Genomic DNA, 142,482 nt, shown 5'->3' with positions numbered 1-142,482 from the left:
GCACACCTCATACTGGGCGCGCGCATGAAGACGTTCCTCTCCGTGGGAAAGGGTCACCAGCCTGCACGTTCTCCAAGCCCTCCTCCTTCATTAGACTGACGCTGAAGGAGTGAAGGAGCTCCTGGTGGATCCGAGGAGTTGGGATGCTGCTGCCCCCTGGAGGGCCCAGAGCCTGGTGTCGTGGTGAGGAGGATGTGGATTCGCCTCCTAACCTATCCAGCAATGAGGCCACGTGACCTCGGCAAGGTCCACCACTCTCTGAGCTCCAGGGTCCTGGGCAGCAAAGTGAAGCCGCTGGTGGGGACCTAGTGGAAATACTCTTCCTGGGAGTCTGTGCTGAGCTCCAGCTTTGAGAGCACTGGTTATCCTGCAGGGCACAGTTAGCAGTCTGCGACCCACATGCTGCCTTACCCCTGTGTGTCTCCTGAGTGTGCAGCTCTGTTCAGCTCCTGGTTCCCCTCCCCAGCCCCTCTATGCATTCATTCATTGTTTCCTTCCTTCCTTCCTTCCTTCTCACACTCAGTCCATTCTCCACTGGACAGCCAGAGGGATCCCGATAAAAGCTAGGTCAGTGCCAGCCCCTCAGCCCCCTACCATGGGCTCCCTCCTCACGCACAGTGAGAAACAGCGTCCTCCCCATAACCCTCATGGTCCTGATCATCTGCCCCATCATCCTTCTGCCCTCATCTCTTCCTGCGGTCACTGGCTGGGTTCCAGGCACACTCCTGCCCCAGGGCCTTTGCACTGGCAATGCCTTCTGCCTGGCTCACTCTTCCCCCCGGACACCTGCGTGGCTCCCTCACCATCAAGTCTTTACATGGTTTCATCTCCTGGGGGCCTTCCCTGACCAGCCTGTTTGTACTTGCAACATTAACCCCTTCCCCTGAGAGGGTATTTCTATCCACAGTGCACGTCACCGTGTGCCAGATTTGGTTTACTGTCATCCCCCTCGCTGGAAAGCGGACATCCTGCAGGCAGGCCTGACCCAGGGCAGGTGCTAGGAGCTCTTGCCTGCCTCTGGCAGACCTGGATTATTTCCACCCAGCCTTGAGGGATGTGGTCTTTAGTTTGGATGGAGGGCCCATTTCAGTCTCCTGCTGCCTTAGCAGTGCCCTGAGCCCGGGGTAAGTTCTGGAGGGCTGCACAACGCCCAGCTCACCCGGCAGCCCCTGGTCTCTTCCCTCCATTGTCAGAGCCAGGAATTCCGCAGCCTGGCCCAGTGCCCAGCCCCTGCGACGCTCCGCTGATTCCGCGGAGGGGAGCACCTACTTCCTGTGGGCCAGGGACTCTTAGCCCCGTTCTTTCCCTTTTGCTCTTTGTAGATGGCACCGCCCCAAAGCAGGCCCCAAGCCTATCATCCTCCAGAGACAAAAACAGCCGGTTTGTGCCTCCCTGGCCACCCCTGCTTGTCCACTCAGGACTGGCCTTGGCCCTGTTGTGCCCTGGCTGCCCAGGACCTTGACAGGTGGCATCTCAGAGCACGTCAGCTTACGGGTGCACAGCTCTGCGTAGGGCCTTGGTCCCTGGGGCAGCGAGCACCTTATCCCTACAGGGGCCAGGAGGGTCCGTGCAGAGTAGGGTGGTTCATTCAAGTCGTGTCATGCGTCCATATGTCTGTCTATCCTTTCAGTAAATAGTCACCAAGCAGCTGTTCTCTGCCTGGCCCTGCCGTGTATGCTGGGAACAGGATGAAGCCCTGTCCCGATGGGGCCGGCCTCCCCTCTCCAAGCCTTAGGGCCCTCCTGTGTCAAATGAGAGTAGTAACATTGGCTTCCCGGGAGGCTGTGAGGAGTACATGAGACAGATATAGAACAGAATCAACAAATGTTTTCTGTCAAGGGCCAGACAGGAAATATTTTAGGCTCTGTGGGCCATACAGTCTGTCGTCACCACTCAATTCTGCAGATGCCCCAGCCACTGACGACATGTCAACGGTGGGTGTGTGGCTGCACTCCAGTGAGACCTTAGGAAAACAGCCGGTGGGCCAGATGTGGCCTGGGGGCCGTGGCCTGCTGGCCTCTGGTGCAGAGTGTCTGGGATGGGCGCAGAAGGGACAGCTGCTGCTCTAATCATGGCTGATGATGATGGTGGTGATGCTGTCCTCCTCTGGGACCCAGGACTACAGGAAAGTTGCGGTCTGGGGTTGCAGAGTGCTGGGGGCAAAGCAGGCACGAGGTGAGCGAGATTTCAACAGCACCGCTTTCTGCTTCCATCTGTTTAAGTCTCACTTAGTCTGTCTGGGTTTCCCTGGAGCCGCACTTAATCCCTAACAGGGCAGGGTAAGTTCTGGGAGAAGGGAGAGCTAGCACTTAACTCATGGCCGAGGTCGGCCAGGAGGCCCCGCAGAGGCGGCCGATCTCACCCTGCCTGGTGCCACCACTTTGAAGCAAGCCTGGGCTGTGCCCTCGGGGGCAGCTGAGTGCAGGCAGGGGCCCGGCAGTTCTCATGCGTCCTGCTTTATTGCCCGAGAGACTCCTCCGCTGGCACTGTCTTTTTCCCTGGTGCTCCGAGATCCCTCTGCTCATTGCTCTATGCAGCCCCGTCTCAGATTGTGTTCTAAATTCTTCTTAGTTAAATGTTTGCCTCCTCCCTCTAGACTACGAGCAGCTCCTCCTTTGGGAAGGGAAGAGGAAGAATTAACATTAATTGAATGTGTGCCACGTGGAGGCCTTGGGGACGAGGAGTTCAAGGAGACCAGAGAGGTCCCATGCCTGCCCAAGGGCACACAGATTAAGAGCCACGGAGCTGGGATCTGGAGTTGGGACCCTCCCTTGCTCCCTCGCCCTGCGTGCGCTCTGTCTCATCCTGAAAGGAGAGGCCAGGCATGAGGAACACAAGTTGAAGTCAGAGAGGCTGGGGCTGAGAATGCCTGCTCCCACCAAGGGTCAGGTTGCTCATCTGTAAATGAGACACAGCGACGGTCACCACCTCTCAGAGTGATCCTAAGGATCCAGTGAGGTCTGGAGGGAGGGAGGAAGAGGGACAGAGAGTCCTCACCCTGTCCCTTGGGGCCTGAAGGTCACTACCGCTGGAGACTGCCCAGTCAGCCCCAGGCACACCCTTCTCCCTGAGCTGGCGTGTCAGCGGCAGGCCCTTGTGCGTTACGTCCTCACACTGTCCCTGTGCCAAAGGAGTGCCTTCCAAAGAGCATGCCCCCGTGGCCAAAAAGAGTTCTGAAAGCCTTCCTAGGAAAGTGGGGAGCAGGAAGGGGTCTGCCCTTTGCCCCTACCCGAGTCATTGACCGGTTCCCAGGTGGGCCCACAGAGAACCCAGGAAATGGTCCTTAGCTCACAAGGTGGGGTGTGATGGCCTTCTGTGCTGACAGAGAGGCCAACAGAAATGCTGTGCTGTGCTGTGCTGTGCTGGGAAAAGCAAAGCCCACGCCACGTTGGAAAATCAGGGTTCCAACCCACTCTTTTTTTTTTTTATTAATGTTTATTCAGTTTTTGAGAGACAGAGAGTGAGTGGGGAGGGGCAGAGAGAGAGGGGGAGACACGGAATCCAAAGCAGGCTCCAGGCTCCCAGCCGTCAGCACAGAGCCCGACACGGGGCTCGAACCCACACACCGCAAGATCGTGACCTGAGCCGAAGTCGGACGCAAACAGACTGAGCCACCCAGGCGCCCCCAACCCACCCTTAATCCTGGCACCCCATAGTCAGCCTCATCGTCGTCCAGCGTGATCAGTATCCCTACCACCGCCCTCATCCTGTGCCCGTCGGAAGCCAGACTGCCCCACGTGCACTGTGTGAGGGTCCAGTTCTCTGGGTCCCTTTCGAAGGATGGGGTTGGAGGGACCAAACAATGTGCTCACGTGGGGAGGTGCTTTTTATTTTCCATTTCCTTTTTAAAATCTACATAACATAATATTCGCCATTTTAACCATTGGTGTGAGGTGGAGAGGCATAAGTAACCGTCCCCACCATCCACCTCCGGAACTTTTCCATCTCCCCAAACTGAAACCCTGTCCACATTAAACACATCTCCCCAGGCTTCTCCCGGGCCGCCCCCCGCCACCCCGGCGCCTGCAGCCACCATTCTGCTTTCCGTCTCTGAGTTTGATGACTCTAGGGACCTCATACGAGTGAAGCCATGCAGTGTTTGTCCTTTTGTGATGGGTTCATTTCACTTCGCATAATGTCCTCAACGTTCATCCACGTCGCAGCATGTGTTGGAACTTCCTTCTTTTTTAGGGCTGCGTGACACTCTATCGTATGGCTCGGTCACGTTTTGTTCTCTCCATTCATCCATCGTTGGACACTTGGCTCGTTTCTGCCTTTCAGCCACTGTGAATCACGGTGCTCTGAGCGTGGTGTAGAGATGTCTCTTTGAGACGCTGCTTTCCATTCTTCCGGGTACCTGCCCGCAAGTGGAATTGCTGGATTGTAATGATAATTCTACAGTAAGTTTTTTGAGGAACCGCCCTACTGTTTCCCACAGCTGCTGCACCAGGTTACGTTCCACCAGCAGTGCACGCATTTCCCCCACATCTTGCCCAGTGCTGTTCTGGGTTTTGGTAACCGCCATCGCTTGGGTGCGACGTGGTATCTCATTGTGGTTTTGGTTTGCATTTGCCTAAGTTGAGCATCTTTTCGTGTGCATTCCGGTCATGTGTATCCGTTCAAGCCCTTCATACGTTTTTTTCATTGGGTTGTTGTTGTTTTTTTCTTGTTGAGTTTTAACAGCTCTTTATTCTGGATCTCAATCCCTTACCAAATTCATGATTTACCAATATTACCTCTCATTCCGTGGGTTTTCTTCTCGCTCCGTCGACGCGTCCCCTTATATACAAAAGTTTGTACTTTTGATGAATTCTGGCGTAGCTGTTTTTTTCCCTTGGGTCCTGTGTATGTTTTGTCTCTGACTGCTTTAGTATTATATCCAAAAAAATAATAATTGCCACACCCTGGTGTCATAAAGTGTCATAAAGCTTTCTGTATGTTTCTAAGATTTTTATAGTTTCAGTTCTAATGTTTAGGTCTTTGATCTGTTTGAATTAATTTTTTATATGGTGTGACGTTTGGATCTGACTTTATTCTTCTGCATGTGGAATCCAGTTTCCATGACCCCATTCGTTGAACACTGACCTTTCACCCTGCAGTGGTCTTGGCCCCCTTGTCTCAGACCATTTGACCATGTATGTGAGGGTTTATTTCTGGGATCTCTGTTCTATGCTGTGTTTGTAAAGTTTTATTGGAACATGGCCATACCGTTCACTTATGTATTGTCTACAGCTGCTTTGGAGAGAAAACAGAGTCAGAGTAGCTGTGACAGAGAAAGTCAGGCTCTGGGGGCAGCTGGGTGGCTCAGTCGGTTAAGCATCTGACTCTTGATTTTGGCTCAGGTCGTGAGCTCTTAGTTTCGTGGGTTCAGACCCAGCATTGGCTCTGTGCAGAACCAGCTTGGGATTTTCTCTGCCCCTCCCCTACTCATGCTGTCTCTCTCTCTCTCTCTCTCTGTGTCTCTCTCTGTCTCTTTCTCTCAAAATAAATAAATAGACTTTAAAAAAAAAGAAAGAAAGAAAGAAAAGAAAGAACATTAGGCTGCCAAAGGCAATATTACCGTCTGGCAATATGGTCCAGTCTCCTCTGCCTGCATGGCTCTGGGACGTGAGCTCCCTGGATGGCTTCTTCCATTTTCCCCTGGCAGGCAGTGCAAGGTTCACCACCTAGTAGGTGCTCCACCACCTAGTAGGTGCTCTGCCAGTGGTGTGGGTTTGTTGCCTTCTGTTGACCGGGAGGATTTTCAATGGCCTCTGCCTTGGTACACTTCCAGACACATAGTGGCAAAGACGTTAAAGTACTACAGGACCTCTCATTCATTCCCTAGGGGCCCTTCGTTTTTTCCCTGGTGGCCCCTCCTTCACGCCTCAGGACTTCTCCTTCCCTATTGATTTGGCTAGAGGAGAAACTGAGATGCATAGTTGAACTATTTCACAGCATCCTGGAGGCTCCCTGCTGCACCAGATGTTAACCTTTTAGTTGCTGAATTTGGGGAAAGTGGGGAGCAGTTCCAGGCAGGCAGCCAGGCAGTGGGAGGGGCTCAAGGCAACTTACCAACCAGACAAGGGCGTTTTACTGGTTAACAGTACCGTGAATAGCACTGAGGCAAAGGCCTACAGCAGGCCATGGTCCATGGGCAGTGCCCACTCCAGGCGCCTGGCCCCGGCCACTTGTTGGGGCCACAGATGCAGTCACAGGGGCCAATGTGTTCTGACAGCCTCCAGTCCAGGTGCTGGAGTGTTCCACTCCCCAGCGCCTCTGCTGGCGAGACAATGCATTACCGTCCTGCTTTACAGATGAGGAAATATGTTCAGAGATTTATCTGCGGTCACAGAGGGAATGGGGACACCCCCCCGGGGACATCTTGGGGGTCCAGACCCCTGAGCGACACTGTGACTCAACCCCATTTCTTGCAAGACTCCCATCCTGAAATAGGGCCCCGCCGAGCACCCGGACAGGTAGAATGTCCTGGAGCAAGGAGGGAGAGGACTTGGCCACAGGAACAGGAGAGGGGGTGCAGCGGGGATGGGGGAAGGGAACAGGCTAAGCCAGGCCAGGCCCACATAGGCAGCAACCGGACGGTCTGAGCATTTCATTGCCCACTCAGCCATGGCACACCCCAGCTCAAAGATCATCTCTTCTGGCTCCCTTTAAACAATAGAAAGAAATCCAAACCTCCTGGCCTTCAAAGGCCTCACCCGAGCTGTCCAGCGCCTTCAGCCCACCTGCCCAGCACCCTCAGGGCTCACCCACACCCCACCCTGCCCCCTTACCCCACTAGCTGAAATACCACCTTCTCTCCAAATCTCCCCGGTGCTTGGCCCTCCTCTTTGGCCCTCCACCATCTCTTCCGGGTCACACGGTCTGAAATTTTTTATTTTCAAAATGTCAAACCCATAGAAAAACTGGGACAACAACATGATAAGTCCTCCTATAGAACTTTGCCTGGGTTCCCCAACTGTCAGCATCTCCTGTGAGTGGCCACTGCATCCTTCCCTGGGAATACACACCAGTCTACACCTTTTGCCAACCAGCAGGCTGTAGATGCTGTGACAGCCTCCCCCCCAACACCTGAGCACAGGGCTGCCGTCCTGGGGAACCTCACCTAGGAAAAACGACACTAACTCAGTAACTTCATCCGCAGCGTTCAGGTTCAAAAAACAACACAGGAAGTCATCCTCTAGATGACCAATTAAAGCTGTAATGGGGCTGACGTGCCTTTGGCCAGTGTTCCCAGCCCAACGGGCGCCTGCTGACTCTGTTTGAGGTGTATCCTGGCAGAACTGTTTTGTGCATCGTCAGGTACACACGAGCACAAAGCTGGTGGCGCTCTGCATACATCTTCCTCTCTCAGAAATAGAATTACACTGCGTGCGGAATGTTTTGCAACTGCCTTTGTACTCCCAGAACTTTTCCACATGTCATCCTGTGACCTGCAGCTTAGGGTGTCCCACAGCGTATCTTTGCCAGTCCCCCACGGAGGTTCACGTCCAGCTTGCTTTCCTTTTATTTGACCAGCCCTCGCCACATCGGCAGCGTGGCCGGCTCCCCAGGGAGCCCCCTTGCTGCCAGCAGCCACCCCCCCCCATCCTGCAGGAGACCCTAAAACTCCCAGAGTGTTGACGTCTCGTGCCCTCGCTGCCACAGCCCCCAGGCCGAGGACAGCGTCCAGCTCCGTAAACAGCACCAAAAGGCAACGTTTGAAGGATCCTCGTTCTGCACCGCGCTCTCCTCTGGGTGCTGCGCCTGCTGGTATTTCTGTAATCTTCCCACACCCTCCGAGGTAGGGAAGCATTACATTCACTTTACAGATGCACACGTCAAAGCCCACAGAGGTCACCGAGGTGGTCAGTGTCACAAGGCAGTGAGGTTGGCTCTAGGGTCTGTGCATTTAACTACTGCCCCTTCGATGTGACACCGGCTCAACTGAATTGAACCCACCCACCCCAGCAACCAGCTTCAGTGTTTGTCCTGTCGCTACTAGCCCCTGCCTTCTTGCCTCACCCCCAGACCCAGGCAAAGGGGCAGCCCACCGGGATACGTGTCTGCCTCCATCGCCTCCTCCAAGCTGTGTGACCAAAGCTGGCTACTCGCCGTCTCTGAGCCTCGGTTTTCTCACCGTGAGTGGGGCTGGCAGTGGGAGACCCTGTTGTGGAGGCTGACCTTGGGCGGCACCCCACCGCTCCGGGTGAACAGTCAGGAGCTTGATAAGAGGGCGTTCCCTCCCCCAGAGAGCCCTGTGGGGCCCAGCTGCCTGCCACCCAGTGACTGATGTTCAGGTGCTGCAGCGCGAAGCCAGAGCAAGTTTATGATGCTCTAGCTGGTTTTTAATCACAGCAAGATGAGAATTTGGCAGATTGAGACACCGACTCGTGCGACAAACATTGTCTGGTGTCTCATTTGTCTTTCTCTGGCTTCAGTGGTGATGCAGGGGGTGGGGCTTCCACTCTGGGGAGCACCCCCCTCAAAGTCCCTCAGGCCTCTTCCATCTGCCCATGCCTACCGAGCACCAGCTCCAGCCTTGAGGGAGAGGGACGCAGGGACTGGCCTGCAAGGGATCTCGGAAGCCCCTGCCAGGAGGCTCCCTCCGTCTGAGCGCCACTGCATGCCTGGCACAGCCCACCTTCTGCTGGGTTGACTGTCTGGCCCGTCCCCCAGGGGTGTCACCGCCTAAGAAGCTCTGTGTCTGCGATGGCAGATGCTCAGAGGTGTCCAGATCTCCTCCACTCAAGCGTCGCCTCCTCAGGGAAGTCCTCCCTGACCACCGTAGACAGACTGTTCCCTTCATGGCTCTCAGGGCTGGGGCAGAGTTTTCCCCACTCTGTCTGTCAGTTGTCTGTCTGACCACTGACAGTGGTCACCATCACCTGCATGGCACTTGACCCATGCTGGGGACCCTGATAGGACATTTACGGGCGTAAACAGTCCCGACAGCCTCACTTTTCGGACGGGACACAGAGAAATTCAGGAGTTGCCCCAGGCCACACAGCTCAGAAAGAGCCAGACCAGCTGGTAACGTGTGGGCATTCCTGGTCTGTGCCGCACTCCTCGGGGGGCGAGGACCCTGGCGGGCACTCCATCGGCATTTGTGAACTGTTGCCCTGGCAAATGCTGGTCCACGTGCTGGGGGCCTGGGAGGAAGCTGTCAACTCTGTGCATCATGGACACAAGAAAGAGACGGGGGGGGGGGGACAGCAGAAGAGGGATGGCATGTCAGCTTTGCCACAGAGGCTGAGTAAGAGTCCATCTGGCAGATGGGCGGAAGGAAGGGCAGCCCAGGCAGGGGGAACAACATTTGCAAAGCACGGCAAGTGCAGGAAGCCTCGATGAGAGTGGAGGGCCACCCATGTGCAAAGCATAAAGGTTGGGGAACATGGCAAAAACAAAATCACTCAGTGTACTAGACAGCTCAGGCTGATATGACAAACCACCACAAGCTGGGGGTGTAAGCAACACACATTTATTTCTCACAGTTCTGGAGGCTAGGGAGTCCAAGGTGAGGGGGGTCGGTGAGTTCAGTTTCCGGAGAGTTCTCTTTCTGGCTGGCACGTAGCCGCTTCTTGCTGTGCCCTCACGTGCCTGAGAGAGGAGCGGGGTCGTCGGTCTCGCTTTCTCTTCTCGTAAGGACTCTAATCCCATGGGGGCTCCACCCACATGGCTTCATCTAAGCCTGTTTACCTCCAAATCCCATCATATTGGGGTTAGGGTTTCAACATATGAATTGTGGGGGACACAAACATCCAGTCCATAACACGCGGCTGTATTAAGCAGAAAGAGTTGTAATACAGGGGGTCAGGAGCCTGCCGACATCACCAGAAAGTCTGGAGGTCCAGGCCCTCAGGAACCAGCCCAGAGCAGCACTGCAGAACTGGCCCGGATCAGCCTCTGCCACAGTCACGAAGGTGGGGGTCAAGAGGCTGGCGCTGGGCCCCCAGATGCTGCTGGAGGAAAAGCCAGACCCTCCTCCCAGACACAGGAGATGAGGCATAAGAGCAGGGAAGGGCCTGGGCTGGGGAAGCGGGGCGGGCAGCGGGGCACATTGACCCATGACTATGCGAGGGCCCTGAAAAGCCCAGGGAAGGACATCCCAAGCCCTCGCTGCAGGGAATGAGCTCTCCAGCCTCTGCAAGGCAGGCAGGAAGTTGGTGTGGATGTCCCTCTCCAGCACACCTCCCTGGGTGGTGGGGGCCCCAGATTGCTTTTTCCTTACGTGCTTCCTGGGCTCTCCGGTCCCCTCTGACACTTCTCTGCTTAGGGATGACAGCTGAGCGGGTAATTCCCCCCAGCCATCCTCATTGTTCACTGCAGGGCCGGCTGGCTGTTCCCTGGGTAAGCTCTTTAAGACGATTCATTTGCATCTCCCTTTCACCGGTGCCCTGCCCCACCCAGTGTAACTCTCCAAACCCACTGCTGTAGAAGCAGAGCATAAATCTGTCAGGCTTCTGCAGCGTGTCCCAGACGCTCGGCAGTCCAGGAAGTGCCTATGGCTGGGCTATCAGGCAGCTTTCCGGGTTCAAGAGACAGGAAGAGCTTTGGCCAAAATCATCCCAAGAGGATTAGAGGTGGGGTGAGGGTCAGGGCGGCCTAGTGCAAGCGGGAGCCAGGCCAGCACGACGGGGGTTCAGGAGAGGAACTGGCAAACAGGCGTGTTGCCTCTGTTGGAATAACTCAGCCACAGGTGTAGGCGTTTTCCAGGTGACAAAATATTGCAAACCTCGGGAAAATAAAAAGAGCCTAGGGGCACCTCTGTGGCTCAGTCAGTTAAGTGTCCGACGCTTGATTTCGGCTCAGGTCATGATTTCGTGGTTCGTGAGATCGAGCCCCACATCGGGCTCTGTGCTGCCAGCACGGAGCCTGCTTGGGATTCCCTCTCTCCCTCTCTCGCTGCCCCTCCCCAGCTCACACACACACACACACACACACACACACACTCTCTTTTTCTCTCTCTCTCAAAAATAAATAACCATTAAAAAAACACTAAAAGACAAGAGCTTATACTTACATGGCACTGCCTGTGTGCCCAGAATCATTCTAAGACACTGAATGAACCCACCCACCATCCAGATTAGCTGGCATTTATTTTATTTTATTTAAAAAATTTTTTTAATGTTTATTTTTGAGAGAGACAGAGACAGAGACAGAGACAGAGACAGAGCATGAGTGGGAGAGGGGAAGAGAGAGAGGGAGACACAGAATCTGAAACAGGCTCCAGGCTCTGAGCTGTCAGCACAGAGCGCGACGCGGGGCTTGAACCCACGAACCGCGAAATCATGACCTGAGCTGAAGTCTCACACTCAACCAACTGAGCCACCCAGGCGCCCCAGAATAGGTGGCATTTATATTGTGCCATAAAAGGGGGGCAGGGAGAGGAAGCTAGTACTCTGGGGCTGCCCCGGCCCCTGCCAGGGTGGACGGTCCCTCACACATGTATGTGCATTGGCCACAGAGTCCCCATGCATTGGAGGACCGTGGTAGACTGTGTCTGTACCCTACGCCCCTGCAACCCACGCCCTGGACATGCCCTTCCACAGTTGCTGTCTAGAGGTCTATATCCATGATCAGAGAGCCCCAGAGGGACATGTTGGCCCTGTGACCCCTGAACTTGGAGGAGGCCACACCCTCCCGACCTGCGTCCTGTCCATCGTCACTCACATTGACCTTCAAGACGTTTCCCGACTCGGGGGCTATCACCTGCCGGCTCCTCTGCCTCAACCCCAGCAGAGGGGCTGTGTGGTCCAGAAGTTACCGTTTCATTTGTGGGCTTTGCACGAATTCTATCAGACGGCACTTACCTATTTAGCACCGTGCCCTGTTTGGATCCCTGTGGTGTTTTCAAGCTTTGGCCGCGCTAAGAACGCCTGGAGAGCCTACACGCACATGCAAAGGTGTGTCCCATGGCTTCTCGACCTTGCAGCCATTCGGCTCAGGATTCTAAACTCAGAGGGCTATGTGTCCACCCTGAGCTGGTAAGGGAGGCTCCCACCGAAGGCTGAGTCAGCAGAGGAGTGAGGACATTCCCTCAGAAGGGGAGTGTTTGCAGGAGGGGAGATGGCTGTGCGTGGCTGCCTGGTAACACAGGGAACACGCTCATCGCAGCCTGGGGACTGCAGACCGGAGGGCGGTGTGGGCATTTGTAACAAAGGGGCCCCCGAAGTGTCCACAGTTCTGACCCATAATTCTGCCTCTTGCAATACTCCTGAAGGATCTCCTCGTAGACGGAAACGAGGAAACGGCTGACAACATAGCTCTCGCACCCCCAAGTGTCAGCAAGAACACTGCTCTCTGAAAATAGGGGTTTCCATTCATGATTTACATCCCAGCCACATACTGGTGTTGAAGGGAGTGATTAAAAAGGAGAATGCCTGGGTGGCTCAGTCGGTTGAGCATTGACTCTTGGTTCTGTGTCAGGTCGTGATCCCAGCATAGCAAGATCGAAGCCCCACATTGGGGCTCCACGCTAAATGTGGAGCCTGCTTAAGAGTCTCTCCATCTCTTCCTCTGCCCCTCCCTGGCTCCTGCTGTCTCTCTCTCTCTCTCTCTCTGTCTCTCTCTCTCTCTCAAAAAACAAAAGTAGAGTTTTTAAAACATGAGGCAGAAGGATGCTCATGAAACAGTGGTCACGAAAAAGCTAACACAAAATGCCTTCAAAAAATTCACAAAAAGGCAGAGTGGTTCATTCCAGGTGGTGAGATTATGGGTGACTTTCGTTTCATTTGTACCGTGCTGTGATTTTCTAGGTGTTTAGAATTTCAAGGCTGTAAGGTATCAGTGGCAGCATGAGGGGCTGGTCCCCTGGGCTCCCTGGGTGAAGGACCCGGGAGCTTGGCTGCAGGCTGTGACAGGCCAGGCTGGCACACAGCGTGGGGAGGTACGGGTCCCTCGCGGGTCTTGCTGAGCCTCATTCTGAGGCCAGCTGGCAGCGAGCCAAGGGCTCCATCGTCTCGTCCATGGCCACGGGGGTTACCTGGAGTGACAGACCCAGCGGCTCAAAGTTCTGGGAGATCAGGCAGTCGGAGGCAGAGTCCTAGACCTTGAGTGGAGGTCCTGGCAAAACCATACTGTTAAGAAAGCACTGACCACCCTGAGGCCATATTTGGGGTTCCCTCCTGATGTTGGGCAATGCTTCCTCTTGGAACGTGAGTAATGGAACCCGCTTTGGTCCTAATCCTGTGATATCTGTCACCTACCCGCTGTGTGGCCTTTGGTGAGGCACTTGGCCTCTCGGAGCCTGTTTAGTTCCTTCGTGCATAAGATGGAGACAGTAAGTCTCACCTGAACTGATTCCTGGGAAGATTAAACAAGTAGGAAGCGTCTAACTGCCCGCTGCCTTTACTTATCTGAATGATTCCTAGAGGGCCTGGACTTTGCCATTGGAGTGGGAAATGGTGTTGCTTTTCTCTACCACTGCCCTGATCAGCCCTGGCCCATCTTCTTCTGGCTCCTGGATGACCTCTGGGGTCACACGGAGGCCCCGAGGCCTCCCTGGTTCCCTGGTGGTCACCTGAGCCAAGCCACACCCGCTTCACATCGAAAATGGCAAAAGCAGCGAGGAGTGGCCAGGGATCTGCCAGCTTTGTGGCATCTCACATGGTCACTGTTGCTCTGGGCTGGCATTTCATTAAGATGTAAGCCTTCCCATAAAACCACCCGACCCTTCAACTATTTTCATCATTTCCGCTAACTCCGCACGGCTGGTTAGCTTTAATGGGTCACGGAGCTGGCACTGGACATCTCTTCTCAAGCAGATCTGAGATGATATATTTGGGAGAAGTGGATGCACACGTAGGATTGTGAGGGTGTGAACTCCAAGGCCTCGAACTTCCATAATGGCTGTTCCCCCCACCCCCAGACGTCTGTTCGGTCACTGGTTTTATGAATGTGTTTGGAGTGCGTACTCGGGGCCCAGCCACGCTCCACGGGAGCGAGAAGGGGACGTCATCTGATGCGGATGAATCGGGGGCCCATGGGCCGTAGCCCCCTGTAGGAGGCACCAGGCAGTGCAGATCCGTGGATTCTCCCCCAACACCCACTCATGTGCTCACAGCGGGTTAGCCCGCTGTGCCACAGGGAAGCAGCGTTGCCCCAGGGTTAAGGGCATGGCGTGGTGAAGGCTGAATTCCCTGCCCAACTCCTGCTGCTGTGTGACTTTGGGCACATTACTTGGCCTCATTCACCGGCACAATTTCGTGGAGCTGTGCTCAGGATTAAATGCGTCAAGAGCTCAGAACCATACTTGCATACAGCAAATGCTAAAAAAAAAAAATGGAGACTGATTACCCCAGGCCAGATGCTGGGTCGCAAATTAAGAAGGGTCCTGTGCCCCAGGAGGTGGCATGGGGGTGGGGAGCTGGGGAGGCACACACAATGCAGAGTCACAGTGGAGGTAGGGTAGTGGGGGGAGGTGACAGGGTGGGTCACAATGGGGTATGGGCAGTGGGAGCCCCGGGGGTGGGTCACAATGGAGTGTGGGCAGCGGGGGCGCCGGGGGTGGGTCACAATGGGGTGTGGGCAGCGGGAGCCCCGGGGGTGGGTCACAATGGAGTGTGGGCAGCGGGGGCGCCGGGGGTGGGTCACAATGGCGTGTGGGCAGCGGGGACGCCGGGGCTGGGTCACAAGGGGTAAGGGCAGCGGGGGGCCCCGGGGGTGGGTCACAATAGGGTGTGGGCAGCGGGTTCCCCGGGGATGGGTCACAATGGCGTGTGGAGAGCGGGGACGCCGGGGGTGGGTCACAATGGGGTAAGGGCAGCAGGGGGCCCCGAAGTGGGTCACAATAGGGTGTGGGCAGCGGGTTCCCCGGGGATGGGTCACAATGGGATGTGGGCAGCAGGGCGCCAGGGGTGGGTCACAATGGGGTGTGGGCAGCGGGAGCCCCGAGGGTGGGTCACAATGGAGTGTGGGCAGCGGGGGCGCCGGGGGTGGGTCACAATGGCATGTGGGCAGCAGGTTCCCCGGGGATGGGTCACAATGGGATGTGGGCAGCAGGGCGCTAGGGGTGGGTCACAATGGGGTGTGGGCAGCGGGTGCCCCGGGGATGGGTCACAATGGGATGTGGGCAGCAGGGCGACAGGGGTGGGTCACAATGGCGTGTGGGCAGCGGGTACCCCGGGGATGGGTCACAATGGGATGTGGGCACCTGGGCGCCAGGGGTGGGTCACAATGGCGTGTGGGCAGCGGGTGCCCCGGGGATGGGTCACAATGGGATGTGGGCACCTGGGCGCCAGGGGTGGGTCACAATGGCGTGTGGGCAGTGGGAGCCCCGGGTCCCCTTCCAGGGACTGCCCACCTGGTGGGGAAGGAATGAGCTGGGTGGAAACACTCTGGATATCACCCTCTCTTTCCTGTGCACCCACTGGGGACCAGACCTCAGCCAGTGGATGTCCCAGCTCTCCCTACCCCACCCTCCCCCCTGCTGTCCCCCTCCTCCCTTCTGCCCTGGCTCCGGACTCACCTGCTCTCACTGGCCACAGGTGCAGGGTCCATCATGGCCCCCTTCCCTTCATGTCTCACTTTGGCCACCTCCAGAAGCTGACTTGGATGACCACGCATAGCAGGCTCTTTTTGCCCAGATGTTGGGTCAACAGTAATCCATTATCTCACTGGAAAGTCTCAAGACACCACATAAAACCAAATCATGGCTCTGTGCCCTCTGTATACATGACACAGAACCCCAATATAACAGACTGGTGAGCAAGGAGGGGGGGGGAGATCAGAGGGTCCCTAGTAATGGCCCCCGAGTTGGAACTACTGAGAGGCTTGTCACCTCTGGGTCCCCCAGGAGATTCACTCCTCTCTCCCCTTCATCCCCGACCAGAAACACTCCAGATTTGTGCCAGCAGACTGGTTGACTGTACTGTGTTTTAAAGGACAAGGAGTGCATAATTCACTCATTTATTCACTCAACAAACACGTTTACATGATGGTATATATGGTGGAGGTTCCAAGGGCCACAGGACCCAGTTCCTGCCCTTCAGAGCCGAGGCCACTGGGAATAGGTAAGGGAGCGTGGAGTGCAGTTCCAGAGTCAGGTTCAGATCGCAGCTCTACCGCTGACTCGCCGTGTGACCTTGGGGAAGTCACTGAACCTCTCGGGGCCTCAGTCTTCCCACCTATCAAATGCATACACTAGTTTTGCCCGCCTCGAGGACAGCTGTGAAATTGAAATAAGGTCATTTAGAGAAGCTCTGAGAACACTGCCCAGGGCAAAGTGCGGCAAGTATTTACTGCTCATTTAGCGGCCATTACTGAGCACCTACTATGTGCCAGGCACCAGGGATGCAGCAGTGATGGAGACACTGATGGGGTGCTAGGCCCCGGAGGGGTAGACAGGTGAGCAGTGCGGAATACCCAGGAGACCCCAGGCGTGGGAAAGCAGAGGCTCCTGGGGATCACACTCCCTCCACCTTTTCCTGCCCTGAACCTACAGCTGCTGGCCCCTCCTGCTCACCTGCCAGCCAGACCCCATTGTCCTGCGGCATCTGGGGAGCGCTTTGCCAATTGCCTGCCTCAAAGGTGCACTTGTCCTAGCTCTTGCCAGCTGGGGGACCTCAGGACACTGTCGTGGCCTCTCATCACCTGCTTTCTTTCTGTGAGGGAGGACCCAGCCCCTTCCACGGGGGTTCAGCGAGGAGCAGGGGACAGAGTGGATGGCATCCAGCCAGCAGGGTCAGCTCCTGCGGTGACCGGGAAGCAGCTGGTCAGCTTTAAACACACCTGCAGGGGCGCCTGGGTGTCACAGTCGGTTAAGCGTCCGACTTCAGCCAGGTCACAATCTCGCGGTCCGTGAGTTCGAGCCCCGCGTCGGGCTCTGGGCTGATGGCTCAGAGCCTGGAACCTGTTTCCGATTCTGTGTCTCCCTCTCTCTCTGCCCCTCCCCCGTTCATGCTCTGTCTCTCTCTGTCCCAAAAATAAATAAACGTTGAAAAAAAAAATTTAAACACACCTGCAGCTCTCCTGTGGCTCGCGGAGCGTCGTGGTCTGTGGTCTGCAGAGGTGGCCCAGGGCGGGTGATCTATCTGTGCCCCAGGTGTGGTGGAGGGGGTGAATTAAAAAGGTGGCTGGGTGGTAAATTTCTGGAAACACAAATTGGAAACCAGTGGAGGCTATTGATCTGCCTAATGGGAAGCCGATGGTTTCTGAGCGTGCAGACAGCTCCGGCACAGGCAGGTGGCAGGAATCGATGTGGCCCCTTCCCCGAGCTGATCGGCCCCAGGTGCACTGGGAACATGGGTCGGGGAGGGGCCGAGGAGGTGCCATACAGTTCTGTGTCTGAATCTTCCTCTTCTTGACTATTGAGAACACCCAGGGCAGAGGAGACCCCGCGGCTTTCTGTGCCTGTGTGGACACCAAGGCTCTAAGTTCCTGTCAGGTGGCCTAATGCTGCTGCTACAGAAATTCTCTTTTGAGGTGTTTGTGAATCCCAAGCCCTCCCACCACTGAAAGTCAAGTCTGGAACTCTAAAAGGAAGCATAGGGAGGGAGGCCACATGGAGGAGAGGAGAGGATCCGATAGAGGTTGCTATGTGTCCATGGAGCCCATCCTTCCTCTGCCTCCCTGTCCCTCCCTTCTTCTTCTCTCACCCACTCCCCTTTCTCTGTTATAGCCCAAATTGGTCACAGCCCCGTGGAAGAAGAAAGATGCCTGATGTGTCACTAGGGAGGCGAGGGATCCTTTTGAGGCATGCCCAGTGGGAGGACTTTCTTTTTCTTCCGGTTGAGTCTAGTTTCTCTTCACTCTTTGAACACTTGGAGACATGAATTAATTCCCCTGGTCACTGTGTCACTCATTTGTCGGCTCACTCGGCTGCTCACCCCATCCGTGTCTTCCCATCTTTATTGAGCTCAGCCTTTTTTGTCAAGCAAGAAGGGAGATTTCTTAGGAGAACATAGACAGCCCAAGGACAAGCAGAGAGTAGAGTAGCTGGTCCTCCCCAAAGATGGGAGCCAGCAACTGTTTAAGACATGAGAAGCCAAGCCTGCTGTATCTTTTCGCCATTCTGGGGTCACACATTCACTCACCTCTGCTCCTCTTTGTACATCACTAGACCCTTCCATCTTTTCAATCTCTTGGCTTCTCTCCGTTTCCACTGCCATGACCCTACTGTAAAGTACTTTTCTTTTTTTTTTTTTTGCCTGGGAAACTGAGGCAGCCTCCTGAATTTTCTCCCGAATCCCACCCTTGCCCACTTCCAATCTGTGTCTCTCACTACAGCCAGAGGGATTTTTAGAAATGAACAGTTTATTCAACAGATTTCACTGATCCTAGGAAAGACGTCAAACTCATAAGCACGGTGTGGAACTGGATTACCACTCCCCCACATTCGGTGCCCTGTATCGAAGTGCCCTGCTCGGTTGGAGGATTATACAGCATGGCCCATGGTGTCCTCAGGCATGGCAGAGGGGCTGCTGAACAGTGAAAACAGATGTGAGCACACGCGTGAAGAACCAGGGTGAGTAATTTACCACTTTTCTTTTCCTTTTTCCACGACAATGGCAATATTCCAGATAGAGACAGACTGCTCTGTCAACCTGAGTCCAGAGGGGAGAGGAGACGAAGGAGAGCCACATGTGCGTGTAGTCTGAGACATAAAGAAACTTTATTGTAGGCCACAGAGATTTAGAGGATTGTGTGTTACGCAGCGTAACCCATCCTAACCTAACCGATACGCATAATCCATGAACACTTGCCCATCGCCCCATTGCTTTGCTGAGGCACCACTGGCCTTTCGGTCCTTACACAGGTTGCTCCCTCCCTCCTTACAACATTTGTCTGTGACTCTCTCTCTCCTGGGAAATTTCTTCACTCCCACTGTTGGGCAGTTGACAGTTACTCACCAATGAGGTCTTGGCTTCGCTGTGAAGTACTCAGGAAAGGATGGCCTGGTCTCTGTTCAGAATGCCTAGAATTTACCTTCTTTGTCATTAGAGCTCTTTCACTACACTCTAAGTTGGAGGAAAACAGAGCCCAGGGATTTAGATCATGCTTCTTTGAGGCCCTACTCCACCCCCCACCCATGTGCCCGGGCCCATGCTGAGGGGCTGGAGGTAAGGGGGTACATCAGCCCTGTGAGATCGTGACCTGGGCTGACAGCAAGAGTCAGACGCTTAATCGACAGAGTCACCCGAGCGCCCCATCCATGGATGTTTTTGTGAGGATGAGGAAACAGGAGCACAGAGGAGGGTTGAGTTTGTACCACGAGACTGCATGGTCCCTTTGGACCCCGACCAGGCCCTAGCTCTCCCTCCTGGTGACTGGTCCAAGACCCGTGGATGGGTCTGCCATGGGGCCCCTCACGGAGTGCAGAAGAGCTTTGTCCCTGAACCCTGGATCCATGCTGGGTCTGGGCCTGCCCTGGGCCTCCTTGGCCCTGGAGGGTGCGCTCCCCAGCTTCCGAGGCTGAGCCAGCCAGCCGGTGTTGCTCCTGTTTGCGGCCGGGGAGTCCCACCTCCAGTTAGAGACTTCTCTCTTTTGTAGGCTCTAGAAACTCTGAGAAGGGCCCTAAATGCTGGGCCCTCGATTAAGGGGTTTCAGAAGGCAGGAGCCTCAGGGACGCCTTGCTTTGCAAAGGCCTTTGTGTTCCAGGAACTGCTCTCTGTGGCCACCTCAAGACGAGGTGTTTTTGACAAACATGTGTCACCTGCATGACACTTGTAAGCAGTTATGCCATGGCCATAAATCTGGGCTTGTGCTGCCGAGTGCGATACCGGCTCCTACATGTGGCTGAAGCACTGCCAACGGTGTCTCTGCTGGTTTGTCTGGCAGTGGGGGGTGCCAGGCTGCTTCAGGACACATCGGCTCCCAGCCAGTGGCTGTATGCTATGAAGGTCCCAACGCCGACGTCTTTCTCAGCATCCCACTCCCCCTTCCTGACCTTCCTGGCTCCCACTGGATGTCTCACAATGTGGACACTTTTGCACCCAGTCATGCTAATTGCTCTGAAAAGAAATAAAGCGGGAGGAGTGTGCAGGGAGTGACGCAGGCCATTTGTAAGAAAGATCTGTGATCTCCGGTTTGTTTAACAAACCTACTGGGTCAGAGCCTGAAGGAAATGGGGGGGAGCCGTGCGGGTATCCGGGAAGAGCATGCTAGTCAGGAGAGCTGCACATGCAAAGGCCCGGAGGTCAGGTTGGGTCTTATGGGTTGCAGGCAGGTGTGTCTGGAGTGCAGTGAGAGGCGCAAAGCTGGGAGCAGGGTGGGAGTAGGGAGCATCGTGTGGGATGGTGAGGCATTTGGCTTTCACCTGGAGTGTCACGGAAAGCGGCTGGAAGGCCCTGGGTAGGTCCAGGAAACCGCAGAGGAGGCCAGATGGCTTAGGCGCAGCCGCTCCCGGTCCAACTAGACCTTGGTCGTAACTGTGCTGACTGTAGATCCTAGCTGTAGAGCGGAACCCAGGTGACAGCAAACATGAGGGCCAGGTGACGGTCCCGAGGCCACCAGTCCATCTGTCTGCAGCCAGGCCTCTGCCTATAGATCCTGCAGCCTGTGCATCCTGCCCAGAATGCTGGGATGCCGGGATCAGTTAGGTTCTGCTGCGGAATAACCACCCCGAAATGTAGCGGCTTGCACCAACTGTTGACTTAGCTGGGCAGCTAGCTGCTCGGGCAGGTCTTCCGGGCTCACTCAAGCATGTGTGGTCAATGGCAGGGGTCGGCTGATTGCCGGCTGGCTGTTGGCCGGGGCGACTAGGGGCGGTGGTGAGTAGGCTACACGTGTCCCATTCTTCCAGGAGGCCGTCTGGGCTTCTGCACATGGTGGTGCCAGGGTCCCGAGAGGGTGGGCACGCAAGGCCACGAGGGTCTTTGTGGCCTACGCCTGAAAATAGCACGGCATCATTTCCACCACATTCTGTCGGCCAGAGCAAGTCACGGAGCCAGCGCAGATTCAAAGTGGGGGGATCTAGACCCCACCCCTGGTGGGAAGAGCTGCCCCATCATAGTGCAAAGGGTACGGAGACAGGGGACTGGAGGAACAGAGCTGTTTAGGGGTCAACCGCAGTGTCCCGTGTTCTGGAGAGAGGAGCAAGGCAGGAGCCAGGGCCCCAGAACAGTCAGCCATGGCTGTGTCTCTGTCGCCCTGAAGAAACCAGACCCCCAACAATCCAGGACTAGGCAGAGGAAGCTCGGACCATTTGTTCCTTTGTCACCAAATGCCACCTAGCCAGTAGCCATAGACTCAACAGTCCCCATGGAGGTGTCTTTCTCTGGGATGCTTACACCCAAGGACTGCGGAGATCATATGGAACATCGCACACCTTTGGCACCACCTCTTCCAGGAAGCCCTCCAGGCTTCTTCTGGGCTCTCCCAGGCTCACCGCCCTGCCCCCGTCACAGAAGTCAGTGTACTTGTGTCCCTCATTGACGCACGTGTGTGTCAGCCTCCTGAGTCAGAAAGGCCAAGGCCTGAGGACGGGGCTGTGTCTCACTCACCCCGAATCCCTACTCCTAGCTGGGAGTGTGCACTGAGGATGAGGCTGGCAAGGTATGGGTATACTGGGGACCTGCGTTCAGGGCTGACTCACAGTTGATGTCTGCAAGGGAAGGGGAGGGTCACTGTACCTGGTAGCAGGCCCCAGATGAGCTCGGCCTGGAGCCGGGACGGGGGGTGCTGGGAACGCATGCTGGATGCAGGCGGCAGCCAGAGCTCAGCGGAGCAAGGGCAGAGACCACAGTCCTCTTGCAGACAGAAATGGGTCTCAAGCTCTGGGCGCAGGCACCAAGGCAGGAAGGCAGCCCACAGGAGAGCGTGCAGAGAAGCCACTCCGGGTGTTCAAGGCCAGCACTGGGCAGATGGAAAGGCAGGCAGGACCTGCCAACCCCGAGGGAAAAAGAAACATCAGCCACGTTTGGCTATAGTCAGCTTTCGTTTACTGGAGTTTCCCTTGCCTGAGATCCACTGTACCCAAAATCAATATTATTAGCATTAAAAAAGAGAAGCCAACTAGGAGGTAGCAACCCCGAATGCACTGTGGTTTCGGTGCCATCCCAGCGCAGGAGAAAAACCTTCATCACCTTCTCATGCATACCAGAGACAAGGGAGGGAAGAATGGCGGCGGCGGGGCGGGGGGTGGGGGGAGCGGTCTTCACGAGGCCTCCAAGAGTGCCTCCCTGGGGCTCATAGTGAGTTAAGCCAGCCTGGCCTGCGAGTGTGCCAGCTCGTCCTGCCCACCTGGCGTCAGCACCATTGCCCCGGCCTGGGCCGGGCCGTCTCCCGTGGGGAGAGAGCTTGAAGCTTTTGCAGTTTGTAGTGGTCTGTTGTATTTAGAAACCCGAGCATCCCAGGGTCATAAATTACCTTGAACTAGTTTGCTAACCCTTGTGACTCGGTACAGCGCCTTCTCAGAAGCGGCCAGTTATGTCACGGACTGAGTGAGGCGTGGCCCAGTCCCCGCAGCGAGGCAGCGTGTGCCAGGCCTGGCGTGGATGGTAGCCACCCAGGACCACGGGGACGATGCAGGGAGGTGCCGCAGGTCTGTGCACGGCATTTCTGTGGAAATGCACTCCAGAAGGGAGAAGGGTCTGTGAGTCCATGAAGTGGGATTCTCACTCCCGGCACGTGGTCGTGAGAGCTGTACCACATGGAAGAGGCCGAGGGCACCGTGTAGTTCAGCATTCCTGTTACGTCCCTGCTGGAGGATCAGCTCCTGCTGGCACCTTCCCACGGATGGGGGCTCATCGCTGCCTGAGACATTGCACACTGACAGGAAGTTAGCTTCCCGCAAATTCCAGCTCCATCATCTGGGTACATGTTCTGAATCGGTGCTTGCAACAGCCTGGACAGAGTGGGAGGCCGTTGCAAGGCTGCTGGCCAGCTAGGACGGCTCTCCCAGCCTTTCCTCCATTGCCACAGCCCTCTGGCCACAACAGGTGCTAAAGGGCCCATCTGGTTAGACATTCCGAGTGTTACCCCTGCACTGCAAGTTCATTGGCCACGGCAATGTTGACATCAAGAGAAACACGTGTCATTTTCTCATCTCTAGAAAGAGCTCCAACGCCCTTCCTGTTTTGTATTCGAAAGCAGAGGGGTGACCCACACTTTCTGGGGTCATGGGGAGGAGATTCAGGTGTGAAGGGAGCATCTGCTTGTAATGTGGGATCCAGTTCCAGGATCCCCTGGCGTTCCTTGAAATTTGCTGGAGAAACACAACCCATTTGATGTGCAAAACCAGGCTTCCAACAGAATGGGACAGCTGAAACAGCCCAAAAATGGACAAGCCGCATGAAACAGGTTTTGAAGGCTGCAGCCTTTCAGGCAGTCTGAGCCTCCCGGAGCAGCAGGGAACGGGTTTTGCCGGGAGATGCCCGTTTGCGATGGCGCGCACTTCTTTTCCCCCGGGCGAGACAGGTGCAAACTCAGATGTATTCATTTTCCACAAACGAAACGACTCGGTTTTGACCATGTTGCAGACCTAGGACTTGGCTCCCTTGTTCCCGGGGGGTGTGTGTCTGGTTTTCACTCCATTCCGAAGGAGCCTGTGCAGGCTCCCAACTTTGAACCTTCTAATGATAATGATTTACTGGTTTCAGGGGGTTCGGGGTGGGGGTGGCGGGGGGAGGTGGGACAAGAAGAGTGATGCAGAGTTTGGAGTCTGAAGGAATGATTAGCTGCGTGGAGGGCCCGGGGCCAGTGCTCATGCTGTAGTTAAGGCACAAGGACTTTCCGCAGCACCAAAGCATCTCCTTTTGCTTCTCATCAACCCCTTGAAACGAACTCAGTCAATTTCACTGATAGGAATCAGTACCACGTAATGAGTGTCCGCCATGGGTCGGGGCCTCACCGCACCTGTACAACCAACCCCACCTGTTCAAGAGGGTTATGGTGCGCCCCAGTGTTTGAGCTCTGGGAGACTGGGGTAGAGAAATGCTGAACAGCTTCCCTAGACAACACGGCTTTCAAATGCAGATCTGAGACTTCCCACCCAAAGCCTTTCCAGGTCCTGTCCTTGGCGCCTGTGGAAGGTACAGATTTCCAGGCCCTGTCCTTGACGTGTCTGACTCGGTAGGGTCGGGGGGCAGGGCCCGAGACTCTAAATTTTGCCCCCTTCCCGCGTGATTCCAGCAGGCAGCCTGCACACCCAGCCTCTGTCCAAGCAGGCCAGCGTCCAGTATTCGGCTGTGCCCACCTCACCAGTGTGAGCTCAGAAACACCGAACCAAGCAGTTCCCGTAGATCCCCCCACCCCCCACCCCCCCACCCCTGGCAGAAGAATCCTAAAACCCTGACTGGCATTTTCCAAAGGTCCCAGCAAGCTTCTCGGGACCCTGAGCAGCCAGCCAGTGAAACATGGGGACTGCTTGTTTGGGGAGTGTGGGGGCTGCTTCTGGAGAAGGTGGGCTTGGTTACAAGTGTTGTCTTCATTGGAACGAGGACGTGGAAGGGAAAGCAATGAGTCCAAATTAATCCGTTTTCCTGTGAACGTCTCCCACCACCCCGTGCCAAGGCGAGGCAGCCTTTGTAATTAACTGACTGGGCCTTTTCTCCCCCCAAACCCAAAATGGGAGCGTGCGATTTATTTTGTGTGCGAGGTGGTATGAAAATTGCCAAAGTTGGCAGATGAGGCTGGGATGTTGGTGGAGCTGGGTCAACAGGGCTGAGCTGTCTGTCACCTCCAGGTCGGAATGGGGAGCTGGCTCCAAAGCAGGGACAGGGGCCGGGGCCACGGAGGTGCTGTGCGTGCCGAGGGCTGAGCAGGTGGCCTTGGGAGGAGAGCAGAAACTTCTTAGCACTGTGGATGGGAGTAGAGGCACTACAGTTCTGAAATCAAACCCTTCTCCTCGTCCTACCCTGTGTCACCACGGACCAGACACTGAACTCTCCAAGCGTCAGAGTCCACGTGGGTTCAGCGGTCTTTACTGAGTGCCTGCCGTATGTCGTGGACCCGAGTTCATCTGCCTGATGCGCATAAAGACCATCACTGAGACACGGGGTATAAAGCAAAGCAAGAGTTTATTCCAGAGGCAGGAGGGCGAGCCTCACATCCACCTCCCTAGAGGAGGAGAGTCAGGGGTACTTAGTGGTGAAGGAAAAAGGTCAGGGTACAGAGTTGCGGCTGCTAGCCCTTTGGTTACCCTTTTCAGTCCCCAGGTCTTTTGATCCGTCCGCATTCTTGTGGGTATTGGGACCACCACCCGGCCGCGGCCGTTACTTCCTGCTGAGGTGGGGTGGAGACTGGGGTTAGACAAGGGGAAACTTTGGGGTGGAAAGGAATGGCCTGCATTACCGGGATTTTTGTACTTTGGTCAATAGTTCCTGTACCATGTTGTGTCTAGGGCTTTAGGGGTACTAGAGAACAACAGGCAGCATGTTGTCCTCATGGCTTGATTCCCTTGTACCAGTTCCCCCACGTCGGAGGTTCAGGTCCAGCAGAGGCTCACTGGTCTGAGCCGGGTCCCTTTCGACCTCCTCCCTGCTGACAGGTGTAGGGAACCTGTGGATTCTTGTCATTCAAGTGTGAATCCACGGCTCAATTCCCTGTAGTCTCGGGGGAGTGGGGGGTCAACGGCACCTCGCAGGGTCTGACCTGGACAGTGAGGCTGGAGCTGGTCCTCTGGGCTCCCGCTCTTCAGGTCTTTAGTGACATCTTGAGTGACACCTTTGGATGTCACCAAGGGATTCAGGCAGCGTGAAGACACATCTGTGAGGTACATCAGCCTGCCGGAAGCAAACTCAGGCCCTGGATGTACCTGATAGTATCCAAATCGCTGGTGGGAGCCCCGCCAGCACCTCCTAGGTCACGAAAAGAACATAGAAAGTCTTGCATATGACATTCCACAGGGGCTTAAACCAAGCCCTCTTCTAGGGACCACTCTTTCCCAAAGCAGGGCAGATGGCACGGGTTGTTCCCAAGTGAAGTGGGTTTCTTGGCAGAGCTTTGCCAAAGTTCATTTTTTCCCCCTTTTTCCACTCTCTCGGTGTCTCCAGGAAGCGTGTGATTTCCACTGAATGCCCAAGGCCTTGGACTCTGTGGTTGTCACTCCACTGTCCCTCTGAATTATTAGCGGCAGTCCAAACCTAGAAATGATCTTGCTTCAAAGCATTTTGACAACTCCCGAGGCCTTCTCTGAACACCAGGGAGGAACCTCAACCCCGTTGATAAAGGTGTCTGCAGATACAAGCAAACCCCGAGAATTTCCCATTGTTCTTTGCATTCTGGGAAAGGCTGCGTGCCGGTCTTCCCCAGGTTTGGGGCGTCTCAGTTGTATACCCTTGGGAACTTGTGGGCACCCAGTCTTAGGGTTGTTTTTAGCACAAGCGTTGCCTTTTGTAGCATTTCGCTGAAACCGGAGCCCGCAGTATACTTCTGGATCCACTGAAGAGGGGCATCTTTCCCATAACGGGTGCTTCGAGGAATGTGGCTAATTATTTCTTTCATCAGATGCTCTAGGGTAAGGATTCCTTCTATTTCCAGCCGGTGTCAAGGCCAGCACGGTGTCCAAACCCCCACTCCTTACTTAACTCCTCTTTGGTCCTCCAAGGGACGTTGGGGTTGATATGTAGTTAAGTCTATCTTTGGCACGAGAGCTCTCCCAGAGGGTCTTGGAGTCTTTGACGGGCTGCCAGCATGGTTCCCTTGGGCAGTCGGTCCACTTTGTGGCGTCTTCCGCAGCGGACGGTAGCTGATGGGTCACCACTGCTCCCAGCTCTTCCTTGTCTTTGACCCGTGACACTGTCCCCATCCGTGAACACGTCCACGTCTGGATGCTCCGATGGCAGCTTGTCCAGTCGGGATGGCTGCGATCAGCTTGTTCAGCTCTCCGTGTGTCTCTGGCGATCTTTCTGAGTGGCCCTTAGATCACCGGGCCACTTTTCCCTCACGTGTACCTCGGCTGGCCTGGCTTCGGTTTGCGGGGCTTCAGGGAAAAGCAGTGTTCGTTCTCAGGGCTTCCAGTCAACACGGTGGGAGAAAACTGGAAACCTTAGTTTGGAGAGTCAGGGTCAGATATTCAAGGAAACCAGAAGAAGTCAGGACCCAGCCCAGGTGTATAGACAACCAACGAAGCCTCCCAGACGGCTCATCGGAACCATGATCTTACATTTTCACAGGTGTGTTACTGGAACAATCTCTCTCTCTGAAACCACCCTCATCTCCGCCAAAGAGAGCCAGATTAGGACACGTTTGTTTGTGAAATTGTCCAGTTGAAGCTGGGCCTGTTTACACAAGCGCCATCACAACGGTGATTGGTCATATAGGTGTTGGGTTTTTCAATCTGCTTCGCTGGAACTTTTCGTAAGGAATGTCAGATTGAACTTTTAACAGCCTTGTCAGGCTAAAGAAGCCAAGCCAAATACTGGCCATCAGCCTTTGCCTGCCATACCTATAGGTGTGGGTGGCTCCCTCTCTTCTCGAGATCCCCCAAATACCCTGAGGTTCCTGCACCTGCCAGGAAGTGACGACCTTCCTTATTCACCTGGTAGGGCTGCTGGAAACTTTGTAAGCAAGGTACGAGGCAAGTTTTCCAAGGGGCTTCATTGGCTCGGCAAAGTCAACCTTAACTAGCTCCTTAAAGCTCTCTGATTGTAGCTGAGTCTAGGCATATCTCCCTCAACTATGACATTCCAGTCAAAGCCTTGGCAACATGACCAATGTTTCCAGTGGCGTCCTGTTGCAAGGAGAACGGATTCGTATCGAACTTCTGCAAATAAATACACTGCCGTGAAAGTACGAGAATACTCCCTGAGAGTTTTGAATTCTGGTGGTACCAGGTAGGGAGAAAGGGATAAATGTTTCCTATCTGTGTATAAAGAAATTATTTACCAAACGTCTACCAAATGTCATAGGCAGACTTAAATTTAGAAGAGCAAACATTAGAGGACCAGCAATGTTTACACAAGGGTCTGTTTGAAAGCAGTTTCCCCATTAGTTCTGGGAATTCTTACTAAGCTTAGCTTTATGATCCTGAAGGGATCAGAGAGCTGTATTTGTCAATGCAGTGCAGCTGGCAAGGAGATTCTGTGACACACGCTACTTCAGTAGTTAGTATTACAAGCGATGACGCTATACCAGGACATATCAAACCCTTAGGAATCTTATAAAATCTCTAGGACACTTAGAGCAATCACCCATACAACAAAGCCTAAGAAGGTTCCTCATCGCTTATTTGATGATGCCTCCCATGTCATTTGACACACCAGGGAATAAGCCTAATTCGTCAAAAAGACTTCCATTCACAAGCTGGGTTTTTGGAAGTTGGTGAAATACCAGAAGGTTTCAAAACACGTGCCTAAATAGGATTACAGATCATTACAAAACAGGATACTTATTTAGCCGGGATGGCAAGAAGAGATTCTCAAGGTAAATGCAGACAGCAAGGTAAATGGAGCTGTGAGCAAACCTTAGCTCTCTTAACACTGAGCAGATTCAACTTTCTTAAGGAAGCAAAGACCTAACAGAGACAAGACATAGAAACTTTGTTTTTCTAGGCAGCTTAAAGATAAAGAAAAACCTCTGTTGATAATTTAGACCCATCATCTAAGAAGCCTCTGTCACATGAACAGCGAGAAAACCCAAATTCCAGTCTTATACCGTTGTACTTTGGATATTAAAACTCATTCGTTGCAACAAGATGAATTTTTAAAAAGATATGCAGTCCCTTCTTTCTTCCTCCGTGTCACCTCCCACGTTGATACATACTTATTTGGACAAGGACATCCAGGGCACTGCATGGGTCTGAGTTCTTGTGGCGGGTGTTGGGATGTGCTGACCAGAATGTCCGGCAGGAACCCAGGTCTCCCAGCCATAGCAATGCTGCCTACAGCCTTCGACGCTCAGACATCATCAGGGATCACCGTGACTGTAGGCAGCGGCCTTGCCAAGGGCATTGCCCGCTGCCCAGGTGGTCACATCCAAAGACGCTTACGAAGAGCCAGCCCCTTCCACCTAAGTTTGGATGCTTCCGAAGGGCAGTCCAACTTTCGGGATGGCTCAGAGAGTCGGCTAAGGCTTCCGTTGAAGTGTCACTGCTCAACTTCTGCCTGACATCGTTCTCTGCCTCCCCCTTCTCTTCCCCGGGGGTCGATCGCTGCCCTCATAAACTTGTTTCTTACATGCGATACTCCAGAATCTCGGCCCCGACCATGCATAGCATTTCTTTCGAAAGATTCCCTTCTCGCAAACCTTCTGCAATTTTCCCTTTCGCATTCCTTCAGATTTTGTCCTACGTTTTCCCCTCTTTTTTTTTTTTAATTTTGTTTGAGAGAGAGAGAGCACAAGCGGGGGAGGGGGGGAGAGAGAGACACAGAGAGACACACAGAGAGAGAATCTCAAGCAGGCTCCACTTGGAGCCTGACACGGGGCTCAATCCCACAACTCTGGGATTATGACTTGCGCAGAGGTCAGGAGCGGGATGCTCAACAGACTGAGCCACCCAGGTACCCCAAGTTTTCCCTCTTTGAATAACCAGTCTCACTTTCACTAAATACAGAGTTTTTTCCCTTATTTGGTCAAGTAGCCTTAATTACATTTGTTAAAATTATTTACATCTGTCTGTCTGTCCTTCGCTTGCCCGTAAAGCTTCAGAAGCCATTGGACAGGGCTCTAACGTCTTTCTCTTTTCCATCACATTTTGTGACAGTCACAACGCCAACAGCTGGTTTGACTTACAGTAAACACAAGCAGAGTGAAACTATCATATTTAATGTTGGCAATTCTAAAGACTTATGTCCATTTTAACTAAACAAACAATGTTACATTAGCTTTCGTACCAAATATTTTCCAAGATCACTTGAACTTGAAAGACACCTGGGGTTAGTTTCTATCTTTCTGAGTTTTAGAACGCCCAGTTCTTTTTTTCTTTTAATGTTTTTAATGTTTATTTACTTTTGAGAGAGAGAGAGAGACAGACAGAGACAGAGCGTGAATGGGGGAGGATTAGAGAGAGAGGGAGACACAGAATCTCAAGCATGCTCCAGGCTCTGAGCCCTCAGCACAGAGCCCTACGTGGGGCTCGAACCCACAGACCACAAGATCATGACCTGGGCTGAAGTCAGACGCTTAACCGAGCGAGCCACCCAGGCACCCCTAGAACACCCAGTTCTTACAAGCACTTGCCTTCAAACCAGCTAAGTAGAGCACTTTTACAAATTAATTTTCACAACCACCACCCGGAGGTAGAGAAACTATCTCACATTTACAACACATAGACACATGTACCTTTCCACAAACAGGGTGCAAGCAAAACCTTAAAGGCCCAGTTTCCTAATATCTCCCTTTTACAAAACACAGCTAAATGCGAGATGGTCTTACCATTTATGGATCCCTTCATCGGTCGTCTTTCTCAGGCGTCTGATGAATATTGTGGTGGAGCAGAGTTGCCAAAACAAATGATGGCCTCGTTTGGGAGACTCCAGCCCATAGGGCTGGATGTGCAGATAGATTGTCCTTTCCCAGTGTCCAACGAGGACATGGCTTGTTGTATTCAAAGATGCCCAAAGCAGTCAAAGCAGCTGACAGACCAATTGAAGCCCAGGTTACCTCCGTGAATTCTCCCCTCCCCACCCCACCCCACCCCCTGCCCCGCTTCAACTGTGTCCAGTCTGCGGTGTGGCCCATCCGTTGTGGACGGAGGCTCTCAGAAGAGGTCCATAGATGTTCAGCCTGATTCTGGAGACACTGCTGGTCCTCTCTTTCCACAGACAAGAGAAAGGTCTCTTTTGTCGCTGAGAAAATAACTCATCTGGCTGGATATTTTAGAAAACTCCTCTGGTGACTGTCTGGAAGGTGGCCCAGAGATATTTAGGGTGCATCAAAGCAATGGCGGCCTGATAGAACTAGTTAGGAAGTGTTCTTTCCTGAATTTTTTGGAAGAGTTTGAGAAGATTGGTGTCAATTCTTCCAATGTTTGGTAGAATTCACCAGTGAGGCTGTCAGATCCGGGGCTTTTTTTGGTCAAGTGATCTTCGATTACAGCCTCAGGCTCCTCCCTAGTTATGTACGAATCTCTTCCGATTTTCTCTTTCTTTGTGATTTAGTCTTGGTAGGTTTTCTAGGTCTAGAAATTGGTCCATTGTATCTGGATTCTCCAATTAGCTGGAATACACGTGTTGATAGCACTCTAACCCTTCCTACGTCTGTAAGGAGTCAGTGGCAATGCAGTCATTGAGTCTTCTCTGCCTCCACCGGCAATCCGGCTAGCAGTTTGGTGTTTTCAAAGGACCAGCTCTTGTGTCCATTGATTATCGCTTTCGTTTTTCTAGCCTCTGTTTCATTTATCTCCGCTCTAATCTTTATTATGTCCTTCCCTTTGCTACCTTTGGCTTTTTCTAGTTTCTTAAGTTGCACGTCTATGGTGTTGATTTAAGATCTGTCTTGATGTTTACTGTGAGCGTTTACAGCTATAAATTTCCCCCTCGCCACTGCTTTGTTGTTTTCCAGGAGTTTTGACACGTCGTGTTTCATTTCCCTTCACCTCTACGTATGTTCGCATTCCACTGTGATTTCTTCTTCGACACATTGGTTCTTTGAGAGTGTGTTTTCAGTTTTCACAGCTTTTTAAATTTTCCACTCTTCCTTCTGTTACCCATTTCTGACTTCATCTTCTTGTGGTTGGAAAAGATACTTTGTATGATATCTATCTTGTAAAATCTACTGAGACTTAACTCGTGACCTAATGCAAAGACTGTCTCAGAGAAGGTCCCGCGTGCCGTTATTGTTGGGTGGGGTCCCGTGCCCGTCTGTTAGATCTGGCTGGGCTATGGTGTTCTTCAAATCCTCTGTGTCCTTACTCACCTTCTGTCTGGTTGTCCTGTCCGTTATTGACAGTGGGATATGGAAGGCTCCAACGATTATTATACAACTATTTTCCCCTTCAGTTCTGTCGATAATGGCCTCTCATTATGTGTGTAAATGTTTATCATCTTTTCTTCTTGCTGTACTGAACCTCTTAATTCATATAAAATGTCCTTCTTTGTCTCTTGTAACATTTTCTGATTTAACGTCTGTTCTGTCTCGTATTATTACAGCCACTCCACCCTTTCTTTTGGCTACTATTTGCATGGATTATCTTTTTCCTTCCTTTCACGTTCACCTTTTTTGTGTCTTTGGATCTGAGTCCCTTGTAGGTAACAGAGAGTTGGATCCTATGTTTTTATCCATTTCACTAATCTGTTTAATCTGCTTACATTTAAAGTCATTACTGATAAGGAAGGAATTCCTTCTGTGGTTTGCTCTTTGTTTTCTATATGCCTTAATTGCTTTCTGTCTCAAATTTTCTGCATGACTATCTTCTTTTGCATTTATTGATTTTTTTTTTGTAGTGAAACATTTTAATTCCCTTCTCATTTCCTTTTGTGTATGTTCTGTGGCGTGTGTGTGTGTGTGTGTGTGTGTGTGTGTGTGGTTGTGTGTGGTTACCATGGGATTGCTTTTAACATCCTAAAGTTACAACATTGTAGTGTCAATTTATACCAGCTTAACCTCAATAACACATGAAAACTCAGCTACTTTAAAGCCCTGACCCCACCTTCTGTCAGTTGTTAATGTCACAAAATCACATCTTTATGCATCTTGTGTCCAAAAGCATAGATGAATAATTAGGTTTTTAAATGTATCAGTCTCTTAACATAGAGAACAAAAAGTAGAGCTACAGACCAAAGTCATAACAGTACTAGCGTTCATAATTGTCTGTCTGTTTACTTTTACCGGAGATTATCTCTTCAGAAGGCTTCGAGTTACTTGTTCAGTGCCCTTTCATTTCAACCTGAAGGACCCCCTTCACTGCAGGGCCGGTCTAGTCATCAGGGCAAGGCTTTCAGCTTTCGTTGATCTGGGAATGTCTTCATTTCTTCCTCATTTTTGAAGGACAGTTTTCCCAAATGTAGGATTCTTGCTTGACAGCTTTTTTCCTTCAGTGCTTTAAACACATCAACCCATGCCTTCTAGCCTCCAAGGTTTCTGATGAGAAATCTCCTCACAACCTTATCAGTGAAAATATGATGAAAAGCAATCTTCCTCTGAGCTTTATAGATGTTAATAATGAGCCTTATCGTGTTGTACACAACACAACATTTCCTTATATGTTGTAGCACCATTTTGAGACCAGGAACTGGGTATTTTACGTGTAGACATTACGAGGTCTATACAAGCCAAAATTACAGTTTTCTAAACTTGAAGTGAAAGGCCACTGAACCATCTTATAGATTTTGATTTCTAACAAAGTAAATATCAATCTTGAAAAGCCCACACAAACAAACAAAAAGCCCATTGGGGGTCTTTTTTTTTATTGAGTAAAGGGGTTTTGGGAATAAAAAGTGAGGAAACCACTGTGGTCTCAGACATCCCCAGCCATGATTGCATAATTGGCCCATTTCTTGCTGTGCCCTCACAAAGCCCCATTGTGAAGTCATGGCAAGACCTGTCTATATAAGACCCTGGCTCGGCTGGGTGTTTGGTCTTTACAGCCCAGGAAGCTTTGGTGACCTGTCGGCCTTTGACCCTAGCTAGTTGGATTTTGACTTCTCTTTTTTTCATTTTGTTTATTTTTTTATTTTCATTTTTCTTTTTTCTCTACTCCTTTTCTCTCCCAATTTTTTTTCCCTGTTTCTGTTTTTACTTTTTCCTTTTTTTCTCCTTTTTTAGTTTTTCTTTTTCTCAATTTTTCTTCATTTCCTCCCTTCATTTTCTTTGTGTGTGTGTGTGTGTGTGTGTGTTTGTGCGCGTGTGTTTTTTATTTGTTTTTTTTTTGTGTTAGCGTTTTAGTACAGTTAGTATAGTTCATATTGTTAGTATAGTTCATAAGCATAGTATTGTTAGTATTGGCAAATTTTGTAGGTTGGTATTGTTGGTTAGCATAGTCCGTGTAATTAGCATTATTTAGCGTTAGTATAGTTAGTAGGTCACCATCCTTCAGGGGCGTAAGGCCATTACCGCTGGTGAGGAGGACATCTGTATTTACGATATCCCCGAGACCACCAGTGAGGGCAGCGTCCCCACGATGAAGCTGACCCCGCACATCCTAACCGGGAAGCAGTCTGATGTGAAGTTGATCAGGAAAACCCGGAAGGACCCTGCTGGCCTCCAGGGACTTTGTCGTGAAGCCCAGAATATGAAGACCTCAAGTCACCCAAGTATTGTCAAGTCACTCGAGGTGATCAACACCAAGGAAACGTTAGTCCTCCTTTCAAAATATGTAAGCAGAGACAACCTGTGTGACGATTTTACGCGCCGTGTCCAAGTGACGGAGGAGGTTCCAGACAAATTCTGCCAGCTGTTATCGGTTGTGGAGTACTGCCACCAACAAGGTATGATCGGCGGGGATCAGAAGCTGGAGACACTGCTTTTTGACAAGAAGCTGAAGGTAAAACACACGGGGGTTGGACTGAGCATCCAGTTTGCTGGCTACAAACTCCACACTTTCTGGGACAGCCCCCCTTATTCTGCCCCGCGACTCTTCCTGCAGCAAAGGGAGGTTACCCCTCCCGAAAGCCCTTGGAACCTGGGGGTGGTTTGGTACTGCTTGGCCACCGGGTTTGAGCCGTTTGAGGGGGATGTCTTCTGGGAAGCGGAACGAAATATGGAAAACAGGAAACACAGTGCTTTGATTTTCATGTCCCTGGAGAGTGAAAACCTGTGGTACACATTGACAACCATCCAGCCCATGATCAGCACACCAACCACAGTCCGCTGCTGGAGCTCCATCGCAACCTGTTCCAGCACAAGCCTGTCCTCAGAGCAGAGTAGTCTGACCTCCGAAGGGACCAGCATAGGGACCACGATCAGCGGGCCCAGATACAACTCACCAGCCACAAACTCCGACACCAGCAGTGAACACAGGCAGCCAGGGAGGATGTCCCTAGAGCCAAAAAATCTGGTTCTCAAAACTCTTGATAAATTCAAAAATTTATTCAAAAGACGCAATAAAATAGAACCCCAAAAAAATGCAAATAAATGAGAGCCATAAGAGAGCCACGTGTCCGTGCCTTTATTTTATTTTGTTTTTTAACTTTAAAGGGACTTAAATGTTTGTTTTGAAACAGAAGGGACAGTGCGAGTGGGGGAGGGACAGAGAGAGAATCCCAAGTCTACTCTGTGCTATCAGCTCGGAGCCCGACGCGGGGCTCCAGCTCACAAAACAGATGGTGGGGACCAAGAGTGGGACGCGTGAGCCACTGAGGCCCACCCAGGAGCCCCGTCCCTGCTTTTTAAGTGCAGGGAAGGATGCTGAGCTCCAGGAAGCCCGGGGACATGGCACAGGAGATTGGCCAGGGCGACGGGTGGGACCAGATCCGGAACAGCTTCACAGGCTGGAGGAGTGTCGGTGGGATAGTGACCTGCTGGATTTGGAGTTGTAGGAAGCACAAGGTGGAGGTGGTGAAGTGTTGGAGTGATGGGGGGTTCGTGGGTCTGGAGCCGATGGCCAAGGAAGAATTCGTGAAGAAGTCTTTGGTGCAAAAAGGTGATTTTATTAAAGCACGGGGACAGGTCCCACGGGCAGGGAGAGCAGCACTGGCGTCATGACGGGTTAGGGATACAGCCAGAATTCCTTGGAGACTTACTCTAGGACTCAAGGTTCCAGGACCTTGAGGGGCTAGCTGTGGCCAGGAAAATGCCATTTCTTGCCGTTTAATGAAACCTCAGCCATGAGACCCTTTAGATGGATCTGGGCAGGCCATAAGCGTGGAGGATGATTGCCAGCATATATGTTGCGGGGGTTGTGGTGAAGTAGATTTGTCATTATTTGTCATAGTGGCGTGTGGGCAGCGGGGGACCCGGGGGTGGGTCACAATGGCGTGTGGGCAGTGGGAGCCCCGGGTCCCCTTCCAGGGACTGCCCACCTGGTGGGGAAGGAATGAGCTGGGTGGAAACACTCTGGATATCACCCTCTCTTTCCTGTGCACCCACTGGGGACCAGACCTCAGCCGGTGGATGTCCCAGCTCTCCCTACCCCACCCTCCTCCCTCCTGTCCCCCGCCTCCCTTCTGCCCTGGCTCCGGACTCACCTGCTCTCACTGGCCACAGGTGCAGGGTCCATCATGGCCCCCTTCCCTTCATGTCTCACTTTGGCCACCTCCAGAAGCTGACTTGGATGACCACGCATAGCAGGCTCTTTTTGCCCAGATGTTGGGTCAACAGTAATCCACTTATCTCACTGGAAAGTCTCAAGACACCACATAAAACCAAATCATGGCTCTGTGCCCTCTGTATACATGACACAGAACCCCAATATAACAGACTGGTGAGCAAGGAGGTGGGGGGAGATCAGAGGGTCCCTAGTAATGGCCCCCGAGTGGGAACTACTGAGAGGCTTGTCACCTCTGGGTCCCCCAGGAGATTCACTCCTCTCTCCCCTTCATCCCCGACCAGAAACACTCCAGATTTGTGCCAGCAGACTGGTTGACTGTACTGTGTTTTAAAGGACAAGGAGTGCATAATTCACTCATTTATTCACTCAACAAACACGTTTACATGATGGTATATATGGTGGAGGTTCCAAGGGCCACAGGACCCAGTTCCTGCCCTTCAGAGCCGAGGCCACCGGGAATAGGTAAGGGAGCGTGGAGTGCAGTTCCAGAGTCAGGTTCAGATCGCAGCTCTACCGCTGACTCGCCGTGTGACCTTGGGGAAGTCACTGAACCTCTCGGGGCCTCAGTCTTCCCACCTATCAAATGCATACACTAGTTTTGCCCGCCTCGAGGACAGCTGTGAAATTGAAATAAGGTCATTTAGAGAAGCTCTGGGAACACTGCCCAGGGCAAAGTGCGGCAAGTATTTACTGCTCATTTAGCGGCCATTACTGAGCACCTACTATGTGCCAGGCACCAGGGATGCAGCAGTGATGGAGACACTGATGGGGTGCTAGGCCCCGGAGGGGTAGACAGGTGAGCAGTGCGGAATACCCAGGAGACCCCAGGCGTGGGAAAGCAGAGGCTCCTGGGGATCACACTCCCTCCACCTTTTCCTGCCCTGAACCTACAGCTGCTGGCCCCTCCTGCTCACCTGCCAGCCAGACCCCATTGTCCTGCGGCATCTGGGGGAGCGCTTTGCCAATTGCCTGCCTCAAAGGTGCACTTGTCCTAGCTCTTGCCAGCTGGGGGACCTCAGGACACTGCCTTGGCCTCTCATCACCTGCTTTCTTTCTGTGAGGGAGGATCCAGCCCCTTCCACGGGGGTTCAGCGAGGAGCAGGGGACAGAGTGGATGGCATCCAGCCAGCAGGGTCAGCTCCTGCGGTGACCGGGAAGCAGCTGGTCAGCTTTAAACACACCTGCAGCTCCCCTGTGGCTCGCAGAGCGTCGTGGTCTGTGGTCTGCAGAGGTGGCCCAGGGCGAGTGGTGTATCTGTGCCCCAGGTGTGGTGGAGGGGGGTAATTAAAAAGGTGGTTGGGTGATAAATTTCTGGAAACACAAATTGGAAACCAGTGGAAGCTACTGATCTGCCTAATGGGAAGCCGATGGTTTCTGAGCGTGCAGACAGCTCCGGCACAGGCAGGTGGCAGGAATCGATGTGGCCCCTTCCCCGAGCTGATCGGCCCCAGGTGCACTGGGAACATGGGTCGGGGAGGGGCCGAGGAGGTGCCTACAGCCTCCCAGTGGGGCCCTGGGGTACTGATTCTGGCTCAGAGCTGGGGAGCCCGCTGCGTTTCTGCTTGGGGTCCTCGTCAGAGGAGCTCCTATCCTGCCTCAGTTTCCTCATCTGGAAACTCCTGACCCCTGGTATTATTGTCAGGTTAAGTGGGTTGTGACAAATACCGTCCTCAGTGCTGGGTACGCGGTAGTAAATACCCTGGCCCACGTCTCAGCCCTCCTGGAGCTCACACTCTAGTGGGTGCGACACACAATGAGCAGATACAGTCTCAGGGAGAACTGCCTGTGCAGAAGCCTTGAGGGGGGAGGACCCGGTGGCCTGCAGTTGGCAACAGTAGCCTGTGATGTGAACAGACATCACCGTGGCGATCCGCAAACACCCCCCAAATTTCAGATCCCCACACCCCCAGGGGCCTGCGGCCCCATCTGCTCGTTTGCTTTCCACGGAGTCCCTGCGGCACACACGTAGTTTATGCCCGCTACGCAGAGAAACAAAGTAACGCTCAGAGACGCTTGGCCAGGGCTGAAGGCCACACAGCTAGGAACCCGAGCCCCCAGTGCAGGGCTTTGCCACAGCTCATGGAGCGGGCGTGGCTGTATTCCTTCGGTGTCCCCGCACTATCACAGCAGGGCTGGGCCCAGGGCCTGGCTCACCAGCCCCGGCCCATCTTGGGCTGCGCTGCTCTAGAATGTAGGCAGGTGACTGTTCACGCTGCCCCTGGTGAGTGGATGCCATTGAGGCGTGGGCAGACTTTATCAAGCTACGGCTGGTGCCTGGGCTCCTGTCTCACCGCACCCCCTCCTTCCCTCCCTAGACCAGAGTCATTTTGAAAGCACTTACTCGTGAAATGCTCTCTCAGGATTTGGGTGGCGAAGATGGCCAGTGTTAGTCTGCTTATTGATCGCTGGGCCTTATAAGGGTTTATCTCTGAAACAATAAAACTGAAAGATGGCCTCTAAGTTTATATCTCCAGCCTATATCTCCACCGCCTCCCCCCCAATTCCAGGCTTTTTAGCACCAGTGGCCCTTCAGGCATCACACTGCCCATCCACCCAAGGGCCTCCTGGGTCTCCGTGTCCTTTCTACTGTCTCAGCAGGGGGAGCTTTTGTAAGCACAAACCACATCGTGTTGCTGGTTTGGAACACACGATGCTTTGCACTTTGCCCAAAATCTAGATTCCCCATCACACCGGCCCCGCCTCCCCCTCTACCTCCCCTTCAGACACTCCGTTCCCCTTGCAGCTCTTCAAGTACACAGGGTGTTCTCTGGCCTCAGGGACTTTGCACTGGCCACTCCCTGTCTGAGCCACTAGTATCCCAGGTCTTTGCATGACTGGTGCCTTGTCACTATCCAGGTCTCAGCTCACAGGTCACCTCCTTGGGAAACACTCCCGGACCATCCCCAGACACCTTCACGGCGCGTAGTGCCCTCTCCAAGTATTGAGTGTGCACCTGTGCACAAGCTTCCCGTCTATCCCTACCCCCATGGTAGCAGGAACTGTCTTTCCTACTTACCGCCCAATCCCCAGGGCCTAGGCCGGGGTTCGGTAAACATTTGTACAATTAATCAATGAACAGAGTGTGAGGCTTTGCAAAAATTCAGCCAGAGACACAACCTGACTTGGCCCGGAATTCTGGGCTTTGCTGGATTTACCCGCACTTGGTGGCATTGTGCTGGGTCTGCCCGCCACCCCCTCCACCAGTCCCAAACCACTGACCTGAGGATAGGTAACCCTCAGGGGCTGGTGTCCTCAGCCCCTGGCTCTGTCCCAGCTCGGAGGGCGGGCCTCAAGGGGATGTCCTGGAGGCCGGTCTGCACTGAAAGTCCAAGCCCTCTGTGTGTGTTGAGGGGAAATGCCTCACCCTGGGCTGCCAACCCCAGCAGAGGAAACCACCCCAACACCCAAGGGGTTAGGACTTGAGGATGAAGTTTCACCAGGCTGATGAGGAGAGAGGGAAGAGTGTCCTGGGCAGAGGGAACAGTGTGTGCAAAGGCCTAGATGTAGGAAGAGCCTGGTATAAAGACAGAAGAGGAAAGAGCCAGCCAAACCTCATTTTGGAAGGAGGACTATGGTCTTCATCTGCCTCATTGGATCTCCCCCACCACTCTATGCTAAGGAGGAGTCGGTGGAGCTTCACTCAAGATCATGGGAAGTCTTCTCCCATGGCCCCTTGTACCAGCCTCCTCTCTGCCTTCCCTGTTCCTGCCCTTGCCACCCTGCTATCTGTTCTCAGCACAAAGCCAGAGGGGCCCTCCCAAAGCTCCCACCTTAGAGTAAAGGCCAAGGCCATCCAAAGCCTGCACCAGCCAGTCCTCTGACCACCCCTCCTCAACTGTCCCCATCACTCCCTCTGCACCAGCACAGCGACCTCCTCGCTGATCCTGGAACACACCAGGCCCACTCCTACCTCACTCAGGGCCTTTGCACATGCTGAGCCCTCTGCCCAGAACCACCTCCTTCATTGCTGGTTCTGCTTTTATAGGGAGACAAGGTGAATTGGGCACGAACAGGGAGCACTTTGAGGTTGAGGGGACTTTCCTGGTATCTAAAGCTGCCCCAAGGGAGACCTTTTGGGGAACACTGATGGCTATTTTCCTAAAACTTAGGGCCAAGAAGCCCTCCCAGAGCTGGAGCCCCAGGGTGATCTGGGAGAAGTCCCATTTTCCTTGGCCTGCTTCATTCCTGTAAATACTGACTTTGGCTTCCCAAAAGATCGAGCTCTGCCAGTGATGTGACTTAAGCGGGGCCTCTAAGGGCTACGGATGCCTGGGCCAGCACTCAGGCACAGAATGGCCACTACCCGTAAGCCCTACCTGGTGCCGCCTCCGCTCTTTCTGAACAGAGGACGGTAGTGACCTCCGTGACCACCCGAGGGACCTGAGCCTGAAAAGCGTTTGTCCCACTAGCTCTGAGAGGATGCAAGTCTTAGTGGTTTTAAAACGTCAGATTCTCATGAAATGCCATCCAGCACACCTGAAGCAGCATCCCCTCCCACGCCACCGAGTACTTGTCAGCACCCCCAGGCTGGAGTCTGACACGCCCACGTGCCCAACTCTGGCATCAACTTCCCCAGGTGGCAGACACAGGCAGCCTAGTCCAGCTGCACCCATTCCTGGACCTGAAACTCCACTCAGGTCTCTGCTCAAGTGTCCCCTCCTAACCCCCCTCCCCATCTTATCCCAGTTCCTTCTCCTTCAGGGCACTGTTGGCTACCTGACATGTGACATAGTCATTGTGCAACAGCTTCGTCGGTAGGTAATAAAGCTCACCCGCTTAAAGCATGCAAGGCAACGGTTTTAGTATATTCAGAGTTGTGCAACCGTCACCACTGTCTACTTTTGTGATGTTTGCATCACCCATAAACCTATACCCATTAATAGTCATTCCCCGTTATTACCCCCATCTTCCAAGCCCCTGGCAACCACTTACCCATTTCCTGTCTCTGTGGACTCGCCTGTCCTGAATATTCCTATAAACGGGACCATGCGCTCTGTGGTCTTTTGTGACCACCTTCGTTCATGGAGCAAAGTGTTATTTCTAATCATCCATTTCCCCCTACCTCAGGGCCTTTGCACTGCTGCTCCCTTTGCGGTGAATGTTCTTCCTCTGCGGCTCCTTCCTTCACTCCCCTCCTCAGCAAGGGCTTCCCCAACCCCTATTTAAATGGGTAATTCTCGCCCTCTTCCTGGCCCTTCCAACCTTACCAGCTTTGCTTTTCTTCAGAGATCTTAGCTTCCCCCCCTCCCCGACATTGCTGCACTTCCCTGTGATTCTGTTATCAGCTTCCCCAAAAGTCAGGGACCTCGTCTCGCTCACTGCTCAGTGCCCCCGAAAATGGCTGCATGTAATAGCTGCTCTGTGTTGGTTGAATGAAGAAATTCCAGGGTCTTCTGGGATCCTTTTAACCTTATTCAGAGCCAGCCTAGGGTCTGGTGAGGCCATGAGTCACCTGGGGGCAGGCACGCATCAGGAGCGCTATCACCCTGGGATGCTCAGTTTCGGCCTCTAGATGCCGCCACAGTGCTCAGGGTTCCAGGGGCCGAGCTCAGCAAGGGCCTTAAGTGTCCGGGGCCTTCGGTGCCCACGAAGGGCAGCTGGGCATCTCCCACAGTGCCATGGAGCTGGCCATGAGGACAAGGTCTGCAAGCAGGGCTCAGGCCTCAGCCTTCCCCGGTGACAAATGGCTGATAATTAATGTTGGACCCGCGCGTTATTAATCAATTTAAAGTCGAGGGCGCAGCCAGAAGCGATTCCGAGGAAAAAAATGTTCAGTCCCACATCCTCCTCATTCTTACTCATCAATCACCAATTTTGCAGGCAGCTTATTAAAATGTAGAAAAAAGCGTGGCTGGAGAAATAAAAAGCCCTTAAAGGCCCAGAGATGGTTTATCAGGGTTTTGCAGATGCGGAGGCAAAGGGTGGGGAGAAGGGTGTCAGGAATGGCAGAGCTGAGGGGCCAGGCCCCATTTCACAGAGGGAGGGGCTGAGGCCAGATCCTGAAAGGTGAAGGGCGATGGTGTGAAATCCAGAAGGGTTCATGCCAGCCCAGGAGCATGGCCAGAGGCTCAAGCCCCCAGGCCCAGGCCCAGGAGCGTTGGGGGAGGGGGGGGCGGAGCTTGCATAACGTGCCAGCAGACAGAACGAAGATCCCATGTGGAGGACTTAGTGACCGGAGGACAGCGGATCTAGGTCCAAATGCAGGGCAGGGGAAGACCATTGCTTTGGAGTTAGGCAGATCTGGATTCAAACCCCAGCTCTTCTCCCGACCAGTGGTATTAGCGGGTAAGTCGCTTTCTGTCTTGGAGCCTCAACTTCCTCCTGAGCCAGGAGAAAACCAGACCACTCTCAAAGGTTTGCAAGCGTGGAAGGAGGCCACGTATACGAAGGCCTGGGAGACTTTAGGCAGAGAATAGATGCTCAGTAAATGAGAACTGTCTCTGAAGGCCCAGAACTGGTCACAGACCACAGCTGGTGTTTCTTCCGTGTCTCCGGAGGGCATGAGGATGTATTTTGAGTCTAGAGCCAAGCAGGTTTGCCCTCTGCTAGGACAGTCTTTCCAAGTACCAGAAGCTGCTATGCTTTTGCTTGTCCTGTTTCTTTTCTGGGAGTGTGCTTTCTTGTCTCCTTCCCCTAGGGAACTCTTACGCATCCTTCAAAACCTAGCTCATACGGCACCTCCTCTGTGCTGCCTTCCCAATACTGTCAGTTGCTTGACTTCTGTGTTCCAAACATACTGGATTCTTGCTAGATTGTGAATCCCTTGTGGGAAGGGCCTTGCTTTGTGCCGCCTCCTAGGCGGTGACATAATACCTTTAATTGGATGAATAACTAAAGGGATGAGCAAATAAATGAATGGCCATTTACCCCTTCCCTGATGTCACTTAGAGGCCTGTCCCTCGCCATCCTTTGCCTCCATGACTGTGAACTTCTCAAGAGCCAGAGCCTGGTCTAGGGGTCTTGCCTTTGTCTGTCTCCCACTGGCCAGGTCCGTTCTTGATACATACTAGCTACTCAAAAGCTGTCAGAATGACCGAGAGGGAAAAGAGGAGACGGGAAAGCTGAGCCCGTGCTTAGTAAGCACCTACTAAGAGTCAAGGGTGGTGCTGAGCATTTTTACCTGTATGATCCTTTTTTTAGCGTCATACCAAGCTCATGGCGCAGATGTGGGTACTGGGGCAGAAGGACCCAGATATGTGCAGGAGCCAGAACTTAAACCACGGAGTCTGAATGGCCCTTGAGAGCTGTGGCCATTTCATGATGATGCCTTCCAAAGGCGTTCATGCATGCGTGAGTGACTTAATGAGTACACAGATAAATGAATGAATTACAGAGTTCTCAGGAGAAGCCTGCTGCCGCCTTCCTCTCTCACGCCAGTCCCTCTGCCTCCTGCCCAGGCCTTCCTCCGGTACAGCTGGGTCAGCGCTTTTATTGGGGGCCATAGAATGAGACCCGGCCCGCCCCATGCCTTTGCAGGACTCCTACCTCCCTGCAGATTTTCCTGCGCGCCGCCCCCCTCCTACACCCTACCTTTCTTTGCTCTGCAGCTGCTGGCCCTTCCTGCTCCCCTGCCAATCAGACCCCCATTGTCCTGCCACATCTGGACTGCTCTGCGAATTGCCAGCCCCGAAAGGCTCACTCAGCATTCTCTGCAAGCAGACGTCCAGGCTTCATTCACAAACACGCGTTCCTAAAAGGCTGGTGATTGTGTCCTCAGCGTCCCCACTGGGGCCTACCTGGAGCCTTGGAGTGGCAGAAAAAGCCCCAGATGGCTGGGGAGGGGTGGGGTGACGGAGCAGGAAGGGAGCTTGGCCTCTGGGAAGTGCAGGGCATGCATTACAATATCCTTTGCTCCATCGACGCCAAAGCCTGTGTTCCTGCCTCTCGAGAGGTAGCGTCTCCCTAATCTAATCCCTAATGGGGCTGCAAGGATGTCGGCGGGAAGGCTGTTAACACCCCGAGGGCTGGACCTGCCCCGGGGTTCTGGTTCAAGAAGCCTGGGGTGGACATTTGATGCTTTGGTTAGGGGAACCATGAGGAGGCTTCAGGAAGGGCAAGACCCTGCCCAGCTGGGCTCGCCTCTGGGGAAGGCAGTGACCATCTGGACCGGGTCACACGCAGCCCAGGGGACCCCAGGGACAGGGATGGTGGCAGTCTCTGGCTCATTCGCCTGTGCAGTAAGCCTAGAGCAAGATGAGGAAGAGGGAGGGTGCTCAGAGAGCAAGATCTGACTGGTGCCAGCTCACTGATGACCATGGTCACTACCATGCTGAAACAGCAGCAGTGGCCCCTCTGAACCCCTACCGTGCGCCAAGTACAGAACACCTACCTCGCTTAGGGTCTGATTTGACATCAGTGAAGTCTTTGTTCGTGAATAATCTGAATGTGCCCCTCTGCTTTCCGGGGAGGTAAGGATTGAACTGAACTCCCACCCTCCCTGAGGGTCTCCCAGTAGAAGCCCAGAGAGGGCAGGCACTCTACCCCAGGTCACACAGCTTAGCAGGTGCAGGACTCACTGAGAGAAGGCCCTCGCGAACATGTGGTTGCTGGAATCAGTTGGCCTGGGTTTGGCTCCTGGGCCCCTCTGCTCAGCCGTGTGGCCAGAGACAGACCCCGAGCTTCACTGTCCTCAGTTTCTACTTCTGTACTATGGGCCTGAGGAGAAGAAAGAGGCTGCTGTGACCACTCACGCTCAACCCCCCATCAGTGGACGTGGCTGCTTCTCTGCCACCACCTCCTTATGGCAAACCTGAGAGACGAGGAGCCTGAGGGTCAGGGTGAGGCAGTCCCCAGGGTCACACAGTGCAGTCCGCTCCCTGAGACGTCGCTCCTCCTCTGAAAGCTGCTTTTAGAGGCTCGTGGCCTCCTGGGAGACCGTGTGCGGGCTGTGCTCACCCTGAACCTGGTGTCAGAGCCGGGGTGAGATCTTCCTGAGCACAGGCAGGGCAGGGCCAGGCCTATAAGCTCCTCACAGGGCTGTGGGAGGCAGGACTCAAAATGCCTTGGATTAAAATACATAAGAAAAACGGACAGTGGAAATTGATAAATGCGAAATTAGTGTCCTCAAGGTAGGATATGGCAGCTGACCAGGCACAGCCCGGCCCACCTCCCCGGGCTCTCAGAGCAGACTGCCGAGGGACACCTTGTGACTTAGGACCAGGGTGGGTCACTGAGAAGTGACAGTACCTGAGTGGGACCTTCAAGTCTGACTTAGTGCATGGGTGAGGCCACTGAGGGGTGACTTTGGACCTGGGTGGGGCTAAAACAATCCCATGCACGGAGATGTTGCCAAAAGGATCCAATCTAGAAACAAGATGCTAGGGACTGGCGTGGGTGTGGAGGTGGCGAGTGGTCTCATGGGCAGGCCTGGGAGGGAGCCAGGTCTGGTGGGCCTCTCTGGACCTCCTTGAGTCCCAGAGGTTTGGGGTTTTGCCAGCAACTCTTTCCAGGACTGTGTGGCAGCCACATGCTGCCCTCTGCTGGGACATCGTAGTATTACACCCCATGACATTGGGCTTGGGGCAACACCAGGGCTTCCCTGAGAACTTCATGGGGACATCCCTGGGATCCAGAGTCCTCAGGGCTGGCAGAGGCTCCCAAGGCCTTCTTCTGCCCCTGACAGACCCTTGCTTTCTTAGTCATGGAGACGGGGAGCTCACTCCTTTTTGCAGTCAGCTTCAACCCTGCACAGCGTGGATCAGCTTGGCCCCAGAAGGCGTTGCAGTTGGCTCCCTCCTGGTGTCATCTCTGCTCTCTGGGTTTCAGGACTGCCTGGAGAGCCTGGGGGTGCTGAGCTGCCCTCCACCAGGCTGCCCTGCTCCAGACCGGGCTGTCCGGTTCCTCCAGGCCCTGCCCACCCTAGCCCTACACAAGCTGCCTTATGCCTGTTCATCTTCCATGGGGGAGCTCCAGACCAAAGAGACCTGGCAGGAGCTCCGAACAGCTGAGCACCCCCCCTCCCCTGGAGGGTAAGGCTTTCTTGGGAAAATCCCTGCAGATCTCTCAGACGTGCCTGTGTCTTTGTTTCTATGCCAGAGACGCTCAGTGTCCCTGGATCCAAAGGGAGGTTGACAATGGGCCAGGAGTTGAGGAATGGCTGGATATGGACAAAGGGGTGAGTGGCCGGCTCAGAGAGGCCAGCCAGGGTGAGGCCGCAGCACAGCCGGGAGCTGGGACTTCTCTGGAGCATCATGGGCAGGTCCCACAGGGGGCTCTCAGGACCTTCCACGCCCAAGTTCCTGCTCCTGCAGGAGCCACAAAGGAGGGTATTCGCAGGGAGGCCAAGGAGAAAGGAGAGGGGAGGGGGAAGTTGGCAGGCTTGGTGGTGAAGGAAGAGGACCGATCACTTGAGTAAAAAGCCCAGCGACTTTATCCGTCATCATGTAAGCAGACTCGTTCATTTGCTCGTTCCTCAAATATTTTTTGAGTAAAGCACACCTTACCTTATTGCGCTTTGCAGATACTGCATTTTTTTTTTTTTTTTTTTTTTTACCAATAGAAGGTTCGTGGGACCCTGCTTTAAGCAAGTCGGTCGGCGCCCTTTCTTCTGCAGCATTTGCTCGCTTCGCATCCCTGTCACATCTTGGTAATTCTCGCAGGATTTCAAATTTTTTCATTGTTAATCTATTTGTTCTGGCGATCCGTGCTCAGAGATTGTTGAATGTTGCTGCTGTAACTGATTCGAGGTGCCGCGAACCGCGTCCATAAAAGATGGGGAATTTAATCGAAAGATGTGCCTGTTCTGATGGCTCCAGCGACTAGCCCCTCCCCTTCCCCCCTTCCTCTCCTCGGGCCTCCCTGTTCCCCGAGACACAATAATATTGAAATCAGGCCAGTGAAGAGGCCTACAGTGGCCTCTACGCGTTCGAGTGAAATGAGGACTCCCACGTCTCTCACTTTACGTGAAAAGGTAGAAGTGATTCCGCTTAGTGAAGCAAGCGTGTCAAAAACTGAGAAAGGCCCCAAGCCAGGCCTTGTGCAACAAATAGCCAAGGAACGTGGCTGTGATGTGAATGCGAAGGAAAAGTTCTGGAAGGAAATCCAAAGTGCTCCGCCAGTGAACACAAAAACGCTAAGAAAGTCACGCAGCCTGAACGCAGATATGGAGAAGGTTTTAGTGGTCTGGATAAGAGATCAAACCAGCCGCAACATTCTCTTAAGCCAAAGCCCAATCCAGAGCAAGGCCCTGACTCTCTTCAATTCTGTGAAGGCTGAGAGAGGTGAGGAAGCCACAGAAGAAACGTCTGAAGCTAGCGGAGATTGGTTCATGAGGTTTAAGGAGAGAAGCTGTCTCCCCAACATACGAGGACAAGGTGAAGCAGCAAGTGCTGAGGTAGAAGCTGCAGCGAGTTATCCAGAAGGTCAGGCTGAGATACGAACGAAGGTGGAGTCACTAACCAGGTTTCCGGTGTAGATGAAACAGCCTTCTGTTGGGAGAAGATGCCGTCTAGGATTTTCATAACGAGAGAAGAAAAGTCAACGCCTGGCTTCAAAGCTTCAAAGGACAGGCTGCCTCTCTTGTTAGGGGCTAATGCAGCTGGTGACTTTAAGACGAAGCCAGTGCTCACTTACCATGCAGAAAATCCCGGGGCCCTTGACAATTACGCTTTATCTGCCCTGCCAATGCTCTCTACGTGCAACAACAAGGCCTGAATGACAGCACATCCATGTACAGCATGGATTGCTGAATATTTTAAGCCCACTGTTGAGACCTACTGCTCATACAAAAAGATTACTTTCTAAATATTACTATTCACTAATGATGTATCTGGTCACCCCAGAGCTATGAAGGAGATGTTCAAGATTCATGTTTTCATGTCTGCTAACACAACATCCATTCTGCAGCATGGGGATCAAGGAGTGATTTCAACTTTTAAGTCTTATTATTTAAGAAATACATTGTGTAGAGCTATAGTTGCCATAGATACTGATTCCTCTGACGGATCTGGGAAAATTCCATTGAAAACTTTCTGGAAAGGATTCACCATTCTAGATGCCATTAAGAGTATTCGTGATGCATGGGAAGCGGTCAAAATATCAATATGAACAGAAATTTGGAAGAAGTTGAGTCCAACCCTCACGGAGGACTTTGAGGGGGTTCAAGGCTTCAATGGAGGAAGTCACCACAGATGTGGTACAAACAGTAAGAGAACCAGAATTAGAAGTGGAGCCTGAAGATATGACTGAGGGACTGCAATCTCATGATCAAACTTTAACAGATGAGGAGTTGCTTCTTATAGATGACAAAGAAAGTGGTTGCTTGAAATGAATCTATTCCTAGTGGAGATGCTGTGACGACTGTTGAAATGACAACAAAGGATTCGGAATATGACAACGACTTAATTGATAAAGCAGCAGCAGGGTTTGAGAGTTTGGACTCCAATTTTGAAAGAAGTTCTGCTGTGGGTAAAACGCTATCAAACAGCATCACATGCTAGAGAGAAATGGTTCATGAAAGGAGAGTCAATCAAGGCAGCAGACTCCATTGTTGTCTTATTTTAAGAATTCGCCACAGCCACCCAGCCCTGGGCAACCTGGCTACCCTGGTCAGACAGCAGCCATCCACATTGAGTCAAGATTGTACACCAACAACAAGGTGATGACTCCCTGAAAGCTTAGGTGATGGTTAACACTTTTAGCAATAAAGTATTTTTTACATTAGGTATATACATTGGGTTTTTTTCTTAATTTTTATTTATTCTAAGTAGGCTTCATGCCCAACACAGGGTTTTGAGCTCACGACCCTGAGATCAAGAGTTACATGCTCTCCCAGCTGAGCCAGGCACCCCCCGTACATTGGTTTTTTTAGACATAATGCACATTTAATAGACTGAAGTGTAGTGTAAACATAACTTTTACATTCGTTGGGAAACAAAAAATTCATTTGACTGACTGGATTATGCTGTTTGCTTTATTGTGGTGGTCTGGAACCAACCCTGCAATAGCTCCAAGGAACGCCTGTGTCTTGTCAGTTTTCAGCCAGGACAAACAGTAATATTTCTGGCAGTATTAAACAAATTCCTTCCTTGGATGTGAGAGGGGTCCCCAAGAGGGTGCAAAGGATATTACCTTCCCAAGATCCGGAGTCACTCCCAAAGGTAGCCAAAGAAAGGACTGACAACCTGTATGCTCCAGGCAGGCAGAAAGCCAAGCCAAGTTCTTAGGACACAAAACTAGGCAAGAAAGAAGGCAATAGCTATTTCTGGGAGTGAAAGGATTGAAAACCAACAGGTCTGGGTTTGCAAAGGAAGGGACAAGGCGAAATTTTATTTCCCGCCATGTAGGAGACGTGATTTCTTTGGATGGGGATCTAGAATTTATCTGCAAAGGACATTGATAGGAAAGCCTGACGCTGGCAGAGCCTGATTGTAGAGCTCAGCAAACCAAGCCCTATTCCCTGTCCAAGGTGCTTCTACTAACTTCATTTCCTGACTTTTAGCACTTAAATGAGTAACCTATATACCACGGGCCTGAAGATCAGGCCGGAGAGCTCTCTGTAAATCTTGTAGGGAAAAGGAAGTCAAAATACACAGACAGGGCTAGATTTTAAGAAGGAGAATTCGGGGCACCTGGGTGGCTCAGTCAGTTAAGTATCTGACTTTGGCTCAGGTCATGATCTTACAGTTTGGGGGTTCAAGACCCACACAAGGCTCTGTGCTGACAGCTCAGAGACTGGAACCTGCTTTGGGATTCTGTGTTTCCACCTCTCTGTGTTCATGCTCTCTCTCTCAAAAATAAATAAACATTTTTAAAAATGAGAGGAATTCACATTGGATTTAATTTTGTTTTAAGTCTAATTTGTGTTCCTTCATCTTGTTAAGGGAGTCCCTAAGGCTAGCCATTATAACTTGTGTCCTCTTTTTAATTTGGTCTTTGTATGGGTACCAATAAGATCCTTGTTTAGAATAACAGCTCTCTAAAACTCTTTTTTTTTCTTTTAAATATAGCCAGTTCAAAGGCTCCATCGATGAATAGCTCCAACCAATAAGTCTTTTTCTTTTTAATTTTTTTAATGTTTATTTATTTTTGAGAGACAGAGCATGAGCGGGGGAGGGGCAGAGAGAGAGAGAGAGAGAGAGAGAGAGAAACAGAATCTGAAGCACCGTCCAGGCTCTGAGCTGTCAGCACAGAGCCTGACGCGGGGCTCAAACTCACAAGCCATGAGATCATGACCTGAGCAGACGCTTAACCGACTGAGCCACCCAAGTGCCCCCCAATAAGTCTTTTTATGACTTAACCATGAACTCAAGAGGTATTTCCAAAGGAGAGTATAAAAACTGCAGCCCTAACAAGGTCCAAAAATATTCACTCCCAAAGTTAGCCTGAAAATGATCCAGCCGCAGATGGGGGTACGCTCACAATTCTATCCGGCAAAACTAGTGACAACAGAGATTGAGAAAACAAAGGCTCCTTATGGACCAGGACCCCTTACGTCAAATTCCCCTGAAAACTGGCACAGTTGGACAAAGAGAATTCTGCTTACGAGATCCACAGGCTATGGCTATCCACCAGATGCAAACCAGTACATGCACCCTCCAGAGTATCCTCGCTGTTGATAAAGCCAAGTTCTCAAGACATAGAACAGGAGAAAAGGGAAACATCATCCAGTTTTTCTTATATGCACGTTAACAGCTTTAGCTAAGCCTTGGGTCTCTCAGAGCCAAATTAATATGTAAGACAGATGTGCCTCAGGGTTGGGGATTGTGTGGTGGTTTACAGTGTGCCTCATTACACAGAAATTTTCTTAAGGCTGGCAGGTGACCTACGGTCAGCCAAACCTGTTCTGTAACCAGTGTATCGTAACACATGAGTCTTTGAGTTACGTGATGATCATTCTAACAGCGTTTAAGTGCTAGACCCATGCCCACCAGTTTTGTGGCTTTGGCTTCCAAGATGTCCCTTAGCAACAGTCTTTATCTCATGTGAACAATTACCCACAGCAACGTTTGTCTAAGCGAACACGGGTCTGTTGAGAGCCATGGGCTCACCATTCTGGGAGGCCAGGTCAGACAGCAGGCTTACAGGCCCACGCCTGCATTCTTCCCTGTGGCTTTCTTCCTCCTGACAAATGACACAACAGAGACAAAGGAAAACAGTGACCATCTCTGGGAGGAAAAGGATCAACAAAAAAAATCAAGAGTATGCCTATCAAATCTTCACCGGAGTCCCTAAATCCAAGGACCTAGCTGCACACAGATTTTCTCCTGCTTATCTAAATTTAGAAAAGGAGAAAAGGGGGAAAGAAAAGAGTCACCACTGTCTCTTCCACGAGTCTCTGTAGGCAGAGATCTGGGAGACTGAAGTGGTAAGAATTCTTACTGCCTGCTAGTGCTTGTCAGAGGTCCCAGGCCCTCTATGTTGCAGCAGCCTCAAAGCAAGCAGTTTCCAGCCGGTGGTTCATCCTGCTGGGGAGGTGCTGACTGCTGGGGAGGAAAAACCTTTCTTGGTAAATTGATATAAGACAGATTAACAGGAGAAAAACAAATTTAAGAGCGCCTGAGTGGCTCAGTCACTTAAGTGTCAGACTTCGGCTCAGGTCATGATCTCCAGTCCAGCCCTGCGTCGGGCTCTGTGCTGACAGCTCAGAGCCTGGAGCCTGCTTCCGATTCTGTGTGTGTGTCTCTCTCTGCCCCTACCCCACTTGTGTGTGCGCACTCTCTCTCAAAAATAAAATAAACATTAAAAAAAAAAGAAAGACAAATTTAATTACATACATGTGGGGACCCCACAAAGACAATGAGATTCCAAAGATGAGTCAGTCAGTTGAGGCTTATATGCCCTCCGAAGCTAGGGAATGGGATGGGGGCCTGGTGCTTCAAAGGGACAGAGGGTCGTTCACAGGACAACAGGAAGAGTGGATGTTTGGTAATTAGGTGTTTGCCCTGCTCTACAGATAGATTTTTCAGATAAACAGCCACTTTTGGTAACAGCTCTCTTTCTGGGCCGGGACCCAATTCTAAATTCCTTTAGGTAGTTAAGGAAGAAGTAAAAAAAAAAAAAAGTTTTTCTTGAATCTGCTGGTCTTGATTGCCTTCAGCTCAAAATAATCCTTGTGCCAAAGTGACTGACATATTTTAGGGTCATGTATTTTGCTCCCTCTCATACGATTCCATTCGTATGAGGTTCCTGGAATAGTCAAACTCATAGAGTCAGAGTAGAATGGTAGTTACCAAGGGCTGGGGAGGGGAGAATGGGGAGTTATTTTTTAATGGCTACGGAGTTTTAATATGGAATGGGGAAAAGGCTCCGTGGATGGTGATAGTTGCCAAACAGTGTGAATGTACTTAATGCCACTGAATTAAACACTCAGAAAAGGTCAAGATGGCCAGCTTCATGTGGCATGTACCCCACTACGATAAAAGTTTTAATTAAAAAATTTAAATCTACAGACTTGAATTACTATATGGTCATTGGAAAAAAACGGAAGACCTTTAAGAGGCCGTTAAGTGGAAGTAGTTGACTTTTGTTTCCTTTTTTTAAAGATTTTATTTTATTTTACTTTATTCTTTAAGTACACTCTATGCCCAAACTGGGGCTTGAACTCATGACCCCGAGATCAAGAGTGGCCTGCTCCCTGGACTCCGCCAGCCAGGCACCCCTAAAAATGGTTGAAGACAAGAAAAATCAAAGGTTGCCCAAGAAAGGAAATGTAACCATACTTTGCTGCTTGGTTGTGGAGGTAATAGTGCTTATTTATATAGTTTTAATCCTATGAGCAATATTGACTTTTCAACTTTAGTTTTTAATTTTTATTTAATGTGTCATTTATTTTTCAAAGAGAAAGAGAGCACGGGGGGAGGGGGGAGGGGGCAGAGAGAGAAAGGGACAGAGGATCCGAAGCCAGCTCTGTGTGTTGACAGCAGAGAGCCTGATGTGGGGCTTGAACTCCAAACCTGTGAGATCATGGCTGGAGCCAAAGTCAGACGCTTAACTGACTGAGCCAGCCAGGCGCCCTTAAAAGTAGTTCAACAAGTTCAGTACAAGAAAAATCAAAGGCTGTCCAAGAAAGGAAATATAACCATAGTGTACTGCTTGGTGATGATGTTTATATAGTTCTAACCCTGTGAGCAATATTGACTTTTCAACTTTAAGAGTCAACCTATAGACGCAGCAAGGAAGAGAATTTTGGTTACAGAACGAAACATAAGCACTCTCTGGTTTGATAGTGTAAAATTAAAATCAGAGATCACAGGAGTAGGCAGGTGGGAGAAAGAGGCAGAGGGAAAGGTAGATGGCAGAATAGCCATATCTGACAGACTTGGAACTTAGATTCCAAGTCTACAGTTCATAGAACTAAACGATCTCACGGTTTGTGGGTTCGAGCTCCACATCAGGCTCTGCGCTGGTAGTGCAGAACCTGCTTGGAATTCTCTCTCTCCCCACCCCTTCCCCACTTGTGCGCTCTCTCTCTCTCTCTCTCTCTCTCTCTCTCTCTCTCTTTCTCCCTCTAAACAAATACATACATACGTGCATACATGCCCAAACCTGAGGCCTAGAAGATGTTAGGGCAATGGTTCTCAATCTAGGACATAAAACAGAAGTTGTTTGTATGGCAGCAAGAGCAGTGGCTGCAGGGATGCCCAAAAAGACCTTCTCCTTCCCTACTGGTTGGCCCTGGTCTGTAGCATACGACAGCGTTGAAACCTCTAGCCCAAGAAGCACTCCGATGGCCAATGGATCCCTGGAAAGGCTGGCTTGGGTCTCACTCCCTCGTCCATATGCTGCCCTGAGTGAGTCCTGGGGCCACATGAGTCATTGGCTTTGGACAAGGAGCTCTCAGCCTGTGCTCAAGCAGCATCCCAACCCCTTATGCCATCTCCACTGCACTTTCTCTTTTATTTTCCTGGAATATAGACCGTAGCCCACAGACGAGGGCAAGGAGAAGGAACAGAGACCCAGACAGGCCCCTCCCTCCTCTCTGGTCTTGAGTCTTCCAGTCTGCACACTGGAGGGTGCAGTAGATCTCCTGGAGGGAGGGAGGGAGAGAGAGAGCGCGCGCAAGCGGGGAAGGGGTGGAGAGAGAGAATTCCAAGCAGGCTCTGCACCACCAGCACAGTGCATTCTCTGCAACAGATCAGCCCCATCAGAGGGGAACTGGGAGCTGATGGATGACCACAGCCACCAGGAGGAAGTGGCCTGGAAGAGTTTTCACTTCTCCAAAGTTATCCCTGCTGGTGGCTCTCACAGTCTGTATGTGACGAAGTGGGGGTGGGAGTGGGGTGGCCAGGAGCAAATCTCAACTTTGTCACCACTGCCACCACGTCACCCTGACAGGTCATTTCTATTTTCTGACCCTCAGTGTCCGTTCTCAAGTGGGGGGAAAAAAATAAGCAACTGTTACAGTTGTCAGGAGGACTAACTACGATCCTGCAGTGGGTTTTCCAAATCCTAGGAATTGCTATGCCACCTGCGTGGTTTGCCATGCTCTATTATTACTTACCTAATAATTCCCCCTACGTGGCTTGCCATTTAAACATGTCCCAAAGAGGGGCGCCTGGGCGGCTTAGTCAGTCAAGCATCCGACTTTTAATTTTGGCTCAGGTCATGATCTCATGGTTCGTGGGTTCGAGCCCCGTGTCGGACTCCAAGCTGCTTGGGATCCTATCTCTCCCTCTCTCTCTGCCCTTACTCCACTCATGTTCTCTCTCTCTCTCTCTCTCTCTCTCTCTCTCAAAATAGATAAATAAACTTTAAAAAATTAAAGTGTTCATATGAGAATTTAAATAAAAACTTGAAACAAATAATAATAAAAAACAAAATGTTCATGTGTGTACCACATGAATGGTGGGGTAACAGATGCAGAGAGATCACTCCTTCCTCTTTGCTTATGCACCACCACCTGTCTCCACCCCTGCCTCCGCAGGCTCTGAGCTCTGATTTAACATCCATGGCTTTGTTTGTACGGAAATGAAAGAGGCTCCAAATTTCTGTAATGGTAGGTATTTTAACACATTCAGTATGTCCTTGCAGAGACTCAAGTGGCCTGAGTCACGGCCAGGTCTCACCTGCCTTTGTTTACACAGCTAAGCAAGGTCAGGGCCAGTTCCTTTTAGTTCCTGCCATATAAAAAAGAAAAAGACTGAAGCAGGGTAGCAAAATTTCTGTACAGCATAAAGGTTTTAAGTTTAGACTAGAAGAGACACTCGCTGTATAAAAAAATTCATGATCTAGGAGGTCCTGTGTGATTTTTACTCTATCTCGGGTGGTTTTTTTTAACAAGATAACATGTTCCAGGTTTAAAGGAGTTCTAACAGGATACAAAATGGTCATTACATAGAGATGTCCATCACCGCAAAACATTGGAAATAACCTAATAATAAATCGACATGGAAGGGATTAAAGAAACAATGATTCATTCATTCAAAGGAAAATTGCAGCCATTAAAATAATGACAACTATATGTCAACATATAATGAGCTTTGAAGTTACGCTGAATCAAGAAAGATGATAAAATAGTCCTCAAATTGGGAATCTATGTTGAAAAAGCATGTACACAAAAAGAACAAAAAGCCATGAACACTTACAGTATGGTAGGCCTTCTGCTGAGTCTTGAGGATACACAAACGAATGAAATGTGGTCCTAATACGGCTTTCTGCTATGTACCTGCACCCACTGATGTGCAGTTAAATATTTAGCAGCCAGCTACCGGTTGAGGGTAGAGAGAAACATTTTGTACTTTTGCCAGTTTCTGTGATGTAAGCATTTCTGCCATGGCCCATTTCAAGCTACCGATGGACTTTCATTGACCAGAGATTTGGGAAGAGAGGTATACAAGTGGGTCTTGCGAGTCAGTGCCCCCTGGCTCCAGCATATCCCTGGAGATTTCCACCATCTAATGTCTAACAGTTGGGAGGCGGTTCTTCAAGCAACAATAATTTATTCATAGAGTGGAATGCAATTCAGTCATGAGAACATCATACTTCAGAATAATTAGTCATTTGAAAAAGTTCAGAGTTCATTTTCAAGTTAAAAAAAAAAAGGAGGTATGAGTGAGATCAGTGAAAATGGCAATGTAAGGACTCAAAAAATTGTTTCCTCCCTAAAATCAACCAGAAAACTGAAAAAATGATCAAAATCAACTTTTTGAGGCCTGTGGAAATTAGCCAAAGGCTTGAAACAACCTGAAGAACACTTAATCAAGAGTAAATATGAGTGTCAGTACAAACAGTGTTTTATGACATTTTCACTTGCCCTAGACCCATCCCTTGTTGTCCAGGTCCACAGTAACCTTCAAAAATAACAACCTGCAGGCCTGGTCTGGTGTGGCAGCTACCAGAGGAAGAAGAATGGAGCTAGAAACTCTTTAAAGATGCATTCCTGAGGGGCGCCTGGGTGGCTCAGTCGGTTGAGCGTCCAACTTTGGCTCAGGTCATGATCTCGCGGCTTGTGGAGTTCAAGCCCCACTTTGGGCTCCGTGCTGACAGCTCAGAGCCTGGAGCCTATTTTGGATTCTGTGTCTTCCTTTTTCTCTGCCCTTCTCCCATTCATGCTCTCTCTCTCTCTCTCTCTCTCTCTCTCTCTCTCTCTCTCTCTCTTTCTCCTTCTCTCATCAATAAACATTTAAAAACATTTTTTAATTCTTTAAAAGATAATGTTCTGGAATAAGTGGTAGTGTTTCCACAACCTTTTGACTATGTCAGAGATCACTGAATTGTACACTCTAAAATTGGTGAAAGGTCAATTTTGTGGTATATGAATTATATCTCAAGTAAACAAAACACCAGTAGGTTACAGAATAATGTTTTGTATAAGCTTTTGTATAAGCAGTAAGTAGGCAGCCCCTTACATGGCCCCCAGGGATTCTCATCTGGCCTTTTGGTATAGGCCAGATTTAGTGACTGGCTCGTAACAACACAGCTGAAGTGGTGGAACGTTGCTTTTGATACTACTTTGTAAAAAGATTGTGCCTTCCATACTGGAGACTCTCCATCTCTCTGCTTCTCCCTTCTCTCCTCGTTCCGGAGAAGCCAGCTGCCATATCATGAGCAGCTCTATGGAGATCCCATGTGGTGAGGAACTAATGTCCGCACACAATAGGGCAGACCGAAGGCCTGCCAACAGCCAGCAAGTCAGCTTCAAAGTGGATCCTTCTAAGGGGCGCCTGGGTGGCTCAGTCAGTTGAGCATCTGACTTCGGCTCAGGTCCTGATCTCTCAGTCCATGAGTTCAAGCCCTGCGTCAGGCTCTGTGCTGACAGCTCAGAGCCTGGAGCCTGCTTCTGATTCTGTGTGTGTGTCTCTCTCTGCCCCTCCCCTGCTCGTGCTCTCTCTCTCTCTCTCTGTCAAAAGTAAAAATGAACATTAAAAAAAAATTAACAAAGTGGATCCTCCCAGCCCCAGTCAAGCCTTGAGATGAGGATAGTTTCAACCACCCCCTTGATTGCAGCCTTTTGAGAGAATCTGAGCCAGATGCACCCAACTAAGTTGCTCCTGAATTCTTGACCCACAGAGATTGTGAGATAATAAAGTGTTGATTTTTAGCTGCTGAGTTTTGGGGTAGTTTTGATATTTTCTAAAGTTAACAAATACGGTATGTTATGTTGTTACGTCAAACATGCACAAAAAACCAGTAATGATGTATGCCACGTATTATTTTGCTGGTTATCTCTAGGTAGTGTGATTGTTGATGCCCTATTTTCCTATTCACGGATTCGTGATCTTTCTAAACTGTTCAATAATGAATATATTGTTTACATAATGAGGGAGAATAGGAAAGTGATAGCTACTTTTTTTTTTATCCTTTATTTATTTTTGAGAGAATAGGGGGAAAGGCAGAAAGAGGGAGACAGAATCCGAAGCAGACTCCGCACTGTCAGTCCAAAGCCCGATGCGGGGCTCAAACCCATGAACCGTGAGATCATGACCTGAGCCAAAGTCAGACACTTAACCGACTGAGCCACCCCGAAGCCCCAGTGACAGCTACTTTTAGTATGCTTAGGGACTATTTTGGTAACATATAAAATGGATTTGATACAATATTAGGTAAAATAAGCAATATAAAAATCGTATGTGTAATATATCATTATTATTACATAAAAATTCCTTCTGTATTTGGATAAGGTCTGGAAAGGAAAGCTCAAAACAGTTAATTCTGCTGGCTCAGTCAGGAGATCATGCAACTCTTGATCTCAGGAGTTGTGAGTTCCAGCCCCATGCTGGGGGTGGAGCTTACTAAAACAAACAAACAAACAAACAAAAAACCACCACCAACAACAGTTAATTCTTCAGAATCTCCCTTTGAATTTCAAATTCATTGTTATCATGGTGTTTAATTATTGAGTTCCACTTGGCTAGAACGTTGAGAATGAAGAAAGATCACCTTGGCAGACCTTGGAGAAAGGCAGAGTGGAGGCTAGACCCTGGGAGGAGAGTGGAATGGTAGGTCTGTATGGGGTGTAGAGCTCAGAGGTTGGAGTAGAAAGAAGGATGAACCCGAGAGAGGATTAGGAGGCCATATGGGTAGACCCTGGTGCCTGGTTAATAAGGAGGCAGAGAGAGATGACCAGAATAACTATCCCACACTTGACATAGTCTCTAAAGACCCCCGAGAAGGGAAATTGATCTACTCTCTCACAGTGTCAATGTTACTAAGAGGTTATTTGAAAGCTGTACATAATTGTTTGTGTTCTATTCACCTTGCTTTCCCCCAAGAACGGATTAGAGACCTTGCCCTTTCAGGGTGTTCACCAATGGACACAATAGGTAAACAGTGTGATAGTGGTCGTTAGTGTTCAAATTCTCCTCCTTTCAGGAACTTAGTAAGATCTTGCTTCCCTGCCTAATTGAAGCTAGTTAGGGCATGACAGGCTTTGTCTCAGAAAACAGAAATGGAGGCAACAGGTTTCACATGTGAGTGGGGGCCAGGGCATAATTTCCATAGCCACACCCCCATGACACAGCACGTGCTGTGCCAGTAAGGGGAGGCCTGCTCCATCAGCCCAGGTTCCTAAATGAGGACAAGTTGGGGCAAGACATACCATTAAAAAACACACAGAATCTACGGTGGTGGATACACAAATCTAGACAGGAGATCAAATTACATAGAATTTAGTACACACACACACACATACACAAAAATGAGTACAAGTAAAAGTGAGGAACGTTGAGTAAGATTGATGTCAGTAGGGGCGCCTGGATGGCTCAGTCGGTTAAGCATCCGACCTCAGCTCAGGTCATCATCTCGTGGTTTGTGAGTTCAAGCCCCGCGTCGGGCTCTGTGCTGACGGCTCAGAGCCTGGAGCCTGCTTCGGATTCTGTGTCTCCCTCTCTCTCTGCCCGTCCCCTGCTCATGCTCTGTGTCTCTCTGTCTCTCATAATAAGTGTTAAAAAAAAAAAAAAAAGAAAGATTGATGTCAGTATCCTCACAGTGAGGCACTATATAACTCTGCAAAATGTCACCACTGGGGGAAACAGAAAAGTATACGAACCATCCCCGTATTATTTCTCACAACTGCGTGTGAATCTACAGTTGGCAACAGATGATAAAATTATTCTTTTTTCAGTATTTTCCGATCTTTCTGATTACCCAAAGTAGAAATTATAAATATGACAGCAATGTACCTTGTACACCTCTCTGACACTTGCAAATACCCCTTTTGAACAAAGAAAGAGCAAGATTCATTCTTAAAATCTTCACCAGACAGTATCTATCTATAATTCAATAATGCTTAAGTATGCTTATTTTGTCAGTTATCCTTATATGTTAAGAGAGACTCATTATCCCCGTATAATGGTGATACAAAGGTTTCCTTTAAAAAAATAAATTAAAAGACAATTTAAATCAACTCCCTTTCTGTAAAAAGCAGTATTGGGGTGCCTGCGTGGCTAAGTCAGTTAAGCATCCGACTCTTTTTTTTTTAAGTTTATTTATTTTGAGAGAGACGGAGACAGAACAATATGGGGAGGGGCAGAGAGAGAGAGAGAGAGAGGGAGGGGGAGAATCCCAAGCAGGCTCCGTGACGTCAGCACGGAGCCCCGGTTGGGGCTCCAGCTCATGAACCGCGAGATCATGACCTGAGCCGAGACCAAGAGTCGGACGCTTAACCGACTAAGCCACCCAGGTGCCCCTGACATGAAACGTTTTTTGAAGGGTAACATGTACAGAAGCAAGTATTTGAGTCCTAACTTTGTAACTCGGCAAAATTCAAATGGATTCAAATGGATCTATGAATGCCATGCAATTCCAGTCAACATTTATGGCAGAATTTTTTGTGTGGAAATTGACAAGTTGATTCTAAAATGTATATGGAGATCCAAGGGGCCAGCAAGAGCCAAGACAATTCAGAAGAGGAAGAACAAGGGTGGTGGACTTACGCTACCAGATACCAGATACTTACTCACGTAAGTATAATAATTAATACAATGTAGTATTGGCATGAAGATAGGCAAACAGCTCAGTGGAACGGGACAGAGTCTAGAAATAGACCCATAAATATGCAGTCATCTGATTTATGAGAAAGGTGATACTCCAGAGCAGTGGGGAGAAGATGGTCTTTTTAGGAGATGATACAGGGCCGTGGCTGCTTCTCTGGCTATGCTCACTGATCCTTGACCTCTTCCGTGGGGCCTGCATTTCTAACAGGGCATGTGTGAGTTATGCACAGAACCCTGTAGGGTCTTCCCATAGATCAAAATCATAATGAGGGAGATCTGACTCAGCTCTGCTGAGGATAAACCCCCAATCCACTTAAGGTTCCCCCTTCCCTCACCAGCCCTTCTGGGTGAGAAGGCAAAACAGGGATGTGGTCTCCAGCCTCCACTTTGGGCCCAATGATCTTTACCTCCTGGTGTTCATTTCCTGCTGTAGTTTCCTCTTACACAGAATCAGAGCTGAACTGTATGGTGAGTCGAATTCTGTACAGGTGACAGTGTATGACTTCTGAGGCTTGGTAGTATCAGACATTACAGCTTCTATCTTGGTCCTTTGGGTTATTTTCTCAGGGGGGAGTCAGCTTCCGTGTCATAAGGACAAACAGTCCCTTGGAGTGGCCCATATGGAAAGAAACCAATTTGTCAGCACCAGTTTGCCGGCCATGCGCGTGAGCCACCTTGGAAGTAGATTCTCCAGCCCCAGGTAAGTCCTTCAGATGATGGTAGCTTCTAGCTGAGGTCCCAGACATCATGGAATAGAGATAGGTCATGTGTACTGTGCTCCATCTGAACTCCTGGTCCACGGAAATCATGACATGATAAATGACTGTTGGTTCATGGCTCTAAGTTTTAGGGTATTTGTTTTGCAGCAATAGGTAGCTGATACAGTGGCTCAAGCCCGATGCCCTTCTGGCCCAAACCCTTGATGTTGGGAAACTCCTGCCCATTAGCCTCACCCCAGAGGGTTTGTTGGCAGCTCCCTTGCAGCCTCCTCTTATCCTCATGTCCCTGTCCTTTCTCTGTCCAGGGAGGCAGAGGGCAGGATCAACACACCTGCTGCCCAAGTGGAGGTTCCACTGGGAAACCAGATGCACATCAATCTTGCTCGTAGCCCCCCACCCCAGCTTTAAGAGTAAGTCTCATAGAATCCCCTCACCTTGGCGATGGTGGGGAAGGGAAAAAAAAACCCAGGAGTCCCCAGTGGACCCTGAGCCTACATGGATTCCCTGTCTCACCTCTTCCCATACTTTTGCTCATGGAGGGGCGGGGGAGGAGGGTGACTGTGGTAGGGCCAGTCCTGCCACTTCTCTGTATACTCCCAGGGCAGTGCCTGTTCTTGCCCCAGTCGTAGTAGACATCCTTAATCATCCTTAAGTGCAAGGTCCTCAACACTGTCCTCAACCTTGCATCTACTTCAATTGTCAATACCAGGAAAACAGGAAAAGGCCCCTGGCAACATCTAGGTCAAAAGTGTCCACATCCTATTATGACCTACTCTTTCTTCTTAGGTTTCCTTGCAGCTCTTGCTTTCTTTCCTCTAACGCTGTTTCCTAGGAACACTGAACCATCATCAATTTCTGGAATAAGTTATGACAGGGGGCGCCTGGGTGGCTCAGTCAGTTAAGCGTCTGAGTTCGGCTCAGGTCATGATCTCACGGCTCATGAGTTCGAGCCCTGCGTTGGGCTTTGTGCTGACAGCTCGGAGCCCGGAACTTGCTTTGGATTCTGTGTCTCCCTCTCTCTCTGCCCCTCCCCTGCTCAACTCTGTCTCTCTCTCAAAAATAAACAAACATTTAAAAAGTTAAACAAAATAAGTTATGACATGCTCTCTCTTTTCTCCAAACCTTTGCACATAATCATTCCTCTGTTGGCAGTAACCTCCTTCTTCCTTTGCCCAGCAGATTCTTTCTTACCCTTCATGAGTCACCTCATCACTACCTTCTCTGGGAAGCCCGCCCATGACTCCTCTGTCTCTCAGGCTACATCAGGTGCCTCTCCTGGGCCACCCTCACCCCTTTGTTTCCTGTATGTAGCATGTATCATGCTGTATATGTGTCAGAGGCAGAAAGCTGTCCACCAAAGTTTCTTCTCCCACTTCCATGGCAAACAGCTGTTGCCAGAAGGCAGCTGCCTAACCCTGTCCTTCATTTCCCACCTCCTCTTGCAACTAGAGATGATATGGAGAAAATGATACCATGCAACAAGGCCATAGGATAAAGAATTACTGAGAAGTGCATTAGACAGGGTGATCCAGGGGGGTCACCTATAGTGTCATTTGAGTTAAGACTCAAATGGTAGGAAGGATCCAGCTGTGTAAAGATCTTCAGAATGGAGGAGAGGGGAAATAGTTGAGACAGAGGACCTAAGAAGGCAATGGTGGTAACAACTCTGATGTATTTGAGAACAGGAAGAAGACCAGTGTGGCAGGAGCGGACTGATCAAGGGAGAAAGGGAGACTAGCTGGGGGCAGGGTCCTTCGCCAACCCCACTTCCCTACTGTATTTTTCTCCATCACATATCGCCATCTAGCATGCTACATATTTCACTTATTATGGTTTATTATGGTTTATTTTCACTTATGGTTTATTTTCTGTGTCTGCCTCGTGTAAGTTCCACGAGGGCAAGGGTTTTGCCTGATTTGTTCACTGCTCTCTCTCCGGGGCTTAGAATAATGCCTGCCACACAGTAAGTGCTCAAACTAGGTTTGTTGCATGAATAAACGCATGAAAGATAGACAAAGGCCAAATGATGTAGGGCCTTGAAGACCATGGTATAGGGGCATCCCGGGCAAAGGGGACCAGAGGCACACACAGGGATGGGCATGTGTTGTTAAAGGCAGGACAAAGCACCCATAGCATTGTCGGGATGATGGCTTCAGAGGCTAGAGGGGGGCTTCGATCCACACTCTAGAAAGAATGCCTGGGTGGCAGCAGGACTCCCTGGTCCGTGTGGTGCTTATTAATCTGAAGTGCAAAGTCTGGAACAAATACAGTGGTCCACCTTGGCAGTGGTCCCCAGGGCAGACATCACCCATATGAGAGAACACAAAAGGATCCCACGGCCACTGAATGGTTAGCAGCCCTTTCTCCTAGCCTCATTAACTCAGTGTGGCAGGGGCCAGCTCTGGGACTCAACCTCCTGTCTTCTGGGGTGACTGCAGTGACCTACTACTGGCTGTGGGGTTGCCACTTTGCCCTTCATAAGGTCTTTGGACCTTCTCATCCATCCTAAGCTATCAATGGGGTGGAAACTCCTATCCTCATTCCACAGAAGAGGAAACAGGCCGAGTTTTCATCAGGACTCTCGGATGTAAGTGACAGAAATCTAACTTGAACTGCCTTATGTGCAAGGCTTGGCTCCTAGCACATAGAACCTGAGAGCAAGCCTGACATGCTACTGCTTTATTGTTGAGTTCATTACCTGGGCAGCAAGAGTGAAAGAAAAAGCAAAGTGAGGAAAGGACAGGGGAGAAGGGAAAACAAACAGAAGGTAATGTGTTATCATGCTGGTCACAGCCTCAGCAGGCACAGCTGGTTGCTGGGTCTCATACAGGCTGCCAGATCAATATAGGACGCTCAGGTAAATTTGAATTCCAGATGAATACGAATAATGTTTTAGGCCAAATTAAAAAAAAATTTTTTTTAACATTTATTTATTTTTGAGAGACAGAGAGAGAGAGACAGAGCACGAGCTGGGGAGGGGCAGAGAGGAAGAGGGAGACCCAGAATCCGAAGCAGGCTCCAGACTCGGAGCTGTCAGCACAGAGCCGACATGGGGCTTGAACCCATGAACTATGAGATCCTGACCTGAGCTGAACTTGGACGCTTAACCGACTGAGCCACCCAGGCGGCCCTAAGCCAAGTCTTTTTATTTGCTAATTCTGACAACTTTAGTCCCATGAGATATCTCTAGACAGGCATTTGGAACCATCCACTGGGGAAAGATAAAAGCAAGACTTTACCTCTCAGTCCCCAAATCCTGACTCCCGTTGATCAGAGTTTATCCAGGGGGATGTTCACCCCCCTTCATTTCTGGGCTGTATTTCCTGCCTCTTCTGAGCAGTCCGTAGAAGAGTCACCGAAGCCTGTGTAAGTCCACTTGGGCGAGACTTGGGACCTGAAGCCGCTGTAGCTCCTGCTTGAGGCTGGCCCCTGGAAATGGCTGTGACTTTCCCTTAAACAAGTGGTGAAGGCTGGAGGGTGGAGTGGAGATGGGGTTGGGGAAATGGGGGAGGGAGGAGGCAGGTGGATTCAGGCATCACTGGATACAAGTGCCCAGATTTTAACCCTAAGACATGTCCCTCACCATCTCTTTATTTTCCTCTGTTTTTATTTTTTACGTAAAACCCAGCGTGGGGCTTGAACACATGACCCTGAGATTGAGAGTTGCATGCTCTACCACCTGAGCCAGTCAGGCACCCCTGTTTTCTTCTGTTATTTAGTAAGTAAAGACTCCCAGGTGGTCTGCCCTCAAGGTGACAAGAAATCCCCCAGCAATTCTAGACATGTCTTACTCTTTATCCACAGGGAAAACATCTTCTCTCTTCCAAAAATCTGCCTTCCTCCACCCCAAAAAAGAACTGGACTTGAGCGGTTTTTAAAAAAATTTTTTAACGTTCATTCTGTTTTGAGACAGAGAGAGACAGAGAGAAAGCCAGGGAGGAGCAGAGAGACAGGGAGACAGAGAACCTGAAGCAGGTTCCAGGCTCTCAACACAGAGCCCTACGTGGGGCTCGAACTCACAAACTGTGAGATCATGACCTGAGCCTTGATTTCCCTGGAGCTGGTCGAGTGCCCATTCCTAACAGGGTTACTGTGGGCAGAGGGCTACAGTGCAGCCTTGTGAGCAGGAAAGCTCTGGAAAGCAGTCTGTGGCTAGTGTTATGGGAAGAGGAAGAAGAACTTGTGTAATGTGAGGTTGTCTTTTTGTAGGTACACCCCTGATCACATACACACACACAACACTGGGACCTCTTGGAGCACCGGAACTGTGGCTGGTACATCTCTCTGTTCCTAGGGTTGTCCTGCAAGCTGAGGACTGATTTGTTTTGGATGAACAAATGAATGGATCTTTGTTTCCTTCACTACATTTAGCAGAAAGATGCCTGAAGCCACCACCCCAGATTTATCTCACCCAGCAACTGATACATAACTTCATTCATTCTCCTATATGTGATAGAGTACTTGATAAATCACTTTCACATCTGATTCCCACAATAACTCAGAGTTGGTGTTATCAATTCCATGTATTTATTTTTAATGTTTATTTTATTTTTGAGAGAGAGAGAGAGAGAGAGATTGAGTGGAGGAGGGGCAGAGAGAGAGGGAGACACAGAATCCGAAGCAGGCTCCAGGCTCTGAGCTGTCAGCACAGAGCCCAACGCGGAGCTCAAACTCATGGACCGTGAGATCATGACCTGAGCCGAAGTTAGCACTTAGCCAACTGACCCACTCAGGCGCCCCACTACCATTTTTGAATGAGGAAATTGAGGCCCACATTGCTCAAGTGGGTTTCTCAAAGGCACAGGGGCTTAGACTGGGGAAGTACCAAAAAGGGAAGATTAGAGCAGGCATGGAGGAACAGCCAGCAAGTGACTCCTGAGTTAGTAGGAACTGCCAAGGAAGGAACCCTTGAGCAAAACTTGGCTATGTTTCTTTTTTTTAAATGTGTTTCATTTCTATTTATTTTATATAGAGAGAGAGAGCACGCAAGCAGGGGAAAGGGGCAGAGGGAGAGAGAGAGAGCGAGAGCGAGAGAGAGAGGGAATCTCAAGCAGGCTCAGAGCAGAGCCCGTCATGGGGCTCAATCCCACAACCCTGGGATCATGACCTGAGCTGAAATTGAGAGTCAGACGCTCAACCGACTGAGCCACCCAAGCACCCCTGAAACTTGCCATGTTTAGATAGCAAACTCCATGGGGTGCCTGGGTGGGTCAGTGGGTTGAGCATCCGACTTCGGCTCAGGTCATGATCTCGCAATCTGTGAGTTCGAGCTCCGCATCGGGCTCTGTGCTGACAGCTGGGAGCCTGGAGCTTGCTTCTGATTCTGTCTCCCTCTCTCTTTGCCCCTCCCCTGCTCATGCTCTGTCTCTCTCTGTCTCAAAATAAATAAATGTTAAAAAAAAAAAAAGGAGTTGGATCCTTAACTGACTGAGACACCCAGGTGCCCCCGTCCCCACCCAAATTCAAAAGGAAGGGAAGTAGACTCCACATCTCGAAGTAGGAGCAAAGAATTTACCACTGCCTTTAATCTACAACAGACCACCTTCTAGACACAAATTATTTCTATTACTTCCATGTGCAAAAGATATTTACTTCCTCCCAAGGACCCTTGAAGTCTCATCCCAAAATATCATTGGCTCATAATGCATCTTATCATATAAATCAGGTCCAGGTACAGATCAGGTACAGATGATTCCTCAAGAACAGCTTCTTGAGTACTATTCCTCTTGATCTGAAGATGTGCAAGCTACGGACGGGTTTTCTGCTTTCCAGATACCCAGCAAGTAGAGTTGACCAGGCTTGAGCTCACCAGATCTCAAGCAGACACTTCTGTTCCAACAAAGGGGGAAAACGGGAGTGACGTGGCTACCCTGGGTCATAGCAATTCTGAAATCCAGTTAGGTATGCGCTGCCAGCTCTTAGATTCTGGTCCAATACTGCTTCCTGGGACCGATTCTCTGCAGCTCTTGACTCTACCCTCTGGTGAGTTTCTTCTGAGAAGAATCTTCCCTTCGATTCCACAAGAAATAGCCCGTGTTTACATCTGAATAGCCTCCTCAGTCAGCTTCTTAGAAGGCAGGGGCTCACAGGTTTCTCCTTTTGTGCTCTGCCTTTCCCTGTGTTCTGTAATTGCTTATCTTCAATCCTAGCATTTTGTAAGGCTGCAGGATGGGGCGCAGTTTCCATAATTCTTGGCCTTTGAGACTATTTCCAATTTCTATTCCTCTGCGAAAGGTACTCCTTGAGCACCGACTGTGCCCTAGCACTATTCTAGGGATCAGGGACATAGCTATGAATGAAACAGACAAAAATGCCTGCTCTTATGGAGATGCCATTCTAGTGGAGAGATGGGCAATAAGCAAGTAAGCAATATAAACAAACAAACAAAGCGAGCAGGGAAATAGCAAGTGGTATTTTGTGTCGGTAGGAAGGAGAACTTCCATTTTAAATAGGAAAGGCCATTCTCACTGAGGAGATGGCATTGAAGTCAAGACCTGAGAAAAGTGAGAGTGGCCGTACAGGTATCTGAGGGAAGAGTCTTTCAGACAGAACGAAATACAATGGCAAAGACCTGAGTTAGATGTGTGCCTTCTCTTTTCTTAAACTAATATAGTTTGAGCAGACTTATCTGAGGTCAGAGAGGTATTTGGGGATCAGATGGGGTAGGGCCTTTTGCTTGTAAAGCTTTTAGTTTTAGTCTGATTTATGGGAAGAGTTTGACCAGGAGAATGACATGGTTTGACATTTTTATAGAATTACTCTGGCTGCTGTGTTAAGAATTGACAAGGAGTGAGGTGGGAGCAGGAAAGCACGATTTTTTACTGCAATCCAGGGGAGAAGTGATGGAGGCTCAGAACAGGTGGTAATGGCAGAGACAGTAAGTGCTCATGCTCTGAATATCTTTTGAAGGCTGTGAACGAGGGGTACGAGAGAGGGGAGTTTAATTCATTTTCCAGGACTGCTGTAAACAAATCACCACCAGCTTGGTGGCTTAAAACAACAGAAATATATTCTCTCAAATACATCTCAAATAGAAAATTCAAAATCAAAGCCTCCACCCCCCACTCTACCCTCTACCTTTTTTGTCTCTTTGGCTGTCAGCATTCGTTGGCTTGTGGCTACTCACTCCAATCTCTGACCCCATCTTCATATGGACTTCTTTTCTCTGTGTGTTTGTACTCTGTGTGTATCTTCTAAGGACACTTGTCATTGGATGTAGGACCCACCTGGATAATCCAGGATGCTTTCATCTCAAGATCCTTAATTACATCTGCAAATACCCTTTTTCCAAATCAGGTCACACCCACAGGTTCCACGGTATAGGCTTACCTTTTGGCCGGTGACTATTCAGTCCACAACAGCAGACAAGAATGATTCCAACATTTTTTGGACCGAGCAACTGAAAGAATGAAGCTTTCACGAACCAAGACAGGAAAGGACTATGAGAAGAGCATGTTGTCGAAGATGTTGATCTGAGTTCTGAGTTGATCTTAATGTGCTCAGATGGGGCAGGTGCTTGGTAGGGTGTCCCACCCTCCTAAGCTCAGAGAGTCTTGAGCTGTTGTCACCAGCTGGGCCCCAAAGCCTGACCTTTACTGCCTACCTGTTTATTGTACTTACTGACCTTTCTCTCACCTTTTTCCTTAAGCTCTTCTTTCCAGATTATCTCTTAACTCAGGCAAAAGACCTGAGGGACATAACATCCCAGATGGAAACAGAAATACCTCTCAAGCAATAACAACTGCCTAGACCACCCAGACCAGTTTGAACTTAACCCCCCACTCATGCCTGTGCAGATGGACCATGGAGAGATCCGTGGAGTGACTGACAGTTACAATTACCTCGTTATAATAGTAAAATCTCTGCCCAAGGAGGAGAATACACCTCATATACATAACATACGATGTATGTATAGGCATGTTTCCTTAAGGTGCCTGCGCCTCCTTTTGCCCCCCTCTACATAGGATGACAAGGCTTCCATCTAAATATTCATCCTAACCCTATAAGTAAAAGGAACCTATTCACCCTCGCTCAGGAAGTCATGGCTTCGGAAGTTATTCCTCAGCAATCTCCTTATTTGCTGCAAATAAAGTTTACTTTGTGTGACAGCTCCACCTGGCATGTCTGTGACTCACTAAGAAGTGACCTCATGTTAGTTGGATTACACTGTTTTTCCATTTTCTTGGACCCTTTTTTTCTGCCAGAAAAAAAAAAAAAATGTTCTGGTAGTGTCTAATTTACCTCCATGTCTTTATCACTCTGTAACACAATTGGTGCAGTCATTTGCCGTCTACTCGATTATGCACATTGACATCAGACATCCCTTGATTCACATCCCACTCTACCAATTACTGCGTGGAGCGATGCCGAGTGACCTGTAGTGGGTCTCTGTTGCCTATTTGCAAAATGGTGAACATAATCTTTCCCTAAAGTGGTTAAAATGGAGATGATCCAAAGGTATATAGTACAGGGTCACGGGAGATACTCAATATATACGGGTGCCCTTCCTCAACCCATTGTGAGTTTGTCGAAAAACCACTCTCTGTGTCTTAACACTCAGATTTCTCCCTAAGAAAGCCTGTTCCTACAGCATGCTTTGTGAATCCTGAAGAACTCAGGGCACACAGTAGGACTCTTTAGTTGTGATCAGGGCCTTCTGCAGAAGGACACTAATGGAAGAGCCAGTTTATTCACGTCCTCTCTTCCCTGGCATTCATTATTCCAGGGTAACAGGGAATGGCTGAGACATCCGTTTGCGGGTTCAACATGGCGCCGTCCTGCTCATTGTACGAGCCTCAAAGATGGCGACAACCGCTAAGGGGCAGACATGTTTGTGCCACATGATCAAGGTTCAGCCCAGAGGCGGCCGGAACGTGACGGAAGATTGAGGCGGGGCTCCTCCCCCGCACTCTTGGCGTCGAGCGTCTCGTGACAGGTACTTCCGCTCGGGGCGGCGGCGGTGGCGGAAGTGGGAGCGGAGCCGGAGTCTTGGCCATAAAGCCTGAGGCGGCGGCAGCGGCGGCGTTGAAAGCTTGGGGAGTGCCGAGGAGTCCTCTGGAACCGGAACTTGGACTTCTCTGCCTCTGTCCTCCCTTGCATCTCCTCCTCGGTGGGAGCCCTAGCTACGCGCCCGGCCCGGAGCCCCCAGCGGAGCGGCCGCGGTAAGCATTGGGCCCAGCCCGGCCGGTGGCCTGGTCCCATCCCCCCTCCTCAGCTCCTCGGTCGCCTGGGCCTCGCGTCTTCCGTGTCTTGGGCAGGCTCTGGACCCAGCGCAGGCCTCGCGGGGAAACTCCGCGTCGCCCAGGGCCCAAGCGCAGGCCCGGACCGCGCCCGGCCGGGGGGGAGGTCAGAGGTCGCCGGGCGTGACCTCTGGCCGGGTTGCGGACCCCGGGCCGGCTGTCCCGGACGCCTTGTTTATTGGTGGCGTCAAGACCCGCGACCCGGGAGGGTCTCCTGATTCGGGTGGCCTCTGGGCACTGGGGGCCCTGCGCCGCGGCGGGACGCCCTGTTGGGCTGGGGCTCTGGGAGTAGCTAGCCGGAGTGTGTCGGAGCCGACCCCGCCCGCTGACTTGTCCGGGGGACGCTGGCCCGGGACCCGCCGACCGCGCGGGCCTTGTTAACAGGCGCCCAAGGCTGAGCCACGTTCCTGTCTGTCTGTTCAGTTGAACAGCCCGACCCTGCTAATGAGAGAGGTTCCCTGACAGCAACTGAGTCAAGGCAGTGAGTCAGATCACGTGCACTGGGCTCTCCCCAAGCACTTGTGTACATGTGAGACGCCTCTGGCTCTGGGAGACAGGGAGCTTTTTGTCCTAAGTGTGTTGTAAATCCTGAGAGAAGTTTTCAAACTTACTGGGGGGGAAAGATGGTGTTTGGCTGTCGGGCTGTGTTGGGATTCCACCGCGTCGGGGGATCTTCTACCGCATTAAATTGAACCTTGGTGCCTAGTGGTTCTTTAAAGTGGAAAGTCGAGAAGAATAATAGCAAGCATTTGAGCGTGTGTTGTATTTTGGGCAGATGGGCAAGAACTTTGCACAGATCATTATGTTTAATTCTCGGAACGGCCCTCTGAAGTAACCATTATTGTCAGAGAACGGAGAGGTTAACTTGTTTGTCCAAGGTCACCGTAAATAACTTCTGGAGGGAGATTCGACCCCGGGCGGTCAGACTCCGGAGTACTCTGATCAGCCCCTGGGTTGTACTGCTTTCCCGTGCTGCTGAAGTTTGTGATCCATCTTTCGCCGTCTGGTGTATCTGCCTCCTTTGTTTTTAGTGATGCGTTTGAAAGCCTGTTCTGGTAGCTGCCTTAGTGCTCCCTCATAAACCGTAAGCTGTTCTCTGTGCGGTTGTGACTTTTAACACAGCTTGTTTGTAGCGTAGTGCTCGTAAAGTAGAAGCTCTACGGTTCCAGCAGAGTGCTCGATTGAGGTCTGAAGAATTTTGTTACTTAGGTCTTTGGTCAGACAAGTGAAGTCTGGCAGTCCTGCCGTGTGGACAGCCTTTCTTCAAACCTTAGTGTGTGGGTATCTAGCCAGTTGGTTCTTTCCTGTTGAAAATACTGTATCTTCTCTTTGGATTCCAAAAGAACAGGCTCTTGTCTCTTCCTTGTGACTTAAGCAGCTGATTAGCCGCATGACTTCTCATCCACGGATTAATAGAGTCTCCTATTAGTGTGTTTGTCTTCAGACTTGGGAGAGTTTGCTCAGATTTGAGTCTAAGAACTGGAAGGTGAGTTGTGAGTGCTTCTGAAGATACTGTCCAAACTGAAGCTTAGTCCTCACGACCCTGCTGTATTCTAATTTCTTTTTTTTTTTTTAACTTTTATACCTGAACTGATATATTTAAGCGGGTGGTAAGTGCGTAGTACTTAAGTGGTAAGTCTTAAATAATGTCTGTGTTTAGAAGGGAGTAGTGATGAGCACTTTTTCATTCATTCGGATGTTTTGAGTATCTAGCATGTATTAGGCATTACTGGTTATTGACTCAGAGAGGTAGGTGTGGTTCCTGTCCTAAAGGAGTTTAAAAATGGTGTGTGATTGTGGCCAGGCGTTCTGTTGTGGAATGGCTTGGTGGTAGAACCTGAGGCTTTTGGAAAGAGTGGTTTCTCACCTTTTCCCAAGTGAGTTCATAGTAGGCAGTCTGGTGTTCCGGCCAACTCGAAGGCTTTGTTAATTGCAGTGGCATTTGTATGGTTTGCTCTTAAAGTACAGAAGATAATATTACAGTTTCAAATTGATCATGCTTTTTGAAGAGTAACCTTCAACACTAAGCTTGTTTCTCCTTTTGCTCTAGTGGCATTTTGTTGTTGTTGTTCACTGGAGGGAGTTCATGCCACTGCCATTTGACACTGCAAACGTTAGCTGTTGCAGTGCTCTTTGAGCAAAGGCACATTTGGCATGCTGGATTTTTTTTCTTTAGCTGATGAAGAAAGTTTGATATAGTGCTTACCAGTTACAGTGTTCGTATTATACTAAACAAAACCCTGTGCCGTCCCTTCTTTTGCAACTGTTCTGTCTTCCCTTTCAAAGGAGATGTGAGTTTTGCCTTTGTGGTAGAACTGCATGAGTAAACAAACAGAAGGGTGGAATGTAGAAGGCATTCTAAAAATAGTTTTGTTAGTATATCTCTCCAGGTGATTCTTAGCAATCACTTGGGGCATTTGCTTGTTTTGTTATGTTTTGGGGGGCCAGCCAGGCCTAAGCCCCCAACCCCATCATCAAAAAGCACTGCTTTATAGTACAGTATGGCTTTGCATCCGATTCCTGACCCCACCACCGAGTGAAGCAAAATGGTTTTGGTTATTTGATTAGCTTTTAATAAATCTCCAAAGAGAATTACACAAATAACATCTCTGCCCTTATATTTGGTATTAGCCTTTCGGTGCAAAGGTGTAGCAAATTCAGACCACACACATGTGATAGTCTTATACACTGTTCCTTTCTGAGATTTGACATAAATAGTTCTCATTATGCCTGTGATAAAAAGTCCTAATTCTGTATCTATATAATTCAACAAATATGGCTGAGGATTTGACAAGATATTGGACTAGGAGTTATAAGCAAGGTTTTCCAGGGAAGTAAGGAGGTGGAATCCTCTTGAGTAAGGCTAAACAGTGGTTCCCTTGGCACTGATGTCATCCTCTGAAGGAGACTGAAGCTCTAGAAATTAGCACTCCCCCCCCCCCCCACCCCTTGCGGCTACTGGCTTTCTGCTGACTCTTATCTCCCATGTAAGGTTGCCATTGTATTCTCAGTCATCCATTCCTTTGTGTTATCAAACATTTATCTGTTAATGCTATCTAATAGCTCCGTAGGGTTGTACCTCTGCAGTTTGCTGCAGAAACCTTTTCAATGTGTTGATCTCTTCAGTATTTGCTCTCACATCTTCCCTCTATTTTCTGACTTTTCATAAACACAGAAAAATAGTTTGTATTTATGTTTTAAAACTTTTTCATGGTAATTGTGGTCAGTGTGATTTGTGAATCAAAGGTAAAAGTGATGTGTCGTGGGTGAAATCAGAACAGGCCTTGTAGCAGTGCCTCTGACTAGTTTCAATTTTAGTACTCAGGCTGTGATTTCAAAAACAAATTTAAGAATAGCTACTTGCAGAATATCTCTGTGGGGGAGGAAGAAAGCTTGGGAGTTGGTTCCAGTGGTGACATACAGTGTTGGCCTCGTTCATTTGCCTGAAGATGCAGTACTTAATGCGGGGACCTCTAGCCTCTCCTGGGCTGTCTGGTGATGTCATCGCTGCCGTGGAGATCAGTCTGACTGATTTTGTTGTCCATTTCCTGGTTGCCTCCGACTGTTTGCTTTAGGGGCAGAGTAAATCTGAAGCATATTTAGGGAGGTCTGGGGACCTGGGCAGTTTAGGAATCCTGTAACCTCACTTGGCTCTCAAATGAGCTTGCTTGTGTGACTGCTGCCAGACCCAGTGAAGGAGTGTCTCTGTTCTCCCTGACTCTTCAAGTAACGAACGACAGCTTATGCTTGCTACTGGCTTTCCTGGAGTCACCCAGCCCAGTTCCGGAATCCTTTAAAAATTGCGTTGGGAGGTAAATAGTTAACATCGTTGGTTTCCAATGTTTGTATGCAATTTTAATTAAAAGTCTATTTCATATGGATAAACTCTTAGTTCGAGTTAATTTGAGAATACATGACAGAGCCGAAAAAACCCAGTTGTAACAGCACAGACTTTATGAAAAGTAGTGCCTCTTACATATGGTAGTCAGTCTACCAACAGTGCTCTGTGCACTGTGCACTTAGAGATCTGGGGACCCCAGAGATAACTCTGGGTCATCTGGGCAGCCCACAGGGTAAGAGCCCCTCTGAAATCCTGTGACCTGTGCCAGCTGATGGTTGTTAGAGAGTACTAACGTTTTGTAGAAACGTTACTACGTGATACTTGTCTTTAAATGGATGCTCTTTAGTGTTTGTGTATTGCCTACCTTTTACATAAGGTTTCATTTGGTGCTTAGAACATCTCTGTACGCTGAGAGGGTAGCCTTTTCTGTTTTTGTGTCTGAGAGAGCTACTGCTGGTGCTCAGGTGGCCCAGCTCCTAGACAGTGCTAATCTAGGTCTGCTGAAACACATAGCTCAGTGCTCTTTCTGATACACCACCCTCCCTTTTTGATCATACATGATTGCCTTAAAGCCCTCGGCATTTGACTCCTTTTAAAAATGTATTTGTCTGGAGCTCTTGTGTGGGGCAGTCCAACTCTGGACTTCCTCTCAGGTCAAGATCAAGCCCTGCATCAGGTTTTGCGCTGATAGCGCAGAGCCTGCTTGTGATTCTCTTTGTTTCTCTCTCTCTCTCTCTCTCTCTCTCTCTCTCTCTCTCTCTCTGCCCCTCCCTTGCCTGCTCCTGTATGTGCTCTGTCTCAAAATAAATAAATAATAATAAACATTAAAAAAAGGTTTTTCTTCCACTACTGTTTATTTTAACATTTATTTTTTTAAGTAATCTCTACACCCAACATGGGGCTCAAACTCACAACTCCAGTCTCAAGAGTTGTATGATCTTCCAACTGAGCCAGCCAGACACCCCCCCAACAACCTTTTGTTTAAAATGACGTTACTCGGGACACCTGGGTGGCTCAGTCAGTTAAGTGACTTCGGCTCAGTCACTTGTGACATGATCTCACAGTTCCTGAGTTCGACCCTTGCGTCAAGCTCTGTATTGATAGCTTGGAGCCTGGAGCCTGCTTTGGATTCTCTGCCTCTCTCTGTCCTTCTGCCTCTCTCCCTCATTTGCCACGCACTCTCTCTCAAGAACAAACAAATAAATAAAGCATTTAAAAAACTTCGGGGTGCCTGGGTGGCTCAGTCGGTTGGGCGGCCGACTTCGGCTCAGGTCATGATCTCGCAGTCCGTGAGTTCGAGCCCCGCGTTGGGCTCTGTGCTGACAGCTCAGAGCCTGGAGCCTGTTTCAGATTCTGTGTCTCCCTCTCGCTGACCCTCCCCTGTTCATGCTCTCTCTCTGTCTCAAAAATAATATAAAACGTTAAAAAATTTTTTAAAAAATAAATAAAAAACTTAATAAAATGATGTTTCTCTTTTGCTCGTTATTAAATGAATCCGTTCTTTTAAAGGAAACACACACACACACACACACACACTAGGGAAATACAGAAGTAAAAAGGAAAAAACCACCATTCACTATCCAGAGGAAGACCGCAGAGTTAACTGGTTGTTTTCTTCCTATGAATCCATCCTTTAATACCTTTCTTTTATGAAATAGACTAAAATATGGTGTGAGAATTTAACTATGACTGGGACTGGACACTTGAATCCTTTGACCTATGGGACTTCTCCTAATAAACACTGTGATGGGAAGCTGGGGACCATGAGGCTAGCTGTGGTTTTCAGATGTTTAATGGCAACAGGTGAAGAACCTGATGGATTCAGTTCCAGAATAAAGTTATTTGGCATGGTGACGCTGGATAAGTAAAATGTGGCCCTGATTTTTAAGTAATTTGTCATTTTTATATGCTGCTAAACTTTGAAGTTGAAGCAGAACATACTTATAGAAAAGTACACAAGTGAACTTGGAGACATTTATATAAATACTTTTTGGGGTTTTTTTTAATGTTTATTTTTGAGAGAGAACACAAGTGGGGGAGGGACAGAGAGAGAGAGAGAGAGGGAGACACAGAATCTGAAGCAGGCTCCAGGCTCTGAGCGCTTAGCAAAGAGCCCGACGCGGGGATCAAACTCACGAACCACAAAATCATGACTTTAGCTGAAGTTGGATGCTTAACCGACTGAGAGACTCAGGTGCCCCAACTTGGAGGATTTTTGTAAATTTAGAAGCCCCCTTGTGCCTCCTTCAAGTCATTATCATCCCCTCGTCCCTGGGTAATGAGTCTGCTGATTTTTAGCACTGTAGTGTGATTTTGCCCGAATTGGACTTTACATAAATGGGGTTATATGCTATGTACTCTTCTGTGTCTGGTTTCTCTGATCCATTATTGTTTGTGAGATTTTGTATTGAGTGCAGTTCTCAACTCCATTTTTATTGCTCAGAAGTGTTCCATTGTGTGGTATACCAGATGTATTTATTAATTTATTGACGTGCATTTGGGTAGCTTATAACTTTTGGCTGTTACAAATAATGTTGTATGAATGTTCTTGTGTGCTCAGAATGTTTTTCTGACTAATATGTGTTCGTATTTCTATTAGGTTAATACCGAGGAGTGGAAAGGCTTAATTTTAGGCTTAAAATGTATATGTATTCTTTTGCTAAGGCTGCTGTAATAAATACCACAGACTGAGTGGCTTAACAAAAAGAAAAAAGTTTCGCCATAATTCTCGAAGCTAGAAGCTCAAGATGCTGTGCTGTGTTGGCGGGGTTGATTTGTTTGTTTGGAGACTTCTCTTAGCTTGTAGATGGCTGTCCTGTGTCCTCCCGTGCCTGTGTCCTAGTCTCTTCTCATAAGGACATCAGTCATATTGATTAGAGCTCACTCTCATGACCTCATTTAATCTTAATCACATCTTTAAAGTTCCTGTCTCTGAAGATAGTCATATTTTGAGGTATTGGGGGTTAGGACTTCCACATATGAATTTGGGGCGGATACAGTTCAGCCCATAACAGTATCTGTTACACTTTGGTATAGATACTGTCAATTATCCAATTGTTGTACCAGCTTACACTCCCACCAGCAGTGTTTTGCATTTATGATCTGGATCCATTCCTGCTGGTGGAATGGGCCCCAAAGGATCATCTGTGCTTTCATTCAAATTCTTCCTTGCTTTGACACTTGAGTCCTTAAAATACTGGATTCCATCATACACATGCTAGAAATAGGTCTGTTTACATGTTCTGACTGACCATTTACATATTGGTGTTTGACCAACAGCTTTCTGGCTAAGTGATGTTGAGCTTTGTACATCCACTGTAGACCTTAGTTTGGTTGGAATGATATTACATGACTTTGCTTCCCCCCACCCCCACTCTAAACTCCTTGAGGGCAGAGATAAATTATTCTAGGATGGATCTTGAAATATTCAGTAAACTTAAACAAATTTTTCCAGTTCTAACTTTGCACAGTAAATTACTATTTGTAGCATGTAAGTTATGCTTCTGGGCCAGTGATTAATATGTAGAGCGTTCCTGAATGCTGAACTGTGTTTTGTGTTCATTTGACAGATTTTTATTGTCTGCTGTAAGAAAACACTGCTGACAGCTGTGGGGAGTATAAAATGAAGATCACTGGAGGTTTAGGAATAATTGTAAAACAAGGCAAATGAGAGTCATAAAAATAGCTTAAAGAAAATGCTAGAGGTGTTCAAATGGCTGGGTTAGGTGGGTGCTGGGTAGAGTTGTGGTATGGAAGGGAGACTTGGGAAACCCATTGTAATTGGAGAGACTGGCATGAGCAAATGAATGGAGGTAAGGAAATGCTAAGGCAGATGGAATGACTGCATTATCTCCAATTTGGGAATGAGTAGATGTACGGGGGCCAGATGGAGTGGGGGAGGGGAGGCACTCTAGTGCCTTCTTGAAGGGTTTATGTTTAACAAAGTGATACTTCAATAGATAATGCTAGGATAGGGCATAATCCTCTCACTTGAACGTCACAACCCTATTGAGTAAGGCAGGTGGTACCCCTGGTATGGGTAAGGAATGACTTTGATGTTATAATTTACCTAAAGAAACACACATTGAGAGATTAGTGGGGCTAGGAGTCAAATACAAATGTGTTTAAACCTTCAAAGAGGTGCTTCCTTAGAAGTGCATTTAACACAGATTAAAAGGAGTTGGTTTGGAGGGATGGAATGGAGAAGGAGCAGTTAGTTTGGTTTTCCTCTTTAGCCAGCCAGCCCACTATGGGTTCCTTTTAGCAATTTATGAGCAATCTATTTTACTGGTAAATGCCTGAGATAAGCAAGGGTTGCTATAAAAGCTTTGAGTTATTGAAATGGTTTCGTGTAACTGTCTATTTTACTAGCTAGCTGCTTTCCAGTCTGTTTTACCAAAAAAGAAAAAAAAAAAAAGGCACTACCATCCGGGTCTCTGACTAAAGCCTCTGCTCTTGGTTTGGTACCTGCCTTTAGAAAGCTCGAGAGCAGTGAGCACAACATAGTGGAGAATCTATTGGGCTGGGTTGCCAAGTCCTCTTAACAAGAATTGCTTTTCAAGAAACTTGCTTTTTTAATTTTAATTTTATTTATTAAAAAAAAATTTAATGTTTATTCATTTTTGAGAGAAAGGGAGACACAGAATCTGAAGCAGGCTCCAGACTCTGAGCTGTCAGCACAGAGCCTGACGTGAGCCATGAGATCATGACCTGAGCTGAAGTCAGACGCTCAACCTACTGAGCCACCCAGGCGCCCCAATTTATTTTTTAAATTTACATCCAAGTTAGTTAGCATATAGTGCCACAATGATTTCGGGAGTAGATTTCTTAATGGCCCTTACCCGTATAGCCCATCCCCCTTCCCACAACCCCTCCAGTAACCCTCTGTTCGTTCTCCATATTTAAGAGTCTCTTGTGTTTTGTCCCCCTCCCTTTTTTATATTATTTTTCTTCCTTTCCCTTATGTTCATCTGTTTTGTCTCTTAAAGTCCTCATATGAGTGAAGTCATATATTTGTCTTTCTCTAATTTTGCTTAGCATAATATTCTCTAGTTCCATCCATGTAGTTGCAAATGGTAAGATTTCATTCTTTTTGATTGCCAAGTAATACTCATTTTCTTTATCCATTCATCCGTGGATGGACATTTGGGCTCTTTCCATACTTTGGCTATTGTTGATAGTGCTGCTATAAACATTGGGGTGCATGTGCCCCTTTGGAAGAGCACACCTGTATCCCTTACATAAATACCTAATAGTGCAATTGCTGGGTTGTAGGGTAGTTCTATTTTTAATTTTTTGAGGAACCTCCATACTGTTTTCTGGAATGGCTGCACCAGTTTGCATTCCCACCAGCAGTGCAAAAGGGATCCTCTTTCTCCGCATCCTTGCCAACATTGTTGTTGCCTGAGTTGTTAATGTTAGCCATTCTGACAGGGGTGAGGTGGGCTCTCATTGTGGTTTTGATTTGTACTTCCCTGATGATGAGTGATGTTGAGCATTTTTTCATGTGTCGGTTGGCCATCTGGATGTCTTCTTTGGAGAAGTGTCTATTCCTGTCTTTTACCCATTTCTTCACTGGATTATTTGTTTTTGGAGTGTTGAGTTGGATAAGTTCTTTTAGATTTTGGATACTGACCCTTTTTCTGATATGTCGTTTGCAAATATCTTCCCCCATTCTGTAGGTTGCCTTTTAGTTTTGCTGATTGTTTCCTTCGCTGTGCAGAAGCTTTTTATTTTGATGAGGTCCCAGTAGTTCATGTTTGCTTTTGTTTCCCTTGCCTCTGAGGACCAGTTGAGTAAGAAGTTGCTGAGGCCAAGATCAAAGAGGTTTTTGCCTGCTTTCTCCTTGAGGATTTTGATGGCTTCCTGTCTTATATTGAAGTGTTTCATCCATTTTGAGTTTATTTTTGTGTATTGTGAAGAAAGTGGTCCAAATTCATTTTTCCGCATGTTGCTGTCCAGTTTTCCCAGCACCACTTGCTGAAGAGACTGTCTTGCTTCCAGTGGATAGTCTTTCCTGCTTTGTCAAAGATTAGTTGGCCATACATTTGTGGGTCCATTTCTGGGTTCTCTATTCTGTTCCATTGATCTGAGTGTTCTTGTGCCAGTACCATACTGTTCAAGAAACTTGCTTCTTGGGGCACCTGGGTGGCGCATTCGGTTAAGCGTCCGACTTCAGCCAGGTCATGATCTCGCGGTCCGTGAGTTCGAGCCCCGCGTCAGGCTCTGGGCTGATGGCTCGGAGCCTGGAGCCTGTTTCCGATTCTGTGTCTCCCTTTCTCTCTGCCCCTCCCCCGTTCATGCTCTGTCTCTCTCTGTCCCAAAAATAAAAACAAACAAACAAACAAACGTTGAAAAAAGAAACTTGCTTCTTTGTAAAACTTGCCTTAGTTTTTCCCCCTCTTCATGAGTGATACATGGAATAAAGTGTGTATATATAATTATTCTTTTACAGAACTCAACTGTTACCTTGTTTAAGCTTCACTTCAACATTTATTTATTTTTGGGACAGAGAGAGACAGAGCATGAACGGGGGAGGGGCAGAGAGAGGGGGAGACACAGAATCGGAAACAGGCTCCAGGCTCTGAGCTGTCAGCCCACAGCCCGACGTGGGGCTCGAACTCACGGACCTCACGGACCGCGAGATCGTGACCTGGCTGAAGTCGGACGCTTAACCGACTGCGCCACCCAGGCGCCCCTAAGCTTCACTTCAAAGTTCAGTCTAAGCAGCATGTGAGTTATTACCATCTCTTCACAGACACGGAAATGGCCTGAAAGGATGCGCTCAGTACCATGGAGTCCCCAGGTAGTGGGATTAGAACTGGCACTTCATATTCCAAGTAGCCAAATGTTTCTTTAACCCTAATAGTTGTGAGAAAAATGACATATAGAAGAAGAGCTTATGTAAATTTTATTTGGTTTTGTTTAAGGGTTTGTAAAAAGAAGGATGCTTTGTTCTCTTTTGATATGTAAATTTCCAGGTAGTGAATTTTCCAGCAGAATGAGACTGAATAGGCTAGGTTATTCTGCAGCAATAAATAACCTCAAAATGGTTGAAAGCAACTCAGGTTTATTTTCTGCTTGTGCAGCATGTGCATCATGAGTTTTCCAGGGGCTCTGCCTCATTCCTACTCCACCTGAAGGAGCAGCGACAATATGGAATATTGCTGGGCATCTTGGCAAAGTGAAAAAGGACTATTGGAAGGTCTTGCTCCTGAAGTTAAATGTTCCAGCCTAGAGGGACACGTCACTTCTGCTTACAACTCACTGGCCAGAATGAGTCACACCACACCAGAGACCAAGAAGTGGGATTCTGCCGTGGGCTTGGAAAGCACAGAGTTGGAAATATTTAGGAAATAGTACTAGTTGTATCGTGGCTTGCTGTAATAGGTAATAGGTGTTGGGGGAAAGACTGCCTCATAGATTCTTGCCCCAGTCAACTGGTAATTTAAATGCCAAAAGGATAACAAATTGCCTCACTCACAAATCACCTTTCTATCCTAAGAAATCTACTTCTTTTAAATGGTGTATAATAGGGGCGCCTGGGTGGCTCAGTCAGTTAAGCATCTGACTTCTGCTCAGGTCACAGCGGGGAGCCTGCTTGGGATTCTCTCTGCCCCTCCCCTGCGCACGTGTTCTCTCTTTCTCTCTAAAAAATTGATTTTTTAAAAAATTTATTAAAAAAATAAACAATGTGATCATCTCAAGTGTCTTGAAATGCCCTTTGCATGAAGTAGGTGTGAAAGAAACAGCCGAGTGTGAGCATTCCCTTGCCTGCCATATTTTCAGTGTTGGAATCCTATAGATACCCTAAATGTCTTTTTACTGATTTCTCACTCCCCTTCTCCCCCAGTCCTTCTCCTAAAGTGCTACCAGATAGTCATAGTCTTAAAAGTACTCCTAAGTCCTATTCTTTCCCTGCCCGCAGAACCCTTTGTTTTTTCAGTGCCCTTGGTTATTTCCCTCCACAAACTGCCTGCAGCTGGTCTTCCTGGTTTTGTGCTTTCTCTGATACAGACCCTTTATTGAGAGTTGTTTTACTTACCTTTTCCTTAAGACACTTTGTTCCCTGCTGCTTTCAGCTTGGTTCCTGCCAGGTCCCTTCATTTCTGTTACATCTGTTGGGATCCTGCCTGGCTCAGGTACCACCAGCTTCATTTTTAGCCTGTACTATTCTTAGCTTTCCTTGAATCCCTGTGACTTGTATTTCATGTGTGTGTCTGACACACACATATATGCATCTTACCTACTCTAGGAGAGGGGCTTCAGGGTAGATCCTAGACTAATTTATGTCCCCCCCCCCAAAGCTAATCATTTGAAAGAAAGAACTAAAAATATATTCTCCAAGTGGTTTTTTATATATACACTCTCTCTCTCTCTCTCTCTCTCTCTCTCTCTCTCTCTCTCTCTCTATTGTGTTCTCTGGCTGAAAAAAAAAAAAAATTCATGTTTGAAATCAGTAGGCCAGAGGCTGTAGGGTGCAGAGACTTCCTTAAGCAGGGCCACAGGATGACTCTCAAGTGAGTTCCTAAGCTTGTTTCCATTTTTGAAAAATGAGAGTAGCGGATTGGCTGTCCTCAAGATCCTTTCATATTTTGGCTTTCTTTGGCTCTTGGTCATACTGCAGTGGCTTTTGCAATATCCCAACTGGCAAGATGATTTTGAGTACCCTTTCAGCAATTTCAAAGCTGTCACCCTACATGGAGCCCTGCTCATTCACTTCTTTATGAGGAGCGAGAATAACCTCACTGTATAGAGGTGGTTAGATTTTTCCTGAAGAGAACTTTCTAAAGTTTCTAAATTACAGAAGCAAGTGAATAGGTTTCTGTCACCCTCCTGGATAATCTGGTGACTATATTTATCTTTGTCCACTTATTTGATCATTTCCTTATAATTGTTATTCATACTTAAAATTTGGTATATATTACCATACAGCCTCCAAGAAGTTTGCGTACTTAACATTTGTAGCTTGAGAATTCTATTTATATAGTTGCCTATGTCAGTCATCAGTTTTCTTAATGGTTGCCAGTTCAGTGGGAAAAATTTAAATGATACCTCATTTCCATTTCATTGATGATAGATTAAACTTTTAAAAAATAGTAGCCATTTATTTTTCTTCTGTGATTTGACTGTTTTGTATAAAGCCCAAGTGAGACAGGTTTTTGTTTTAACCTAAACTTTTTATCTATAGCAAGAATATTGACACTTTTTCATGTTGCAAACGTTCCAGCCTTGTTTCTCATGGCTTGGTTTGGTTGATGGTGTGTTTTTGCAGTAAAGAAACTTTCCTGTAGTCAACTGTTGATTTGTGTGTGGGGGGTGGGGGGGTTTACATTATTATATGTTGGCCCAACCTATCCTGAGGGCAGTAAAACAATGTTTTCCCCTAGTATTTAGCACATTGGAATTCATTTTTTTTTTAAGGTTTTATTTATTTCTGAGACAGAGAGACAGAGAGGGAGACACAGAACCCAAGCAGGCTTCAGGCTCTGAGCTGTCAGCACAGAGCCCGACGGCGGGCTCAAACTCACAAACCGCGAGATCATGACCTGAGCCAAAGTCGGACGCTTAACCGACTGAGCCACCCAGGCGCCCCCGGAATTCTTATGTATGATGCAATATGATGTCAGAATCTTTCCAATTGTATCGTGGTCTCAGTATTTCATTATATTGTCATCCTTTTCTCACTGACTAGAAATCTTTTTATCACATACTAATTACCCACCTACATGTGTCTTTTTTTAACTTTTCCATTCTTTGTCTCTGGGACAGTACTGCTGTCTTATTTGCTTCTGCTTCATAATACATTTTGATAAGTTTGCAGTTTTCCATCTTGCATAGAACTCTGTTGAAGTTAGCCTCAAAACACGTTTGCTTCTGATTAAATTGGTACTCTTTCTACCCTTGGTCCCTTAATCAATTTGTAGGACAGTTTCATCCATCAAGTTTAGAAGAAGCTTTTACTAAGGTGCCCTCTGACAGAGGGAAGCAGTGAAATTCTCTCCCCTATGTATCTGGGACAAATACTGTATAATGGCTCATGTAGCCAGTAGGTTTCATTGAGCAGCCACCACGTCCGAACCCTTGTGCAAGGCAATAGCTGTACGAATAGTAGAAAACCTGCTGGTTTCTGACCCCCAGTGAGCCTTGGATTTGGTGGGGCAGTGGTACACATCTTTTAGTCTTTTTTTTTTTTTTTTTTTTAGCGTGTTTATTTTTGACAGAGAGAGAGAGAGAGAGAGCGAGCGAGCGAGCATGAACGGGGGAGGGTCAGAGAGAGAGGGAGACACAGAATCTGAAGCAGGCTCCAGGCTCTGAGCTGTCAGCACAGAGCCCGACGCGGGGCTCGAACTCATGGACTGTGAGATCTTGACCTGAGCCAAAGTCAGTCGCTCAACCAACTGAGCCACCCAGGTGCCCCACATCTTTTAATCTTAGTATCCAGATGCCATATGTAAAGGATTGAAAAAGGACACTGGAAAGCAAGTATTAGGTTTTAAGTTATGTTCATGAAGCTTTTATGTATTTCTTTTTTTTTTTTTAAGGTTTATTTATTTTTGAGAGACTGAGACAGAGTGCTAGTAGGGGAAGGTGGGGGAGAGAGAGGGAGACAGAATTCGAAGCAGACACCAGGCTCTTGAGCCGTCAGCGCAGGGCTGGGATCGAACTCAAAAACTGAGATCACGACCTGAGCCCAAGTCAGAAGCTTAACTGACCGAGCCCCCTCATGTTTTGTCTTCTGTGGTCATTTCTTGCAGTATTTGAACATACACAGTTACTTATAATCTGTATTCTAGATGGATTTTTTACTAACTTTTCTTGTCTAACTTGGACAAAATAGATTTGTTTGTCACTACTGGTAGAGGGTTGTAATAGCAGATTCCATAGGAATGTCCCAAACTTGGCAAGAGTTAAAAATGTTTTTTTTCCTTTTATTAATTAATTCTAATATATAAGGAGGGAGTTAATTAATTTTCACAGATGAAGATCACACCATTGGGCCAGTCTTTATTTTCAGGATTGTTAAAGGAATGTTAGTCTGAATTGGTAAAAAATGAGTGCCTTTCTACAGGCAAAAAGTACACTGGGTCTGCCAGTTCTTCCTTTTTTCCCTTTGCTTATTATCTTCTAAAGTTATAGCTAGGGGCGCCTGGGTGGTGCAGTCGGTTAAGCGTCCGACTTCAGCCAGGTCACGATCTCGCGGTCCGTGAGTTCGAGCCCCGCGTCAGGCTCTGGGCTGATGGCTCAGAGCCTGGAGCCTGTTTCCGATTCTGTGTCTCCCTCTCTCTCTGCCCCTCCCCCGTTCATGCTCTGTCTGTCTCTGTCCCAAAAATAAATAAACGTTGAAAAAAAAATTAAAAAAAAATAAATAAAGTTATAGCCAATCATTTTGCATGACGTCAACATGAAATTCTGTGTACATATGACTGGCCACCACTCTGGCAAATGGCAGCCTTCTATGGCTTGCGTTTCTCTGAGCCCATAAAGTCGTCTGGAGTTAAAGAGCACCCACGATCTACTTGGGGGAGAGAAAGGAGTGCTGTCTCTGTGAAGGTTGGAATCTTGTGGCCGGATTTCTGTTAGCCCACTGGAGCCATGAGGCAGTAGCAAGATTCCACTTGTGAGTTTGGGAAGGGGGTGGGAGGTTAGAGGGGAGTGAGGAGGAAGGAGCTCATGTTGGCCAGCCTTGGAATGTACCCCCTCCCTAGACACATGGTGTACACACACATTTAACGAATAACTTCACCTGTGGTTGTTCACAGGCCAAAATCAAACAGTGCATGTCAGAATCTGAGAAGGGAGTTGGTTTTTCTCCTTCTTACTGCTCTGGTAGGGAACAAGTTCTACCCCTGGTGATACAGGGGAAGTGGACGTGTAGTTATTCAGGCATGCAAGTATCCAAATGGTGCTTTGTGCCGAGGGCTACGCTAGGGAAATGCCAAAGGAGTAAGATAGTTCCTGTCCTGGAGGAATTTTTCTTTTTGACTGCATGACACATGAGGAGCCACCCACAAAATGGGGTGATGTAGTATGAAAAAGATTTGATAGGAGGCTTTTGGACAGGTGTTGAGTTTTTGGATGTGAGGAGGAGGTAATGATACACTTCATAAATCTAATTGTACAGAAGGAAACCTTGAAAACAAATATTTTCATACCTCAATCCCTCCTACCTTAGAGACAATAGTGAACCCTATAAAGTTGATTGGTTTTGACCAAACATGACACTTTCATAGGATTCAGCCAAATAAACACAAATAGAAACATTATCTTGTTCTGTACCATACTTAAAGAAAACCTGGGGCACCTGGGTGGCTCAGTTGGTTAAGTGTCCAACTCTTGATTTAGGCCGGGGTCGTGATTTCATGGTTGTGGGATTGAGCCCCACATCAGGCTCCATGCTCAGCATGGAGCCTGCTTAAGATTCTCTCCCTCTGCTGCTCCCCTGCTTGGGCACATGTGCTTGCTTGTGCTCTCTCTCACAGAAAAAATCTAACTACATTTTAGAATGTTCACTCATAATACATGTAAGTCTGTCCCTGTGTATTTATGTGTTTTGAATATGCATTTTGAAGCAGGGGCAGATTTCTTTTCCCCACTTGTATTTTCTTGGCTGAGAGAGATGCATCAAGGAAAGGGGAGAAGTGGACTTATGACCTTCCAAATGTGTTAATGTGGCCAAACCTGGAAGTAGGTGTCTAGATTTTTGGCAGTGATTGATTTGAGAGGACAGTAGGCCTTAAAAATGAGGAAAGACTGGGGCAATACAGTAAGAAATCCAGGTGGTATGCACCGCTGCTCAGGTAGTTCCAGGTGCGGCAGGCTTTGTGTTTTTCAGGTATGTTACCGTTCAAGAACGTAGGCAGGAAGCACTATGATGTTCTGTAAAGGCAACAGATTTTTGGTACCTCTCTTTTTCACATTAACCACATCTTGTCATGATAATCTATCCATATTTACATATTTGAAAGGAAAAGACAAGAAAATATGAGGGACATTACTCTGGTTGAAAGGATTTACAAGTTGTATAGAATGGGTATGATGCGTATAAGCCTGGTCTAAGATGGTGACTGTGGCTCTAAAAGCAAGAATGCCTATTTGACAGGCTTTACGCAGATAGGGGTCGGCTTGGGCAAGCATAGCCGAGTTGGTGAAAGAGGAAGCAGAGCTAACTGCTCCTGAAAAGACAGGATTAACTAAGGATGCCTAGGCAGTGCTGGCATGGTGTGGTGCCCTGACTTGTATCCATTTCTGGTGATACTGAAAGGAAGTTCTCAACTTCCCCTGTTGCTCCTAACCAGTGATTATGTCCTATTCATGGTGAACTCATTTATAGTTACAGCCTCTAACTGGTTAACTGTTGATGTAGTTTGGCTGTTTTTGGAGGACGAATTTGTTTGATGGGAATCGCTGACTGTTAGGACTTTAATTTTCCAACCATTGTAACTCTCAGCTTATCCTACTGATAGAAATTTCTTACTTCAAAAAAGGCATGTTTTAAAGAGAGAAGGTTTTTGGAGTGAGAGCTAAGTACTTTACCTGTATGGAGCATTCTTTGTATCCTTTCTTATGTATGCATCCAGAAAGATGCTTCTATTAAGGCAAAGGAATATTCAAGTTCCTAATGTGTGCTGAGCACAGAGAAGTGTTAACTCTTCTTCAGAGCCCTGGACGGTTGAATAATGACTCTTTTTTTGTTGTTGTTAATTTTTTTACGGTTTTATTTTTAAGTATCTCTACACCCAGTGTGGGGCTTGCACTCACAACCCTGAAATCAAGAGCTGGATGCTCTACCAACTGTGGCAGCCAGGTGCCCCCACACTCAACAGTTTGTTTTTTATTTTTTAAAATTTACATCCAAATTAGTTAGCATATAGTGCAACAATGATTTCAGGAATAGATTCCTTAGTGCCCCTTACCCATTTAGCCCCTCTACCCTCCCATAACCCCCCCACCAGTAACCCTCTGTTTGTTCTCCATATTTAAGAGTCTCTTCTGTTTTTTCCCCTCCCTGTTTTTATATTATTTTTGTTTCCCTTCCCTTATGTTCATCTGTTTTACCTGTTAAAGTCCTCATATGAGTGAAGTCGTATGTTTTTTGTCTTTCTCTGACTAATTTCACTTAGCATTAATACCCTTCAGTTCCATCCACGTAGTTGCAAATGGCAAGATTTCATTCTTTTTGATTGCCGAGTGATACTCCATTGTATGTATATACACCACATCTTCTTTATCCATTCATCTGTTGATGGACATTTGGGCTCCTTCCATACTTTGTCTATTGCTGATAGTGCTGCTGTAAACATGGGGGTGCATGTGTTCCTTCGAAACAGCACACCTGTATCCCGTGGATAAATGCCTAGTCGTGCAATTGCTGGGTCGTAGGGTAGTTCTATTTTTCGTTTTTTGAGGAACCTCCATACTGTTTTCAGAGTGGCTGCACCAGCTTGCATTCCCAAATAATGACTCCTGAAGTGAATTCTCTGCCATGTTCCCAGTCAACTACCTCTTAATACGACATTTCACTTCTAATATTTTGAACAGTACTTAAACCCAGGAGCCACTAGTTTGATATTTTGAGTCTGTGCTATTAGATTATGTTCGTCTTCTGCCGCATGTCAAATCTGTTCCTGCGATGGTCTTCTGTGGTCACAAAAGATTTAAGGAAGAACTTACATTTAGGGAAGGAATGACTCATTCTGATCCCTTACCAAAACTAGAAAACAAATCATACTTCTGTTCAAAAAATAGGCATGTACCTGGCATTTTCTGCTGAGAGAATTAGCAGTGATTCAAGGACTTGATTGAGTTTGGTCAGGGACTAAAAATTGGACTCGTTCACTGATACTTAAATTAAGACTATAGGAACACCTGGGTGGCTCAGTCAGTTAAGCATCTGGCTCTTGGTTTTGGCTCAGGTCATGATCTCACAGGTCGTGAGTTTGAGCCCCGCATTGGGCTCTGTGCTCACAGTGCAGACAGAGCCTGCTGGAGATCCTCTCTCTCCCCCCTGCCCTGCCCCTCCCCTGCTTGCTCACTCTCTCTCAAAATAAACTTAAAAAAAAGTAAGGCTACAGACCACAGTGATATCACACAAAATGACAAGAGTGGGAAGCTTTGGAGGTCAGTCCCTCTACCAGTCAAAGCCATGGACCTAGAGAGAGTGGTTAGAATCAACTGTTTTGAAACTCTGGAACCTGATTGGATGGAGATGTGCTTCACGCAGGGATAGGCTACTGATCTTTCATAAGTGAGTGGTGTGCTTACAAGTGGATGGTTCCAGCTTTCAGCAAGCAACAATGAGCAATCCCTGATGAACAAGAGAGTGAGATTTCCAGGATACCACATTATAGTACTCAGAATGTTCATTTCTCAACAACAACAAAAAGCTGAAACATAAAGAAACAGAAAAGTGCGTCCCATTCACAGGAAACAAAGGAATTGGACAGAAACTATCTTGGAGGAAGCTCAGACATTGGAATTGTAAGTCAAAGACGTTACATTAACTGTGTTAAATATACTCAAAGAGGTAACGGAAACCATGGACAAAGAACTAAAGGAAATGGAGAATACAATGTCTGAACAAAATGAGAACATCAAGAAAAAATATATAAAAAGAAAAAAATTCTGGAGCAGAAAGGTACAGTAACTGAAATGAAATTTATTACAAGGGTTTGGGAGCAGATTTGAGCAGACAGAAGAAAAGATCAGCAAGCCGAAGATAAAACCATGAAAATTATTCAGTCTGAGGAACAGGAAAAAGAATTACAAAAAGTAACACAGCCTGAGTGACCTGTGGGACACCATCAAGCATGCCAAATATACTTCCTAGGAGCTCCAGAGGGGGAATATATACGAGGGGTAAAACATTTTTGAAAATATAATGGTCCAAACCTTCCAAAATCTAATGAATCTACGCATCTAAGAAGCTTAATGAACTCCAAGTAGGGTAAACTCAAAGGAGATTTATACCAAGGCACATTTATAGTAGAGTAGTAACTTGAACTTTCAAAGCAACAAGGACTTGAAAGCAAGAGAATCAACTTGTCATATATAAGAGATTCTAAATAAGATTTTAGCAGCTGATTTTTTTTTATTTCAAGAGTTTTTTTTTAATGTTCCCTATTTATTTTGAGAGAGGCAGGGGAGGGGCAGAGAGAGAGGGAGGGTAAGAATCCCAAGCAGGCTCTGTGCTATCAATGTTGAGCCCAACAAAGGGTTGCATCTCATGAAGTGTGAGATCGTGACTGGAGCTGAGATCAAGAGTTGGATGTCTAAGCCACTGAGCCACCCAGGAGCTCCCAACAGCTGATTTTTTATGAAAAATCATGGATGCCAGAAGACAGTAAAAATGGCATATTTTGAAGTCCTGAAAGAAGAAAAAAAATAATCTTATCAACTAAGAATTCTGTGTCTGGCAGAGCTATCCTTTAAGAATGAAGGAGAAATTAAGATATTTCCAAATGATGAACAAAAGTTGAGGGTATACCTTACTGGTACGCCTGCCCCACAGGAGATGCTAGAGGGAGTTCTTCAGGATGAAGTGAAAAGACACTGGATGCTAACTCAAAGCCATAAGGAGAAATAACACTGGTAAGGATAACTATGCAGGCAAATTTAAAAGCCAGTATTCTTGCTCTTTTTGTTCTCTTTTTTTCTTACATTTATAACATGAAAGTTATAAATTTGTCATAACAGCCACACAGTGTATATAGATGTAATCTTTGATAATATAGAGAAAGGACAGAGATTAGAACAGTGTATACTATTGAAACGAATCGATATTGTTTAAACTAGGTTATTATAAGTTTAAGATGTTAATTGTAATCCCTGACGTAACTACTAAGAAAATAATAAATATACACAAGAGGAAAGAAGAGGGAATTGAAATGGTATGTAAAAATTACATTGAAAATTCAACTAAATACAAAAATATCAGTAAAGGAAGAAGTGAACAATAACCAGAAATAGACATTTAGAAAACAAATAGTTTATGACAGAGGTAAAGACTTCCTTATCAATACTTACCAACTCCTCTTGCCCAAGCGTCTTGCACACACAGCATGTACTTCTTACATTGCTCCTGCCCACAGCTCTTTGTGTCCAGTCTCTGGTTGGTCTGTACTGTGTTGCCAGGCTCCCTGGAGCTCAGCATCTTCTTTCTCTACATTTAAAATGCAGGGAGCACAGCTCAACCTCCCCACGGTCTTTGATTTGATTTCTGCCTTGGCCAACCACCATGAGAAATTCAGTTGGCTTCATTCTGTTTTGTTTGCTGTTCTGATTCTTGCTGGGCAGCCTAAACAGAAGTGTCTTAGAATAAACTTGAAGGACCTGCCCCCTCCCGCCCCCGCCCCCCTTCCCCAGAGGCAGAGGCTTGGTCATACTATCAGGCTGTCTGGTTTGGAGCAGATTTTCTTTCAGTGACACACCTTGAGGACAGTTGGTTCCCTCTGGCGCCCTGCTACTGGTGGTGGAGGAGGAGGCCCACCAATGCTAGGGAGCTGAGCTGGGGATGGTGGTCCTCAACTCCAGCCTGGGTAGGGGATGAGAAGGCCCTGTGGCCTTTTATCCTGACTCCTGGTCCTCCTCGGTCCACTGATTCTCTGCCTTGGAGAACCAGATGGGGATAGCAGGCTTGCTGTAGGTATTCTTCACTTCATCGTTAGACACCTGCTGAACCTTCTGGGTTGGGGAAAGAATGCAGCTGTTGGAGTCAGCAGAAGGGGAGGGCCTTACTGTGATGGGGTGGCCCTCCACCTTGGATTTCTTGAGCTTGGGATCACTTTGGTGGCCATCACATTGTCATACATCCAGCCTGTTGATGGGTCCTGGATCTGGTCCCACCCATAGCTCATGTTCATCATCACCTTGGTCACACCGGCGGTTCTTGTTGTCATGAGGCAGCTCTGTGTAAGATTAATATCTTTTTTTTTTCTTTTTAAGTTTATTTATTTTTGAGAGGGAGAGGTAGAGAGAGAGAGAAAGAGAGAGGGTGGACAGGGGCAGGGGAGAGGAGGGACAGAGAGAGCTAGAGAGAAAGTCCTAAGCAGGCCCCATGCTGTCAGCGAGGAGTCTTGCTCAATCCCATGAACCATGAGATCATGACCTGAGTTAAAACCAAGAGTCAGACGCCACTAGGCGCCCCCCCTCATAATATCTTCTAACGTTCTACTGTCACTGGGGTTGAGGGCCATCAGTTTTCTCAAGAGGTTTTCACATTAAACAGATAAGAATATTGGAATGTGGTATTGCCCCCTCAGAATCTGCTTCCATAGCTGCCAGAAGTCCTCTCCCACAAAAGGCTGGGACACTGGTGACCATGGTGCCAGAATGACTCCTATGCTCCACACATCCACCATGGTGGATCGTTGTACTTTTTGGCACAGGAAGAGTTCTGGGGTAGCATAAGGGGGGCTGTTAGAGTAGGTATTCCACTTATGGCCAATGGTGAACTGATTGCTAAAGCCAAAGTCTGAAATTTTTATATTTAGCTGCATGCCACAAAGCAGGTTCTCTGGCTTCAGGTCCCTATGGATTGTACCATTCTGATGGCGGTACTGCACAGTGGATAGTAGCTGCTGGAATTTGCCTCTGGCCTCTTTCTGTCATGTGGCCATGGTCCAATAAATAACCGAACATGTCTCCTCCACTAATGTACTCTAAAACAAGGAATAGTGCTTCCTCAGTGTCACTCACCTCAAATAACTTTACAGTATTGGTATGATTCAAGGCCTCTATGCTGCGTGCTTCACAGCAAAGTCCCTGCAGGCTGGAGGAGCTCTGCTCACTCTTCTTAATGACCTTCACCGCCTCTGTCCCGGTCAAGATGTGCTGGGCCAACCTCACTTTGGCAAAGTTACCCTGGCCAATGGTCTTGAGGAGCTCATAATTGTCGATATGGGTAGTATGTTCGCAGAGATGGCCGTGAGGCCCTGCTGCATGATGATCTCCTAACCCAGTTGTACTAACAACACTAATGATACAAAACAGTAGTTATGCTTACTGACTATGCTAATAAAAGAAAAAAGAGAAAAATGAGAAAAGACAAAAAGAATGAAAAAAAATTTAAGAAAATAGAACAAAGAAAAATAAGAAAAAGGAAAATAGAAAAAAATGGGAAAAACAAAAGAATGGAGACAATAAATAAATAAGATGGAAAATTTTTAAAAAGGAGAAGACAAGCTGTCAGGTCACCAGAAATCAGCTTTCTGGGCTATAAGGACCAAAAACCTAGGTGCAGCCAGGGGCTGATTGGGGTGTTTGTGATTCCATCACCAATGGTGCAGAGCGAGACATGGACTGATAGTGGCTAGAGATAATCTACAGTGGTTTTCTCACTTTTTTGTCTCAAGACTTTTCGTTCTTTTTTTTTAAAAGGGACTCCAAAGAACGTTTTGTTTTAGGTGGGTTATTAGAGACTAATATTTATTTTATTGAAAATTAAAATCTGGGGTGCTTCAGTGGGCTTTTCCTTTCTAGTTTGGAAATCTGTAATAATTTTTGGCTTTGAAGACCTCAGTGTTTATACCTAAAATCTTTGTTTCCTTTTGCTTAAGTTCTGATTGGCGTTAAAATGAGGCTACAACTATGTTTGCATCACAATACTATAGGAAAGGGTTTTGTGGCATAAGACGCAATAAGGTACGTTATTAACATCTGTAGCGTTGAGAGGAAGATAGCTTTCTTTCATCTTATTTTCACCAATGTGATTATGAGTAGATTTCTAATGAGAAACCTTGGAGGCCAGAAGGCATGGGTTGATGTGTTCAAAGTGTTGAAGAGAAGAAGCTGTCAACCAAGCATCCTGTATCTGGTAAAACTGTCCTTCAAAAATGAGGAAGAGATTAAGAGATTCCCAGATAAAGCAAAGTAGACAGACCATTACCCCTATACTTGGCCTACATGAAGGGAGTCCTTCACCTTTGAAAAGAAAGGACACTAGACAGTAACTCAGAACCTTATAAATGAATAAGGATTTCTGGTAAAAGTAAATACCTGGAAAATTATAAAAGCTAGCACTATTGTAGCTTGGGTTTATAGCTCCACCTTTTGTTTTCTTTGTAATTTAAGAGACTATATATGTATATATTTAAAAAAAATTTTAGTGTTTATTTTTGAGAGGGGCAGAGAGAGAGGGAGACACAGAATCTGACAGGCTGTGTCTGAGCTGTCCACACAGAGCTGACATGGAGCTTGAACTCAAGAGCCGTGAGATCATGCTCTGAGCCAAAGTTTGATGCTCAACTGACCGAGTCACCCAGGTGCCCCTGTGTGTGTGTGTGTGTACGTATATATATATTTTAATATTTATTTATTTTGAGAGAGAGTGAGTGCGCGGGCAGGGGGAGGGGCAGAGAGATGCGGGGGTGGGGGTGGGGAGAGAAGACCAAGCAGGCTTTGCACTGTCACCGTAGAGCCCAATGTGGAACTTGATCTCATGAACCATGAGATTATGACCTGATCTGAAATCAAGAATTGGACGCTTAACCAACTAAACTGCACAGGCACTCCAAGAGACTAATATAGTTTTTAAAATTAATATGTTTTTGGATGCATAGTACATAAAGATGTGACATCTGTAACTGAAAGGGGGTTGGGTCAGAGCTGTAAAGGAGCTGAGGTTTTGTGTTACTAAAGCTGGTATAAGTGCACATAATAGTGTTATAACTTTAGGATGTTAAATGTAATCTAGGGGTAATGACAAAGAAAATAGCTATAGAATACACACAAAAGGAAATGAAAAGGTAATTAAATATTTCACTACGAAAAATCAACTAAACATAGAAGACAGTCATGCAGAATGACAAAAAAGCTCTAAGATGCATAGAACACAAACACCAAAGTCACAGAAATAAATCCTTCCTTGTCAGTAATTTATTTTTTTAAATATTTTTTTAAAATATTTATTTTTGAGAGAGAGAGACACAGAGTGTGAGCAGGGCAGGGGCAGAGAGAGAGGGAGACACAGAATCTGAAGCAGGTTCCAGGCTCTGAGCTGTCAGCACAGAGTCCAAAGCGGGGCTCAAACTCACCATGAGATCATGACCTGAGCTGAAGTCAGTCGCTCAACTGACTGAGCCACCCAGCTGCCCCAGTAATTACTTAAAAAAAATTTTTTTTCAACGTTTATTTATTTTTGGGACAGAGAGAGACAGAGCATGAACGGGGGAGGGGCAGAGAGAGAGGGAGACACAGAATCGGAAACAGGCTCCAGGCTCTGAGCCATCAGCCCAGAGCCCCACGCAGGGCTCGAACTCACGGACCACGAGATCGCGACCTGGCTGAAGTCAGGCGCCTACCGACTGCACCACCCAGGCGCCCCAATTACTTTAAATGAAAATGCATTAAACTCTCCATGTAAAGCAGATGGGCAGATTGAATAGAAAAAAACGTGATCCAACTATTTGCTGTGTACAAGAGACTCAATTTAGACCCAAAGACACAAAAAATTTGAATGTGGAAGAATGGAAAAAGATAATCCATGCAAATCTATGTAACTGAAAGAGAGCTGAAATGGCTGTACTGGTATGAGTCAAGATAGATTTTATTTTATTTTATTTTATTTTATTTTATTTTAATTTTTTTTAACGTTTATTCATTTTTGAGACAGAGAGAGACAGAGCATGAGTGGGGGAGGGTCAGAGAGAGGGAGACACAGAAGTTGGAAACGGGCTGTCAGCACAGAGCCCGACGCGGGGCTCAAACTCACGGACCGCGAGATCATGATCTGAGCCAAAGTCGGCTGCTTAACCGACTGAGCCACCCAGGCGCCCCAAGATAGATTTTAAATGAAAAAAGTTATAAGAGACAAAGAAGGACATATGTTAATAAAACGTTCAGTACAGGAAGAAGATAAAATAATGATAAACATTTACATGCCTGATGACAGGCCATCAAATTATATGAATCCAAAACTGACAGGACTGAAGGGAGAAATAGACAATTTTACAATGATATTGGAGAGTGGGTAGAACCGGAGAGAAAGTAAATGAGGAAATAGAGAACTTGAATAACAATAACCCAACCAGATCTAAGAGACGAGACCCCACCCAACAACAGCACAAGTTCTTCTCAAGTGCCTATGGGACCTTCTCCAAGACACACCTGCTGTTAGACCACAGTTTAAGTCTCAGTAGATTTTGCAAGGTAGATATCATATAAAATGTCTTTTCTGACCACAATATTGAGATAAAGTTACAAATCAGTCACAGGATATGGCACCTGGGTAGTTCAGTCAGTTAAGCATCTGACTTTTGATCTCAATTCGGGTCTTGATCTCAGAGTTGTGAGTTCATACCCCACATTGGGTTCCATGCTGGGTGCAAAGCTACTTTAAAAAAAAAAAAAAGGAAATCAGTCACAGGAGGAAAACTGGAAAATTCACAGATTTATGGATATTAAACAACACACTCTTAACTAGTGGACCAAAGATGAAATCACAAGGGAAATTTTTAAATACTCAGGTTAATTAAATGAAAAGTCAGTACACCAGAACTTTGGGACACAGCAAAGCAGAGCTAAGGGGGAAATTTATGGCTGTGAAAAAGAAGAAACCTCTCCAATCAACAACCTAACTTTATTTCCTAAGGAACTGGAAAAAAAAAGAACCAGCCAAAGCCAGTAGAAGGAAAGGAAATTGTAAAGATTAGAGCAGACAAACTTTTAGCTAGATTGACTAAGGGGGAAAAAAGTTCATGTTACTTAAAGTCAGAAATGAACTTTGTGGGGATGTTACTACCAATTCTACAGAAAAAAATGGATTATAAGAGAGTTGTATGAACACCTATACACCAACAGATTCAATATCTGGATGAAATTAATAATTTCTAGGAATGTAAACTACCAAAACTGACTCCATAAAAAATTACACTTGTTGTCAGGTAAGGAAATGAAATCAGTTGTCCAGAACCTCCCAACAAAGAGAAGCCCTGGACCTGATGTCTTCTCTGGTGAATGCATTTAAAGAACTAATACTGATCCTCAGATTCTTCCCAGAAATCAGAGGGGGAACACTTACTCCTTCAATGAGGGCAGCATTGCTCTGATACTGAACCCAGGCAAACACTACAGAAAAAGGAAAACTACAGTGATTGAAAAACTCCTGAACGGATACCAGCAAATAAAATTTCCCAGCATATTAAAAGGATTATTTGCCATGAACAAGTGGGATTTGTTCTTGGGATGCTAGGATGATTTCACATTGAAAAAGTGATCAGTGTATACCATATACGGTACTTATACACCACATTAACGGAGTAAAAGGAACAGCAGCAACAAAAACAAAACATCATCTCATTTGATGTAAAAAAAAAAAAAAAAAAAAAAAGCTTTGACAAAATTCAGCTTTTCATGACTCAGAACACTAGGAATAAAAGGCAATTACTTCCAACATAATAAAAGCCATATATGAAAAGCACTCAGTGACCATGATAATGGTGAAAGGCTGATAGCATTTCCTCTTAGATCAGGAGAAAGGCAAGGATGCCCACTGCTGCCACTTGTATTCATAATAGTCCTGGAAGTTCTAGCCTGACCAAACTGGCAAGAAGAAGGAAAAAAAGGCATAGGAATGGGAAAGGAAAGAGTAAAATTATCTCTGTTGTAGATGATAGGCTCTTATACATGTAGAATATCTGAAGATTTCATACTAAAAATAAATAAAAACCCGTTAGAGCTAATAAACTAATCTAGCAAAGTTACAGGATAGCAAATGCACACACAAAAAAACCAGCTGCATTTCTATATACTAACAACAAACTGTCCAAAAAGGAAACCAAGAAAATAGTTCCACGTAAAATAGCATCAAAAAGAATAAAATCAGCTTGTTAGGAAAGACAGGTACCATATGATTTCACTCACATGTGGCATCTAAGAAATAATTGAGCAAAGGAGAGACAAACTAAGAAGCGGACTCTTAACTATAGAGAAGAAACTGATGGCTACCAGAGGGGAGGAGAGCAGGGGGATGGGTGAAATGGGTGATGGGGATTAAGGAATGCACTTGTAGTGATGAACATTGGGTGATGTGTGGAAGTGTTGAATCACTATATTGTACACCTGAAACTAGTATAAAACTGTTTACTGGAATTTAAAATGAAAAATTTTTAAAAATTGGTACGTGAAAGGCCTGAAAACTATAAAACTGCTGAAAAAAATTGAAAGAAGATATAAATAGAAAGATAGCTCATGTTTTTGGATTAGAAAAGTCAATTTATTAGGATGACAGTATTACTCAAAACCATCTACAGATTCAGTGCAGTCTTTATTAAAATCTCAGTGACTTTTTGCAGAAATAGAAAAATGCATTCTAAAATTTATATAGAGAATCATGGGACCTTGAATAGTCAAAACAATCTTGAAAGCTCAAAACGAAGTAGGAGGTGTCCCACTTTGTGATTTCAAAACTTACTACAAAGTCACAGTAATCAAAACATTGTGATATTGGCATCTGGATACATGTGTAGAATATAGAGCCCAGAAACTGACCTTCACATACATGGTCAGTTGAACTTCCACAAGGGTGCTAAATCCACCTAGTGGTAAAAGGACCGTGTCTTCACCAAACGGTAATGGTACTGGAAAACACATACCTGCCAAAGTGACCCTTAGCTATGACTATGAACAAAAATTAAAACTAATCAAAGACTGGGGTGCCTGGGTGGTTCAGTCAGTTAGGTGTCCGACTTCAGCTCAGGGCATGATCTCGTGGTTTGTGAGTTCGAGCCCCGTGTTGGGTTCTGTGCTGACAGCTCGGAGCCTGGAGCCTGCTTCGGATTCTGTGTCTCCCCCTCTCTCTGCCCCTCTCCTACTCATGTACGTGCGCTGTGCTCTCTCAAAAAATGAATAAACATTAAAAAATGTTTTAAGCTAATCAAAGACTTAAATCTAAAGATTAAAACTATAAAATTCTTAGAAGAAAACATAAGGGAAAGTTTTGTGCATGGATTTGATAGTGATTTTGTAAATGTGACACCAAAAACACAGGCAACAACAGGAAAACAAGTAAATTGGACTTGATCAAAACATCTTCTGTGCTTCAAAGGACACTATCAAGAGAGTAAAAAGACAACCCTCAGAATGAGAGAAAATACCTGTAAATCGTACATCTGATGAGACATTAATATTCAGAATATTTGAAGAACTCCTACATCTTGCTGGCTCAGTCTGTAAGAGCTGCGACTCTTGATCTCACAGTCATGAATTCAGGCCCCGTGTTGGGCATGGAGCTTACTTACACACACACACACACACACACACACACACACACACACACACACACAAAACTCAGCAACAAACAACACAATTCAAAAGGGGCACAGGACCTGCATAAACATTTCTTCAAAGATACGCAAAATGCACATCACCAGTCACTAGGGAAATATAAATTAAGCCAACAGTGAGATACCACTTCACAGTGACTGTGATGGCTATTCATTTTTTTTTAATTTTTTTTAATGTTTATTTATTTTTGAGACAGAGACAGAGCGTGAATGGGGGAGGGTCAGAGAGAGAGGGAGACACAGAATCTGAAGCAGGCTCCAGGCTCTGAGCTGTCAGCACAGAGCCTGATGTGGGGCTCGAACCCACGAACCGTGAGATCATGACCTGAGCTGAAGTCGGACGCCCAACCGACTGAGCCACCTAGGCGCCCCTATTCATTATTTTTTTTACGTTAATTTATTTATTTTGAGAGAGAGTGTGAGTTGGGGAGGGGCAGAGAGAGATGGGGGGAGAGAGAATCCGAGGCAGGCTCTGTGCTGTTGGCACAGAGCCTGATGCGGGGCTCAATCCCACACACTGTGAGATCATGATCTGAGCCAAAACCAGCTGAGCCACCCAGGCACCTCAGTGATGGCTATTATTTAAAACACAACAGCAACATGAAGAATACATGAGGTGAGGATGTGGAGAAATTGGACATCTTGCTGTTGCTGCTGAGAAGGTGAAATAGTGCTGGCCCTGTGGAAAGCTAGAGTCAGAACCCAGACTCACTGTATGTCCTGGCAAAGCCACTCTCAGGTGGATGTGAAAACAGGATCTCAGACAGATATTCACACAGTCGTTCGCTGGAGAATTGCTCACAACAGTCCAAAAGTAGGAATAACCCACATCATCAGCAGATGTTTTATCTGGATATAAACCAAATTTGGTATTTACACGCAGTGGTGTGTTATTCACCGCCTGAAGGAATGAAGCGTTCACGCTGCAGCGTGGATGAACCTTGAAAACGTGCCAAGTGAGGTCAACCAAACACGAAAGGATGAATATCGTATGATCCCACTCACGTGAGCTCTTTAGAAAAGGAAGATTCATGGACAGAAAGTAGACATTGCTAAGGGCTAGGGGAGCGGCACCTGGGGAGTTCTTGCTTAATCTGTATGGAGTTTCTGTTTGCTGTGATGAAAAGTTCTGGAAATAGATGGTGGTGATGTTGCACCACAGTGCGATGTTCTTACAAATGAGGAAATTAAGATCAGTAGCTTCTCTTCATACACACTCTTCCTCTCAAATAAAGCCAAACTGCATCTTAACGGACAGATCTCTGCCCTTGAAATATGATTTCATAGTTACATTGAGGCTAGTAAGCAGCAATGGGGAAACGGAGAAGCTCTGTTCTAAAGCAACTATCCCAACCAAGGAAGAATAAAGTTACATAAACTGATTTACCACCTCGTGGTGTGCTCACCCATGCAGTGTGGTGTGGTAGAAAAGCACATAATTATGGAATGTGAAATGTTCATCCCTTTTCCTTTTTTATCAGGGTAGCTGTGTCCTTCACCTTGAGTTAGTATTCAGCAGTGACCTCTCTAAATGTTGTCCAAAGCAAGCTGTCTGTTGGCGATCCTGTTTGGTGGGTGGATCTTCATTTTGCCAAAATTGTGTGAGCCCGGTGTTAGTCCTGTTAAACCTACTCTTCGGTAATGTAACCCTTGAAATAGAAGCAGTGTTGTGAAACTTGTGACATTGCTGTTCGTTAGCATTTCCTTCTCAGCCCAAAGAGCTGGGCCTGTGCTTGAGCATCACGGTTCCTCATTTCACCTGACTCTGTTAGCTTTCTGTGCCTACCCCTTGGCCTGGTAGCTTATTTTGTGTCAGCCTGACTGGGGCCCGGGTGCCCGCTTATTTGGGTAAAGCGTTACTCTGGCTCTATCTGTGAGGATCTTTCTGGATGAGATGAACATTTGAATCTATAGACTGAGCAAAGCACCTTGCCCTCATCCAATCGGTAGAGTCCTGCCTAGAACAAAAGGCTGAGCAAGAGAGAATTCACTCTCTCTGAAGGTTTTCTCCTGCCTTCAGACCCTGCCTGGATCTTAACTGTTGGCTCTCCTGGTTGTCAGACCCTCACACTGCAGATCTTGGGACTCCTTGGCCTCCTTAATCATGTGAGCTACTTCCTTGTAATAAATGGCATATGTAGAAATTTTATGTATGTGTTTATATACTCACGTATATATTTATATGATCGTATACATTGTTGTATATATAAATCTCATGTATATGAAGTGTATTATATTTGAAGTTTATTTTTAACAACATATATATATTTTTTAAGTTTATTTTGAGAGAGAGCAAGCAGGGGAGAGGAAGAGAGAGAGGGAGACAGAATCCCAAACGCCATCAGTGCAGAACCTGATGCAGGGCTTGAACTCACGAACTGTGACACCATAACCTGAGCCCAAATCAAGAGTCAGATGCTTAACTGACTGAGCTACCCAGGTGCCCCTTAACATTATATTTGAAATCTCACTTGAAGGTAATTGGCAAAATTTGGACTTTTTATGGTGCCAGCAGAGCCAGTAAGTTCTTTTTCTCCATCTGGTGGTTCTGGTAGTTCTGGTGGTTCTGTGTTTCTGGAGAACCCTGACTAATGAACTGGGCATTAATAGAGTCACTCTTTCCTAGAGATAGGTCCCAGAGTATCCTTATATGATCCTTTACGTAGTTCTGTTTCTCAGATAGTTCTTAGAATTCAGGGAACTAGTGTCTGGGTTTTGAACAGCCAGCTGTATTCTGGCAGAAATTTTAGTCACTTAACCAACAGGCTTTTTTGATAGTTAAGCCTTTGGGTAAAAGTGAAGAAGTTCATCCAGCAACCATAACAGAAGTGAGATGTAGAAATGAACGGATGGGTAGCTTTGGGGTGAGTGAGAGCTATAGGAAAACACTCAGTCTCTAGGTTAATGGATTCAAAAACATATGGGAATAGTGTTAACTGAAATCTTTTAAAATCTCATCCTGTTTGTAGGAGAGACAAGGCAAGAATCATATTCTCTACTGTCAGTCCCATATTGACTTCAGAGAAGTTGTATGCATGTAAAGTGTTTTATTGTTTACAAGGCTGCTTTACCTATTCACACGTGGAATCCTCCCTACAACCCTACAACCAGTTAGAGGTGGGCAGGAAGTCTCTCTCTTACCTGTGAGGAAGGAAATTGAATTGTAGATGCGAAAATTTGTTTATAAAGCTAGTAAGGTTAAAATGGTAAATTTTATGTTCTGCATATTTTTGCCACAGTAAATCATAATAAAATATAGTAAGAATGCTTTCTATAACTTTATGCTAGTAAATTTGAAGACCTGTTGGGGTGAGGATAGTCTTGGCAATATTGAACTAAAAATGATGGGTCAGTTTGTTCTAGGCTGCAGGTAACTTTTGTTGTGTGGAGGTTAAAGATGGAAAAGGCTAAGGGAATAAGGGAAGGGAAAACAATGGAAACTTTAAGGATTTCTGCCCACCGTCCCTCAGGAATCAGAAGGAATGTTTACCGGGGTACCTAGGTAGCTCAGTTGGTTAAGCACCTCACTCTTGATTTTGGCCCAGGTCATGATGTGAGATCGAGCATCTCACCACTTGGTCAGGCTCTGTGCTGGGCATGGAGCCTGCTTGAGCTTCTTTCTCCCTCTCTCTCTGCCCCTCGTCTGCTTTTACTTGTACTCTCATTCCCTATAGGGGGAAAAAAAAAAAGAATGTTTACTAGAATTTGTGCCCTTTCAAGCTCTTCTGTCTCAACACAGTAAACTAAGCAGACCATGTTATTTATTATTCTTTATTACAAACCCCTCCCACACTTCTTAACTTTCTGAAGTCTTATCACAGACACAACCCTCTAAAACAAACAAAAAAAAAATGGGAGGGAATTGTATGACTAGATGCAAAGGATTACTTAAATCTGAACTGTCTAAGTGCTCAACTGTCTAAGCACACCTGCAGTACTTTGGAAGGTTTTATTTGAGGCACTTCTGCATGTTGAAGTTCCTTGGCAGGTCTAACAGCCCACGAGGAAGTTGGGGAATCCTGGGGGTTAAGTATCAGAATGTGATCTGGTCAGAGGTCATGCTCTAACGGTACTGCTTCAGGAAGCCACTCTTCCTCTAATGTGGAGTAGCCATCTCTTTTTCACATGTTCTATTCTGGGGGCACCTGGGTGGCTCAGTCGCTTAAGCGTCGGACTCTTGGTTTCAGCTCAGGTCGTGATCTCATGGTTTGTGGGTTCGAGCCCTGTGTTGGCCTCTGCTCTGACAGTGAGAAGCCTGCTTGGGATTCTCTCTCTCCCTCTCTCTCTGCCCCTCCCCTGCTCTCTCACATGCTCTCTAAATAAATAAATAAACATCTAATAAGTGTTCTGTTATGAAAAAATTCAAGTAAATAGAATCATAAAATATACAAACACACACACTCCTACCTAAATTCAGCAGTTGATCCTTGAGCAGTGCAGGGGTTAAGGGTACCATGTCCCCATGTAGTCAAATTCAGGTATAACTTCTGACTCCCCAGAAACTTAACTATTAATAGACTACTGTTGACCAGAAGCCACACCCATAAACACTTGTATGTTACATGTATTATATACAGTATTCTTACAATAAAGTAAGCTAGAGAAAAAATGTTAAGAAAATAGTAAGAGAAAATATAGTTACAGTGCTGTCCTGTAAAAAGTACACATATAAGTGGAGCCACACAGTTGAGACCTGTGTTATTGCAGGGTCCAGTCTGTTTGCTCTATCTGTTCTTTTGGTTGACCTAATACAAAATAAAGTAGATATTATCATGACATTTCACCCCTAAATGCTCATGTCTTTTCATCTAGACTGTGATCCCTTCCCCTCCCTGCTTTTATGTCATTAACTTTGAAAAGATCAAGCCAATTGTCTTAACAGAATGTTCCACATTCTGGGTTTGGCAGGTTGCATCCTTTGATAGTCAATGTGTTCCTCTAGCCCTGGTATTTCTTGTGTCCTGGAAATTACAACTAAAAGCTTGGGTAAATTTAGGTTATGTGTTTTTGACAAGAACATTTCATAATGTCTGATTATCCCACTGTTGGTGGGAATAAGTTTAATCGCTGTATTAGGGTAGTCACAGTTCTGTACTGCTCTTCCTTCCCAGCCTCTGTGATTAGGAAGTGATCTGTGAAATGCTGTTTCAGTGCCTTGTGGATCTTTAATTCCCCACCCACCTTTCATCTATGGTATTAGCATCATCGATGATCTTGACCTGAATCTTTCCTTTTCATTCAGGGTTGCAGAATTTTTTTTTTTTTTTCGATTTCAATCATTCCTTCTGGCATTCATCTGTTCAAAATTTTTTCCTGCTTGTCAGCTGGTACAATTCCTATTAAAAAGGCAGGGTACATTGCTTTCCTCTAATTACGTATCTTCAGAATGAGGAATTATATGAAATAATCGTTTCTTGAAATAATTTTGTTCATCAGAATTTACACTTTATGATGCTCTTGGTAGCTGATTATAAAATCATGAAGCCAGAAAGGAATCACATGGTACATTTAGTCCAGTCTTGCTGCCATGATGAATGACCTACCTCCTGTTGCCCGTGACAGTGTTTACCAGTGTTTAACAGTGGTTACCAGTGTTTTTTGGTGTAGCCTGCTTTTTATTGAGCAACTGGTAGTTACTGTTTGTCATTTCGAAACTTAATTGTTTTCTTTACTTAAAAAAGATTTTTTGGGGACGCCTGGGTGGCTCAGTTGATTAAGCGTCCAACTTCAGCTCAGGTCATGATCTCACGGTTTGTGGGTTCGAGCCCCGCATGGAGCTCTGTGCTGACAGCTCAGAGCCTGGAGCCTGCTTCAGATTCTGTCTCCTTCTCCCTCTCTGCCCCTCCCCCACTTGTGCTCTGTCTCTCAAAAAAATAAATAAAGATTAAAAAAAATTTAAAAAGAAGGATTTTTTTAATGTTTATTTTTGAGAGAGAGAGAGAGAGAGACACACACAGAGCACGAGCAGGGGAGGGGCAGAGAGAGCCAGAGACACAGAATCTGAAGCAGGATCCAGGCTCCAAGCGTGTCTATCAGTAGAGCACATCAATGTTAGTGATAATTTTCTGCATGTGTGAGTAGAGAGGCCAACTGAAGACAGAAATTTGTTCAGTTTTGGAGGCGTTATTTGTGTTACCCAAGGATGGTGAGAAGGAGCAAGAAGGCCTTTCCAGTTAAGAGCAGTGTCAACTGGCAGAGTCAGAAGTAGAAACGTCTCGGGCACTGGAAAGGGATTGAATTTGGCAAAATGAGAAAGTTGTGGCTAAGAGCTGTTTCTTTCAAGGCATGGGAATAGCGTATGCAGTCAAGGCTGTCTCTGTCCTGCTCATCACTCACGTGGACTGGCTGGGAGGAATTACCACAAGGATACTGGGGAGAATCTCAGGGAAGTCTTTTTCAGCCCAGCTTAGCACGAGTGGGAAGGTTGTCATCTCTGTGGAACATCTTGTGGTTGCTCATCTCTCCTCCCTTGTTGACTTTTTTAGTTTTTCTAAGGGCCCAAATTATTTTTCTTACTGGGAGTTTGTGCTCTTTACATCAGTTGGTACCATTTGGGTGGTTTCCTCTTTTTTGGCTATCGTGAATAACGATGCTATGAATATTTGTGTGCAAGTTTTTGTGTGAACATGTTTCATTTCTCTTAGGTTCATATCTAGGACTGGAATTGCTGGGTCATAAGGTGACTGTTTAACTTTCTTTTTTTTAAGTTTCTTTTTTTATTTTTGAGAGAGCATGCGCAGAGGGGCAGTGAGAGAGGGGTACAGAGGATCTGAAGTGGGCTCTGTGCCAACAGAGAGCCCAATGAGGGGCTCGAACCCTCACACCATGAGATCGTGACCTGAGCCAAAGTCAGATGCTTAACCGACTGAGGCCCCCCACCAGCGCCCCTATGTTTAACTTTCTGGGGGACTGCCAGCCTTTTGCAGAGCAGCTGCACAGTTTTACCTTCCCACCAGCCCGGACTGTGTGGGACTTCCGGTTTCTCCACATGCTCATCAGCACTTGTTACTGTCTGTCCTTTTGATTGTAGTCATCCTAGTGGATATGAAGTGTGTTCTTCTGTTCTCTCTACTGACACCCGGGTCTGACTTGCGTGTTCTGCATCCTTTGTGCCTAGTATGTGGCACTGCTTAACCAAGCTGCATGCTGGCATTGAGATTCCATTGAGAATGTCAGTGGTTCAGCACCTACCGTGTGGATTGACAGCTTCCGTCAGTTGTTTACCTCTAGGCTAATCAGGAGTTGCTGGGTTTGGCTCATAGTACAAGAGGGATACTCCTTGTAGGATCCGGGGCTGGGAGAGTGTGGAGAGGCAGGTTACAGTGGAAGGGGAATTTGGATGTGGTCAGCAAATAGACCAAAAGGGAGCGGGGGCCTATTCCTGGGAAGGCTGTAAGAGTTAGTCCAAGGAGCTCTGCCTTTGGTAGCTAACATTGTGTATGTACATTATGTATAACATTATGTAGCAAAGCAGACTAAATAGAGCAGGGGGACTCTGGGGCTAAGGAAATAAAGTGCAGGAAGTAGCGAGGATTCAAAGTGAGGTTGTTCCAATGGAAAGGAGAGGTTTGGGGAGGATTAGTTATGGGTGGGACTAGATCAGATGTAATGCTTAGAGTAAAGGAACATAGGAAATAGTGTTGAGTCTGAGCACAGGAGAGAATGTTCCTCTTGAGAAGGACAGATTTGGGTGGGTGGATTTCTGTATGTAATGTGACTTTAGATGCTGACAGAACACATGACAAGTGTGTGTGCAGCAGATAACCTAAACTGGAATCTGGATTTGATGTCCTCGATGAGGTGGGAACTGAAGCATCGCAAGGTCACCACTTCTTCCATGTCATCCCCTCAAATATCTGCAGACAGCCTCTGATTACTTTCTCTCTCTTTTCTTAAGTTTATGAACGAGGGAGAGAGAGAATCCCAAGCAGGCTCCACCCTGTCAATGCACAGACTTATGAACCTTGAGATCATGACCAGAATCAAAGTCAAGAGTTGGATGCTTAACCAACTGAGCCACCCAGATGCCCCTGTTACCGTCTCTTCTTTTAGAACACCTTAATTGAGGTATAATTGCCGTAGAGAAAATGCCATACCTGTTTACACTATACACGTTGAGTTTGACACAACACAGTTTGACATCTGTGAAACTATCGCCACAATCAAGACAATGAATGAATGCATTACCCCGAAAAGTCTCCTAAGGCTCCTTTGTAAATCCTCCCTCCTGCCTACTTCCCCTTCCTTTACCCATCCCCAGACAACCACTGGCTTGCTTTCTAGTTTGCATTTTCTGGTATTTCATTTCAATGGAATTGTGTGTGTGCTTTACGTAGATGTGCATTCTGTGGAGGTACTTTTCGGGGAGAGGTGTCTGCCTTTTCACTCAACGTCATTATTCTGAGATTCATGAATCCATGTTGCATGTATCAGATGTGATGCAGCATTATCCTGCTGTAGTAATCTTATGAAAAATTCAGACAGAAAGTTTGCTATTGAAGAGCCAGTATTTTTATTGTGTTGTCAAGAATGAAAGGTGGAAGGTTATCAATAATGAAACAAGGAATGGCCATAAATTGAGATTTGAGAAGTTTGAGGACTTGTACTAATCCTGGTGAAATGCTCCAGAATTGTTTAGACCAGCACTGTACTATAAAACTTCCTGTGATAATGGAAATGCTCTATATCCGCACTGTCCAGTATGGTAGGTGCTAGCCACAGCTGGCTATTAAGCACTTAGAGTGTGGCTAGTGTGGCTGAGGAACTTATTTGACTTCACTTAATTTCATTTAAGTAGCCACCTGTGGTTAGTAACTACTGTGTGGGGCATGTAGTAACTACTGCATAGGACACGTGCACTGTCCAAGCAGTCATTGTTTGCCAAGCCCTCGTGGGCCATGCACACTGTTGGAATTGGGGATCCAGGGATGGAGGAGAGACTGCCTTCAAGGAGAGCTTTCCTCTTCCTCCGCCCCCAGTTAGGTGACAGACAGACACTCAGGTAAGTCACGATTCCGTATGATAAAAAGGGCATGGGACCCAGATGCCCTGGGGCTTGCGGAGTGGTGTCCCGGAAGACAGGCCATCAAGACCGCCTCGACATTGCCCCTTCTCAGATGAGCAGGCTCCTGGGTACATGATGGGGGTGGGACCCTGGGGAAGGAGCGCCAAGTGCACTTGAGACACGAGGCCTGTTGGGATGGAAATGATGCCTGTTCTAGAGAAATAGTGTAAGGTTTGGTCGTCTAGAGTGCCCATGGCGAGAGAGGCTTTAGCTTTTTTGTGCCAGCTCCAGCCATGATGGATTCGTCCCCTTGGGCCCTGTGCGCATCCCAGCTGTCTTGGCCCCAGACAGTTCTTTTTGATCCCTCTGATGTCTAGCTGCTCCTCAGACCTGACCCCTCACAGTCTTGATCTTCTCATTTCAGCCTTTTAACATCTCCCACTGAGCTTCCTGGGAACTTCTCTGAGGCTAGTAAGGAATGGAAAACAAGTAAAACATCCTGACCAATTAGTTTTGACACGTTGAACACTCCTTAGGCATTGTGGGTACAGCTGTTCAGTCTTGCTTTTGAAATGTTCCAGTATTCCTGCTGATACAGTTCTCTCCCTTGCCATACAGCACTCTTTTTTTTTTTTTTTAATTTTTTTTTTCAACATTTATTTATTTTTGGGACAGAGAGAGACAGAGCATGAACGGGGGAGGGGCAGAGAGAGAGGGAGACACAGAATCGGAAACAGGCTCCAGGCTCCGAGCCATCAGCCCAGAGCCTGACGCGGGGCTCGAACTCACGGACCGCGAGATCGTGACCTGGCTGAAGTCGGACGCTTAACCGACTGCGCCACCCAGGCGCCCCTCCCTTGCCATACAGCACTCTTAAAGTACTGTGTGTATATGCCCCGTGTAATGATGATGTCTTCTTGCCTACCAGACAGCAAACCTCTAGAAGGCAAGGCCAGCCATCTATTATTCTTTGTACTGCCCTTGTGTGCCCGGTGAATGCTGACATTCCCATTTTAGCACAGACATCTAGACTGAAGTCCTAAAATCCTAGCACAAACAAGTATTCCCTCAGCAGTGAAATTTGAGATACAACTGAATACAGTGTATCTTAAAAAAAAAAAAATACACACACACACACACACACACACACACACACACACACATATACACATACATACAGGGGCACCTGTCTGGCTCAGTTGGGAGAGCAGTCTTGGGGTGGTGAACGCGAGCCCCACGTTGGGGGTAGAGTTTACTTAAAAAAAAAAAAAAAAAAAAGATTTGACTGCAGGGTTACTCCAGGCCCTCTCATAGGAGGAAAGGGGAATATGATAAAACTCAACTGAGCTCATATTTTTCCTAGACTTGGAAATCCCTGTAAGCTGTAACATGAAAGTAGTTGATATATGAATTTCAAAATACACGTTCCTCATCAGATCCTTGACTCTGTTAAAGCAGTGGCTCTTGAACTTTCCAGGATACAAACTACTTCAGCAGGGCAAGAAACTACACAGCCTCTGCCCACTGCCCATACATTTATGTCCCAGGCGTAGGCTCCCTCTTGGGGCAGATTCCACTCTAGGTTGGTCATAGCTTAGTCCTACCCATAATATCTCTTCATTTATTGGGTGGATATAATGGAAACTGGCAGAAGGAAGACTTGAGTCTGTCTTGGGCCTTGGGAAGGCTAAAGGAGGCTTCTTGCTGAAGGCAGCATTTGACCCAAAAGGGAAAAACTACCTACAAACTCTGGTGCCCTGGGCACAGAGAACCTAGATTTAAGGTTTTACAGTTATTGTGAAATACAGTTGTGTTGAAAGAAGGGCATTAAGAGATTGGCCAGTTGAATGGCAGGGAAGGTGCTCTAGGCCAGGCAAGTGACTTTATTCAATAAAAACAAGACAAAGGTTCGTTAAACCTAAGAGTGGCTTGCTTGCCTAAATGCCTGTTGTGCATCCAGAGATAGTGATTCTTCTGACCTGGTTGCTAAATTCTGCTTTCCAGCCTAATCCTGTTGTCTCAGTTTCTGGAACACCAGCACTATCCTGAGCTCCCCCAAAGTGACTTCATGATTCCACAGAAAGGGCTTTTGTCAAAGCCCTCCACTCATCCCCTTCCCTCCTCCTTGCCAGACTGGCACCCTGCCAGTCCTGCCCCTTGCCCAGAATGGGCCTTTTCCTCTCTCATGCCTTACATCCCCTCCTGGAAGTGTATGACTGTGACCTACTTTTTTCTCTCCTTTGCTTTCCTGTACCTGCACCCGGTTCTTGTACCATCTGATTGTGGGGTTTCCAAACAACTCCAGTTTCCATCTTTCTTGTTTGCTTATTGGAGGGACATTTTTGCTACTGTTTGAAATTGTGGCTTCAATTTTAATTCAGTAGCTCTCACAACCTCATTTGGTGATGTTATTTCTCTTGCCTTTCCTCTGGGCCTAGAATTTTGAAACCATTTTTATGTTTAACTCAGGCAATCTGTTATGTCCCTCTCCTTTTTCCTCTTTCTTTTAGTAGAGGATTTCTCTGATTTGCTAATCCTTGGATTGTTAGAGTAGCCACACTTCAACTCTCCTCCCCAAAGGACACTGAACACCCTTAAACTGTCCTGTAAGGAACACTCAGTTATCTTACTCTTCATGTTTACCCAGATAAGATGCTTAGTCTAGAGACAAGCACACAATGAGTTTTCAGGAGAAGCACTTGGTAATGTTTGATCTTAGGCCTCTGTGTAGCTAGTCTTCCTTCACTTCCTTCACTGTATTTCCTATGCCCATCTAACAAACCTACCTTCTGCAAACCAGCATAACTTCTTTCTTCCACCTTCTGGCTTGGAGTGCTGGTGAGAATTGTTTTTATTTACCTTTATGACATTGCATGGCTGTCTCGCTACTGTAGAACCCTTATGCAGTGTCTTTCAGCAATTGGAATTGGCTAGGTGATATTATCTGTTGAAAATTCTATTCTTTGGGGGCCTGGCTGCCTCAGTCGGTAGAGCTTGCAGCTCTTGATCTCGGGATCATAGTTTGAGCCCCATGTTGGGGATAGAGATTATTTTTTAAAAATCTGCTCTTTTTCTAACTTTTCACTTTTTTTTTTTTTTTTAAAGCTTATTTATGTATTTTTGAGAGAGAGCACACAAGAAGGGTAGGGGCAGAGAGAGAGAATCCCAGACAGGCTCTGCACAGTTAGGGCAGAGCCCAATGAGGAGCTCAAACCCACAAACTGTGAGATTATGACCTGCACTGGAGTCAAACTCTTAACTGACTGAGCCACCCAGGCACCCGTTCACTTTCGCTCTTAAGCTGCTCTGTTGTAGGAATCCAAATTCCTATTATCCTTCTCCCTTTCTTTCTCAAACTGATCTTAAAACAAGTTACTTTGGGGGCACCTGGCTGGCTTGGTTGGTAGAACATGTGACTCTTGATCTCAGGGTCATGTTGGGTGTGGAGCCTACTCAAAATAAAAAGCTACTGGGCACCTGGGTGGCTCAGTCATTTGAGCTTCTGACTTCAGCTCAGGTCATGATCTCGTGCTTGGTGGGTTCCGGCCCCACATCTGGCTCTGTGCTGACAGCTCAGAGCCCAGAGCCTGCTTTGGATACTGTGTCTTCCTCAAGGGCTCCTGGGTGGCGCAGTCGGTTAAGCGTCCGACTTCAGCCAGGTCACGATCTCGCGGTCCGTGAGTTCGAGCCCCGCGTCAGGCCCTGGGCTGATGGCTCAGAGCCTGGAGCCTGTTTCCGATTCTGTGTCTCCCTCTCTCTCTGCCCCTCCCCCGTTCATGCTCTGTCTCTCTCTGTCCCAAAAATAAATAAACGTTGAAAAAAAAAAAAGAAGGAAAAAAAATGGATACTGTGTCTTCCTCTCTCTGCCCCTCCCCCACTCATGCTCTGTCTCTCAAAAATAAACATTAAAACAAATTTTTTTAAGTTACTTCTTATCAAAGTCATAACATAATTTTTTATATAGTCTTCCTTTTTTTGAGAGAGAGAGAGCGCGCGCACGCACGTGTGTGAGTGGGGGAGGGGCAGAGAGAGAGGGAGACACAGAATCCCAAGCAGGCTCCAGGCTCTGAACGATATAGGCTTCCTTTTTAGAAGGTATGTGCCGTGTTTCCAACCTAAGATTTCTATGGTGACAAAACTAACAGTCGGCTTGCCCTCAGACCAAAAGCTGATCATCACAGATGATGATTTATCAAGCCTGAATCTGGGACACATTTGCCATAAAAACTTGCCACAGTATTTTTATTAATGAAAATAAATTTACACATTCTTGATTTTTTCCTCCAGATATTCCTAATTTGTTAAAAGTATGAATTGTATTTACAATTTTTTATGGAAAATCTCAAATATGTACAAAAATAGCATGAGCAGTACCATGCGCCCAATTTCTCAACATGTTACTGGCTCGTGCTGGTCTTGTTTTGGCTATACACTCCATCTCACCCTCCGAGTTATTTGGAAGCATGAAATGCCTTTTTGATCTTGGTGGGCAACCCAGTGTAGTGGCTGAGATGAACGAGGTCTTTGTAATTGGTCGTGGGCTCCAGTCTCACATCTGAATATTTTTACAAATCCAGTGACCACCTACGAGCTTCTGTTTCCTCATGTGTTAAATGAGAATAAGACCTTATAGGCTTGCTGTATTAACTGCATGACCTTAGTGAAGTCTATAATGTAGTGCCTGGTTACAGAGTGCATTCAGGAAGGGGTCTTTTATTCTGTGCTCTTCAACTGTTTAGGCCCTAATCTGATTCTTGACTTTGGAAAGTTAAAAAGAGCCTACCTACAGTAGACATTACTGTTCAGGTTGATAACCAGCACAATAATAGTATACGACTGCAAATGCCTTCCTGGTGTCTCCCCTGTGACCTTCTCCAAAATTTTACCAGCACATGTTGCTTGCTTATTTCATTCTGACCCTTCTATTTGTTGGTTTTGAGGACAGGGTATGCTGCTGGGTCTTTAATGGTCAGGTACAGAGCATGGAGTCTTGGAAGAAAATGGGATGGAGCTGTTCCATGCTGGTTAAAGTTTAGAATGGTACTTTTGAATCCGCTCAGAAGCCTACAACTTCTGGAATCTGTGTCCCCATGATGCTTCCCTTTCAGTACTATATTTAAACCATGTATGCAATAAATCACATTATGGTAGGTAAAACAGGCAGAGACCGTCAAAGACAGCTGAGAGATACCTGGTTGAAATGTTTGACCTCTGCTAATCTAAAGAAATGCAGGTGGAACCAGTTGACCCTCTTTTCTAGCTATATGACTAACAATGATTTGTGCTAATGATAGCTGGGGTATGGTGAAATGGAAATACTAGTTCATTGCTGGTGTGGGTGTTAATAAAGCTGTTCTGGAAAATAATTCGTCAGTATGTTTCAAGGGCCTTTAAATTTTTCATACTATTTTGTTTAGTGATAACACATTTGTGTGTCTGCTCAGGTTATGCTGACAGATCATACACATAGGTTCATCTCATAATTAAAAATAACTGCATGCTTAATAACAAGGGAATGAGCGGGACTATCCATATGCTGAAATAAATCATGCAACCTTAATGTTAATAACATGGGAGGATATTTAATATACAAAAAAACCAGGATGAAAAGTTACATACAGCATAATCTCAACCATCTGAAGGAACACTAGAAAGACCTATACTCTGATGCTAATAGTGATCGTTTCTAGATGAAATTGTGGGTGCCTTTTTGTCTTTGCTTCATTCTTTTGTGTACCTTTCTGAATTTTCTGCAATTCAGTACTTTATTTGGGGGACAGGGAGAGACAGGGTAGCAGAAAAGTCAACTGTATGATTAGGACCTACGTGTTACAGGTAGGCAACTTGGCAGCACCAAGCAAATAAAACTATCAGCTGATTTCTCTGTCCCATCCTTGTTGCACCTTTAGCATTTGTTCACATATTTAGTGCTGTCATTGCATCAGACACACATGCAAATCACAACGGCAGTTATGACCTCAAGTCAGTGGTTTCCAAACCCTGTGTGTGTGCCTCAGTTGCCAGAGGGAACTTTTCACAATGCCTAACTGAGGACTGATTCCCCACCCTGGTGAAACAGATCCTCTTTGCTGTGAGAGCTGGTATCACAGAGTGGCATGATGGTTGATTGTTGGGGCCTGCACTGACATGCCTGATAATTCTAGCTCTGTCACTCAATTGCTGTGTGTCCTTGGACATGATACAACACCTCGTCCACTTCATTCCCTGCATTTTACACTGTTGTCTTAATGGCTTTGCAGATGCTTTGCTTTCAACTTTTTTTTTTTAATCTTAAGATATTTTTGAGAGAGAGAGAGAGAGCATGAGGAGGGGAGGGGCAGAGAGAGAGGGAGAAGAGAATCCGAAGCAGGCTCCAGGCTCTGAGCTGACAGCACAGAACCCGACGTGGGGCTCAAACTCACGGACAGGACAGTGAGATCATGACCTGACCCGAAGTTGGAGGCTTAATCGACTGAGCCACCCAAGTGCCCTGCTTTCAACTTCTTAATACTGTACTTCCTTAGAGCCTCACCTCCACTTGACTGCAGTCATTGTGAGTTTGTGATCACCACGCAAAATTGCACTGGCCAGACTTTGCAGTGGCCTGCTGACCCCCAACTTTTGCCCCTTTCCTTTTGGTCCAGTTTTTTTCATATCAGTTCTTTGTTTTCACTGCCCTCCAGCTGACCATTCTCGGTCAGGCCTTTTCTGACTGACCCTGACAGGCCCTCGCTGACCCTGCCCAGCCCAGACACCCCCACCCCCCTATCGGCTTTTTTTTTTTTTTTTTTTTTTTTTTTTTTTTTTTTTTTTTGAGAAAGCAAAAGGGAGCAAGTGAGCAAGGGGCAGAGAGAGAGAGAATCCCAGGAGGGGCGCAGAGAGAGAAGTGGGGCCCACCTGAAGTGGGGCTTGAGCTCACCCAAAGCAGGGCACAAGGTCACTCTGTATGGGACTTGAACCCACGAACTGTGAGATCGTAGCCTGAGCCGAAGTCAGATGCTTAATGCCAGAGCCACCCAGGCGCCCAGTCCAGCCCCTTGAACAGTATTTTCCTGACCTTTTCTACTTACTTGGGCTTTCTTTGTTGTTGGGCAGTTGGTTTCTCTGCTTCAGAGATGAAGAAAGTGATAACTTCAGGCTAATAGAGGAAAATTCTAGCTATTGATTTATTATACAAGAAAAATTATCCTTGAGGGAAAGAATTGATTCAGCATATGGAATACTGTTAGTGTTTGCTCAGAAAAAAAAGTGCCTATTGGGGTGCCTGGGTGGCTCAGTCAGTTGAGCATCGACTCTTGATCCTGGCTCAGGTCATGATCTCACAGTCTGTGAGTTTGAGCCCCACGTCAACACAGAGCTGCTTGGAATTCTGTCTCCCTCTCTCTCTCCCCCTCTCCCTCTCTCCCTCTCTCCCTCTTCCTCCCTCTTCCTCCCTCTTCCTCCCTCCCTCCCTCTCTCTTCCTTCCTCCCTCCCTCTCTCCCTCTTCCTTCCTCCCTCTCTCCCTCACTCCCTCTCTCCCTCTCTCCCTCTTTCCGCCCCCTCCTCCACTTGCCTGTGTGCATTCTCTAAATAAATACATAAATAAACAAACAAATAAATAAATAAATGTTTAGGGGTGCCTGGGTGGCTCAGCCAGTTAAGAGTCCGACTTTGGCTCACATCATGATCTCACAGCTCATGGGTTCAAGCCCTGCGTGGGGCTCTGTGCTGACAGCTCAGAGCCTGGAGCCTGCTTCAGTTTCTACGTCTCCTTCTCTTTGTCTGAACCTCCCCCACTTGCATTCTGTCTCTTTCCCTCTCAAAAATAATAAACATTAAAATAAATTTAAAATCTTTTTTTAAAATTTTCCCCCCTCCACAGGTCACAATAATATAGCATAAAGAAAACAAAGCTATTTGTAATTCTGTCACCCAGGAAAAACCTGCTAATATTGTGTGTATTCCTTTCAACTTCATTTTTACATTTAAATTTTTACTCCTTTGGGAATCTGTTTTGGAACATGAAGTATAGGGATCTTAATTCTCATCAGAATTTTTCTGGCTGCCTTCACTTAGTGAATTTTTTTCATCCTTTTGCTACTGAATTTTATAATGCTATATTTGTCTGAGTTGTTCATTTCTGGGCTCTTTTTCTGTTTAGTCCTATTCCAGACCCATACTTTTAATACTGTATAACATACTTTCCAAGACTGTTAAGGCAAGTCCTCTATCAATATTCTTTTGGGTGGAGGAATGGGAGGGACTCCTGTGCACTTATTTTTATGAATAAAGTTAGATTATCAAGTTCCAAAACAACCCTTAGTATTGTTTCAGCAGGGGAGAATTTTTGTCTCTGTATTAAGGATTTCTGTTGGGAATATCTCTTCATTTATTCAGATTCCCTTTGTTTCAATAAGATTGTCATTTTAAGTTTTTTTTTTTAATTTTGAGAGAGCAAGAGAGAGAGAATCCCAAGCAAGCTCTGTACTGTCAGTGCAGAGCTGGATGCAGGGCTTGAACCCTCAAACCCTGAGATCCTGACCTGAGCCAAAACTGAGAGTCAGACACTTAACTGACTGAGCCACCCAGGTGCCCCGAGATTGTCATTTTCTTATTTAAGTCCTGTGCTGCTGTTGGGGCACCTCGGTGGCTCAGTCAGTTAAGTGTCCAGCTTTTTATTTCAGTTCAGGTCATGATCTCACAGTTCACGAGTTTGAGCCCTGCATTGGGCTCTGTGCTGACAGTGCAGAGCCTGCTTGGGATTCTCTCTCTCCTCCCTCTCTCTCTGACCCTACCCCATTTGCTTTCTCTCTCAAAGTAACTAAACTTTAAAAATTTAATTAAAAAATAATAAAAAAAAATTAAGGCCTACTGCTGTTAACCATTGCAACAGTTGCAGTGTATAAATGTGAAAAATCCTTCAGGAAAGTGAGTTAGTGAAAGTCATGAAGATGTTTATACTTTTGACTCAGTAACCCCATTCCTAAACATTATCTATAAATTAAATTTAAGAAAACCTTTTTTCCTGTGTGGGAATTTGACCTTTGGTTAATTTTGTTTCCTGGGAACCTGATAAAGGCAGATTGTTGCTTCTGTTGCTGGGCACTGTGGCTTATGGTTAAATGTCTCCTGGTTGGTAATTGCATCCGGACAGGGAGAGGCTGTGCGTCATACTGATGGGCCCCCATGCTTGGGCTTCACAGAGCACAGTGGCTCTTGTGCTGGATGTGTCCCTCACATGGAGCCAAAGAAGCTATTCAAAGAGATGATTGGCTCCCCTCAGCAGTGAAGGTTTTAAGTCGGGTTGAACCTACACTGTCTCCCTGTACCTGAGAGCTGCTTTGTGGATTGTTGCATGAACAGCTAGCAAGCTGTGTTCCTGTCCCAGTCCTCAGTAGACAAGTGCCAAGTATGGCCTGTGATAGTCTTGTGAGTCTAAGAAGATTGCTGTGTCCCAAAGAAATGATCCCACAAACTGAAGTTCAAAGATGTTCTTTATAGCATTACTTTCCCCAGATTTTTGGTATAATATGTAAAAGGCAGGAATGGCTGTTTAAACACTTAATTCACTCAAAGGAATATTAGACGTGAAGACTATAACAGAAGCAAGTACTAGCAACAGGATAAAGAATAATACAGGAGGAACAAAATACAGATTGTGTGCTGGGGATGTGCACCTGCTCTAGTGGGCACTTAGGAGACTTTAGTACTGTGTGTTCAGGTGTTTTCTGGGATCACCGTGACTGAAGAAAACCCTCAGGGCTCTGCTGCTCGAGAGAGTCAGCCTAATAAGGTAGCTACACAGGTGGGCTTGCCTGCAGCCTGTGTGAGCAGAAACACAAAGGAAACAAACATGAAATCTGTCATGTGGGAACAGCAAGGTGAAGTGCATTTCTTGGTGTTTTTTTAAATAAATTTAAAATCATCATTTGTTAAATTAGTATTTATAATATTTACTTTTAAGCCCTCTTTATTATTTTTTTAATGTTTATTCATTTTGGAGAGAGTGCCAGAGAGCTTGAGCCGGGGTGGGGAGGTAGGCAGATAGAGAAGGGTACTGAGGATCCGACGCAGGGCTCGAACTCACGAACCGTGAGACCATGACCCAAGCCTAAAGTTGGACATTTAACCGACTAAGCCACCCAGTTGCCCTTTGTTTATAATATTTAAAGGCCATTAAGTAATTCTTGGTACATCAGTGAAATTCACTAAACCAAGTTATGGAAATCCCTTTTCACATTCTCATAATCCTTCCTAAATATTCTTCAAGGCTTTCTTTGTAAAGTTTCTCCTCTTTTTTCATCCCTTTCCTTAATTTGCCCTTCAAATTTGAAACCTGTCCAACTGTCAATCTGATCTCTACCCCAAAATGTAGACCAGACCTGGGTTGATTTTTTTTTTTATAACTTGTTTTATTTTTTATGGTTTTAAATTTACATCCAAATTAGTTAGCATATAGTGCAACAATGATTTCCGGAGTAGATTCCTTAGTGCCCCTTACCCATTTAGCCCACCCCCCCCCCCATAACCCCTCCCATAGCCCTCAGTTTGTTCTCCATATTTATGAGTCTCTTCTGCTTTGTCCCCCGGGTTGATACTCTTAAACCTTGGTCAAGGCAGTCTCTGGGGAGGAAGGGAGGGGGTGATGGGGCTCCACAGGTAACAGGTGATTTGGGGTATACCTCTCACTGGGGGGGCGGGAGGCACGGGAAACTAGGTATGATGGAAGACTAAAGGAAACAGGTTTTGCACAAACTCAGCTCGTCTTGTACTGCCCCCTAATTGGCACTAATGGGAGTTTTATAGACAGATACTGGTGGGCAGAGATGGTGTCTTCCGTAGACCTGCCAGGGGAGTGAGGCTTTGGGCGATGAGAGACAGCATGACCCTTGGGTGTGTCATGGGGCCTGGTTTACATGCCTGGTAAAACTGTCTTCTGGTCTCGCTCCCACTGCTGCACTCTTTGAGAAGCCATGGAAAACGCCACCCTCAGGGGCATAGGATTCATTATCTAACCCTGCCCTATGGGGCAGTAGTCAGTTGTAAAATTTCCTTTTAGTTTGTGGTCTTTGTTGCAGCGCCACCTGTTGAAAGAGCAGTTGACAGCCAAGCACCTGGAAATGGGGGAGCGTGGCTTCATTACCTTGTCTAGGCTCTGTGATTTCCTGGTTCTCTCAGTGCCTTCTGGAGTCTGTTCTGTTACACATCTCTGTATTTGACACTCATTAAAACGGTAGCAGCCAACATTTGTTAACTACTTACTATATTCTAGTGACCGTCCGGAGCATTTTAGTCACTCAGGCCTCATAGTATCCTTAGGACATGATGGCTATGATCCCTGTATCCCCATTCCAACAGAATGGTTCGATAATTTGCCTGAGGTCACACAGCTAATAAGTAGCAAAGCCAGAGTAAAAATCTAAGTAGTCTGGGAACAGTTTTGGCATGCTTAAGTCACACTGTAGCCAGTCCTATCGGCTTCAGCCTTCTAGAAGCTCATTGGTTAAAAATGAAACTAAAAAGTAGCTTTTCTAGGACCCAGTCCTGACTGCCTGTTGTCCCAAACTGTAGAAGAATAACAGGCTTTATTGAACACACTTATTTACTTTTTTATATGTAAACACTTATTTCCCCCAGTTCCACTGGAGGCAGGAGGTAGAGTTGACCCTGGCCTTGTTACTTGTAGTCTGCTGCCCTAGCTGTTTCACTGTCTGGTGAGGATAATGGGCCAGAACTTGGTAGTGGTTCTCAGAAGATGTAGATGTCAATCTTGAGGCACTCACATTCAGTCTTGAATTCCTGATTCTGGAGGAGAACATGGGCCTCCTGCTGGGGATTCCAGCCGCGCCTGAGGAGTGTTCCTCCAGCAGTCTTAGATAAGTCGCTGCCATTGGGGTCCAGAATTTAGGACTCCTACTTTCCTGGAAGTCACTGAGTCAGGTTTGGGACACCGAGGGATAATTAAGACAGGAACCCTGTCTTGATAAGTAAACAGGGGCAAGTTCTGGAATAGAGATGAACACAGATTAGGCATCTGACATATTATATGGTCAGTGGTAGGGAAGGCTGCCTAAAAGATGTTCTAGAAAACAGTGATCCCAGGAGCTACAAGGTCAGGTATTATTCTCACGCTAACCCAATATTTGATAATAATTCTCTACTTGGTACGGGAGATGCATCAGGGAATACATCTGTCTTGGCAGAGATTATTGGAAAAGGAAGAAGACAGACAGATGTAATAGATGCAAATGTGAAGTAATGGTAGGTTCTCTGAAAAAAACTAAGGCCACGTAAAGGGATAGAGAGCAGATAGGGAGAGGGGGTGCTACTTTAGATAAAGTGATCACCTCTCTGATGAGGTGCTGTTTGAACAGAGACTTGAATGAAACAGGACCGAGCTGTTGAGTAAGTTGGGAGCATTGATCCAGACTGATCCAGGAGGGAGAATCCATTCTTTTAGGCCATTTTGAGGGGCAGGATGGCCAACAGGAAGGCTCAGGACACAGTTCTCCTGCGGCTCTTGAGAGGTTTGTGCCAGGGGAGGTGGTTTGCCTTGGTAATTCTGTCACGCTCACAGTGTGTTTTCCTTTCTCCTTTTAGTTTGAAGGATGACCTCTAGGAAGAAAGTGTTGCTGAAGGTTATCATCCTGGGAGATTCTGGGTAAGTGGCTCTCACCATTTGAACTGACACATTGGTTTGGATGAAGCCTCCTTTGAAGCCCGTGCCCTCCACGCTGACACCTGCCACTTCCTTCTCTAGTAGCGGTGGCATGAGGGCCCTAGGTCTCCAGCTGTTTGGGGCACAGCAGAAATGTGAACGATCTCTTGTTATATAACCCTTCGTTCCATGATCTTAGGCATGATTTGGGGGGGGGGGGGCTATTTAAACTCAAGAGCAGTTTCATGGAGTCCCTTTTTTCCAAGCTGGTTAGACTAAGGAGTGCTGTTTAAGTAGATTTGTTGCCACTGACGCCATGCCTAGCAGCTGTGGGGCCTAGCAGTAGCTCAGAAAAGGAGACTTTTTTGAGGTGACCTGTGAAACCTTAGACCAACTGAAAGCTGGGCCTTTTTAAAAATAATAATAATAAACACGGGTGTGCCTCTGTATCCCAAAGTCCCCTGCCCTTTAAAAAGGCAGTGATTTTTCTACTCTGGCTGGCTTTTTCAATTGCCTGAGGAGCCTTTTAAAAGTTGGTGTTTTTCCAGACCAGTGGGTAGGGCCGAGTTGGCAGTACCTTAAATACACACATCCGTCTGTCTGTCTGTCTGTCTGTCTCCCTCCCATACTCTTAGTGACTCTAGTGTGCTGTCAGGATTGAGAGAGACGGTGTTAGGCCCAAACTTGCCCAGAAAGAATCACCAGGCCTTTACTTGATTCCAGATCTCCTGGCCTCTCCCCTGAAAATTCAGATGCAGGTGGCCTGGATTGGAGAACACTCACTTCCTTAAGCCGTAACTGTACTTCCAGGTGCTCTGCATATACAGATAAGAATGTTCCTTAGTGAGAAAGGACGGTGATCCAGTTGGCTTTGAAGAAGGCTTTTGCATCATCTTCAGCCTGCCCTAACTAATCTCCTCACCAAGAAATCCATTGTCTCTTTGCTGAGTTCTCATACTGGGGCGGGGGCAACATCTCTGGAAGAGCTTACTTTGAGGTAGATTCTGATTTGGTGGAATACTGGTGCTTTCTCCTTCAGATTTTAGACTTTGAAGCAGCAGGTGGCTGACTGGTGTATATGTCTGCTCTCAGCCAATGACTTCCTCCTGCCATTACTTTCTTGGACTGAATAGCAGCCTCTAAATGGAGAGACACCGAAGACATAAGGGATATTTTTGGAATATTGGAACGATCTTATTACTGTAGCTTCTTTTAGAAGGAGAGTATTTGCTGACATCTTTCTGGAAGGAAAAAATAATATTAGGCTCTACCATCTGAGGTGCTTGTACCAAAACTTACAAGCAGCTTTTCAACATCTGGACTACATTTGTACCCTCTATTTTTATCCCAGGAGAAAATACAACCTCAAATGAATAATGCTGGGCAGTTTGCTGGCACTGCCCTCTGTTGTGATTACAGTTCTTTGTTTTCTTTCAAGATAGGCAAGTCTCTTCAGAGCTGCAAATACCGGAATCAATTTTCAGTCCCTTCCTAGTTGACCTATACTTGTGGTTTTTCTCCAATTTCAGAGTTGGTAAGACATCACTCATGAACCAGTATGTGAACAAGAAATTCAGTAATCAGTACAAAGCTACAATAGGAGCAGACTTTCTGACAAAGGAGGTGATGGTGGATGACAGACTAGTTACAATGCAGGTAAGCACATGTCACAACTTTGCCAATCAAATCTTGTTAGTTCATTCATTCTGAACCCTTTTTTTCATGCCTAGGCATTTCCCCTCCCTGTTCTTCAGTTCCCACTACTATATTCATGGATAATTTTCCACAGGTGGTATTGCCGAGAAAATACAGGACATCAAGTATGACCGTATATTGCATGAGACATACTAGAAATTTTTCATTGTCGTTCCAAAAAAGTTCAAATTTCATTGGACTTCTGTTTTGGGGTTTTGTTTTTGTTTTTGTTTTTGCTGAATTTGAAAACACACAGTCCTCTGTCTTATTGTGTCTCCAAAATGTCTAACTCATGCCTTTTTTAATATCCTTGCATAGTTTTTTTAGGCCAGAACATCTTTGGGTCTCTCCTAGGTTCTTACAGTAGCTATTAATGTAGTTCCCTGTTTTTCTGGCTTCTTTTCATCTGTCCTGCCTGTAGCCACCAAAGTTGAGTTTCTTTTAAGCCAGCCTGGCTTTTGCATGTATCACCTTAATCTTTCAAGGCCTTCTCTTGCAACAGTTAGGATAAAATACGGGTTCTTTCATAAGGCCTTTGGAAAGCCTTTGCGTTCTGGCTACAAACTGTTCTTCGCTTTTTTGTCTTTTGCCAGCTCTTCCAAACCATGTGCTGCTCTTACAACCCTGTCCTTGCACATGTCTGCTTCCAGCCCAGCCCCTTTGTCCCATCTCAGCCCATCCCCAGGTCTCCAACCTTTAGCCCAGGTGTTGTCTTTTCAAATTCCTACCTCCACAGCAGTTATTTCTTCCTATATTAAATGATGCCCTTGGCAGACTCAGGCCTCTTGAGACAAATATAGTTCTTATCCCACTGTAGTCCTAGCAAACGCCAAGTTTGCTGAAACGTTTGAATGATCCAGGCGTTACAGATGGTTTTTATGCACATTGACCTCAAGCTGTGACATGCTCCCAGAGGATAAAGACTCTTGACACTTCCTTGACTCACACCTCCAGGATGCAGTTAATACGGATTTCCCCTCCCCACCTCCCTCACGATGCAGTTAATATGGATTTCCCCTCCCCACCTCCCTCACACATACACATAGAGATGTTTAAAATACAACTAAAGTTTTTTTAAGTTCTGAGTTTTATTTGACAGAGCGCATGCGCTCACATGTGCATATGAGCCGGGGAGGGGCAGAGAGGGTGAGGGAGAGAATCCCAAGCAGATTGCCAAGCTGACAGCCCGAAGCCTAGTGTGGGGCTCAAACTCAAGAACCATGAGATCATGGTCTGAGCTAAAATCAAAAGTCGGATATTTAACCAACTGAGCCACCCAGGCTCAGACTAAAGTTTTAAAGGCCAAGCTTGAGAGAAAAGGAAATTTCCAGATTACAGGAAAGAAGATGGAACTGAGAACTAGTGATAAGCCCAGGGGCTTCTGTCATGATGCTTTAAAAGCAACTTTATAACCAGGACTAGAGTTTTATCACTCACCATGGGCAAGAGAATTGACTACAAAAGGTGGGAGAGCTGGAACTAGGAATCCCCTTGGAGAGAAAGAGAGAGGGAGGGAGAGAGACTCCCACTCACATAGGACCTTGGAAAGATGTGAAAACAGGAACAAATGCCTTAATCTAGTGAAGTGGCAGAGCTCATGCATGAAGTGAAAGCTTGGGGCTTTTGCCTCTTTGCCTTCTTGTTGGAGACGCTCAGTCCCACTATGCTCATGTGTGGGTTCTGAGCTTATACTCTACATGGTACAGAAATGTTAAAGAATTTGACATAAACCTATAAACCCCTGCCACTCCTGACACAAGCAGAGTCGAGACCATTTTATAGGAAGACTTGCAACCTCAGAACAGAAGGTGAGCTCATAGCCACATGAGGAAATAACGTACCACAAAAGATGTTCACAATGACTAGAGATTTTTAGAAAGGGAATAGAAACCATAGAGAAAAAGGACACTATAAAAAATGAGGATATGGAAAACATAGAACTTCAAGAAGTGAAAAGATGGTCATTGAAATAAGCCAAACGAACAGTTAAACTGCAGGTTAAAGACACCTGAAGAAAACAGTAAGCTGTAAGAACTGAGCAAATTACCTGGGAAACTCAAAACTGCAGAACACCAACAAGCAAAATCTGTCTCTGAAGAGAAGAGACTGATTACTTAACAGTTAGAGGAGTTCTCAGAGACCATAGAAGGCAGAAGGGAACAGAATAGCTTCAGTGTACTAGAGTAAAGTAGCACCCAAGGATTCCACATGTGTACCAGCCAGACTAAAAGCTGCATCCTGTACCTAGGAGAAACAGAGCTATAGGACCAAGCTGTGGTTTTGACGGCGATGTGGGCTGATTCAGAAGTCAGACCCCAGGTCCTCCTGGGTTTGGGACCATTATAATAGAGCCCACATACCCTACTAAGCTTGCACCCTATACTGCTGCACTACTGGAGTGAACACCATCTGAAGAACCACTGGTCACTGGAGTCTGGAAACAGTGGGAAAGAGAACGTGTTCCTTTTTTTTTTTTTTAATATTTATTTTTGATTGAGTGCGAGCGGGGGGGTGGGGGGGGAGGGTGGGCAGAGAGAGGGAGACACAGAATCCGAAGCAGGTTCCAGGCTCTGAGCTGTCAGCACAGAGCCCAGTGTGGGGCTCAAACTCATGAACGATGGAGATCATGACTTCAGCTGAAGTCAGACACTTAATCGACTGAGCCACCGAGGTGCCCCAGAGAACGTGTTCCTGAAAGGTTGAAAGGAAAAGCTGGCCCTCATGCTGTTGCAGGCATCTTGAAAGACTAGAAGTAAATGAGAGTCATCATCTCTGGACAAAGGCATCATCAAGGTAGATCTTGAAGAATCCTCACATATTTGTCACGGGCTTTTAGCAACATGCAAATAAGATGATCCGAATAAGAAAACAAGACAAGAACCAATGGAAAGTTCCCTGATCTTTCAGAGTGGTTTTTATATTTCAGAGAAATAAGACAATCTTAGATATCTGGAGAGAAGAAACTAAACAAGTGTGTAAGTTAATAGAATTTATAAAAAGAAAATACAATAACCAAAAGGTGGAAATCCGAGAATGTTTTTAGCAACAGATCAGTATGCTAGAAGAGAGCTGAAATGAAGAATGGTAGGAAAGAGAGGTACAAACAGGATTCAATAGATAGGTCAGACTTCCTTTTAATCAATCTCAAAACAAAGATCAAAGATAATATTTGCTGAGAATTTGCTAGAACTGATGTGGCACCAATCCACAGATTGAGGAAGCCCGAACTCCAAGATGGATAAATAAAAAAGAAATCTCGATGAATCATAATGAAATTACAAAAAAAAAAAAAAGGGGGGGGCGCCTGGGTGGCTCTAGATTTTGGCTCAGGTCATGATCTCACCGTTGTGAGATCGAGCCCCACATTGGGCTTCATGCTGAGCATGGAGCCTGCTAGGATTCTCTCCCTCCCTCTCCTGCCCCCCTCCCCTGCATGCACTTGGTCGTTCTCTCTCTCCAAAAAAAAAAAAAAAAAAAAAAAAAGACAAACTTGAAAGCATCCAGAGAAAAAAGATGATCTTGAAAAGGAGCAAAAATGAGGCTGTTGACTCCAAACAGTAACCGTGGAGATCACCAGGCAGTGGAATATATTCTGAAAGAAACCTTGACCACAGTATTCTGTCTCTACTAAAAATACTAAGAATGAAAGCATATATCCTTAAGTTCCACAGTGAAAATTCTAAAAGATGTACTTCAGACAGAAGGAAAGTGATTTCATTTGGAAAGGTTAGGAAGATAAATTGAGGTCAACTTTAATTGTATACATGTATTTATTGTTAGAATTATGACCATAAGAGTATGTAACTTCTAAACTATCATAGAAAACCAGGATTGGACCTCTGTAATTTAATGTGTGGAGGAAGATTAGTGACTGCTGTGGGTTTTTTAAATTCCTTATATGGTTCAGGAAGAAGCTAGAAATCAGTCAGTAGTAAACATTAGATGGAATCAAGTATGCATGAAAAATTTAAAGGTAACTTACTCTGAATCCATAGCAATTTAAACTGTGATATTGTCAGAGACAGATCAAGGGAACAGAGAGCACACAAACAAGCCACCCCCAGCTGGACACTGAGTAGAGAGGTGGCTTCCAGAAGACTAGCAAAGTGGAGTTACACAGTAAATGGGACGGGCCAGTGGTTTTCCCTTTAAATGAGGAGGAGTAACCAAGAGGGAGGGTTCAAGACCTGAATGAAAAAAATACAAAATGAAAACTTTAGAAGTAAAAAAAAATTTTTTTTAACCTTTGGTGTTTAAAATCGAGAAAGCGAAAATCCTAAAGGATTGACAGTAAAACTACATTAAAGTAAACATTTGAGTGCTCGCTTCGGCAGCACATATACTGAAATTGGAACGATACAGAGAAGATTAGCATGGCCCCTGCGCAAGGATGACACACAAATTCGTGAAGCGTTCCATATTTTTAAAAAGAAAGAAAGGAAAAAAAAAGTAAACATTTGAATAATAAGACTCCCTAATGACAAAAACAAACCACAGACCAGAAGAAAATGTTAATAATGCATCATAGTATCCAGTCAACAGACAACCCACTGGATAACAGGACAAAAGACATCAGCAGGCAATTATGAGAAGAAGCCTTTAATTCCAATGGCTTCACTGCAGGGAACTGCAAATTTAAAAAGGCGACAGGGCAGGCTGGACCACTGTAGGTGCAGGGAACACCTCCTCTTCCTTACACCCTCCGCTTCTCTGATGCTATCAAATGATGCCTTCGGGAAAAACTTGCCAGCAGTTGTGTGGCTTAAAGAAACTCCCGTGGTCCTGTGACTCCAGATACTTCTGGGCCTGGTTGAATAAAGTGGATGTCAACCCTGAAGGGACAGCATCCATGTGGCTACTGTGCGGTGGGGCCGTTCTGCGCTGCCGTGGCCAGGAGAGTTGGCAGAAGGACTATAACGACCTCTCAGCAGGCTCCCTAGACAGACAGGATTCAGGCAGTTGATGCACCGGCTCTTAAATCCTGAGCATCGGGTTTGGTCCCATGGAGCACTAACAGCATGCTAGAAACATAAGGTCATGCACGTGTCATTATATTGAGGATCACTGTTGAGACTTTGTAAACTTAAAAATTTACGACAAAGTGTGTTGGAAATGAAAACAATTCTGTGTGGGGCTATCACAGACAAAGGCATCATTTCTCTGCATCACTTAAGTAAAACCCTCAAGTGTTTGCTGTTAAGTGATCTTCCTGGAGTAAGAGAAAAAGAAAACCTTGTCCAAGCCTTTAAGATAGTACTGCCTTCTCTGGAACTAAAATTAGATTTGAAGTAAAATTATAATATTCAGTGAGTGTTTTATTTCATATGGAAGCAGCCCAAGTGTCCATCCACAGATGAATGAATAGACAAGACGCGTATACATACGATGGAATGTTACTCGCAATAAAAGAGGAATGAGATCTTGCCATTTGCAACACCATGGATGGGCCTATGCTAAGTGAAATAAATCAAAGACAAATACCATATTTCACTTGTCTGTGGAATCTGAAAAAAACAAATGAATAAACAAAAACAGACTCATAAATACACAGAACAAACCGGTGGCCACCAGAGGGGAGGGAGGGTGGGAAGTGGGAGAAACAGGTCAAGGTGAAGGAACAAACTTCTGGTTATAAAATAAGTAAATCATGGAGATGGGAAGAAAAGTGTCTTATTTCAATATAAAGTATTATCTGAAATTGTTAATGGTATAAATTAAAACATTAAAAAAATAATTAAAAAAAAATGGGGCGCCTGGGTGGCTCAGTCGGTTAAGCATCTGACTTCAGCTCAGGTCATGATCTCACAGTCTATGGGTTCAAGCCCCGCATCAGGCTCTGTGCTGACAGCTCAGGGCCTGGAGCCCACTTCGGATTCTGTGTCTCCCTCTCTCTCTTCCCCTCCCCTGTTCATGCTTGGTCTCTCTTTGTCTCAAAAATAAATAAAAACATTAAAAAATAATAATAATTGAAATTGTTAATGGTAAACAGTAACAGATAGTCTGTTTACCGTCCATAGGACTAAAAGAATGTCATACTGTAACTTTTTTTTTTTTAACTTATTCATTTTTGAGTGAGAGAGAACAGGAGAGGGGGACAGGGAGAGAGAATCCTCAGCAGGCTCCATGCTGTCAGCTCAGAGTCCTACACAGTGCTTTGGGACTTGCTCACAAACTGTGAGATCATGACCTGGGCTGAAACCAAGAGTTGGATGCTTAACCGACAGAGCCACCCAGGAGCCCCTTTACCATAACATTTTCAACGTTTATTTATTTTTGGGACAGAGAGAGACAGAGCATGAACGGGGGAGGGGCAGAGAGAGAGGGAGACACAGAATCGGAAACAGGCTCCAGGCTCTGAGCCATCAGCCCAGAGCCCGACGCGGGGCTCGAACTCACGGACCGCAAGATCGTGACCTGGCTGAAGTCAGACGCTTAACCGACTGCGCCACCCAGGCGCCCCTACCATAACATTTTAAACAAGGAGTCCATCATGTAGAAAATAAATATTCAGACATGACTTATTATTAAAGTCACTGAGTTGCAAGTGAGAGTTTATATACATTTTAAGAAAAATGCAAACTAGATAGCCTTTTAATTCTAATATATTCCTCATTTTATATAGATCTCTCTTGATGTAGATAGAGTTCTTTAAAGTGATTCAGATGTACTACCCAGATATTCTTTATTGTATTTTAACAGTAATTTGTTACGTTGTAATTTAAAGTTAAAGCATGGGGAGACCCAGACTCCAGTCAGTTGAGTGTCTGCCTTCAGCTCAGGTCATGATCTCACAGTTGGTGAGTTTGAGCCCTGCATCAGGCTCGCTGGTGTCAGTATAGAGCCTACTTCAGATCCTCTGTTTTCCTCTGTCCCTTGCCCACATTGTGTGTCTGTCTGTCTCTCAAAAATAAACATTTTTTAAAATTTTAAGTTAATAAAGTGTGTTACTATAAATATGTACACATGAAGGGACACCTGGGTGGCTCGTTCAGTTAAGCGTCCGACCCTTGGTTTCAGCTCAGGTCGTGATCTCGCGGTTTGTGGATTTGCAGAGCCTGCTTGAGATTCTGTCACTCTCCCTCTGTGTTCTTCCCTGCTTGCATGCATGTACATGTGGCTTTCTCTCCAAATAAATTTTTTTTTAATGTGCAGACATGGAAAAAAAGGCTGACAAAATCAAGTTTGGGCAGGAATATAGGGAAGCAGAATATTCTCAAGCTGTTGGTGGGATATTAGCTCTTCTTAATAGAGACTACCATTTTGCTTTCCATTGTTGAACATGCGCAATTCTCTGTCTAGGCAGGTAGCCTAGAGAAATTTACCTCTGGGCACAAGAAGAGAAGCCTAGGAAAAATGCTCATTGCAGCTTTTTTGAAAAACTGCAAACAGTTCAGATGACCAGGGAATAAAGGATGTATAATAAGAAAGTGGAATACTATATAACCATTAACTTTTGGAAAAGGGGGAAAAAAGCAAATTGCAAAAAAAGATGTATAGGATAATACCATTTGTCTAAAAAGTTGTTCAGGAACCATTTACTTCTGGGGAGGGAGGAAAGGGAATGCTGTGAGGAAGGGTTAACTCTGTTTCCTTTTAAAAGGGGGGATGGGGTAGGGGGCTGGGTGGCTCAGTTTAAACATCTGACTCTTGATTTCAGCTCAGGTCATGATTTCGAGGTTCATGAGTTTGAGCCCCATGTTGGGCTCTGCACTGATGGTGGTGCAAAGCCTGCTTTGGATTCTCTCTCTCTCTCTCTCTCTCTCTCTCTCTCTCTCTCTCCCTCTCCCCCCACCCCCTCTCTCTGCCCCTCCCCTGCTCGCTTGCTCTCTCTCTCTCTCTCAAAATCAATAAACTTAGAAAAAATAAATAATTTTTTAAATGACTAAAATTTAAATAAAACTAGACAATAAAAAAATAGTAAAAAAACTGACATGAAGGTGTCAGTGTTAATATTTGTCACATTCAAGTAGCAGGTAGTTATATGGGTGTGTTTTGAATGTAGAAAACAAAATATTTCAGTTAAAATACTAAAAAGTTTTAAAGACCACAGTTCTAGGACTATACTTTTCTAGGTTTGAAGATAAATTTTTGAAAGTTGCTAAGAATAACTCCCCAGCTTTTCAGCTTTTCTTTTTAACAACCCCTTACTTTGCCTTCTCTGTGTATTTGAGTTCCAAATACCCATTTGGTTCCACCCAAAAGTGGTAGAGTTCTTATGTAATTCTCCTGTTGGGATTCTGTCCTAAACAAGCACCTGAAATACAGAAGAGGCTCTGTATGTTAGCATTCATTACTAAGTTACAAGTACAGAAAATTGGCAGCCAGGGTGTTTTTTTTTTGTTTTGCTTTTTTTAACAAGAATGAAGTTGTTCGCTGAGTTTGTTGGGCATCCATAAAGGTGTGAGTCGCTGTCAGAGAAAGTGCTGCAGTGTTTCACAGGGCAGAGAGGAGTGACGTGTGGGGGAGGATTTCAGCTACATAAAACCCCACAGCACGGACACCTAGAGTAATGGTCTCGTGGGGCAGTGTGTGCCAAGTGTTTGGAGGGCTCTTTTGGCTTTACTTACCCAGATGTTTACATAAGAACAACGTTACTCACTTCTCTAATGGAATTTTTTTTTTTTTTTTTTTTTTTTTTTTTTTTTTTTTTTTTTTTTTTTTTTTTTTTTGGTACAAGCCTAGATTTAAATTCTGGTTTTAAATCTTGTTTTCTTATTTTCTCTTTATAGGAATAGTTGTCTGTTTCTGCTTTCCTTATTGTGTGACCAAGCTCTTGAGTCCCCCTTCGTCCCAGTCTCTCTCTTACGAGAAAGGGTTCATTTTTTCACTCAGAGACGCACATTCAGTGTAGGATGTTGGGAAACCCGAAAAGCACAAAATCAGACCTCACCAACAGCCCCTCTGCTGGGGATCCAGTGACACTAGAGATCATGTCGTGTCTACATGTGTGTACTTAGCTTGTTGTCTTGGGGGTGGGGCAGCATTTAGTCCTCCAACTCTGATAAGAGGCAGTTAGACTAATAGGCTTTGGGTTTGTTTCTACTGCCCTTCAGCCTCGCACCTAAGTCATCCTAACCAGGCATCCTACCCTCGTCTTGTATGGTGCTCTTCTTACCTGAACTGAGAGCTCAATCTTTGTATGGCCTAGGGACACTTGACATGTTGCCCAGGTGTTCCAGATCACCTGGAGTGAGGCAGGACTGGCTGCCTGAGAAGGGCTTCACAGAGGAGCTCAACCATCTTTCTGCAGAATCTGGTTCTGGAGATAAAACCGTAGTGGTCCAATCCACACCCCATTTGGGTTCAAACCCTGGGCCTTTGGGGTGGTTGGCCGGTGATGTGGACATAAAGCTGGTATGTATCTGGGTTGTAAGGATGGTCCAAGTTCTTGTGTTCTGAAGCTGAGCGGGTTCCCTGCCGACAGTGAATCCAGTAGTGGGGGGGAGACCTGTGTCAGCTGGAAGTAATAGTATGCTGCTTCTGACCCAGCCACTTTCTTAAACCTGGTGGCTGGCTGGGGGATGTGGGACCATTTCTCAAAACACCTGTCATCTCTCCAGGCTGATCAGGGTGGCCTTGTTAGGAATCTAGGGCAGTGAGGGAATCCATCTTCGCTCTCAACCCTAGCAAGGCAATGAACGGCGTGAAGTTCTTTGAGCTGGTCAGTAGTACATGGTGTTCAGATTGAAAGCCGGCTTTCACCTATATTCTAGAGTATGTTCTTGTTGTCTGTCTTTCCCTCCATCTCTCTCTGTCAGGGGTTTTTGTTTGCTTTTTTTGTTTTTAAGTGAGTTATAGTATAAATAAAACATGCTGATTTTTTTAAGGTAAGCTTGATAGACAGTAAAATGTGTAAATTTAAATATACAGTTCGGTGAGTAATCACCTCCCTGTAATTCTGTCACCCCCAAAAAGTCCCCAGAGTACATAAACCTTAAGTTTACATCATGAATTTCACATAAATATCTGTTCGTGTGACTACCACCTGGATCAAGGTAAAGACATTTTCTAACAGAGTTCGGACTCAGTGTCACCCCTCACAGACACATGCTGTCTGTCAGGGCTCTTCTGGATACTCTGGTTCTGAAGTCACTTGTCTCTGAGTGTCTCCGTGATCCAGCTCGTTTCCTCTGGTGTCCCCCACTCCTACAGCCGTGTTCCCCAAGGAATAATGTTTTGTCTCTCGCAGATCTGGGACACAGCAGGACAGGAACGGTTCCAGTCCCTTGGTGTGGCCTTCTACAGAGGCGCAGACTGCTGCGTTCTGGTATTTGACGTCACTGCCCCCAACACATTCAAAACCCTTGATAGCTGGAGAGATGAGTTTCTCATCCAGGCCAGTCCCCGGGATCCTGAAAACTTCCCCTTCGTGGTGTTGGGAAACAAGATTGACCTCGAAAACAGACAAGTAAGTGCCAAAGGTAGTGACAGTCAAATGTGGAGGCTTACGAATCTACCCTCATTTAGGTCGTGGCTGCTGGGCCTTCTTTTAAAAGTAGCAGCTAAGTTTCAGATGGCTACTGTTTTTAGTTTTGATTAGTAAAAAGCCACGTGCCTTAAGGACCAATACCCAGTATATCTGTGTGTGTGTGTGTGTGTGTGCGTGCCCCATACTGGGGGAGAGGGGAGAGATAACTAGTTACCCATCCAGCCCTCGGAATAAAGCCTTGCTTCCTAACCGAGTAATGGCATACCAGTTTTGCTTTCTCTGTGGCAACACAGGGACAGTGAAAGTCTGCAGTGGTTTTCCCTTTGAGATTATGCCAGCAAAGTAGCAAGTCCATCACTTTTGGTCCCCATGAAATAATTGGACTTGAGGCTGGGTTGCAGTCTGCATTTTGGTCTTTTGGATTTAAAAGCAGACTTGCATTTAAAGCCTGGCTCATGCACTGTTAATTTGGGAATACTTCTTGGAGTCTGAACGTTGACTCCTATAACAAGAATACTCTGGGATCAGGTGACACTGCACCTGAAAGCCTGGCACCCAGGAAGAGCTTGGAAAATGGTGGCTTTCTATGGGCCCGTTGTTATTTTCCCCTCCTGTGAGAGGCACTGGCTTCCACGGTGCCTTGTGGTTTGGAGGGTTCTTTGCTACGCTCAGAATGGCTCTAGAAAGGCATATATGTGGGAATGTGAACTACCTTTTGGCCAGCTGCCTTTGAGGACCAGGGCTCAGGAGACCTGGTTTAAATCCCCACGCTGCCCCGACCGGCTGTGACTTTGGACCATTGCCTTTGCCTTCTGAGCCTCAGTTCTTCTTCTGCACTTGAAAGGAAGGGATTAGATTTTGTAATTCTGCTCTTCTGCACCTCGGGGGCCTGCCTGGATCTCCATGTGTGCAAAAGATTGCGCTTTGGGCTTTGAGTAAAATTGCTCTGGTTCACTTTCAAATAGCATTTCTCTTGGGAACATAGACTCTTAATTATAACTAGTTTTATTTCTGGCCATTGATCTCATTTTCTCCCTTTCCTAAGTGACAGTCCCCTCATGCCTGAAAATAGGCTAAGGCTCGGGGAAGGAATTGGGGTAGGAGAGGGTAGGGGTGCTGGTGAGAGCATCAGGATTCTGTGACACAAGGTTGTGACATAGGTGGTTTAATATGAGCAGTAATGGGTAAGGGACAGTGAACCTTAAAGACCAAGCTGCCAGGCATTTCCTCTGAGGTCCTAGGAGAAATGATTCAATACTTCTTGGGCTGGCTGCTTACTCCTTTTAAGTGTAGCTAAGGGTCAGAAACTATGGATTATAGAATGGGCTTTGGGTTTGAGGTCTAGCTGTGTTATGCAGAGCCAGCAGGGTGACCTTGGACAGGTCTGCAGCTGTGTCCCTGCACACCCTCACCCCCCAGGTCTGCTCCCTCACCTGTGCTACCTATAGACTAGGGACCATGATCCTTCTAGAGAAGGTCGAGGCCGTGCTAGATTAGGAGCACACATACACCCTGCTTCCTCTTCCAGGTGGCCACAAAGCGGGCACAGGCCTGGTGCTACAGCAAAAACAACATTCCCTACTTCGAGACCAGTGCCAAGGAGGCCATCAACGTGGAGCAGGCGTTCCAGACGATTGCACGGAATGCACTTAAACAGGTGGGTCTCCAGCAGCTATCTGGCTCCCTCTGCTGACTGACCATCAACCCAGCCCCTGCCTGGCTTCCTTGTCCGTAATCTTCTTTCCTAGCTCTTTTGTCCGTGTAGCCAGAAAACCCCATGTGTTTATCTGGGAAGGTAATGAGGCATTTTGCTAAAGCTCCCAGAAATTCCACCTCTATAGGACAGGGGCAGTGAAGACAGGCTGAGGGCCACCCTTACGGGCATGTGCTTATTCTCCCGCATGCTGTTAGGAGATCAGACCGCTAGGAGGCCCCTGGCCACATTGCTCCTTCCATTGGAGGACAGCATCAATTGGAATTCAAATCCCAGGTTTGCTACGCATCATTAAATTTAGTGGTGGTGGTGTGTGTGTGTGTGTTTCATCTCTGAACTTCCATCCCCTCATAAAAAGAGAATACTTGCTTTGCAGGATGGTTAAGATTGAATGAGATGGGGTCACTCCTGTCATCCTCATAAATGGTTATATTTGATCACCAGAAGGAAAGCTTACCCAGAAACTCGAGGAAATGTATTCCTTGAATGAGAATTTCTTTCTTAATATTGTTTACTCAGCTGTTTCCAGAAAACAAACAGTTACTTCTTGTTGGCATGTGGGAGTTGAAGGCTCTTTTGATTGAGTGACTCCGTTAGGGCCAGTGAGTTAAGGGACATCATGAGGCATCGTCCGTCATCTGTGATAGTCAGACTTAGGGGGGGAGTGAGTGTCAGAGGTGAGGCGCCTGCCAGGGGGTGCAGAGAACATTTGAGGAAGCACGTCGTGGCTGTGAGGGGCAAGGCAGGTTCTGCCAGCTCCAGGAAACCAGGTTTCTAGAATGCAGCAGTTCTCAGCAGGATGGGGCATCTGGACCTGTGGGCAGGGAGGTAACTGGAATGGGTTGTTCCCATTCTGGAACAACTGGAGGCTGCACTGAGGGTTCCGTGATGAAAGGGGACAGTCTTGCTCGACCCAGAAGGCCAGGATAGCCCCTGTTGAGAAACGTGGATAACAGGGTGCAGGCCTGAGGCCTAGGCCTCCCTCTCTTCCGCTTCCTCTAACCCACCTTCGCACCTAGGTCAATAATAGCCTGCTATGTTTTCCCTAATGTTCCTGATACTTGCATGCGAATCTAAACAGGTATGGGGAGTTGCCTTCAACCAGTTCCCTGTTGACTGGCATCACTGTCAGTTTTTCTCTCTGAATATTGCTGTCTCTGTAGCCTTATTATAATGCTTTTTTGTTCCTACATGCTAGCCTCTCAGGAGTAAGATTGTTAGATTGAAAGGTATGTGTGCTTTTAAAAGATGGTGCCAGGGACACCTGGGTGGCTCAGTCGGTTAAGCATCTGATTCCTGGTTTCGGGTCAGGTCATGATCTCACAGTTTGTGAGTTCGAGCCCCACATCGGGCTCTAAGCTGATAGCAGGAGGCCTGCTTGGGATTCTCTCTGCCCCTTCCCTGCTTGCACGTGGGTGCTCACTCTCTCTCTCTCAAAATAAACTCTAAAAAATAATTAATACTAAAAGATGCTGCCAGAACGTTTTCCTCGAAGGCAGCAGTGCTTCAGCCCTTTCTCTTACCTGCTGACCAGCGAGCAGTCGGCACCATCTGTAGGTCTGCTGCTGTGCCGCCGGTCTGGGGGTTCCCTGTCCTGTAGGCCACCGCTGTGCGGCACTGGGGCCTGGGCACTTGTCGCTGATCATGAGCACTCTGTGAACAGGAATTAACTTCACCTGCATCGCATGTGACTTTTCCACTTATGCTTTATCCCTGGGCCATAGGAAAAGAGTAATTTTTTAAGACCGGTATGTCATTTTAAATTTCTGGGTTTTCTATATCTAGCTTATGTGTTGTCTGATTCAACTGGAATTCATCTAGGCTTATAGGCAGAAATAGAGTCTCACCTTTCTCTTTAAGAGGGATAGCCAATTATTTCCAACATTAGTTGCAAATTGTTAAAAAACCACTTTCCCCAGTGGATTGAAGCATTACCTTTATGTGGGTGAATGTTCATGTATACTGGGATCTATTTCGGGTCTCTCCAGTCCATTTGGCAATTGTGCATTGGACCGTCTTGATTTGACTGCCTTTATAGTGTATCTGACCTCTGATAAGGCAAGTCTCCCCCCACTCCCCCACCCCTCCAGTCTTGTTTGTATTTTTTCCTTGGCCATGTTGGTGCATTTTCCATTTAGGCTGAGAATTTTATTATAGTTTGACCTTTTTGCTCCCCCCCGCTCCCCGCACCCAAGTAGAAAACTTTATTGAGATTCTGACTGGGATTGCGCATTACAGCTATCTTATTAGTATGCTCTGGATGCCGTAACAAAATACTATAGACTAGGTGGCAAAACAGCAGGCTTTTATCTTCTCTTGGTTCTGGAAGCCAGAGGTTTGTAGTCACAGTGCCAGCAAATTCACTTTCTGCTAAGGACTCTCTCCCCCACTTGCTGACTGCTGTGTTCTCGGGTGCATGGCTTTTCCTACGTGATCACAGACAGCAAGACCTAGAGCAAGCAAGAGCCCCCTCTCTCTGGTGTCCCTTCCTTCAAGGACACACTAATCCTGTCTGATCAGGGCCCCAGCCTTATGGCCTCATTTAACCTTCATTTCTTATTCCTAATACTAGCACACTGGGGATTAGGATTTCAATGTAGGAATTTGGGGGAGACACAAAGATGCAGTCCGTAACAGGTATTATTTTAGGTCTTGTGTGACATCCTTCAATAAAACCGTATCATTTTTCAGATCCTTTGCCTTTCATATTAAATACACTCCTGGTGGGAATGTAAAATAGTGCAGCCAGTATGGAAAACAGTCTGGCAGTTCTTCAAAAAAGTTACACATAAAGAGTTATCTTTTTTTTTTTTAAGTCTATTTATTTTTAAGAGAGAGCGTGGGCAAGCAGGGGAGGGGCAAAGAAAGAATCCCAGGTAGGCTCTGCACTGTCAGCATGGAGCCCAGTACGGGGCTCAAACTCAGTGAACCATGAGATCATGACCTGAGACGAAATCAAGAGTCAGACACTTAACTGACTGAGCCACCCAGGCACCCCAAGAGTTACCATTTGACTCCACTCCTACGTATATACTCAGGAAGAGTGAAAACATGTACATCCAGAATAGCCATAGTAGCCAAAAAGCAGAAACAAACAAATGTCCATCAAGTGAAGTGTCCAAAATAGGTGGATCTATTAAGACAAAGTAGATGGGGGCACATGGGTGGCTTAGTCAGTTTAGCATCTGACTTCAGCTCAGGTCATGATCTCACGGTTTGTGGGTTTGAGCCCCACATCGGGGTCACTGCTGTCAGCGCAGCCTGCTTCAGATCCTCTATCCCCGCATCTCTGCCCCTCTTCCGCTCATGCTTTCTCTCAAAAATAAATATATTTAAAAAAAAAAAAATGTAGGGGCACCTTGGTGGCTCAGTCGGTTGGGCATCCGACTTCGGCTCAGGTCATGATCTCGTGGTTCACGGGTTCGAGCCCCGCGTCGGATTCTGTGCTGACAGCTCAGAGCCTAGAGTCTGCTTTGTGGATTCTGTCTCCCTCTCTCTCTGCCCCTGCCCAGCTCATACTCTGTCTGTCTGTCTGTCTCTCTCTCTCTCTCTCAAAAATAAATAAAACATTAAAAAAAATAATAAAAAAAATGTAGATGAGTGGTTGCCAAGGCTTAGGGGTGTCTGATGGGGATGGGGAATGACTGCTAATGAGTGCAGGGTTTCCTTATGGGGTGAAGAAAGTGTTCTGGAATTAGTGGTGATGGATGGTTGCCCAACTTTGTGAATACACTAAAAAACCACTGAATTGTACACTCTGTATACCTCGGTAGACCTTTTACTTTTTTTAATGTGAATTCTTGGGGGTTTTTACTTTTGTAGCTATTGTGAATAGTATAATTTTCCCTAGAAAACTTTGTTTTTAATTTTTTTCCGTGTTGATTTTTAAGAGAGAGTGTGAGTGGGGGAGGGACAGAGAGAGAGGAAGACAGAATCCAAAGCCAGCACCACACTATCAGCTCAGAGCCCGACAGGGGGCTCAAAACCACGAACTGTGAGATCGTGACCTGAGCAGAAGTCAGACGCTCAACTGACTGAGCCACCCAGGCCCTCATTCCCTAGACAACTTTTAGCGACTAGAAACATTGCTTGCTTCATCTCCATGTCCTAGAACAGTTGCTGGCACATAGGTGCTCAGTGTTTAAGTGACAGATTGTTTTCCTACACCAGGAAGTAGAAAACTGCCCCTCACTGGATACTTGTTAATTCAGCAGAAAGTCACACTAAACTGATCACAGTCCATCTGCTGTGACCTCACAACCACAATTGGTGATAAAATTCATCCATAGCTGGTTTCTGAGCACGCAGCACTTAGAGACAAAAACCCTCTTAACTTTGGAAGAAAAAGAAAATAGACCGTAAGTCCAGAAAAATGAATGTCAGATAGGGGCCTAGGGGAATGTTTTGGGACTGAGAGGGCAGCCAGCACTCCAGCCCCAGCCCCTTCCTGCCTTGTGGAAGGGCTAAGAGCTGCCAGGATCCAGCCCATGCTGAAGTCTGACTTCTGAAGTGTTGGCAATGATACGATACAGACCACTCAAAGCATCTGTGAGCTGGCTGTGGTCCCCAAGCCACCAGATTTCGATTATGATGGAGAGCATGAGTCAGCTCTGTCCTGAGTGCTCAGTGTCGATTGCTGCCCTTCCTGCTGAATTTCTCTCTTCACCTTGTCCCAGAGTTATTGCAAAACCTGTCTTCCCCCAGTTTGGGCCTAGAGGGTTGAATGCCTTCCACCAGAGCCCTCCGTTCACTGCCAGGTCTGCCCACTGTGCCCAGTGGAAGAGGGCCAGAGCTGAGCTCAGAAACTCCCCATACCCTGAGTAACAGGCCTTTCTCTCTCTCCCTGCCCAGGAAACAGAGGTGGAGCTGTACAACGAATTCCCCGAACCCATCAAACTGGACAAGAACGACCGGGCCAAGGCCTCGGCGGAAAGCTGCAGTTGCTGAAGGGGCAGTGAGAGCAGAGCACAGAGTCCTTCACAAACAAAGAACACACTTAGGCCTTCCAACACAAGCCCCCTCTCCTCTTCCAAACAAAACATAAAGTCATCTCTCAAATCCAGCTGCCAAAAGAAACCCCAACAAACATACTCACCCTTACACACATACACACACACATACACACACACACACACACACACACACACACACACACACACACACACACCCCTATACCTACACCTGACACAAGCAGACAGACTCCAGCCCAGGCCTGTGATGACTCCATCGGGGTCTGCCCACCCACCACATCAGCCCTCGTATGGCAGCCAGGACAGGCAAGCTGTAGAAATCGTTCTGGTGTGGAGTCGGCATCGGAAGCTTATTCTTTTTGTCCACTGGGGAGAGAGAACTGTTTACAGTTAATCTGTGTCTAATTAGTTATCTGATTTTTTTAACGGTCTTGTGGTCTTTTTACCCCCACCCCCACCCCTCCCTCCTGTGAAGGCTACCACTTGGGAAGGCTGGTGCCCCATGCTTCATTACAGGCTCACACCCAGTCTGATAAGGCTGAGTTTTGTATGTATCTGTTAATGCTTGTTACTTTTAACTAATCAGATCTTTTTACAGTATCCATTTATTATGTAATGCTTCTTAGAAAAGAATCTTATAGTACATGTTAATATATGCAACCAATTAAAAATGTATAAATTAGTGTAAGAAATTCTTGGATTATGTGTTTAAGTCCTGTAATGCAGGCGTGTAAGATGGAGGGTTGAACCCTGTCTGGATTGCAGAGTGTTAGCAACTCAGAATTCAGAAATCCAGCTAGAGGCAGTATTCTGTACAGTAGACACAAGAATTATGTACGCCTTTTATCAAAGACTTAAGAGCCAAAAAGCTTTTCATCTCTCCAGGGGGAAAACTGTCTAGTTCCCTTCTGTGTCTAAATTTTCCAAAAGGTTGATTTGCATAATACAGTGGTGCGTGCAATGGATAAATGGTTGTTTCAGAAATTAAAATTCTCATTTTTCCTCCCCTCCCCACTTCCACACTTCGATCCCCTATAGATCAGCATCCTACTGATAAGAGGGAAAGGAAAATCCTAACAGATCTGTCCTAGTGATTTTACCTTTGTTCTAGAAGGCGCTCCTTTCAGGGTTGTGGTATCCTTAGGTTAGCAAACCTTTTTCTCCTTTTCCCCACCGACTCCCAGTCTTGCCCATTATTAATTAACCTGTTTCTTTGGTATGGAACCCTGGCAGTTCTGCCCCCTCCCTAGGATCTGCCCCTGCATTGTAGCTTGCTTAACGGAGCACTTCCCCCTTTTCCAAAGGTCTACATTCTAGGGTGTGGGCCAAGTTCTTCTGTAAAGAGATGAACGTGATGCCAATAAAATGTAACGAGAACAAAGATCATCTGCCTTTGCCCTGTCTTTTTTCCTTCTTCTAGACCCTTGGCTCGGTAGAGACCATGTTAGCTAATCATAGCCAGTGCTTTAGCAAGCTAAAGAGCCCTCCATAACTGGGCTCATGTGGTGCTCTGAGGCAGAAAGGCCTTGTCACATCCAGCTGTGCAGTACCTATCCCTAGTTTTGGGTTTGTTTTTTTTTTTTAAATCACAGTGATGGGGCCTGGGGACTCTGAATGGAGAAGACGTTGTCCCTTTAGAGGAGCAGCTACCGAGTGTTGGTTGCCTGTGGACCATGCACAGCCTGTGGGTATGACTATAACTTAGCCTTTGTGTTCTTTTTGTTCTGTATTGTGGTTGGCATAGTTGCTGATACTTAGATACCACATAGTTCTGGATTTCTGATTTTTCGCAGGAGAGGAAGATGTGGCAGCAGGGGCCCCGTGTTCAACATTCTAGGTCACCAGCTGGAACTGAATAGATGCCACGTCAGAGGGTTGGCGTAGGTTTTGCTTCTAGAAGTGCCCCCGTTGACTAAGCTCTTGGATTCTCCTTTGCTACACGTTTCTACATTCCCACGTCTCAGGCTCCTCATTTGGTTCCTTCCCTTGCGCCTGCTGTTGGCTCCATTTGTGTGTTACAGATAGCATTCTCAGAAGCACACAGTTACAACTCCACCTTGGCTGGTGCCGCGTGGCCTAGATCTTCTCTGGTTATGGACCCTGGGTGATGCACTCCTCTACAGACCAGGCTCCTGTTCAGCGATCTTGTTCTCTGGTCCTAACCTTAAATGTGACGTGGAGATTCACCTTGACCTCTCATCGCAACCATTATTCTAAGATGGATAATCATCCTGGCCGTTTACAGAAAGAAGGAATGGCTGACACTGAACTCTGCACTAGTACAGTATCTTTTTTCGTATTCCCACTTAGATTCCCCATAAGCATGTGCTTTTGAGCCAAACAAGTCGATTTGCTTCAACAAGCAGTAAGGATTTATTTTTGAGGAGGATGTGCGGGATGGAGTTTGTTTTCATTGATACTTAGGATTCTCTTCAGTAACACTCCTCGGGTTCATTTGAATGTGCTCTCTGCCTCCCGGTAAGAACGTGAATGGAGACGGATGCTGTTGCTGTGCTCACGCTCATCTCCGTTTTCTCTGACAGGGAGATGTTACTTTTGAGAAGAATGGGAATGC

At 47.0% G+C, this 142,482-nt stretch overlaps 2 protein-coding genes, 4 long non-coding RNA genes, 1 other non-coding gene and 1 pseudogene across 7 annotated transcripts in view; 6 read left to right on the top strand and 2 right to left on the bottom strand.

Moving 5' to 3' along the window:
* LOC123383788 overlaps positions 1-10,760 on the top strand; it is a 36,478-nt gene extending 25,718 nt beyond the window's left edge. Inside the window, exon 3 of the long non-coding RNA XR_006593997.1 lies at positions 7,648-10,760. This is a non-coding gene — a long non-coding RNA (uncharacterized LOC123383788). The remainder of the gene's footprint in view (positions 1-7,647) is intronic.
* LOC123383787 overlaps positions 1-28,572 on the top strand; it is an 84,205-nt gene extending 55,633 nt beyond the window's left edge. Inside the window, exon 2 of the long non-coding RNA XR_006593996.1 lies at positions 18,385-28,572. This is a non-coding gene — a long non-coding RNA (uncharacterized LOC123383787). The remainder of the gene's footprint in view (positions 1-18,384) is intronic.
* On the bottom strand, positions 13,683-16,733 carry LOC123383793. The gene is made up of 3 exons (XR_006594004.1): positions 16,445-16,733; positions 15,449-16,147; positions 13,683-14,249 (listed from the first exon to the last, which is right to left on the bottom strand). It is a non-coding gene; the product is annotated as an uncharacterized LOC123383793 (long non-coding RNA).
* Positions 28,573-29,915: 1,343 nt separating the features above from the next.
* Positions 29,916-34,889, top strand: LOC123383784 (MAP/microtubule affinity-regulating kinase 3-like). The gene is made up of 2 exons (XM_045052022.1): positions 29,916-34,282; positions 34,385-34,889. The coding sequence occupies exons 1-2, from the start codon at positions 33,920-33,922 to the stop codon at positions 34,874-34,876; spliced, it is 855 nt and encodes a 284-aa protein (XP_044907957.1). The 5' UTR covers positions 29,916-33,919; the 3' UTR covers positions 34,877-34,889.
* Positions 34,890-36,351: 1,462 nt separating this feature from the next.
* Positions 36,352-37,690, bottom strand: LOC111559458. Its single transcript, XR_002740385.2, has 2 exons — positions 36,922-37,690; positions 36,352-36,624 (listed from the first exon to the last, which is right to left on the bottom strand). It is a non-coding gene; the product is annotated as an uncharacterized LOC111559458 (long non-coding RNA).
* Positions 37,691-70,041: 32,351 nt separating this feature from the next.
* Positions 70,042-141,293, top strand: RAB7A (RAB7A, member RAS oncogene family). The gene is made up of 6 exons (XM_011280239.4): positions 70,042-70,258; positions 121,042-121,102; positions 122,629-122,755; positions 132,984-133,202; positions 134,752-134,880; positions 139,789-141,293. Exons 2-6 carry the CDS (start codon positions 121,050-121,052, stop codon positions 139,882-139,884), a joined length of 624 nt encoding a protein of 207 aa, XP_011278541.1. The 5' UTR covers positions 70,042-70,258; positions 121,042-121,049; the 3' UTR covers positions 139,885-141,293.
* On the top strand, positions 126,239-128,331 carry LOC102901340 (annotated as a pseudogene).
* On the top strand, positions 127,113-127,219 carry LOC111559687. Its single transcript, XR_002740795.1, has one exon. It is a non-coding gene; the product is annotated as a U6 spliceosomal RNA (small nuclear RNA).
* Positions 141,294-142,482: the final 1,189 nt, after the last annotated feature.

Source organism: Felis catus, chromosome A2, assembly GCF_018350175.1.
Source record: "Felis catus isolate Fca126 chromosome A2, F.catus_Fca126_mat1.0, whole genome shotgun sequence".
Taxonomy (NCBI): Eukaryota; Metazoa; Chordata; class Mammalia; order Carnivora; family Felidae; genus Felis; species Felis catus.
This window is presented reverse-complemented; position numbering and strand designations above follow the sequence as displayed.

Excerpts from the sequence above, each read along its gene's own strand:
- LOC123383784 (XM_045052022.1), top strand. The coding sequence starts at position 33,920 with ATGAAGCTGACCCCGCACATCCTAACCGGGAAGCAGTCTGATGTGAAG. Across the intron at positions 34,283-34,384 it reads TTTTTGACAAGAAGCTGAAG|CAAAGGGAGGTTACCCCTCC; the intron begins GTAAAACACACG and ends CTCTTCCTGCAG.
- RAB7A (XM_011280239.4), top strand. The coding sequence starts at position 121,050 with ATGACCTCTAGGAAGAAAGTGTTGCTGAAGGTTATCATCCTGGGAGAT. Across the intron at positions 121,103-122,628 it reads ATCATCCTGGGAGATTCTGG|AGTTGGTAAGACATCACTCA; the intron begins GTAAGTGGCTCT and ends CTCCAATTTCAG. Across the intron at positions 133,203-134,751 it reads TTGACCTCGAAAACAGACAA|GTGGCCACAAAGCGGGCACA; the intron begins GTAAGTGCCAAA and ends TTCCTCTTCCAG.